General features: G+C 36.5%; 2 protein-coding genes and 1 long non-coding RNA gene across 4 annotated transcripts; all 3 read right to left on the minus strand.

The window, feature by feature from the left end:
- Nucleotides 1–7,132: 7,132 nt before the first annotated feature.
- On the minus strand, nucleotides 7,133–38,408 carry LOC116710574 (serine hydroxymethyltransferase 2 (mitochondrial)). Of its 2 annotated transcripts, XM_032549713.1 has the most exons (13): nucleotides 38,264–38,408; nucleotides 28,780–28,971; nucleotides 23,321–23,400; nucleotides 21,234–21,434; nucleotides 20,907–20,988; nucleotides 17,082–17,204; nucleotides 15,837–15,976; nucleotides 14,996–15,158; nucleotides 14,604–14,703; nucleotides 10,275–10,430; nucleotides 8,894–9,001; nucleotides 8,577–8,716; nucleotides 7,133–8,306 (listed from the first exon to the last, which is right to left on the minus strand). In XM_032549713.1, exons 1-12 carry the CDS (start codon nucleotides 38,294–38,296, stop codon nucleotides 8,589–8,591), a joined length of 1,506 nt encoding a protein of 501 aa, XP_032405604.1. In that variant the 5' UTR covers nucleotides 38,297–38,408; the 3' UTR covers nucleotides 7,133–8,306; nucleotides 8,577–8,588. The 2 variants fall into 2 exon arrangements, with proteins under 2 accessions (XP_032405604.1, XP_032405603.1); XM_032549712.1 differs by having other exon boundaries at nucleotides 7,133–8,716.
- On the minus strand, nucleotides 31,728–34,787 carry LOC116710576 (uncharacterized). The gene is made up of 3 exons (XR_004337100.1): nucleotides 34,777–34,787; nucleotides 34,574–34,653; nucleotides 31,728–31,738 (listed from the first exon to the last, which is right to left on the minus strand). It is a non-coding gene; the product is annotated as an uncharacterized LOC116710576 (long non-coding RNA).
- Nucleotides 38,409–40,804: 2,396 nt separating the features above from the next.
- Nucleotides 40,805–95,655, minus strand: nxph4 (neurexophilin 4). The gene is made up of 2 exons (XM_032548411.1): nucleotides 95,080–95,655; nucleotides 40,805–42,189 (listed from the first exon to the last, which is right to left on the minus strand). The coding sequence occupies exons 1-2, from the start codon at nucleotides 95,131–95,133 to the stop codon at nucleotides 41,383–41,385; spliced, it is 861 nt and encodes a 286-aa protein (XP_032404302.1). The 5' UTR covers nucleotides 95,134–95,655; the 3' UTR covers nucleotides 40,805–41,382.
- Nucleotides 95,656–144,179: the final 48,524 nt, after the last annotated feature.

Raw genomic sequence — 144,179 nt, forward strand, 5'->3', positions numbered from 1 at the left:
AAACCAAATTTATTTAATTGTTATTTCTCAATATTTTCCCAGATATCCCCTTTCCCTTGGTATTTATGAAAAATAAATACCAGATCAATGCTGTTTTCACCAATTCACTGCTAATTTTATCTCAAACAACAAAAAACCAGACAAATTTCTATCCAGTTATATGGATCTTAATTTTGTTTCAATTTGAAATGAATCAGATTTATTCAACTTGATGAAGCAAAGTCAGAAACAGATCCAGTTACTCACAGATCAACATTAAAAAGATGAACTATGAAACAGAACCACTAAGCTTTGGGGGGACAGAAAGGAAACAGTATGTTCTTTGAAAAAAAATCAATAAAAATCAATGGCTGTCTAAAGGAAATACAGCTAAATACAGGAACACTGAGTCAGTAGTACTCGCTATGGGAAGGAAGATCAGAATAGCTCTGAAAATAGCTTCACACAAAATAACACACTGCTTTATAAGTCTATGTTACTTTCACAACTTTTCTTAATCTCTATTTTTACACTTGTACATAGTATTGTATTTTGTTTTAGGAAAAAATTTATCTAATACAGAGCTTCTTATTATAACTTTTGATTGTTTTTCCCAACTCAGAGCAACTGTACTGAAGAAATATAGGGGATGAATTACTATAGACCTAATCACAATGTTAACCTTTTTTTCCCAAAACTTTATTTCAAACAGCTTGCAATCAGACTTCTGCGAGAAATAAAGTGGGAAATGTCTGATAAAGGTTGTTCCACAAATGCTGCATTTTCTTAAAATTTTCTCCTCAGAAGACAACATCAAATCTCTACATGAGAGAGGAAGGAGGGAAACTGATAAAGGCCACCTCCACCCTGGTTCCATCCTCTCTGATGAGAGAGAGTAGATATTTTTAGATGAGGATTAATTTTAATGGGCAAGATAAGAAGTAAGTTGTGAGTGGAAGAGGGTTTGAATAAATAAGTAAATAGGACATGCCTGAAAACAGGAGGCGACGGTGGCAGCGTACGTGTGTGGATGTTGCGAGGCCTTGGGCAGATCTATTGATCTGGCCAAGATAGCAAAGCTTTTCATCACTTAACGTTTTCACCCAGAGCGGGAACATCAATCCTGGGTTTGTCCACAACTCTATGCTACAATTCAGGACAGGCCTTATTTAAACTTTTTCCCCCCTATTAGTTTTACATTCCTCATTAACAAAAATGGAGTGACTTTTAAAGCTTGAGCCCCATTTTGGAGTGTAGCAGCTCCCCAGCAGTTGAATTTATCCAGCCAGTCTCGACGGGTGAATTTAGCGTTTTTATTTATTTTTTCTTCGGGTGATTCGTCACCACAGTCACCGTGAAAACTAAAACATATACAAATATTAAAATACAAACATAAACTTACAATACAATCAACAAAACAAAACGTACCTCGCTGCTTTCACTGGGGAACACTTGATTTCTGCATGCTACTCAGCTTGACAGTTCAAGTCATTGATTGGCATGAGATACTACCAGCTTTTAAAAGGCCCGCCCTCATTAATTACGGCAGCCCAAGAGGTACAACAACAACAAAAAAAAAAACCCCAAAACATTACAAATTGTAAATACCATTAAATCAAACAAAAAAAACCCAAACAAAAATACTAATCAAAACAGACAAACATCCATAAACAATCTCTCATACTTAATTTAGAAAACTCTTAATTTATTTTAAATAGTGTATCCGTTACATGGAGAATTGTAATCTCTTTTGATAAAGTTGTTGGAGCAAAGTTAAATAAAACTACTTGGACAAAGGAGAGTGTGTTTTTTACTGTGGCAATCAGAAGATGCTTTGAAAGAATACATTGTATTGATGTGGTGTCCAAATTGTTAGGTTAGTAAATGCAATGTTTTTTTGGTCCTGGCTTAACAACAACAAATGTGTACTTGCAGTATTCAAATGTTTTGCAACAATGCAAGTTGACCATTTATGAACAGACCTGCAAAGAAAAGAAAACTGCATGACCCACCACAAAATGCAAAAAAACCCCTACAGGAATCATCATCCCTAAGTGACTTAAACCAGTGTTTCCCAACCCTGGTCCTCAAGCCACACTGCCCTGCATGTTTTAGGTATTTCCTTGCTTCAGTCCAGCTGATTTCAATTGATGATTGATTAACAGGTGTTTGTTGAACTGCAAACAGTTGAATCAGGTACATTAAAGCAGGGAAACCTAAAAACATGTAGGACAGTGTGCCTTGAGGACCAGGGTTGGGAAACACTGACTTAAACAACAGGCGGATCCACAAAAATAATGGCATGAAAATAGCTTGCAGCATATGGAAAGCAGGACAAAAATTTCTGCTGAACTGTCAGCAGGAGCAAGAAAAGTTTGCAGTGTGGCAGCGGTAGAACAAAAAGAGTAGTCTCTGGCTGCAGGTGTGAAAAAACAAACAAAAAACAGTGATGCTAAACCGAGTGAACCAAAGCATGGCATCACACTACCGCCATTCTTGATTGACATGCTGTTTTCTGAAATGTTGTGTTAGACGTAAAGGAATGGATTTTTAGCAGAATGTTCCACTTTTGTCCCATTAACAAACCTGCACACATTCTGAAACTGATCCACACATCCACGGGAATCAATGAACGGCCATATTGTGAAAGTAAAACACTTTTGCTACATGCATTTAAATTATTTACTGACAGTTTGCCAAACGATCTCCATAACATATTGCATACAATACCAGTTTTGATATTTGTCTTCCCACTGACATATTCACAACATCGAAAGCAGGTAATGCTTCTATGTTTATTTTAAGAAAAGTAAACTGTAACTTTGGTGATATATTCTAGCAGTGGAGACTCTAAAACCATTTGGTAAAATGAATAGGTTCATAAACATGAAAGTGCAATGAAAAAGTACTCCTCAGTTGTAATGGTAATAATAGTAGACAGTATCGCCCATCTGGTACATTTCCCTGTAATGTTGGTCATCTATCAAAGGCCTAAAACTCCCTCTGATCTGCCCTCTGCCGCTGTACAAAAACACATTCATGCAGGCAGAGTCTCAAATGGAGAGATGATCAAATTAAATCCCCCCGTTGGCTGATCTGACAATAAATCACATCTATTTAATGAGGAGAGGGATAAATGACACTGTCAGCAATTAATTAGAAATGTGTCTTCAGCCCGTCAAGTCTGTGTAAGGATAAGTTGAGTGCACAGACAGTTTGCATAGATGTATCTCTGTCACTTCATTACCTGTCGTAATTAAATATGCCAGAAGTTGATATGACCGGTTAAAGAAAACAGACCAGGAGAGATGTCTGTCCAACATAATGGTTTTTCAAGTCATATTTATACATTAAAGCCACACTAATGCTATGTAATTATCTCCTAATGAAAGACAAGTGGTCCTGAGAGTGTGAGGGCATCGCTTCAGTTTGAGTTATGTGAAGGTAGTAATCCTAATCCCTGTATAATCCACCTGCTGCTGATTCAGTTGATGACTACACTAAAATAATAATATTTGTACATGTTTTCTCCACCTTGGGGATTTGAATGCAGTAATTTATCTACCTATTATAAGGACAGGGCAGCTAAACAATCTGTGTTTTTAATATAACTATAATATCAGACTTGCAATTTGAAAGCCTCACGTAACTCGTATGAACCAAAAACGATGACATCACATGTCTAAGTCATTTTAAAGGTATAGACTGAGTGTTTTTGGGCTTCACTGTTCTGCTGCTTGCTTTAAATCCAGAAGCTGAGAGAGGAGCGGGTTTGCCTGAGAAGCAGAGACGAAGGCCTCCCGCTGAGAAGCAACTTGTCAATCAGAGCCTTGACTCAAGCAAGAGGTAGTTATTTTTAAAAAGATGTAGAAATTAACGTTCTTTATCCAGCCGCAGCAGGCATCCTCCTCTATTAAATAAAATCAATTTTGCTTTTTAGTTCAGCATTTCTTATTTTTCCAAAATCATGATATTCTTCAAATGTGCAACCAGAATAATTTAAGAAATGAACTGTATTTTAGGTTAGATTGTTTTGTAATATTGTTTATAGATATTAATCAGCTCCAGATTATTTTACAATTTAAGCCTTTGTTTTTAATATAAATCAGCTTAAGTGAAGAAAAACTTGTTGGTAAACAAGTGTCACTTACACACTAAAGTGTGTTATTACACCCTCATATAGTGCTGGGATAAAGTGTTTCCTCCTCAGATTTAGCCTGCTTTTGATTTACTTGGTCACACCTAAATGCTTCTGATTTTAATAATTTTAAAGTCAGACAAAAATAATTTGAGCAAAGGCAAACGTTCCCCTTGGGAAATCATAAATCTACTTTGATTAGCCAAACTTTAGGGGGTTAAAGTTGACTTTAATTTTAATGGCTTGTTAACTGCTAGAATCAAGAAATAACTTGAGTCAACCCTGTGTGACAACATGAAATAAGATTAAAAAAAAAAAAAAAAAAACATTATAAAATCCTACAAACTATAAGCATGAATGAAAAAAATGTGACATCTAACACTTTAGCAGTATGTCTGAGGCTTTGGGACTCCACGGAAACACAATTGGTATCGTCACAAAATGGAGAAACATGGAGCAGGAGTGAATTTTCCCAGGAGTGGCCTGGCTACAAAATTATTCTAAGAGCATATCAATGGCTCATCCAGTCAGAAAATGGCTTAAAAGAACATCTAAAGAAAAGCAGACCACATTTATCTCAGTCAAGGCCAGTGTTCATGGTTTAATAACAATAGAGAGTCTGGGCAAAATGGCATCCATGGGAGGGTTCCAAGGATAACAGGAACACAAACCTTTTCCCATATTTCTCAAAAAAAAAAAATGTTGGGTGAACTTTCCACTTTTATCTAAAATGTATTAGAAGACAACACTGTGTGTATACCGTATATACAAGTATAAATGACTGCCATCATTTTGAGCTAAAGACACTTGATAGTTATCTTTAAACCAATAATATTAATTTAGTTAGCTTCATTTTATGCTCTCAGAATTAAAATAATTGAGTGACTAAGAATATAGACAGAAACTGTCTCATTTGGCAGTCAAGCCACTGTGTTAGAGAGGATCAGCCGTTCCTGCCCGGTAATCCCCAAAGCAAAGTATTCTCCGCAGGCAGAACTGTCGTTCTGAAAACTTTATTCACTTCTGTTTCCACATGATGCCAGCCTTGGATTACCTGCCTCACAAATGCATTTCAGTTTCAAAGAACATTTGCTTTATTTTCTTCTGTTTTTGGCATATTGGCCATAAGATTGCCAGGGGTCTGTGTCTTTTTCAACTTATTTTCAATTTCATCTGAAAACAGAGAAAACTGAGTGTTCATAGGGTTGTTGGGGCAGTGATCTGGGGCACTCAGGTTTTGAGGGACAGAAAATATGAAACTGTTTTAAAATGAAAGGGTTTTATAAACACTGCATTTGGTATGCTCTCAGAAACTGCAATCCCATATGGCTGAAACTGGGTTCACTTTTATGCAGGTAATTAGTATGAAACTCTAACCCACATCTAACCTAACCTTTGACCAAGACCTGAAATTCTCTAAACATTTTGAGATTTTTATTGCTTATTAACCACAAAAAATACAAAACAAAATAAATGCAATTCAGGTTCTTAAAAGTGTTTTGCCTGTCACATGGTTAATACACTGTTTTACATAAACTACTCAACTGGGTGTAATAGCAAAAAATCCTCAACAAAGAAAACAAAACATTAAAATAAGTCCTGTATGAGTAGTTTAAGCTTCATTGCACATGCCAAAAAACCGACTACCACAGAAGCCCATTAAGGACTGAGTCCTGTGCCAGCTTTCATTAACAAACCCTGGAGAACAACCTAGAATGGAAATGCTTCCCCACATCTCACTACTAAAATGAGTAAAAGTAACCTGAACAAACATCAACCTGCCTGATATCGCAACAGTGGCCAAAACATTGCAGCAGATAATCAGGAATTCAAGCATCCTAAAACCACATTATATATCCTTTGTAGCAGACAAGCCTCAGGTAAAAATGTGACAGGCAAAGGGTGACAGAAAAACAAAATTCACAGAAATACAGTCGAATAATGCTAAACCTTTTTATTGCCCAGGCGAATCCTGAAACCAGCGACACAAAGATAATGTGAATAGAAGGTATTGAAAAAAATAAAAAAGCAGCCATGAAATCCCAAAGGAAAGTTTTCCTCTCACATTTTGACAGTGAGCTGCAACATAACTCTCCAAACCAAGTTGAAATCTAGTTTGTAGCTTCAGATTTCATTCTGTCGTGAGGAGCCATTTCTCTTAAAGAATCTGGACCTTTGATTAGCTCTATGGTCCATATTTGGTTTTCAGGCAGAACAGGGGCAGCTGAGGTGCAGAGGAGTAGAGTAGCGGTCTGACAATCTGGAGATTGTGAGTTTACTTTCAGTTAACCCCCGCTGAATGTCAGAGTGGCCTTGGGCAAGCGACTGAACTCCAGATTCCTAAAAACAATGCATATCAATGTAATGATGTGTAAGTGTGCGTCACTCATTGTGTACAAATTCTGGAGAAAAAGAAAATCAGCCCAGGTTCAACCAGAAAGTGTAACCTTCAACCACATACAGCTGGATTCAACAGCAAAAAACAAAAACAAACGCACGCACGCACACACACACAAAATAAAACCACAAAGACATTTAGAAATACAGCTAAGTAATGCATTACTCCCTATTCTATGGACTCAAACAATAAACCTACACATTACTGGTTTCATGGGACACAAATAGTCAGAACTGCACATAAACATCTTATATCCCTGCATCTTTCACAATTGTTTTATATGTGCAACAGCTATATAGAACATTTAACTTTCCAAGTCAGAATTAAAATTTACAAGACCGTTTTATTTTTATAACTTGAAACTTGTAAAAGATGACTTGGGCCTGATTAGTACATTTTAATGAAAGATTATAAAAAACTTATGATCTTTAAAACAATACATCTCAATGCTAAAAAGTGTCTTATGTTCCCTGTTTGACACTAATCCAAACATAAGAAACTCATGAGCCTCTGCTTTTGGAGTGGGTTTGTTTGTCCACGCTTAAATCTACATAAAGATTAATCAGGCCCTAATTAAACAATTTTTTTGTATAAAATAAATCACACCACATACAAGCTTACCTTTGTATGATTTATTTTATTAGCATTATACAAACAAAATTACAAAAAAATATTCTGTAAAACCAAAGCTGCGAAAGGTTTCAGTGTACAATGACAGCGTCTCAGATGATTCATAGGACCAACAGTTGATGAATAAACATGTTAGCAAAAATACTTCCTGGTATATTTTGGAAAATGCTTAGCTCAAAAGCTGTAATATATGGAAAAATGTTTTGTAATCAATTTACTTTGAATTTTGTGCTTTGTGCAAAGTAAGAAACAATCTCAGAGTTAAGAAGTATTTCCTCATTATGCTTTTTTAACATCATTTCACAAACAGAAATCCCACTTATCACTGATGCAGTGACCATGACAACAGCACTACACTGTGAACCAGTTAAGACTACAAAACACTCAAACATGTTTTATTAAGCCTATATTTCCTTACTGTTTTAAGTTTAGAAGAATATGATGAAAAATTAGATAAATAAGACATGACAGAAAGAACAGTTAAGAAATCTTTTCAAAACTCTTTACATGGTCAAATGATGGAGATTCTGTATTTACTTTTTAAAAACCATGAATAGAAAAGTATATATTCTTTGTAAACAAATTACATGAGAGGTTGGCATGATTAGTCGACATCCGTACAACTGAATTGATTAATTATAATACTGATTTCATAGCAAAGCACAGAACAATTAAATCTGAAATCTACAACATGCTCCTGTTGTGTAAACAAAGAAACAAGAAAACATAGGTTAAGTGAGTCAAAAATATGCTGGTCATAATTTGTAGTGTTGTAATAAACTACATCATGTTGAAATATATAGTTTCATATAACTTCAGGCTCAAAATATTTTTAAATTGCATTTCAAAAAATAATATTCTGACATCTTAAGTAGAATTGCATCTTTTCAGAGAGAAATTAAGACTTTTCAAAACAGCAAATGATGCCACAAAACTAAAAAAAAATCTTATTGTGAAAATAATATAGGTGATGCACATTATAGGAACCTTTAAAAAATTAAGACTTGGACTGTGTCCTGAAGATACAAATTTGTGGAAAGTCAGACTGAAAAGTGTTTGTGTAGCTTTGATTTGACAAGTCTTTTCCTTTCACACTTGCACTAAAACTGTGTGAAGACAGCTGAGAATAATCTTCTCACGCGCCACAAAGAGCATCTTCTTCTGTGATACAAAAAAAATGTCAGTTTTTTTTCCCAGATTATTTTCTTCAATTGAAAGCCTGTTTTTTTTTTTAAATATATCAATGAATGACAGCAAAGTAGTATGAACAGAAAATGTGTCTCTGCAAGTCTGATTGCAAAAAGACAAAAAAATGAACTAAAGTCATCCTAATTCTTAGGCACCATCCACATTTCACTACTATGACATTTTTTCATTTTCTCCCTGCACACTTCTGCCCAGCCAGCTGTCTGCCACCTGGCTGTTACAGACCTGTGACTCCGCCTAATGGTCGCAGAAGCCAGGCATGGGGAACGGCCTGGCAAAAGCCTCCACCCGGTGTCGCAGATCTGCAATGCGGGCCACCGTCTCCGGGTCCTGGAGGAGGAAGTTCTTGAAGTCCTGGAGCTTTGCTGCAGTAGAAAACAGTAAAATACTATGATTTAGTTGCTTCTTTTTGTCTTCCCACCAGCTGGAAAATTGTCTCCTCTCATCCGACTTTCTGATTTAACTCACTAACACACACATAAATATGTTCACAGCAACCACTGAGTTACAGACTTAATTTACCTCTTTTCAAACAGGCTTACCTGTCTTTTTCTTGACATCCAAAGCGATCTTAAATCCCTCATCCATAAACTCGACAACCTGCACAAAGTCGTCTTCTTTGAACTGTCTGGAAGTCAGAGCTGGAGCACCTAAGATAAAAAATAAAATCTAATTACTTACATTTTCTTTCATGCTTTTGTAATTTCTCCTAGACTTTCTTTTTGTCTCTCAGCTATGCAGACTATAGTGAAAATATGCTTTTTGAATTGTCAATTAATCTGAACACTATGTCAGTGTGTCAAAATAACAAATTAAGACAGTTGATGCAATTTTACTGTGAAAATTGTTCAAAACATAAAGTAATATCTGCAAAACATTGCACTGCAGCTCAAAGATTGTGCCTTTAACTGTACTTTCTAGGAAAAACTTTTTTTTGCTTGGGAGCACATATTTTCGTGTTTCAGAAAGAAATGCTTCTTAGCAGTTTAGACCTACTTGGTGGAAAATCTCATTAAAACAGTAGATCTGGAAGTATGCCACTTTCAATACTTTCAGTCAAAACAATAAAAAATAAGTGCTTCCTGTTTTTATCTGTGTATTTAAAGAAATAACCTTGAATAGATATGGAAGTGAAAAGTCCAATGAAAAGTTTGAGGTATTTTATATACTTTTTCACCTTGTGTACTGTAGATGAAGTTCAGAAAGGTATAATAATCCATCAGTAGTGCTTTTTAACCAGGACCTTTCGAGAACACAGAAATTCTGATTTTTATTTCAATGAATGGAGTAAATGAGAAGAAACTTTATATACTTTGTGGTTAAAATGTTATATGATCAAAAAATCTTTAACCTATAAATACTCAGGTGTTGTAGAAGCACTGACCACAGATCTGAATGGATCAATTTTTCTTTTATCAGTAGATCAAAAACTGATGAAAAAATTGTATAAATCATTTTTAGTCTATAAACACATCAACCACCAGTCTGCTCTATAATACAAGCAAAAACCAACAAAGCAACAAAGAATACAGCTAAAGGAAGATATACATGCATGAATAAAAGAGGATTATCTTACAACTCTCACTTTCAGGTGGATTATAAACTACAACCTCCATTAAAGAATATGCAGAACCCTTTTTTTCCCCGCTGATACATTTCTTAGAATAAATTGGAGAAAGAAAATGTCTGATTGTTAAAGATCTAATTATTATCCATCATGCTGTACAGAAACACAAACAGTGAAGGCATTTTAGGCAAGATCTTCAATGGATAATGAACTTGCAAAATTAAAACATATTTCTGCAAAAGAGTAAACTAATAAGACAGAATATGTTGGTTTCTCTTTTTCTAATCTAGGCTTCTGATCATAAACTGAGATATGACAAGCCTATTATTTTACTATATAGTGAAAGCCATCCTTACCCAGCCTGAGGCCTCCAGGGGTCAATGCGCTCTTGTCTCCAGGACACGTATTCTTATTGGCCGTGATCGACACGAGCTCCAGCACTCTTTCAGCTCGAGCGCCGTCAATACCTTTTGGCCGCAGGTCCACCAGAACCAGGTGGTTGTCAGTTCCACCTAAAACATTTTAATCCAACATATCATCGACAGCTGTATGACTAAATCTAATCACATTCCTTCTCAGAAATGCTTTTAAACTAATTGCTTTCCTCATTATTTTTACCTTTAAATGAAAAATGTCCATATGCAGCCTTCCAAAACTGACCTCAAGATGTTTTAATTAACGCTCGCCTTGTACAAAACATCTGACAGATGCTACAGAACTAAATGTTCCCACTTGACATGCAGTGTGCAGAGAAACTTATCTAATCAAAGTGATAAATGAATAGTTCATATATTTGAATAGCTTCCACACCCTCAGTAGCCACTAATCTTCCCAGACTCCACACCCAGCAGATATATCATAAACAGATACATCTACTTGCAGATGTGCTCTGAACCTCCAGGAAGAAAGAGCAGGACTGAAAACTATTAAAAATCTAACTAATCACAGTTATCAAAAAGGTGCCATTAAATAAACATAGGTATTTTTCACCAAATCAGATTCAAGTTGAGGCAGGATAGAGGGAGTTCAATCCATACGGACTAGATGCAGACATGCTTCAAACACCTGGATTTAGGGTTGCATCCTGTATATCTTAAGTCTAATTTGACACAATTATTGTTTAGATTCATTTTAAAAACATGCAATAAACCATACTTCGTTAGTATTTTCATATTATTTGTTTTACATTTTCTTAACATATATTCTTTAAAGTAGCCAAGGTTGAAAACTGTTCAAAAGTGTTTTTTGAGTATTCATTCTTAGGTTTATAGATGTTTCTCTTTCACCATGATCTATTTTAAACAGTTTAAACACTGTAAACTCAGTATTTTTTTATTTCATTTTAAAGCTATATTGTTATAAAAACCTTTTTCATTTAGTAATCTGGTTAATTTTCGTCTTCTGAAACTTGGTCATATACAGTTTGCATTTACAAAACTTTACAATTAATTGACTTTTTATTATACAAGACAATTAATTACTACAATGGGGTTATTAAACACATTACAAATTAATTATAGTGCAGGTGGTATATTTCAACACAGGCTTGTTGCACCTCAGTTGAAGCTAGTGTACAGAGACTTAGAAAAGGCTGGCAGTGCATCTCTAACTTAGCTTGGTACGTGTAAATACAGCATTAGAAACCTGAAGAAATCAGACTGCACATCTATTTCCCTATACATAATTGGGATCCCTAAATATAGTCATTGTGACATTAGATTGAGCTAATTTGATGAGCTAATGCTGAATCCTTCAACATGTTATGAGTACATATCTGAAGCCACTGTGATTAAAGGTTTATTTAGATGCCTGTAAATACATGTGCAGTTATCTGTCGAAGTTGAATGACTTTATTCTGCTAGTTCAGAACTCAACAAGCTTTTGAAATGATCCCCAATTTAATCACCATCAGTTCAATGTCAAAATGAATCCACATTCTCTTTTTTTTAATGCCCATTAGTAAAAGCCGCCTCCAGTTTACCAGTTCCACAACTAGACCTGTCATTGATAAATTTTGCTGGATGATAAATTGACTCAGACGTTATTGCAATAACCAATAATGTTGTTTTGAGAACATTTTCAAGTAATATAATGGTAATACATAGTAATGCAAGAACACATTCTCAAAGATCAATAAACATTAAATTCAAATGAACATTTAACACTGGGAGACATTTTAAATATAAAAAATAAATAAACAAAACTACACATACAACAAATAATTTTTTTTAAAGTCTTATAAATTTATGATTAACAAAAAAAGATTAGCAGTGCACCAGAATGAAGACCATTTTTTTGTAGAAAGAGAGCGAAAACAGAAAAACAGTAAATCATGCAAATGTAAATTATTGAACTTGGTGATTAATTGATTTATTGCTTTGTGACAGGGCTATTCACAACAATAGCTTTGTTGTGGAACTGCCTCCACATTTCTAATGATGAGTTTCAGCAAGCTTAGTTCTGTTTAGGTCTTGCGACTACCAATCATTTCAGTAATTGTTTATTCTGTTTATTAATTGGACAAAAAATTGGCATATTCTGTAAATTTTTCATTGAACCACTTTTTTACACAGTATTAGAAATACATTAAGATACATAAATAAGCAAACGATTCCTTTTTTAAATAAGAAAAATGAATTTCTTATTTTAAAAAGGAGCACCTTAAAGAGAAATTTTATTTGTTTTAACTTGTTTGTGCAGCATTTGAACCGGGTGAAGCTAAAACTCCCATTCAGGAGTTCTGTAAAGAACGTATTTACATCAAAGGTTTTAAATGCAAAATGCATTTTTTGTACAATTTCGGCTTACTTCTCTGTGTTCTTTTTGAGTCAGTGCACTCCAGTTAATGATTAATCAATTACTAAATTAGTTTACAATTATTTCAATAATTCATTAATCACAATTAATTTGATTGTTTTAGCCCTCTACTAGAGAATCCACATTATTCAGAAAGATTACATAAAAACACACAAAAAACATGGTTTTTAAAAAAGGAACTACATGACGCCATTGATTATAAATATTGGTAATCATGGAAAAGGAATATTTAAAAAGATCTTAAGGAAAAGCTTGTTGTCTGTTGACAATGGACAAAGAGAGATGCTCATTCCACAGTTGAGGTAAGAGTGATCCCTTCAAGTGAGGATCTCATGGAGACATTCAGAGGTCAGTCCCTGGAGAGAGCAGGCCAGCAGGCCTGAGGGTGACCGTTCCGCTCTGACAACAATGTTTTTCTAAAGACGTTCAGTTTTGTCCTGCACTGGGGAGAGGAGTGTGGGAACCACACCAGCTGAGGTCCAGATTCAGTGTCCAGACAGAGGTGAGGTCAAACTGAAGTTAGGTACTTATCAGTTTTATTGTAATTGGAGGTAATGGACCAAGGGAAGCTCACCTGGATCTCATTCCTCTTTACCCTTTAAATCTTTACTTTAAAGTCATGTTGGGTATCTGGAGATCCCTGGTAACTGCAAAAATTGTAGTCCGAGTTTTAGAGAAAGAGACATTAATAATGCCTTTTAATAAAGTCAGACCTTCACTGTTTCATTAAAAGTCTGAATGTAAATGTAACTTTCTTTGGAAATTATCTGTAAGCAGTTAGAGTTCATATTTTTTGCTATGTTTATTTTTCCTTGCTTTATTAATTGTTGAGATAAACCAGTGTGATCAGTGAGAGATTGGTTCCAATATATAATCACTCAATTTTATCTGAAGTGTTGATATTAAAATTTTGAGAATAATTAGTTTTAAAATGTTTGTAAACATTTCCATACCATCTGAATAAGAAAAATTATTTGCTCCTTTAGATGTTGGTATAGATTCGTCAGTCATCCAGGTCTGGGTAATCTGGAGAGTTGCTTTAGTTTATAACTCAATATCTCTCCTTCAGGTGAATTTTGATATACTGTATTTGAGACAGACGAGAAAATTTTTTCTAAAACTAATAAGAATCTAAGTGCATAAATACAATTAAGAAGCTTTCTCAGTTGCTACATTTTGAGGTTTTATTATTCCCTAAAGATTCATGAGTCAGATTTTATGGACTAAAGAAAGCTGTCTAGTTACTGCAGACCATCATCCTCAAAACAAGAAAACCATTGAATATCTTTGTTTTATTTAATTCCATCATTTAATTTATCAGATTTTTTCCCATTTTGTTAATCATTCCAATACATTGAGGCAGTGATGGATTAGACCCCAGTTGATTTAAAATATATTCATGTTGTACCAAGACCTTCAGGTGGTAGCTTTTGGCAAACTGAATTAAATTTCCATTTTAGCAACAGAAAATCTTTTTCTTTTTATTTTACTTACACGACAAAAGGAATTACATGCTGCAGTGTAAGCACAAAACAGGTCCATTTTTTAAAAAAGTATCAACTTAGGGCCATAGATCAAAAACGAGCTGAGGCCAGCATATTAAATGCTAAACAAGAGTCAAGCATTTGTTCACAATCACAGAGCAAACACGTTCATCAGATTTGATTTTTCTGACTGACAAGGCAGCCTTATTGGCATTAGTCCATTTACACATCATGAATTTAAATGCACCTTTGTTTTTTTCTCCTGCTGTGTAATTTGCATTTTTGTGACAAGGGGTTCTCATGAGTTTGTTTCAGCACTGTTAGATGAATCAGTGTCTTATCTGCAGGTTAAATAAAAGTCAAGTGTAAAACATGTATGATTACCTGATACCAGAGTGTAGCCTTTGCTGAGAAGAGCTGCAGCCATAGCCTTTGCATTCTTTAGTATCTGGGCTACATACTCCCTGAACATAGGAGACTGAGCCTGGACACACAAACAAAGAAACAGTGGGATTAGCCTTAGAGAACTGTGATGCCAAGACCAAGTATTTTATTGTCTTTGCTAGAACTGAAGACAGTATCAAAATTTATACAGTTAACAATAAAAAAAATAGGGGAAGATAAACAGAAAAGATTAAATCACTTTGCAAGAACATAGATCAACAAGATTCAGATTTACTCTTTTCTGGTAGATAACAGCAATAACAGGTCTGCTTTCCATACAAATCAAAACTTTGTATTCACATTTCCACTAAGCATTTTTTTGTTAAACTGACCTGTTTAAGAGCCACTGCTACTCCAGCAATGGCGTGGTTATGAGGTCCACCCTGCAGGGAGGGAAACACTGCAAAGTTGACTTTGTCTTCCAGGTCGTACATGATTTCTTTTCCTTTCTTGTCCACTGAGTGGATGCCCTTACGGTAAAAGATGAGGCCAGCCCTAAACAGAACAAAGTCATTCCCCAATAAAACACTGCTGCAATTACAAATTTACAGCTGAAAACTCACAACTCTGAACATTATTCTTGACTTAATGATTTGTTATTTTCTACAAGCCGTGCAAACATATTCACACACACTTTTTTTCAGGTTGTTACAACAGCAAATGTCAATGTCTTTCACAGATATGTAGTTTCATAGACCAAAAATAGTGTAGAATGGAGCAGTGGAAAGAAAATAATGAATGGTTTTGTGTCTTATTTTGAAAATAAGACACAAATAAATAAAATAAAAAATGCAGAAAAACAAGCATCATAGAGAAACAAGATGGTGGAAACATCATCATGCTGTCGGAACATTTTTATTCTCTATTGGATAGAGGTAAATGAAAGGTAATCCTGAAAGAAAACCAAAATATACAGCCATAGCATAGTTTGCTGTGTCTGAATCTAAGCCTTTCAATCAAATGGTTAGATCAAAGCACATTTAGAAACTGGTCAAAGAAAATCTAGCATCACTTTCTTCTACTTCATAATTGTATGTTACCTTACATTGGAATATCCAATTAAAACACATCAAAGTTTGTGCTTGTAACATGATAATATGTAAAAAAAAAAAAAAAAAAAAGGTTCTCGGGGTAGGAATCTTTATGCTTATATGGAACAATAAGTGTCGTTACCTGGATCCTCTGAGGGACTTGTGTGTGGTGGAAGTGACCAGGTCAGAATGTTCAAACGGTGAAGGCACTGCCTTTGCAGCTACCAGGCCACTAATATGAGCCATGTCCGCGAGCAAGTAGGCATTAATACCTGTGCATAGCTGTGAGGAGAAGGATTGAATAAACAAATGTTTAAATGTTCAATTTTTTGGTATACTAAATTATTATTAAAACAAAGAAATTGCTTTAACATCTAACTTAATTATTTGTAAATCAAGGGTAAAGCGTACTTTGTTCAGCTGCCTTTGTTGAAAGTTACGTTAAGGAAGCAGAGTCTCAGCTGTTGTGCATTAGCATTTTCTCTGCATGATTAAGATTTGATAACTAACTCTACATCTGCAGACGTTACCCATCTTCTCAGAGGCAAGATATTTCAAGATGTGTAATTACACTCTCATTGGCAGTCGTAAGAGGCCTGAAATATGAAGGCAATATTCAATAAATCTATGCTTTCACTTGCCAACATTTATTGAAAAAGACACAAATAATAAATAGCTTGGTAAAATGTAAATGAATCTCTGGCATGGGATCAGAACAGTAAACTGCATTACAATTAATATGCATCATAGTAACATTCCCTTCCTTTAATACATAAACAGGATGTATGTTTGATGGAAAAAAATCAGGGGCAAAGAGTGCCAGAATGCAAACAGTGGAAGAAAATGAAGGTAGTATGACTGTCAAAGTCTAGTGGTTGATAAAAACACAGCTCCATAATGGTAGGACACTCCATCTGATGGTGCTATCTAAAGTGGAGCTCTGCCACAAAGGCAACCAGTCATGGAGTGAATAAAGTAAATTAGCTGGTTGGTATAACAAAAACAGATAAAGGGCCCCCTTGTGCACCATCAAAGAGGACAGTGAAGTGTGTGTTTAAAAGTTGCTGCTGTGAGGCAACAAATGATGAAAGCATCTGTATGTGCATGAAAAGTGTTTTCAAATGTTTTTACACAAAATATCTGAAAAATGAGGGCTACTGGATTTAGAGCTATGCAATTTCTAAAGCTGAATAGAAGTTAGTAAAGTCTGGCAAGGTCTGACCTATTCTTACGGCAGACGGGTGGGTTTGACATCTAAATGAAAAAGGTTGACTGAGTTTTACATTAAAGGACAAACCTGCTCTGAACTCCTTAACACAGCAAGTGGTGGAGCAAACAGGTAGGGTGAAAGAAGGGTGAGGTTTGAATATTAGTGAGCTCAGTTCACCTTCTTGATGCGGGCATAGTCAATGAGGCGAGCGTAGGCGCTGGTGCCAGCGATGATGAGCCTGGGCCGGAACAGCTTGGCTGTCATTTCCATCTGCTCATAGTCTATGAGTCCCGTTCCAGGCTGCGTAAAAACAGACAGGTTGAGAGGAGAGAAAAGAAATATTGAAAGAAGAAGAAGTAGGGGAGGAATATCAGAATATAAAAGGGAGCGTAAGGGTCAGAAGGGGAAAAAAAAAAAGAGAAAATGAGAGGATGAAAAAAAAAAACCTGTTAGATATTTGAAAGATCAAGAGCGGGCATATCAACACGAAAGAAGAGATTTTTCCATTTGAAGCTCATTTGAAGCAGCTGCAATTGAAGTACTTTGGGCACTTTTAAAAGAGGGAGGAATGTATCTAAGGAAGACATTTACACCAATCATATCATGCAGGAAGATGGAGCAATTGCAGTAATGCACCACTACTTATCCTAATTCAGCCTTTCAGGGGCCTCCTAAACTGGTGAGATGAGGCTGAACGGATCATGCTGGTTTTAAGATTCTCCCCGCTCCTTTTCAATAAACTGGGCAATTTAGGAAACATGGTAGTTAATCTGTTTCGCTCAGGACAGAGTTAAAGGAGACATGAACTGACCAGTCTTTCTGCGTCCTTAACCTACAGCTTTACCCATCTAATCTTCCTCCCAGCTTTGGAGGAGAGACAAAGCTGGGAGGACAGCTGGATGAAACAGAAAAACAAAGTGGGAGACAGACACATTGGAGAAGAAGGGACTAGGAGACAAGAAAAAGAGAACAGAAAAGAGGAGAGAAAGCTTTATTTAGACAACCTGATAATCTCCCATCTCAAGAGCACATCTATGGATGCCCTCCTCACTCCATCAACCTGCTCATTGTGAGGACGGAACCAGTGGTGCTGGCCAGCCTGTCGATTTCCCATTATCTCTCTCGCAGAGGGGTCCTGCCTGCCCATACATCAGCAGGTCTGGACAAGCAGAGCCTCATCGCCATCCATCAGCTGCTACCAACACTACCATACAATCACGATCCCTCAGTAGAAAATACATTAAACATTCTGAGGAGTGATCATATCTGTTGGATATAAATACTGTTACGTTTGGGGGACACAGATTTTTGCAGATCACAATTTAAGTCAACAAGTAAATAAATGTTTTAAATCAAGGACTCCTCCACATTTTTTGTTCTTACAATTCTAGGCTTTACTTTCCAGAGTTCACAATTATTTATGCTTGTTGTAAAATATAAAACATGCAGATTGGCAGTTCACCAATTTGTAGCAACTATTTCTACACTTGTTGGGCTTTAAATATAAAATCCAGAGAGAGAAGGAACAACAAGGAAGGAAGACAGGACAAAAAGGAGGATGCATAAAAAAGAAGGAAGGTAGGAAGGGAGGATGCACAAGAAAAGAGGATGGGAGGACAAAAAGGAAGGAAAAATACAAGGATAAATTGTAGGAAGGAAAGAAGGAAAGGAAGAAAGAAAGTATAAAGGGAAGGATTCCTTGGACACTTGGTAAATGGTGGGAATAAAGTCTGAAAATATATTTTTTTCACAATTTTTCCATCCTTCATTAAAGTAAATCTCCAATAAAATGACATTCACAGACTTTACCTGCATGTCTTTTTTTTACCTGAATTTCCCCACTATTCTTCTATTTTATTTACTTGTCTAGAAGGCAAAGGTAATTTTATTTATATAGCACATTTTCAGCAACAAGGCAGTTCAAAGTGCTGAAACAAATTAGGAAGGGTAAAAACAGGTATTAGAAAACTACAACTACTTCCAGACTTTGCAATAAACCACGGTCTTAATCATTAACAGCTGCTACACAATCTGGCCAAAAATGAGTGGTGACTGCAGGTCAGAGCAACAAGTGAAGCTCTCCCAGGACCGCGATAAGATCAGCCAAAGGTTTCAGTGTGACACACACTCTTCCTTCTGCCAAAACTCACTGTCAGGGCACAATAAGTGGATCTCTGTGTGCAGACAGCGCTTTGTGATGAACAGCTGTTTTGTTAGTTGCCCATTACACATTAAGTTTGTATAATATTGTAGTGGGTGCCAAGAGATTATAAAATATCAAAGTGCCATAATGTTCATCATTAAAGTGAAGTCATTTAGTCATTTATTATAAAACAAAACAGACTAGGGTGTGTGGTTTAAATTTGACTCTGTTTTGAAGAAAAAGAAAAAAATACATATTGCCAAAAGGTCCTGTTTCATAGGCTCTATAAAGAATGGCAACATTTTATAAACCTGCAAACTATAGTGAGATGTTTGTATTTTAAACAGATTAGTGTTTAAATTTCAGCAACCTTTGACCTATTGGGGGCAAAAAATTCACCTGAGCTGCTGCTATAATGACACCTTTATCAGTATAGGAACTTAACAATAATGTGGCATTACAACACTGGTTTAAAATTGTTGTCAGTAAATTTCCCAAAGAGGAAAAAGAAACGAGGAATGGAAAATATCTGAAAATGGTGGGTTACATGACTTGCTAAATCTGGGAAGAGCATCCAGTCAACCGAGATGAGAAATTACTTTTACAAGGGAGAGTTCCCATAGTAGTAGTCACTTAAATCAGAGCCAACATATAAAGGAATATACATTACACAAACAAAAAACACTCAATAAATCAAAGAGAGCTCTAAAGAGATTTGATCAGCGGTCAGTGAGCTGGTCCAACATGAATAATAATCATCTAAAATCTTAAAACTTTTAAGATTTCAGAAATTAATATACAATAAGGTAAAATTATACACGCTTTCTGCATTTTTAAATTATTCATCTCCATAATTAATCAGTTATGAAACAAGAAAGTAAGTTCAGTTACATTTTAGTTTATTATTAGAATGCCTACTAGCAACAATTGCTATCTCAAAGCACAAAGCAAAACAAGCAAATCCAGTTTATTTAAAGAAATATAGTGTATTCAATTGCAACATATGGGCATAAAATCTGGATACAAACTGGCAAAAAGTCAGTCAGCAGGAAGCTCCTGACCTTTCAGTAAGTAAATACACATGAATGGCATTATGTTACAATTCGGAAAGAAGAATAAATTGCCTCAACATTTTTCAACAAACAAATTTGATTGCTTATTGAAAAGCAAATGTCACAGTGTATTTGAATCTATGAATGGCTCATAATGTTTTTGAGGGGCTATTAGAATGAGTGTAATTTCCAAACTTTTTCACATACATTCAAATCAGTCCAACAAATCATTTCAGGCATTCTTGTGTTTACTGTGCTCACACATTTGTTTGACGTTTGTTGTAATTTTATTAAATGGTTGCACAGCTTTAGTTTATTGTAAATCACAATTATGCACATATGTTTAAGTGGCTTAATGCTTTTATAGAAACATGTCTAATTGTTCCCATTATAAGAGCAGTTATGGAAATCCAATTAAGTGTTGCTACAATGCAAGCATTGCAAATTGACAGGGATCAAAATAGCGCTAATACATAAATGCAAGAAATACATAAATGCTTTATTCTTATATAAAACAAAAACTTGGAACATGTTATAATTTTTAAAGCCTGGAAGTGCTACTGACAGTTTTTCATTACTTCAGAGTTGAAGTAGGTGAAAAGGCATCAGAACAGCCACTGGAAAAAGACAGCAGTGCTGCCAAGGTTCCCCTTAAGCAGAAAAAGATTCTAAATTAACAAATTTGAAGAAATTTGAAAATTCTGTTTTTGAAATGTGTAAAATTTTATCGCATTACATTTTTTTAACCACATCAGGCTTATGTTTCTTTGGTGTGTTTTGAAATGTATGCTGGAGGCATCTGCTTACGTTTAGCTTATAAGGCATGGACTCAAAGTAGATTGATGTTGCAGAGATCCTCTTCACATCTGACATGTAGCCATGGGTCAGACTGCGGAAAAAGAAAAAAATTGAATGTGCAACTCTGACAACTTTATGCAATAACAATAAATAGCTTTAATAATAGAAAGTATATAAAAAAGAAGGAATGAACGATGGTGTTGGTTATTCAAGCCTCAAAGTGACACACTAGCCTTGGTCAACAAAGAAACTGGGGCAGCTTTGAAAAGAAAGAGAATAAGAACAAGAAAAGCCCCAAAGGGGAGAACAAAATAAAAAGAAGAAGTGGATACTGACTGTCCACCATCGGGCAGGTCCAGGCCCATGATGCGGTCATGCGGCTTGAGTACAGCTGTGTAGGCAGCAAAGTTAGCAGGAGAACCCGAGTATGGCTGGACGTTGACGCCCCACTTCTCTGGGTCCAGGTCAAAGGCCTCCAAAGCTCGCTTCTGACACAGAAGCTCGATTTGGTCAACCACTTCTGCTCCACCGTAGTATCTAAGGCCAAAGAAAAAAAAGCAGGAAAAAATATAATTGTCAACAAGAAAAAGAACGAACAAGATGTACTCAACCTGCAAATCTTTATTTGGCCTTAATATTTCAACAGTCAAAACATGAAAGACACTTTTTTGGTCCTTAGGAGGCAAGAAACAGTATTTTTCAGAGAGTAACTGCTATGAAAAGTCAGAAGTTTATGTCTGTTGCTGTAAAACACCAGGTTGGTATCCTGAGTGCAGTTTCTCTTTCCTGTGCAACAAATGCAGCAAGCGCAAAAATGTTGTTGTTAATGTGCGACTCATCAGAATTTGTTACTTTTGCAGTAGTTGAAATAACTTTACTTAAGTTATAAGGATTATGCAACTGAAATAAAGCTTATGGCTTTAAAATCAAATGTATTCTCCTGTTTCAGTTTCTTAAGGGAAGCTTCTTTTTCTCCCTCAGGACATCAGAATTTGTAAAACTACAAATACAAACACTCACTTGATGATGCTGGTAGGTGATAATGTTACAAGAAAGTTTCAGATTTTAATTCTTAAACTACCATCAATCAGCTTGATGAAAGTTGATGCTAGAAGCAATTAATGAACAACTGTGAAATTTAAGATTTTAAATGAAGCTGAAGCCGTAGTGACAATATCTCTCCGATTGCAGATCAAAAGGACATTTCCCCAGCTTATTAAAATTGGTTAAATAAGAGGGTTTAGATATTGTGCTGCAAACAAGCATTCCTGCTCTACAACTAGAAGTTAACCTGGATCGCCTGGATATAGGCAATATATAATTTTCAGAAAGCATCTCTCAATTTTATGATTTTTCGTTTTTATCAGTTTTAGGAGCCAGAGGATATAATTTGCATTAACAGCATGGTTCATTGGAAACCCTTGCAACAAACAATCCCAAAGAGATTAGGGGTTTTAAATAATAAGTTCTGAGGGGTTAAAGGTTCAGGAAAAAATACCACAATATGCTAAACATTTGTTACTTTATTCATTCATCGTAATTCAGACTTGCAAGTTTGTGTCCTTCATCATTACCCTCCTGTTAAAATAGTCCATTACATTTAGAATCTATCAGGATCAGCAAAAATGGTTGCTTCTTTACTTCATACAACTGCCTGATGTATGAAGTAAGTAATCAAGTAAACTGCACTGAAAACCCAGCAAAAGTGTATATTCATTTGCATGAATTGTTTTGTTATACAAAGCATAACATCAAAATCCATGTCATCAAAATGTTTTATCACTTCAAAAAGCATTAATCAAAAATGGAATTATTAGTTGAAAAAAAGTTTCTCCCATCTTTGACCCAAATGTGTTACGACAAACTGAGGGCATTTCAGGCTGAAAATACTGAAAACGTTTCAGCGGAATTGCAGATGAAAAAGAGACTGACTGCCGCAGCACAAATCTTTAAAAAGAATCGGATTATGCTTTGTTTCATTACACTAAAGTGTAAAACAGCAGACAGGGCAAATGTGGGCAGAGGGTTCAAAACTAACACCAAATATAATAGAAAGGAGGCTTATAAGGCTTTTATTTAAGACATCAAAAGATGAGTGTTTCACAGTATTAAAGCTCTAATTTTATTGCTGATATGTGAATTATTCAAACAGAATAATCAATTTTAAAAATTATCACACTAAAATAAATGAAAACTCAATTAGAAACGACTGTAAATATATCCAATGTTCCCCATTGGGAATCTTCGTCAGCAACCTGGGGCGGTGGATTAGTAACATGATTAGGGTATGCAACACGCAGAACCCAGCATAAATCAGTATGCATGCATGTATTCCTTTATTTTTGTAGATCTGCAGCAAATGTCCCAAAGCCCAAAGTATCAGCACTGTTAATAAGTTGAGGTGTGGCTGAATAAACACTCACCTTCTCCCTGGATAGCCTTCAGAATATTTGTTGTTCAGACAGGAGCCCTGAGCTTCCAGAGCTGCTCGGCTGCAGAAATTCTGTGATGACAACACACACACACACACACACACACACACTCAGATCAATGACATGAGAGGATAGAAGGGACAAGGATGGCAAATTAAAGTCTGTTAAGTGATAGTGAGAAATCCCCCTTTGGCTAGAAGCAATCATTACAGTATTGAACCTGTGGTCGGCCATAGACTAACACTCAACACTTCTGAGTGTTTATCTCTACACTGCTGGAGGACACATGATAATGTGATAAATGTTTGTGCACATGTTGAGGTATATTCATGTGGCCCATTTTATGTCCTATGTTGAAATGTGCTTTCATAGATAAAGTATTGCTAGTATGTTCAGCTGAAAAATAGGTACAAACCTCTGACATTATGTTAAAGACTCCATCCTCAAGTTAAATAACATCTCAGATTTGGACTAAAACCTGAGCTGTTACTCTTTTAATCATGCCTCACATGTCATTCACATTTCATGAAATGCAAATCATTGTTGTGTAATCACAGTAAAAGACAAACAGTAGTGAAATTATAAGACTTTGGTCCTTATCAGGTACCTTATATTTGTACAGTCAATAGATGGAATAAACAACTAAACTTATCTCTGAGTAAACGTCAGATACCCTGACATCTAACTTAGGTTTTTCAGTTTAACCTCTGCAGCAAAGCTAGTGTATTTTATAACACTGGTCTGTAATACAGCGCTTTGTAAAAATTTGTCTTTTCAGCAGATACAGGGAAGTTGATGTGAAAAATGGATGGAGCAAGATACAAGCAAAAGACCTTATTTAAGGGTTGAGAGGTTTACTTCCCACAGGACAACAATCCCAAACATACAATAGTTTAGATTTGAAAGATATCCCCTTTTTAGAATGGCCCAGTCAAAGTCCAGACCTAAATCCATTTGAGGACATATAGAGTTAAAGGTTGCTCGACATTCAATCCGACTGAGTTTTAACTTTTTTTCTAACAAAGTCCTCTAGATGCTGGTAGATCCATAATCAAATTACTTGCACCTGCAAATGCAGAAAAAAATATTGAGTCTGGGGGATCAATACAAATACACAGGAAACCTTTTTTGGTGAAAAAAAGGAACAAAAAAATTTAATTCAAATATTATGCATCAATCGTACGATAAATTAAAACTATCGACGTCATTTTAATTATCGGCATTATCGTCTCTTCCGACCTTTTTCTCTTTCAGCTAATGGCACTGAATGAAAAAAGGCTCAACTCCGGTGCTCTCCACTGACTCCTCCCTTCCTCATTTCCTTAGCGTAAAGCCCAGCGCACAAGACACGATCTTAGAGCTGTCGGCCGATTGCCAGCCCATTTTCAAAACCTGACAGACCACACATTAGCCGACAAAAATCCTAGGTACAACGATTCTATCGGGTTCGTTCCTGCCGCGTGGTGTCCAACAATGGGCACAAAATAATGGCTACAAGTCCAGTTAACTAATTTTAAAACCAGGTATTAATAAATGCTTTACTTCAATCTACCTGCAATGCATGTGGCTAGTGTCAGCGTAAAGTCCTGACTGAATGAAAATCATTATAACCTATTTACGTCACGTAACGAAGAACAGCTGAAAAGTTACCGGGTTTATCAACTGCGGTAGCAATTTTGCTCCAACTCCTCCCCTTGTCATTTCTATATTCTTTGCATGTTGAATAAACTTTAATGTTGTTTCCACGTATCATCTCCAATGTCCGCTGGACTTCGGGTTTCGCCGTGTCAGCTGTTTGGGATTCTCCTCTGTAATTTCCCCTCAGAAAGCAGGAGGAGAATCCGCGCTTTCTGATTGGCTACCTGTCACATTCAACAGGTTGCGTTAAAGCTCCCAGTCGGGGAAAACCCCTGATTTAGATCGGAGCGGCAACGACGATCTACCGTAACACACCACACAATCTTAGAAAGACCAATGTTCTAAGATTGTCGTAAGGGGAAAAATAGCAGCAAAAAACCTTGTAGTGTGAACTATTGTATCAGGTAGTCGGTGTGCCCATTTTCTCTATTTAAATCTAATGATTACTGAAGGGCAACATAGTATACAGACTTCATAATCTGCCCTCTTTTGGTTGAATGCAGTATTTATTTCCACTTTGGCTTTATGTTTAGTTTTTAATCACAACAAAATCCAAGTGAAATACAATGCTAGTGTTCTTTTGTGTTAAAATGCCAAAAAGTTAATTTTCTATAAATTAAGGTTGCTTGACATTTGAAAATCTTGCAACGTTGATATTGTTAAATATTGTGATGATCATAACAATTGTAATGAATATGTTTTCCTTTCTTTCATGCCCACCAATGTGGTGCAACCCTTTGTAACCTTTAGTATTTCTGGTACGACTGTGTATGTCAAGTTTGGGCATCTACGGCAATGAGACTCCATCCAATAATAGTAATAATAATAATTTAAAAACGGATATTGCGACAAGAATATATTTTGCAGACCCAGTGTGAATACTCTTTAAACTGTACAGTCTGTCTAGGCAGACATAGAAAAATGCGTTCCCCACCCTCTGTTTTGATTGGGTGTTGCTGGTGTATCATGTGTGAGTGGTTATGGTAATGCTTATCAGAAGAGGAAAGAGGAGATCAAGGAAGATAACAGCTCCAGTAACAGCTTTCTGTTGCACCCGTCTGTCATGAAAATAAATGTGCATGTATTAGCAAAGGAAAAGAAGTCGCTTTGAGGTGTGTGTGTTGGGTGGGTGGGTTGGTAACGTGTGTCAAAATGTATGTCTTTTCTTTCAAGGTGTGTCTCCCTGACTGTTGCTCTGATGAGCCATGCAGAGTGAGTTAGAGAGGAAGCAGGATGAAGATCTCAGCTTTATCTCACACTAGAGCGGTCAGGCTTTGTGCTGAGAAGAGGCTGATATACTTCACTGAACAACTACTGTGGCAAAAAGAAACAAGGGAAGAGAGAAAGAACAACAGAAGATAAAACACTGTCTGCTCTTCTGAATAGTAACAGTCTCCATTTCACATTATAAGGCTCTGGAATAAAAACAAAAAGAATGACCAATTTTGACTCTAGGGAGTATTCAGATATTCCATCTTATAATGAGTAAAGCTTTCTCTAAGCAATTTTATATAAAAAGATTATATTTAATAGCTATACAGCCTGCCAATGAGTTCCTAACATTCCTTGGTTCTTGTTAGGCTTTGTGTGAAGTGTTACATCATCGTACGCTTTAGAAACAAGGTCTCTCGCAATTACAATAAAATTGGACATGGGGGGCAGGGGAATTGGGCAAAGTGTTGTGATTTGGCACAATGAACTGAGAAAACATTGAGCGAGTAAAAAAAAATTATTTGGACTGGTTCAAGGAAGAAAAATTCAGTAAAAGTACAAACAAAATGGGATAGCTATGAATTGGAACCACAGTTAGACAAAAACTCTGAATGTCATTCAAAATTTAAAGACTAAAAGGGCCACTGTTTCCCAACCAGGTTCGTCACTCTCTGGCAGGAGTTTGTACAGAATCTAAATGACCAAGTGGAATAACCTTCAGCTATCTGACTGTACTGGTCTGAATTAAAATAATAAAGTGAATTTGACAAAACTAAATATTACACTGAAGTGAATTTGATATGTGTAATCCAGAGGTAAAAAGAGCCTCTTTTAAATAGAATAAACAAATCTTGTGTGCAATACATATGTAGTAAATATGGGTTTATAAAAAGCTTAAATAATTGATATGAAAAACTGCATACACGTACAAATAAATACTTTACCTTGAAAGGACTGGTTGTAAACATATACTATCAGGGCATGTTATTAGTGAGGAATTAGCCTGCTAGTCTGTGTGTTTTTTTTTTTTTTTCCTTTATTTAATCAGGTAAACCCCGTTGAGATCTAGATCTCATTTTCAAGAGGGACCTGGGCAAAAAATTTGCAATACATAGCAACCTGGTTACAAGATAAAAACAATTAATACCAAATGCAATCTACTACACAGAGTGTTCAGACACGCCTTTCTGCCGTTTGCACTAGTGATGGAGACCGGAAGTGATGTCAATGTAGCACAGCAGTACAGTGACTATAAATTTGAAGCATAAATATTTAATTCTGTGAGTGACTTACGACTGTACCTGATAGTTTGAAACACTCAGGAAAGTCTAATGTGGAGGGCATGTACAAGCTAAAATGAAAAATTTGTACTGGTGAGTTTGTTGTTCTGCAAGCTTTTATGTCAGCGTGCAAAATTATTGAACTGAAGCTTCTGTTTGGTGCAGGTCAAGAGAAAAGAAAAGAAAAAAAGAATATCTTGGTTTGCACTTCAGAACAGAAAAATAGTAATCATTACCTCTCCAGGAGGTGCATACGAGTAGGATGATAATGTGTTTAGAGCAAACTACATTTCCATAGGAAAGACATAAACTTAATGTAAACAGATCAGGTCACAATCAGAGCAAAATTTATGGTGGAAATAAAAATATATTAGAACACTGGAGATTTATGTCACTGACACATTAAGAGTTTTATATCTTAAAAATGTTCAACTCATCATTTATCATATCTAGGAAATTTTAATCTGCAGATTACAATAGCTAAATCATGAGTCAGATAAAAGAACGTAGCTTCTTGCTTCCTCCAGTACTCATTGTTTTTCCTAAAGTTGTACTACTAGAAGCTGCTCTGCTGAACTGAAATATGTTTTCACACTACAGGTTAGGAATTTTTACATAAGTTTTTTGAATATTCAAGGTATTTAAAGAGTTGGATTTTGTTATCCATATGTCCTGGTTACCTTCCAAAAGCTGCAGTGTGGAAAATAACTATTTTACTGGGGGTTTTTTTGTTACTGTACTAAATAGGACACATTTCTAGATAGGACAAACAAGAGTTTAAAATTTGAAACAGATTATCTATAGTAAACATAGTAGTTAAATTAGTTTTTCATTTCTAATGCCTATTTACTTTGTAGTAAAAATACAATTGAACAAAATTTTAGTTTGCTTGGCACCTAAACTAGACCCAGCTTACAAACCAGATGTCCAGTTGAAAACTCTAATTTCAGACAAACAGACCAAATAACTGAAGTTGTAATTTTTCCACTTCTGAATGAGTTTCTGTGGTAATCAGTGGTTTTCTCTTACTAACTCAAAAACAAAATTAGTGAGTTGAACAAAATATTTGATGTGGCAAGTCATTTAAACATAAATCAGTGTGAAAAGGTCTTTATTTAATACAAATTCAGATTTTATCTTCCAGATAATGGAATAAAGTGCAGAAGCACAAACATTTTTCCTGATTCAGTTGACCTTTTTCCCTCCATACTCAGAAAGTAATAAAAAAATGCCAAATACATTTTAAAACTGCATAAAGATGATCATAACCATAAACAAAAAGATGAAAATGATTAATTCTCACTGTTGATTTTTAAATACCTCAGATGCAATGAGCTCCAAACCACGGCACTGTCTGTCCTTCTCCTTCCGCAGCAGAGCCCACATTTCTGGGTCGTCCTCAGCCAGACTCTCCTGTCCGGTCCAGGATCCATCTTCATCCACCGTTCGGGTGGCTGCATGGGACTGCTGGAACCGTACACTGAGACGAATGGAGGGCTGCTGGCACAAGGGCTGGGGGCAGGAACAGAGCGAGGATAACACAGATGGAAAATGTTCAAATTAAAGTTTGTCAGTTTTAGAAACACATTTTCTGAAACTAGATTATTGGGCTGAAAGTAGGTTGTGGTTCATAAAGGCCAACACAAATTATAGAAGTATTGGGGGCTGGAAGGAGAGAGGAAGTACTTCTGTTATCAGTTTCAGTGAACATTTTTAACCAGTCTAAGGGATGCAGGCAAGTTACAAAGAACATAATGTCTCAGACTTGAATACTTCACATTTCAAAGCAAGAGCCAGATTTTTTTTAATAATAATTTTTTTTTTTCAAGACTTTTTCTCAGCTCATTTTCTCTTTCACTTCAATGCATAGTCTGGTACAATTAGAAGATTGTGTTTGCAAGATATCAATAATCAGCACAGTTATTCAATTATGCTTCCATCAGCAGTTCTACAAACTGAGCGACTGACTTACTGCCTCAATGTACCAGAAGGGATGTATAGAGAGAACAGATTCAGCACTTCCTGCTTATCTAATCTGGACTAGGGCTGGCAAGTTCTGCTGCTGCCGCTGGAATGCCGGATCGCACAAGAGTGCAGAGACTAAAAATTTAACAAGTCCTTTTTAAAATATGAATCCTCCCACTGGGTTGAATTCTGCCTCCACTCCTCAGTTTTTTATCCACATACTGCTTGGACAGCCAAAAAACTTTCAAGCAGAAAAAAAGACAACGGTTTACATAAATAGATATGAGACACAATTACAGTTTTTAAAAAAACGGTGCTTTGTGAGAGAATGCTTTGGGGGTTAAATTAAACCCATGATTGGTTGATTACATGCAGAATAAACTGGCTTCTTCCTGACATTTAATCAACAACATGATTATAACTGTGCTTCGATCAATCGCTCCACATCTAACCTGTAGTTATCATCTGTACAGGTGGGCTAGGGTGTGAGGGACAGCCTCCCTTTAATAGCACCATTAAAAAGCAATTAACACAATGCTCAGGACCAACTAAGGACATTCATTTAACAAGAGCTATTATCCTCTTCTCAAATGCGGCAAAAAGTTGAGGGCATTTTACCTTTCAAAGAGGCCATTTTCTACATTTAAGGTGCAAAAAGAACAAAAAAAAGATTTAAAAGTTTTACTTGATATTTTCAAGAAAGGAAAGGTTGAATAGTGCAAGACAGGGGAGGGACTACATTGGAGATGCACTGAGAAGTCGTCCTTTGATTAGAATTTGCAACTTTTCAACTTGATTGGCCTGACCAGTGGTTCCTTAGTGGTAATCTAAAGAAATCCAGTCCAATCCACAAATTCTACATAAGTGCGGAAAGAATGATATGTAGGCCTGTCGCGATAAACGATAAATCGATTAATCGTACGATAAATTAAAACTATCGACGTCATTTCAATTATAGGCATTATCGTCTCTTCCGGCCTTTTTCTCTTTCTGTTGATGACACCGAATGAAAAAAGGCTCAACTCCGGTGCTCTCCACTGACCCTCCCTTCCTCATTTCCTTAGTGTGAAGCCCAGCGCACACTACACGATCTTAGAGCTGTCGGCCGATTGTCAGCCCATTTTTAAAACCTGACAGATCACACATTAGCCGACAGAAATCCTAGGTATAACGGTTCGATCGGGTTCGTTCCTGCCGTGTGGTGTCCAACAATGGGCACAAAATAATGGCTACAAGTCCAGTGAACTAATTTTAAAACCAGGCATTAATCAATGCTTTACTACAATCTACCTGCAATGCATGTGGCTAGTGTCAGCGTAAAGTCCTGACTGAATGAAAATCATTATAACCTATTTACGTCACGTTAACGAAGAACAGCTGAAAAGTTACCGGGTTTATCAACTGCGGTAGTAATTTCGCTCCAACTCCTCCCCTTGTCATTTCTATATTCTTTGCATGTTGAATAAACATTAATGTTGTTTCCACATATCATCTCCAATGTCCGCTGGACTTCGGGTTGCGTCGTGTCAGCTGTTTGGGATTCCCCGACGTAATTTCCCCTCAGAAAGCGCGGAGGAGAATCCGCGCTTTCTGATTGGCTACCTGTCACATTCAACAGGCTGCGTTAAAGCTCCCAGTCGGGGAAAACCACTGATTTAGATCGGAGCGGCAGCGACGATCTACCGTAACACACCACACAATCTTAGAAAGACCAAAGGTCTAAGATTGTCATAAGGGGAAAAATAGGAGCAAAAAATCATGTAGTGTGAACTATTGCATCAGGTAGTCGATGTGCCCATCTTCTCTATTTAAATCTACTTATTACTGAAGGGCAACATATTATACAGACTTCATAATCTGCACTCTTTTGGTTGAATGCAGTATTTATTTCCACTTTGGCTTTATGTTGTTTAGTTTTTATCAAGTACATTTTTTGTTAATGGAGACTGAGAATCCATTTTGTTTTTGGTTGTTTTGTTTATTTTGTTTATCAGCTCCAGTGTTAAATATTCTTTTGAAAATAAAGTGTATCTATCTTTGGCAGGAAATCACATGCATTATTACGTCATTTCCATTAAATCAGTGTAAAAAGGTCTTCAGACAATATTATCGTTTATCGCAATAATTTTTTGAGACAATTAATCGCTCAGCAAAATTTGCTATTGTGACAGGCCTAATGATATGCAAAGAATTGAGGTCAGCAGCCTAGAGTGTGTAAGCCTTTTTTTTAAAGTAAAACAGACTCAAAAGTTAATTACCAGGATGAATTCAAGGTTTAGAAATGTAATCTGAGGAAGCACAAAGACGTGAAAAGCTTATTAACAAGACACTGAATTTTCTACGATATATTTAGATACATTTGTGACTTATTCAGGCTGTGAAAGAGCGAGAGAGAGCAAAACTTAACAGTTTTGTGCTTTAAGATTCATTACTCGGAAAGGACGGCGCAGGTGTTCAAACCAGAAAATCACAGATTACAAAACAAACTCCTGCCTCCTGTGCCGCCGTGAGAAGTGGTTTTACTAATGTTAGACAAAGTAATTGCTAAAATACGATAAAAGACAATTACAAATCTGAAAGATAAAAAAAGAAAAATCCTATTAGGGCTACACACTAGTTATCACTACATCAGTGTGCACAAGATTAATATCACAAATGTTAGCCAATAGCTATTGGCAAATATTTCAGTACTGTTACCAGTAAGACATTCAACAACTTGGACAGAGTCTTACTGCAGTATATATCCACGGACTAATAGCCTGACTGTCTATGAACTTTAGCATATCTGAGATGCTAGAGGTCATAAGGTGTGCAGGAAACATGCATGACAACAACAAAAAGAGGAAATGTGGATTTATTTCAGCAGATGTTTGTGCAGTATCTGCCAATAAAATTGCCATCCCATAACGTTCTAATACTGTTTAGTGCAGAAATAGCTCATCAGAATCAGGTTTTAATATGGATTTTATAGAGAAATTAGAATAGCCCAGAAATCTATACAAGAAGATCAAATAACATTATTGTCAAGTTAATTACCAATTTTAAACAAAATCTAACCTGGCATTCCTTCGCTGGTGGCAGAGGCATTCTTAGAAAAGAAAGATCTTTGGAAAAGAAAAGTAGGGTTGCCTCTGAGGATCTACATCACACAATGAAATCAGAGGGGTCATTAAATCCTGACAGAAACTCTCATTTGCGCTCTTGCATTTCCACTGGGGCAAAGCAAAAGCAATGAAAGTCAATGCCTGAAATGACCCCAAAATAAGCCAACGATGCATCCATTATCTGGTAGACAAGGGTCCCTCTGCTTGTTGTAAGCTTCTTTCTTCCCCCTTTCTCATCCTCCTGTCCCCATCCTGTCAGCTGGAGCTGCTAAACAAACTCAAGCATGTAATACACAAATGGTGCCCTTATTAGGCACCAAAATAAAATAGCTCTGGGCTTCTACAGACAACTCACAGGTTGTCCCTGTGATCTGCCTCTCTTCTGCTTCCTTTCTCTGCACTGATGATTACAGAAGATTAATTAATAAACACAAGATAAAGTGATCCAAGGAAAGTGAGAGCCAGCATGCGAGCACCAAATATGTCACAGTGGGACTATTTTTAGACAACAGATTACACTGTTGTTTGAAGGTGAACTCTGCAGAGAGAAAAGGGTTGAATAGACCACATTAACCTGGATGCTAATAACGGGATAACAAACCTCATCTTTGTGATGACCAGAATGTATTTAGTTGCTTTTTTTGTCAAATGTGTGTGAAAGGAATAGTACCAATAATTATGAAAGCAGGAGAAAGGAAATCATTTAATTAATCCCAGCTTTGTATTATTGTTTGTCCATTTTCTACCAAGCTCCTAAGGCAAGTCAATTTTACAGATGACTGCTGTCCTTCAGTGGCTATACCAAAACAACAATCAACCCCGCAACACAAGAAAAACAAACGGGTCTATAGTGGTGGAACGGTAAAAAAAAAAGAAAAAAAGAAGATATGTAAGAAAGAAGAGAAGAAGTGTCAACAGGGCAGAAATCCATCAGTCTGACACATCGATGCCCCTTTTTCCTGTCACTGACTAATAGTCCAACTGTCTGTTACAAATTGCCCTGGGTGACACCAGCCTGAGAAATCTGGATGGGGTGGAGAGGCACAAAGGAACAGAGGCTCAGCCCAGGACGTCTGCTTTCGGATCAAAGGCTGGTCATGCTTTCAGAAACTTCTTAGGTCAATTAAAAAAAAGCCCAAAATTAGGCCTTGTAGATTTTGCATTTAAATGTTTCAATTTTATAAACATTTTCTTCTGACTTAAAGTAATCAAGTTTCAGAGTATCCTCAGTCCTAGAATCTGTGGATGAAGCTAAAGACTAGGGTGATTGCAAGGAGCTAGGGCTGTTGTAAAAGAATATTTCAGCAATCAAGTACTCTATAGAATATTTTAACGATTATCCGAGGAATCAGATCTCTCTCTCTCTCGACGTGATTCCGATGCCACAAAAGCTATTGTAGTAAAACCATCGTACCGCAAAATTCAATAATCCTTATTTCTCACCCCAAACCCAGTGCTAGCAGCACTTCACAACAACTCATAGGCGCAAGTAAGAGCGCTGCCCACCACAAATAATCATCCGGCTGGAAAAGGTGTGCTACATAATAAAACACAATTTAGCGAAGCTTCGAATCAGATACATTTTTCTTGAGGAATTTTAATAATCAAGGTACTCGAATCTTTCGAGGAATCGTTTCAGCCTGACAAGGAGCTCATCACCAAAGATAAGTCATCAAAATACAGAAAATGTATGTAAAAAGCTGGTGAGCAACTCTTAGGGTTTGATTGCTTCAAGCTAAAAAAATATTTTCAATGCTATGCGTTAAGTGAGAAGGGTAAAAATCTTTGGACAAAACACTTTTCTTTTACACTTATACTCCTTTAAGATTCAACCTCATCTCATATTGGCTGAATAAAAACAATTATAAATCAAAATCTGCTAAAGATATGAATAATTTTGGTCTTAACTGTAGAGATAAAGAAAAATGTTAAAAGGAAAATACAAATAAAGCATCTGGGTTGCTTGCCCTTAGTCTACCAAAGAGTGGCAGACCAAGGAATATTGAGATATTGAATGCAGCAAAAATGTGAGGTAATTAAAGAACTTGTTGATAGGTTTATTTTAATTCCTAACTAGCAAAGATTCAACCAGAGGCATAATTGTCTTTTCTGCAGAAAAGAGAGACTTGAAAACAGACGCGAAGAATCGCTGTAAAACACTGTCTGGGATCACTTTGCCAGATCTTTCTCTGCATTTGGCTTTATTAGAAAATACAAGGAAGGAGGTTGGGCCTTCTCACAGTCACACAAAGAATTTGACCAATGACCTTTTTCTACAGGATGCTCTGGAACCTTCTGTGGACATGCCCTTAAAAGGGCATGTGGCTGACCACAACTAATCAGTTACACATGGAGCTGATAATACAGGAATGTGCAAAGTCTCTAGCCTCCAGGCAAACATCCTAAAAATGGTTAATAGTATTTCAGCAGAAGGAAAAGAGTCAAGTAAACAACACACAAAATAATAATATGAAAACATAACCTTTCAAATAAACTCACAAGTAAATGAACTTAGATAATTTTTCTAACACTTGTTTTCTTGACCGCCTCCATTCAATCCTAAACATGTATGTTGCACATGTTGCTATTCCACTACAATGGGATATTTGGATTGTAGTTTTTGTTGGTCATCATGTTCTAAGAGTGATAAATTCATGAATGCATGCCAATAATATATTTAAACTGTTTGAAACACACTGAAACAGCTAATAGTGCCCAAGATGCTGAAGGTTACAGAGAACATTGAAAGAATAATAATGACAGATGACAAAGGGAGCGATGTGGAAAATATCATAGTGTCATTGCAATATTCAACAGGATATTTAAATTATATGATTTCCTAATATCACATAACACTACTCATAGAACATTGTACTTTAGTACTCTGTCACCACGACCCCATCACATGTGGAAATGTGTGGCAATCGGACTGCATTTAAATGGTGTAATAATACCAGCATTTTGGAGATTCAAGGCACTAGTAAAAAACTTAAATTACAGTGTAAATACTGTAGGAATGCAGCACATGTTGGTAATGTTATATAAAAATAAATATATGCAGGACTGATGCCTCTAAAACTGCGGGAGGCAACTTTTATAAAAAATGTATTTTACATATTTGCTAAAACTGTCACCTATGTCCTAATAGCATAATGCAAAACAGATAATCTGTGGTAAAAAACAAAACATGTTTGAAGGACCCATATCATTGAAGCTATATTTCCAAGACCACAAATGACCTATGATGAATTCTGCTGCTGTCCTTCTAAAAATCAGATGTCTAACATAGCTATGGACTGAAAAACTCTCACTAATATGTGTCCCATGAGGACACGACTAAGAGAGCACAAATGTACAAATATCTTGTGTCTGTCAGAACGTACTTAACCAATTTCCACCAACAGAAAAAGCATGCATGCATGTGAACTGACTGAAGTCTTTAATAAGAAATGCACTGAAAAGTACTGACTTGTAAAACTAGGGCTGAGTACATGCCACAAAAATTTGGCTCAAACTTGTCACAGACTGTTTCTGAGTAAAAATGTGAAATTTGCCATATTCCATAAATAGGTTGTGTGATCCAAAATTATACAGTTAATCAGCTAACTTTTATGACATTTTTAACTAAATTCCAAGCTTCTCTCTAAACTAAAAATGAGAGTATTTCCACACACTAAAAAGGAAAAGAGTTTGTCATTTTAAGAAATAACAACATAAATTAAAAGCAAATAACCTTATAATATGCAATTTACTATGCTGGTGGAGTTAGAACAGCTCAGTTGTGTATTTTGAGCAGCTAATGTAAGGAAGTGTGAAGTTAAAAAATTAGACAGAGCCATAGATTAATGCAAAAAGAACTGTATTTGTCCAATCCATTTGCATATTTTAGAAAAGTTGTACATTCAACAAATGATTGCACTGCACTGCAGCTACTCATACCAACACTGCTAATTTTAGTTAATACAAGTTAAGAAGTTGCTGACAACTACTTCCAATGCTGAACACCAAACCTTCATCTACTGCTTAACAATATCAAAGCAGGATGTCAGGAAGTTAATAATTTCTCTGCTTCGAGAGAACATATTAAGCTCTATTGCACTTTCAACAGTACTGGAATAGAACCAGTCATATCTAGTTTTGACATTACGGTCAGTCCAACTTTACATTAAAGTTATCAGAAACAGACATTTGTAACTTAATAAATCCCATTCTTGTTTAAACTAAAATGTGTTTTACATGTTAAAAATGTAGAAGAAACAACAGTAAACAAATAACTAACCCACCAACTCTATTTCCACAGATAAGTCAACAAAAAGTAAAAATATGAGGGAATAAATATATTCTCAAAAATACTGAGAAATAAAAATGAAATTTGTTATAGATATTTATTTATGCAGATAAAGTATTTGTTGGGGTTTGGGAACTTTTAACTCATTAGATATTGCATAAAGACTCATTAAGTTGTCATTTCACAAACTTAAACTTAGAGATGCTTTTACCCATAGCTGTACATCAGAGTTATAAACAAAGTAGGCAACTTCCATTGATTTCTTCACAGAATTTACTTATACTTTTGTTAAGACATGAAAGTTTCACTAAAATATGTCACAACTATAGACCTGATTCAACATAGTGAGTTCAGTCAAAGATGTGAATTGAACAAGAATAACTGGGAAAGTTTTGTTGTATTGCAAAGTCTTAAATAGGGTGATTAATGAAAATTAATCATATCCTTGTGTGCATCTCAGCACATTTAATAACAAATGTATTCACATACTTTTTAAAAAGGAAAACATACATAATTAATAAAGCATTTTATACTGAACATTTTAAAACGGTTCTCAATTAAGAATAAATAACCATAAATTTAATCCAGGGTGGATCTTCTGGGCTTTAAATGTCTTTCCAAAAGACGTTTGGAGCAGATCAGCTAAAACTTTTGTTGTTCTGTCTGTTCATAGTAGATGCAAGAGGCAACAGCTTATCTCTTCTTAGTCTGTTAAAACGCATGGCCATACCCCAGCCATGAGCACAATAAATGTACCCTCCCTTTAACTTCATTCAAAAGCTTGGGAGAACTTACAAAATGATAAATAAAATGTATTTTTTAAATACTTGCATCCACCTTGGAAGTGTACCCCTTGTTTAAATACAATTTCCTTTGTCAGTCCAGTAGATTTAACTGAAAATGCAATCTAAAAATAAACTCTCTGATGTGTAGAAATCTATGAAATGCATAAAAATAAGATATAATAGCTATTCTACCTAGAAAAAGCTATCTGATTTGTTCGCCATTAGATTATTAACGAATAACAAGGACTGTTTCTGAATTATGTGTTTAGGTTCTTGCACTTTCCCCTCATGATGACACAAGGCAGTGGAGGTTGCATCATTAGATTCAGGAGTAACTAGTAAGTACTGCAACTAGAAAAGCTAACCTGCTAGCCCATCTGATAGAAAGCAAATGCCAATGTATAAAAAGTAGTAACTGAGCAGGCCAGAGGAGACAGCTAGCTGTATACTGTTACACGCGATAACTTTTAAAGCAGTAACTGTAAACCCTGTTTGCCAGAAGGTGTTCTACTTATACCCCTTGACTCCAAGTTAGTAACGATCCACGCTGACTGCAGCTAGCTAACAGGTCTTCTGTGCAAAAACGCTAGCTTAGTTACACAACAGAAAACACCGAGGTGGAAAACATGACAAACAGAAATATTTTAGAGAATAATAGTTACCCGTGTGAGCTGCTTGAAGGCGAATGACAGCATGTTTACAGCTGTGAGGCTGGTGGGTAAAGCGGTGCAACAAGCAAACCTGACACAGACCCAACAGGGAGCTTCAAGCTGTCTGCAACGGCTGGTTACCCTCGTTCCACCGAAAGGGTCGATGGGTATTGTAGGCAGTCAAAATAAATTACATAATTATACATTCTAGGCGTGTAATGTAGTTAGTTACCTCTCCAAAATATTTAATATTTTGATATGTTGATATTTTATTAATTTTACCACATTTAAATAGCATGAAATAAAGTTTTATGATTTAACACAGACATAAATCTGTGTTAATTGTACAACAAAAGGTTGCACAATGTTAGAAATTAAGCCATTTAAAGCAGGGTTTTCAAACTTAATTCCTCAAGGGTCAGTGTCCTACAGCTTTAAGATGTCTCTCTGCTTCAGCACACCTGGCTCCAATATTAACTCGTTAGCCAAGCTCTGTATAACTTAGTGAGGCAGTTTCACCATTTAATTCAAGTGTGTAGGCCAGGGAACACTTCTAAAAGTTGCAGGACTCTGGCCCTTGATATTTTAGTCTGAACTATAAAAAGTGAGTTGATAGTGAAGGAATAATGGAAAAATGGTAATATGTGCTCTTTCCTCCCTCAAGGACATTGCAAACAGGTACATTCCCTCCAAAGCCCCTTAATCTGATTAAAGATCTTTCTCAACTGATTAGTGAGCTGTGTGATTGATTACCTCCTAACATGTACAACCATTCCATCAAATCTAAAACAAAATAAAGCTTTTACTCCAAATATAACAATACACCCATAAGATGGGTGTATTTAGGCATGTTAGGCATGTATTAGGCATGCACAGCTCACTTACCTCAGGCAAAGTCACTGATCATGACTTAACAGTATGAAAGAACATCACACTGACAGTCAAACAAGATAGTGTGATGGTCGGGACTGCTTTAATACTTCAGGGACCAGACAATAAGTATTTAATGAAACCATGCATTCTGCTCCCTATCTGAAAAGCCCAACTTTTAGTTTCTGACCTTAAGCTCAAGTACACTTGCGTTATGCAGCAACCATGATCAGAAGCAAACAAACAAATCTACCTTTGAATGATTCGAAAAAAACATAATGAAGATTTTGGAGTCACTTAGTCTATGTGTCTACAACTTAATGGTTTTGGCCAAAACTGGCTTTGTCTTCTAAGACTTCCAGTAGATGGACACTCACACTTAGCCAAGTTCTGTAGGAGATTTCATCCTGTAAAAAGGGAATTTTCTTCTCCGCCATTGCCATATGAATGCTCCATATTGCTGGAAAGTGAACACATGGATGTCAGTTGTTGTTCAGAGGGAATGGTTGGAAAATCAGGCACTCAGTATTATCACCTGTGTTTCCTTAGATTACCAACTGGTTTGATAAAGGGAACTGCATGGCTTCGACTTTGAATCTGGCTATATATTTAGCATATATTTCTGAATTTAGCATATATTTCTGTATTTGTACTGGATCTATTGGATGTAAAGTGCCTTAAGAAGATCGTTTTTGGACATTGGCACTATTTAAAAAAGCGCACTGAATAAAGGGTTCTAAAAGAAGGAGCCATATTAAATAAAATCTAGGAAAAAACCTTATCTCACTTAATTTACCAAAGATGGGTTATGGTGGTTCGCTCAGTGACAATGAAATGAGACTCACTGCTAAAGCACTAAATAAGTCCCTTAAGAAGAATCATGTTCAGTCCCGTTGTGATGTCTGCCAGTCTCAAAAACCTTCAGTCCTAAAGGAAATCTGTGAATGTAGCCCTTGTCTTCTAGAAACCTTTAATTTTTAAGCTAAATATCATATTTTACTGACAGAACAATAGATAATGCTACTCAATTAATCAATTTACAGTTTTAATGAGATGCATTGTTTCAGCATTTTTGGCTCATTCCTATAAAGTTGATATAGAAATTAAATAATTCATTTGAGTTTCAATTCAGTTTATTCACATAGTGCCATTTTACCACAAATGTCATCTCAAGGCACTTTACAAGAAAATTTCGTTTCAGTTCAATCACACATGCCAAGTGATACTGGTCATGTCTTTGTAAATTAACAAACCTTTAGAATCAGCAAAGTATTGTTTCCATTTCTGCGATATTTTCTTCCTTTGTGGGGTTTGATAAATTAGACTATGTCATCTTCTTTTGTAAGCTTCATAGTTAACATTGGCAAATAAAAGACATAACATATCCTTCTATAGGAGTTTATTTCCATAAATAGCAATTTCAAAAGAAGAGGAACATTGTCTCAAAGCAGTGTCATGGTAGGTTTTTAAGTGGAAATCCAGCCCATAACAAGCTTCAGCCAATATATTTTAGAAAATTGAAATAGTGTATCTCCACAGAAAGCTTGAATATGAGTTTCTAATCAGAGTGAAATGTCTTAATTCATTACAGTGGCCTTGCACAGTTAGATAACGTTCTGCACAGCTTGTGCTAACCAATCATGCTTTAAGCAACAAATGAAAACATTCAGTCAGTGAGAGACAGACAGTTAAAGAGATTTTAATGTGCTTGTTCAAACAGTATATTGTATGCATATCCAGCATAGCATTTCTCATACATATAACTCTCTTATATCCATGGATTGAAATGTAGAGCTGAGAGAATGATTAACAGTCAGTCTACCATAACATTATGTCTGCCACACAGTGATGGCACAGCACAGCTGCCTGAGAGGCTCAGTCTGTACTCAGAGGGAATAATACCCATTCGGGCTGCTTTTAACTGAATTCTCCAACTGCAGAAAGTAATAACACTGAGAAACATAGATCTAAAAACAATAAAGTCTGCTGGGGATGAGTACATTATTTACAGAAAAGAAAACATAAAAACGAAGGTTAACAAATACAAAGTTGGAAAATATATCAGAGAAATCCACCATTTCCTGTACATTCCATAGCTTTGATTATACATTTATTTAAATCCACAATTCACGTCAGTTCAGAGGGGTAAACAACCCTTGTTGCTTCATCATAATGAGTATCATTTCCATATTCATCCTTTTGCTCATCACTGAGATCATGAACATTGTCTTTTTCCTCCTCCTCGCTTGAGTCTAATGTATTTATCCAAAATAAGGGCGCTCACTTTGGAAGTTGTAGTCCGGACACACTTTTTGAACTAACTTGTAATCGATGCTTAAAAAAGAGATGAAGATGCAGATCACCTTGAAGGGTTTGGCACACAGCCAGGCAGCATGAGACTGAGTGTGCTCTGTGAAGCAGGTCTGAGACGGATCATACAGGCAGGGTTTGGATTTCTTCGACCTGTCGGTTTTCTCGTACTCCACCCGGCAGTTGAGGGTCTTCCCCTCTTTGGGGTCAATGGTGGCCTGTTGTGTCTCCTGGATCTGGACGTCCTGCTGGGTGTGGGGGTGCAGATGCTGCTGCGGTAGAACTTCAAACTCTACCACTTTTGATGGCGGCACAATGCTCACTGACACATTCCCAAGGCTGGACGAGTTGTGGCGGAAGTAAACGGTGAATGTACCATTGATGTGATCAACAATCTTCCCCGTCACCAACAGACTGAACTTCATGGTCTTAACGCTGAAATAGAAGTTTCCCCAGCCGAAGATCTTCTTGGTCTTCATGTTTGTCTTTAATGATGGCTTGCGCTTGGAGCGGTAGTCAGCCTGATCCAGTAACAAGGACTGGTTCTGGCCTGAGTAGTAGCGGTTGTAGACAGTGTAGGTGGGCGGCTTGGACTTCAGGGGCGTCTGGTCAATGGATGTGGAAAATATGCCTGTTGGGTATGGAGGCTTGACAACTCCTCCAGCGGTGCCTCCTCCCATGCCATAAGGAAGAGTCTTCATTACTGAGCCAACAGAGCCCGACTCTGAGAAGTCCACTTGCTTCTCCAACCCTTGGACCTGAAAAGACAAAAGAAAACGGGAAAATATTATTAATATGCAGATGCCTCTTGAAATTTATATTTTTTTTACATACTCTCCTACACAACAACAAAAATAGAAAGAATTTACATTTTAAATGTGTTAATTTTCAATTAACTGAGTTTATAGGAATTAGGACTGCTGTAGCGACATCAGGAGCACTGGAAGAAAGAGCGAAAAGTTGTAAAGAATGTGAAAGAATGTGGCCAGTGTTGACTTTTGAATGGGCCTCATTATGTGCAGCTGTTGGATTAATTCCCCTATTATTCTTCAAATCCAAAGAGGGAGGCAGCATCCGTCCAAAACAAATGTTTCTAATAGGAAACTGGTAATCTTGAACCTTGATTAGATTTTTGTTCCTGATTTTGCAAACTGGGATTGCTATGACTGGTGTTCAACATATTGATCTCTGACATATCCAACTTTAAAAGAAAGGGGAAATGCTTTGAAAAAGTCTGTTGTTTTCATAGACAACAGTCTAAAGCCGACATAATCCAGATGAGATCAAATTTCAGCCCAGCAACAAATATAAACATCCCTTTCTCGCATTTTGAAAAAAACCCCAAAACAAAACAAAAACTTATTGAATTAGTGTGGCAGTATTGTTACATTTCTGGGCTTGTAATTAAGGTGGACCAAGCAAAGTCCTGCCCATAATGTGCATGTTGAATGTGCCATGTCTGAGCTTTTTATTAGTATGTTACTTTCCATTTTCAACTACCCCAGGTACAGTGGTAATTCACAGAAAGTTTAAACTCAGTTCAAACGAAGTTCATATTGCTGAAAAGTTATGAAATTTTATCATTTGTTGATTACATTTAAGTATTTTTTGGAATCAGCACTTAAATGACATTATTAAAAGCATGTGCCCATTACTTTTTTCAGAAACCAGGTTGGTTTCCGATGACATTATTGCATCCCTTCATTTTAACTGAATTGGTCATCACAAAACAAATGACCAGAATACAAATTTACCCCAGAAACAATAATTATTTTGCCATATCCATTTAGATATGGCAAAATCTAAAGGTCATCAATATTAAACCATTAACTCCAGACTATCTGAGGTGAAATAGGGAGTAAGGCATTCATTCAAAGTAGTTGTTAATACTTTTACTAAGTTATTTTCTGAGGCATTAAGAACAGCCATAGATGGATAATTAACAGATTTTGCCATTGTTATTCAAAAGTATGCACTTTATGTTCCTTTAAGGCATTTCTCTCAGGCGTTTTTAGTAAATATCTGTGAATGTCTCAAACTTCCTCTGAAATATTGTGGCATTACCACAAGTTCGTAGCTCAAAGAGTGGGTTTTAAATCCCACCGGAGCTTTTTCTTCTATTTTATGACACTGAAAGTGTAAAAATACTGATGTCTACATTAGTAAAATCCCTTTGAGATCTGTTACAGTTAAAATCTTATGAGGAGTCTGACTCTTAGTAATTTATAACGTGTAGTGGCTGTGACAGAATCATTACTGTAGCTTATATAATGAAAATGACAGCTTTTAATTTACAATGTGAACCTCTCTCACACACAGAGTCCCTCAGCAAGCTCCAGATAACCTTGCTGCATTGAGAGGAGCTATCTCCTTAGCATCTGCTGACACTGATGTTCCAGTTTTGACCTCCACAGTGGAAATGCTCACAAAAATGGTTAGGGTAAAAGAAAGTTCCAGGAAGAAAGGTTTGAGGAGATAAACTTTTCAGGTGTCATAGTCAAAACAGATGTTTATAAAGAGACAATAATTACTCTTCAAATGTTATTTCTAACATTATGTCATACTTTTATTTGTTAATTACTCCATCAGTTGAGAGGCAATAATTCCAACCCTCTTTGTCCCTGTAACAACAGGGAACTCTGGATAACTATACAAAGAAGCTGCAACTAGTGATTGTTTAATCTTGTTTTATATACATACAACCGAAAATAAACCATGTATGATATTTTTGGTGTTTCCATTTTCATTAAACTCACAATTTCTTTCATTGGAAAATGCTTCTGGGGTCACTCTTTTCTATTCTTTTTTTACCTCACACAAGTTTTATCTCCTCGGGCATTGTCGTTAGATCTCTCTACATTTCATCTGCTCAATTCAAGTAAACAAAACCTTCTATTTTTGCTAACACACTTTAATTTTGTTGTCAGAGTTGTTCGGCAGAGCAAAACAACTCTGCGTGTAAGGTAATAGTTGTGGGTCTTTGTTCAGACAGCTTTCTGCCTTTAATCCACAGCCTGGGTGGTTATTCGCAGAGCTGATTGACTGGAAATCTCGGTCTGCTCTCTTTTATGTCTCATCAATCACAACCATGCCACTTCCACCCATACACACAAACACAGAACTAATACACACACAGTGCAGCATTTGCACATATGCAGACTTCTAGCTCGAAGCTGTCATGAAGTGACAGCAAGAATTATTACAACTATTGAGAGGGGTTACGTGCTCCTCCCCTGAGGATGCTTTTGGATTGAGTTAAAAACTATTTTTTAGCTGATAAACAACCACTTTCTGAGACAAAAACAGCGTTTCAAGTCGAAAGGACTGCATCTTTGTGTGCACTCATGCGAGGACAGTTTCTGTCTTCCATCATTCCTATCCAGAGCACAGTAACCATCGGGCTTGTGCTAGTGTCATTTTCATCAATCACTGACCCTAATAGCAGTCACATATTGCTACTCATTGAAGTAAAAGTACAGCGCTCAATACAGCTCCTAATGTATTCAGTCATTCAATTAAACTCTTTATTTCTGCTTCCCATTCATTAACATGGCTGCAGAGCAGATTTCTAAGTAGATTGATTGGAGGGAAAATAACAGAAAGTTTATTGACCGCTGGAGGAATGAATTACCAACTAAGAAAGGTTTTGATAAATGACAAGTGACTGGAATAATGTCTTACTGCAGATTTTCAACACACCCTTATTCCCTTTTGTGCCATGACGGAAAGCACATGCAGAGGTCTTGCAATTTTTAAGCCGGCGAATGTGCGACGTGAGCCGACTTTGGCATTGACAGGTAGGAATAAGCCTCGGTTGACGACAGGAAAAACATCAGAATATATACAGCAACAAACAGTGTGCACAGTGCATGCAATATGGGTACTTCCTGTGAACGCTCTGTCAGCAGTGCTGTCAGCTAGCTCCATGTGTTGCCATCTGTCAGGCTAAAACTCTGCTGGTGCAGTCCTCCTAATCATTTCTCTGGTGTATGGCGCAGAGCTCGGAGTAGCATAATCATCATAATCCTTAACATCTTCAGGAGCAACATCGCAACGTGAAGTGCAACCTAACCTTCAGGGTCAACTGAATGGAGCTGGAAAAGAAAATGATTTCATGATCGGGTCTGAGGTTGACGTAAGTCTGACTGAAGATGGAGAATGAGAGTGTTCACGGTCAGCAACTTTAACAAACATTGACACAAAGGCAGCGGAAGGGGAAGAGGATGGAGATGGAGGGTAGATGAGTGTGGAGGAAGGGCCTCTTCATTTGTGTCACGGAAGTAATAAAATGCCAGCAGAGACTAAACAGATGGACTTTCCATTAGCATAAATATGAAATTTTTTGTGGCTGACAGTAAATCCATTTAAAGGGTGAGGGTTTGTTAGAAGAAATATCTGATATTTTCTCTTGACATAAAAATCTATAAATTATGGACTTTTTGAGACAGGGAATGTTTGCTGTAAGGTCATATCAGGCTGTTGCATCCAGGAAAGAGTTTGGAAATGAAGCACTGTGCTTTTCTTTACTTTCAGGTGCCAATCAATTAAATTACAATAACTTGGAGAGTGGTACCCAAAGGGGTACTGTTGGCATGATAAAGGGACAAAAAAAAAGTTCAATAAGATCAAACTCAGGCTTATAGGTTGCAGCCAAAAATAAAAAGTGATATTCAAAGGCCTGGTGAAACATCAGCAAATTATATATTTCGTTGAAGTTAAAGTTAGAAATATGGAGAGGAAGCGAGACATAAAACCTACATTAGGTCCAAAGGTTTCAGAATTTTTCAATATGACAACTTTTGAAGAAGTCTTTCTCAGGAGTTATAATCAATGCTGGATTTTATATCCTTAATTTAACTCTGCTGTTGCATGGGAAGAATACGATAAGTTGAAGACAAATCATTTTAGAAATTTCTGGCAGCAAAACAACTCAAAATAATAAGATTAATGGAAAAAGATTTCTGACCAGGTCATAAGGTCATATTACATTGTGTTGAACAAAAATAATATGCAAAATATAACTGCACATTCTAATTAACTTAAGTTATCCAGTTCTTACTATGATTTCTCTAAAGATGTTAAGTTCATGCCACAAGTTATGAGCTTAAAAAATTATTACATGTTGCTACCAGCTTTAGCAGCAGTATTTTGAGCAAAGAATCACAAAAGGTAAGCATGGTGGTGGGTTATAACATGCAAAAAGTTAATATTTTGTCTGAGAGCTTTAGAGAAGGGATCAATGGTTGGATAACTGGGTCAAATTATCAACAAAACTGCAGCTCTTTGAGATGTTCTACAGTGGTGAGTTTCTCTCAGTATTGATTCAAGGAAGGAACATTGCTGCCTCTCAAAAGAAGCAAGGTTATCTGATAGACAGGGAGTGAAGTCTGGAACCACAAATCCCAGTAGAGTTGAAAAGGAGGCAGCATGGACACAGAGCAGAAGCAGAGGGGAGAGAGAGAAGGAGGAGGTTCAAAACATCTCTTCCATCAGTCATAATAGGACAGTGTCAGGTTGTTAGCTAACAAGTTGGATGAACTCCAAGCCCTGACAAGAACTCTGATAATCTGTTCTACTGAGACATGGCTGCAAGATCACATCTATTGAAGAGAAGCAGGAAAAGAAAAGGAAATATTGTCAATAACAAATGGTGTCATCATGTTACTGATGACATGATGACATGTCATCAGTCATCAGTAACATGCTACTGTGAAGTGTCATCTCTGCAACCTAGATATTGAACTCTTAGCAGTAAGTTTCCATTCATATTTTTCTCAAGAAGTACAGCATGCTTCTGCAGGTCGTACGTTTTAGGTAAGGTTTTGAATTTAGGTCCTTAGAGGTTTGCTATAAGATGCTGCCAGTCTTTAATAAGTCTGTTGTCAAGAGTGTAATCTGTTCTGCCATCATCTGTTGAGCGACTCTTCATAAAATCAGGAACCTGGTGGACAACCCTGAGCATCTTCTTCATCATAATCTCAGACAACATCACTGTCTTGTGTCGGGATTCTTCAAAGTTGATGTGATACTGACTGCTACAGGAAGTCATTTCTGCCCACAGTCATCAGCATCTACAACTCTTTGAAGAAAATTATGAGTTACAAGAGCATTTAATTTCCCTGTGGGATCCTTAAAATAATGAATTTAAATTTATTTTGAACTGCAAAGATAACCAAATATAGGCACATGAACGTTCAAAACTGGAAGAAAGTGCCTTGGTGTGATGAATCACTTTCCTTTACATTACATGAATGACTGGGTATATGAAGACATGCTAGCCAACAGAAGAAGTGTGATGCTTTGTGCAATGTTTTGTACATAAACCCTTGGGTTAAGCCTTTAATATAGGTAGTGATTTGACACATACAACTACAATACATATGTATTGTTGCAGACTACCTACAATGTGTATAAATATTTTTTAAAAATTGTATTTTCAGATGACTGTGACCTTCTTCAGCTGGGTAATACACCCAAGTATAAAGATTGAGGAAGCACAATAATGAGTTGGAGGTTTTGGCTTGGCTTTCAAATTGATCTAGATCTCAATTTCTTATCTGTGGGTTGAACTAAACTTATAACTCCAATCCATAGAGGCCCCAACTCACAATTTACAGCATCTAAGGATTCACTACCATCATCTTAGTGCTTGATACTACAACATACTGTACGTTGAGGGATCTTGTGTAGTCAATGGAGTGTTTCAAATATGCAAAATCAAATTCTGATCATAAGTGAAGTTTATGTAAAGTTGTGCTTACATGGCTGATGTAGCGTGGACCATTCTGATGTTTGTAACTTTGGTCTTTGATCAACAAGTATGTAAACATAGCTGAGTCAGATTTTTTCTGAAATTATATATTGAACTCACAGTGTTTTTACAGCCACAACTGTATGAGATTTAGGTCCTGAGTGTCAAAAATTAACATTCTTGCAAACAGAAAAATGCAAATGAGGACAAAACAAAGATGCAAATAAACATAGTTTCTAAAAGATTAAGATCTACCAAAATTTAGAGTCTGTAAATTGACTTATAATATTTTCAATCTTGAATTTAGAGCATTCTACATTTCAGTATTTTTCTGAGAAATCTGAGTATTAATCTTGTTCTTATTAAGTGTGGCATTGCACAAGGCTGCACAAAGGGCATCAGCAGAAAAAGACAAATTGATTATCATGAGCCCCCTGTGATGGAAATCTGCAGAACTCCACACAGAGAGATTCCTTTACACATGTTTAACATAGCATTAGCGTGAATATTCCTGTTTGGTTGGATCCTAGAGGAAACAGCAGCAGAAGGTGATATAAGTATGGTGGCAGACTTATACATATGTATGATGCAGGCAACTCAATAACAGCAGTATCATAAAAGGAACAATCAGATTACTGAGCTTGGGAGATAGAAGGATATAGTGAAGAAAATGTTATTAGTGAAGAAGAGAGCGGAGAAGAGGGGAGGGTAAGGAGATCTTGTACATTTTCTTGGAAAGGAGAACATGAATCATCTTATAACTTCATTTGTAGCTTCATATGAGCAAAAAGCATACTTAGTTGCTGCCTAGATGGAAGGCCTTTAACTTACTTGGAAGTACATGTAAGAATAAAATGTCTGTTCAATAAGGAGACTGCAGGAACAGCAAAGATAGTTAGACCAAAGTAACAAGACTCACCTTACTGAAAATATAGAGACTGGCTTAGAGAGAGAAAAAGATCCTTGCTGATTAAATAAGGTCAAATGAGCTCCACAATTGACTGCTGAAAGCTGATCTCACACATATCACCACAATTAAGGTCTCTTTTTAACATTAAGAATGCTTTGGATCAATTGTTAACACCGCTGCCTCTCCTCTCACTACTTTCATGCTCTATTTATCGGCTATCTGATCCCCTGTCTGCAGTTTGCTCAATCTTCCATTCATCTGTAACTTCCACGCATGATGGCAAAAATATTCAGAGGAAATGAACAAGCTGGCTCTCCAGCCCACATCCGAGTCCCAACCCCACCAAGGACTGATGTGAAGATGAGAACTGATGTCTCCAAGCTTTCTCTGAGGCCTGCTCCATAGTTTAATTGGAATTTTATTGGTGACAATCAATTCATTTCTACCCTTGCTCCAGGGTGCATTGATCCGCTGTCACACAGACGAGTCAAATGTACAACTCCACGCCCACCACACTACAAACCACAGGTTCTAATTTTACAGATTGCTTTCCCGTTTCAAGAGCGTTACCAAACTTTAAGAGTCAGAAGCTGATGAGTGAGAAAATGTGTGCTAACAGAAGATGAATGTGTTTGGAAGAAAATTTCCTGTTATGCATTACTTTTTGCATTAAGAAGGTTAATGATGTTTATCAAATGGCCTTGTTGCAACTTAATGCCAAAACATTATTGACACTTTGAAGTGTTGGAATTTGGAATAATTTAGCAAAGGAGAAAATTACCTTTTTTGAATTACTCAAATACAGATAAATAGAGAAACTACAGTCTTACACCAGCTACAATTTGACTGACATAGCAGCAAAACAATTACGCGTGACAAAAGGATGTAAATTTATAGCGTGTTTTTCTAGTTAAAATCACCACTTAAAGCATATTAACTCTTTAGAACGCTTTTACACCTTCACACATTCATAAACTGATGCAGTTTATGTGATGGGGAGGCAACTGGAGTTTAGTGACATGGCAGGAGAGAAAGCTGGAATCAAATCTACAACTTTCTGATTGCAGTACAGCAATCAGAAAGTCTCAATCAACTAAATAATCTGCAATTATTTCCTTGATCTTAACTTCTCAGTTCAAAGACAGTGAATGTTCCTGAAGCTTCTGTTTATAACAACAGCTGACTAACTTTTCCTATTCTTTTAAAACCAATGTCCTATACTCATTTTTGGATCCTACCATGTTCAAGACTAACTGTATTTGCAGTCGTTTCACAGATATCTCTGTATCTGCACAGTCCTTCTACAGACAAGCTATACAGTTTGGTACACTGAAACTGCCTAAAGCAACCGTCACTGATCCGTTTTATTAGAAGAATCTGGGTCTTTGGCCACTGCAAATTGCTTCTGGATTTTTGACTTCTTCATTCTGTTCAGTGGAGCAAGACCTGAAATGTCCTCCAGGGAATTTGGGTATTTTTTCTTCTTGTAGAGTAACATTTATTAGGTTTATTCAAATATACATCAGGTGGTTTTAGAAAAAGTCTCTCTTGTCATATTTTGCTGTTTTGCTTTCAGAAAGCAAATTGAGACTCTAAAAATGTTATAAAGTAGACCGTTAGGACTTTCTTTTTAATTGTTGCCACTGTCAAAGCAACATGACATTTACTATTGATTGTCAGATCAATAGTAAATATTCACTTATGTAAATTACTAACAATATTTGTAATTTACATATATTGTAAATGTTGTACTGTAATTTCTTCTATTCTGTAATTTCTTCTATTCTGCCCTCTTCAAAAATATGTTGGAAAAGCCAGAAATGACAGAGTCACAATTCTTTCCAGCAACTGGCAGATCTTTGCTGTGATTCTGAATAGACATCTTAAATCACTCCATGAATGAAGCAGGTCCCAGTGAGTTACCACCGCAGATATAACTCAGTCTTTACCCATTGATTGTTATGCGATTATCACTACAGTCCTTTCAGTTAACTGTAAAGTGATGAGGGAGGCATACATACTATTAATGACCAGACATAACACAAAAATTCATACACACAGCAGACCAAAAGGCTGTATTTTTTTCTTACTGTAGCTAAATCAAAGGAACATTTCTTTAAAGAAGTTTTGACTTCATTTGATGGCCCCTAGGACTTTGAGATTTCTCAAAAAACACCACCTGTGCTCCAGTTTTTGTTTGTAAACTCTTTGTGGTAATATAAAAATTGAGATTCTATATGCTATAGTTCAAAACATATAATTTATGACAACCAATTTTTAGAAAATACCACCTCAGAAAACTCATCAGTTAAAGTCATTAGTGCATGCTGTATTGGAGTAAATAGTTTTGAAGTGCACCATATGTTTTTATAGAGGATATCTTTAGCAGTGAAAATTTAATGACATAGACTTTTATGCCTTAATTATCAGTTATATAAAAAATGTATGAAACTGAGATGGTATTTATTTTGGTTTATTTTGTTAAAAGCATTAAAATTGTCAAATGATTAAAACACAATCTTCTGATTATCATTTCATCCATCCATTTTTTTGAAAAACATTGCTAAAATATCATTTCAAATTATTGTTATAAATTTTGTGTCCCCTACCGTATTGTTTTATGAGCAAGTGTGTCATAGTAGACCTTATGTCTACATTTTGATCTGGCATATGTTTTGCAGAAAAAAAGCGTGTTAACTTGTACTGTTTAAAGCATTTATTTAAAGTTCTTTCACAATAAGCCTGATCTACCACTGAACAGAGCAGTAACTTCACTGTGTTTAAGAAATAAAAAAATATCAGAAAACTTTGCAAACTTTTAACACTCCTCTTAAAAAGAAAAAAAAACTGGAGTGCTAAAGCTAAATTTAATTACAAAAAGCACAATAAAGCCACGAGGAAAATAGATAAACCAGACCTGTAGGGGAAAAACAGAGTAAGGGAAAGAAGCAGGAATAAGGCATGAAGGAAAGAGAGGCAAGAAGGCAAGGAGAAAAAAAGGCAGTAAAAGCGATTTCGCAGTCCAGTGGTGTCTCTGGATTATCATGAAAATGAAAGCTACTGAGTCAGGGAGTATCAGAGAGCAAGGAAATGGAGCCCAGGCAGATAACACAGCAAGAGAGAAAAAGAAAACGAATAAAAGAATAAAAGTCCAAGGGGGGAAAAAAAGAAAAGAGAGGTGTGTAAGACAATATGAGGCGAAAGTGCAAAGAAAGAGAAAAAAAGGTAAAAAGACAATATATATACGACACACAGTGAGATTATGAGTGCAATAATACAAAAATGAGAATCACTTCAGCCCAAAGAGAATAATCAGAGGTTTCTTGAGAAGTAATATCTCTAATATTGTTTCAAGAAGACCTGCTCAGTTCTGAAATAATTTTAGTTAGGCTGAAGTTCTTTTTTGAATTTAGGAGAAAACTTAATAAGTTTTCTCAAGAGAAAAACTTTCTCTTTTTAAGTTTTTATAAGAAAGAAACAAAAGAAGAAATGATTGTGTAAAGGTAAAATCTGGCCTGAGATTGAAAGGAAAGAGGTAAAATATATACATTCTAGTTCAAGTGCAATGTGCAGATGTCATAAGATAATTTCAGAAAGAGAGAAGTTGAGAAATCCCATTGTATCCATTAAAACTAAAGCTTTTTTACTCTTTTGCTTACTTGTTTAGTCACAAAAAGTCACCAAATGCTATGAAGATGTTTAAAGCACACCATCATGATGCATCATGTCCCTCTGCTTGCTTTTCCATCTGCTGTTTGAATTTCATCAATCAGTCAGGAACAAATCACCTCATCTCAGCTTTGCACACACCTCACTGTTAAATGTTAAAAAAACTTGAAAAAGTACATTAGAATGTAAAATGTGATTCTACCACAATGGGACTGCAACTTTTAGTGTATAAAAGTCAACATATATGGTTACACCATCATATTTATAAGCTTTACCACATATTTCGAACTGGATTTAAATTTAAACTTTAACTGACCCTTTCCAACACTCAAATAAGCCATAATACCGTATAAAACCACAGCTGCATTTCTGGCTGAATGCTAAAAGTTGCTGTCAGTCTGAAAGGTTAACTTCAAGTCTTTTGCAGCCTCCAATAGGTTTTCCTTTAGGATTGTCCTGATTTTAGCTTCACTCCTCTGTCCAGTAACTCTTACCAGCTTCTCTGTCCCTGAAGAAGAAAAGCATGATTGATCTGGATGGCTTTATTTCCCCTCTGATAATGAAGTAAAGAATCTGAGTGTTATTTTTGAGCAGGATATGTCAGTTTAATCTTTCATACATTCAATGGGCTCAAACTGCTGAAGTGTCCTCTAGTTTAATATTTAGTCCACTTCAGGATGAGTCAGCCGTCTGTAAAAGGACTTCAAAACATCAAGTGTAATTTTTAATCCACTTGTCCACTTAAAAGTAACCATGCCATTAGGGTTGCATAAGAAAACAAACATCCAGATATGTTTTGTATTGTAAGGTAGAAAGTGTATTTTATTTAATTTTTCTTTGTTTTATTTATGGACTTTTGCAGATTTAGGTCTAAGCAAATCTTTTTACTTGGCCAATAGCTTTTTTTCTGGCTATTTACATTTTGGTATGACACTTCCACAGTCCCACATTGAATCCGATGGAAATTCTGTAAGCAAATCTATCAAGGGAGCAAAGGAATAAGGTGATAGCAAGGAGGCCATCATACCTCAAGTAATAATTTTGCACATAACTATAGAAGTGTATTATCATGGAAATGTAACAACTTTAACAACATAAATAGGCCAATGTAAAGAAACTTAAAAAAACAAAAGATTATTTAGTTAAAATTGTATTTTATATTATATAAATATGCAGCTTTTACATTTAGCCTGGTAAATTTAGCTAAATCCCGTTAATTAAAATGTAAAATGCAGCCAACTTTTTGCCAATTTGTTATTTATGTGGGGAAGTGATTAGATTAGGTCCTAAAGATGCCATTTGTATACGTCCTTAATTTGTGCTCATACGCTCAACCACTCATTTAATCATGGCTTGAAAGAAGTCTAGAATATTTGTAAATTTATTTTACATGTCTGCATCCTACTATTTTATTTGTTTGTTCTTTTAACCAGCTCATTTTTAAAACAACACAACAGCAACAACTGAATTATTTTAGCGATAAAAGCAGCATCTAACCTCTTTAGCGCCTCACATTAGGCCAAAAAATGAGTCATAAAATAAAGTCTGCATTAGAAATCAAGCAGTGGAAAAGAGTTTCTGAAAAGTCAGACAGTACTAAACTTTATCATCAAAATGGTGTGGAAAACGTTTACATAAAAGAAAAAGTTTAACCTAATGAAACTCACAGTGTTCACAATCCTCACAATATATTTAATCAATCAAAATTCAATTAAAACCAATATTAAAACAGTGTGTCATACGTGTCTGCCTCTAGCATGCTGATAAGAATACAATTTTCATTTGCTCAGATTTTCTCTACTATTTGTAGTCAAACATGTCGTTATAATATAACTATAACACAGTTACACATTCACATTTAAGTTTTTTTAAAAGAGATCTTTTCATGCCAATTTGAATTAGCATCTGCTAAAGATGACTCAACAATGAAATCATTCACCCTTTGACCATCTCTCATAAGGATTCATGTTGTTGAATTTTACTCCAAATTAGGCTTTTCTTTTTGCTTCATATTCTGAACTAGTCCCATCTGCCCTCCCAAGCCTGTAAAGTTACACACTGAACCCTGTACCCATCAACCAGTGACTTCATTAGTTTTAAAAACATTTTTAGGCACGTCTGAAAACTGACAAAATGCATGAATGTAACAAAGTTAACATATTGTCATTCTTTTTCACACTGATAATCCACCAAGGTTGGTACTTCTAGAGAGATTCGAGAAATTACATAATCAGTGTTATGCTCTTGTTAACACTGTCTGTTGTAAATGACTGAGAGATAGAGCTACACAAGACAAAAAAAAATCCCTTGTGCCAAATAAACCCACAGCTTTATCATCAAAATTGGCATTAGCCTTTTAAATGGTGGATTTGCTTCCACAGTGAAAGAGCTAAAAAAATGTATATCTTTTACATGGCAGCAGAGAAATAATCTTTAACAAAACAGAAATCAATTTAGTAGTTTTTAAATTCTAGATTTTATACATAAAATATACATATATTTGTACATAAAACATATACAGTACAGACCAAAAGTTTGGACACACAGTTGTGTCCAAACTTTTGGTCTGTACTGTATATATATATATAGACCTATTAGCATAACAGAAATGGTGATCAATAAGTGGAGGTAATTAAAAACGTTTGGGATGCTATGCAGAATGCAAACAATAAAAACTGCTGGCTGTCTTACATATTAAATGTTAAAGCTATTTTTTGTCTGTGTGTGTACTCACTATAGGCAACATATGCCTCTATGACTCTCTCTCATTTAAATTTTAACATAAAGCAAGGGCCCAAACCAGCAAAATTCATAGATTATGTAAGGTTGTGTCTGCATCCTGTTTTTGTTGTTGGTATGCTTCTGGGTACCACAGGCTGTGAGTCCAGACACAACCATGTGGAGCTGAAGAAAGTACCCACAGCTTAAAATGGCCTCCATCTATTTCAAATATTGTTGAAATTTAAAAATACATGTCGCAAATTTAATTGAGAGACATATCTGTATATTGACATGTTTAAAGAGAATTTGGATTTTTTTTTTGTCAGAGCTACGTTAAATTCAGAGTATTGAACATGACTACATTCACAATTGTAGTCTAATGAATCACTTTCCAACCAGAATTTTAGTAAGATTGCTTTCTGACAAATAAAACACAGAAATATGTAAATGGTAGCCCAAATTAAAATAAGGTTTATGTGAGCAATGAAATCAGGAGAATTAAACAGATGTAAGTAAGATGGGAAAGGCCATGTTGCAAATGCTATGCAATGACATATTTAATATGTTTACTGGTGGCTGATGGCATATTCTATACAATTTAACAGTTATTCAATAAAAAATGTAAATGAACAACAACAGGTTTATGCTCTGAATGTGAATTTAAAACAAATGGTGAACTATGAAGAGAACTTAGTTTTGTCCTCTATGAACTGAAGTTAGACCAGCTTCTTGTTTAGGGTGAACTTCAGGTTTAACACTTGAAGTGTTTTAAATTTTGTTCTGAGTTCTTTTGACACCCTTTAGATTTACTGATATGCTTTTATTGAGATACCACAATATTACCAGTCCAGCCTATCTTTTATCTTAGAAAGTAAAAGTCATGATACAGCCAACAAATGTTCAAATTAATGTTGTGAAGTATAGTGCTTAACTAAAATAGACTAAGTAAAATAAAATTAGGTTAAATATGTTGTTATGGCTATTCACTTAATTTATCAATCAATTGTTTATGTAAAATAATCCAACTGCATAATGTCAATACCAATAACTGTATTATTATTATTATTTTTTTTACCAAAGTCTGGTTTAAAATCTCTCTACACAATTAGTTAAAGCCTTCGCTACATTGCCCTTTTCAGTAGCCAAACTTTAGCACACATGGATTAACAATGGGCTGTACTCCTCTTTTATTCCTAGTACTGATCAGATCAGCATGTTGGGGTGTTTTTTCCCCCCAGTTGTCTGGGTGGGCAGACTTCCCATGTGTCTCCAATGATGCCACAGTAGTACCTGATCAATCATTAAGGAATGTCGTTAGGGACACATATGAAATGAAGAGAGGGATTGTAGGCAGAGCATGTCTTGTTTGCATGCAGGATGGTAGGCAATGCATCAAAAGATGACAGCTTGCCCATTCTTCCCTTAAATAAGAATGGGGAGACTCTTGCTGGCTGTGGCTTAACTTTAATCATTCATCTAAATAACTGTTGCAGAAGTCTGCTGCAGGAGCGGCTGCAGAGCCAGGCCAGCTGCCAGGGGCTTCCAGAATATGAAATCTGACACTCTGCTCCTGGATTTCTCATTTGTAAATGTGTAAACATATATTCAACTCAGATTGCAAAAGCACAAAAAGTACTTGTCCTCATCCAGCTCTCCCGCCTCTTCTCTCACTCATTCCCCTTCTTGTAGATTTATGTATTGAAGGAGTTGAAAATTCATCGAGGTTAGACGAAGCAGTAAAAGTGTGGAAGAACAGCTCTGTCTGCAGTTGACATGTTAAGCAGCTAAGTGACAGTGATTGATGCCCTGTGTTTCGCAACTTACCAAGCGCAAATTCACACACGCTCTGCCGACAGATAAACAGCAGCAACATTGGAGATAAATAAAGAGTCGAATAAACAAGAGGGACTGGAACAGAAAAAAATAGCATATCTGCATAATGAATAGATAGAGATGGAAAGAAGGATGGAGCAGGGAGGAAAAGATTCCCAGCGGGTGAAACTGAGCCTGGGAGACGTCAGCTGGGGAGGGATACAGGGACACGCAGGCTCGTGACAACTCCGACAAGTCGCCCAGGCGGCAAACTAAAGCCCGGCTTCCTCAGATTTGTTTCCAGTGCTCATCAGTAGGAGAGCCGAATGACGGATGGACTGGCACTGGGCACAACGCGAGTGTGTCAAAGTTACTCGCTGTAATAAAGACCTGTTCTTTTTCATTCCGTTGGCTTTTCCTTTTTTCCAACCACCTGCAGTTCTGCTACCGCAAACTTGTTTCATTTCATTTTAAACTATATTCAGTTGTGTCTCGCCCTGCTTTCTCTCCGTAGCGTGCAACATTTTCATATTTAGTTTTTAATGTTTGTCTCTCCCTTTATTTGTTCTAAATGTTGTTTATTCAATTTTCTCCATTGTGAGCATGAATAAGATCTATAAAGCTGTCAGTTGTTCAGTTTTGTCAACTAAATAACATGTTATTTAGTTTGTTGAACTGCTTACAGGTTTAATCAAAAGAATGCATACTGAGTGAGAACATGCAAAGCTTTGCGCATTGTAAAGTCACGCCCTGGAAAATCTGACAACATATTGCTGCCATGTAGACCATGATGGAAACATCTGTGAATGCTGACAGTGTGTGTTTACTGATCACTTTGCTTTGCTTAAATACAATACAAGGCCTAGTGGAACCCAAATATGAAATATAACATTCTGTAATGGGATCCGCTTTGTTCACAATACACAGACAATGCATGCCAGCTCATAAATTCACTTGCTTCATTTGCACATCAAGCATAGATGTATATAAATATATCAGTAATTTGTTTCAAGTACAGGTCCAACTCATCCCTAACTGGTACATAGTTGCATTAAAGTCAAATTCATGCAATTATACAAAAAACATGGAAGTCACATGCAATCACCAAACTCATTACGAAGAAGTGGAATGTGCATTTGCAATGAACTTTAGTAATTTCTATCAAGTGTCCAAAAGCTCAAATTGCACATAAAATTAAAGATAAACTCAGAACTGTGTTGGTGGATGCGTTGTTGGGCCCATGTTTTTTGTGATTCTGCTCTTTCCTTTCTAACACCGAGATCATGATGTTAGAGACCATACAGAGCCAGTTTTGTTATTACTATAAATAAATTATTCCTTTCACTATATGATGACTTCCTTGAACTATACGCGGGATTGCTGCAAAGCTAATAATTCAGTACTATCATCCATCCATTGTCGTCACAAACTTGTTCAGGGGGAGGGATTGCTGCACCGTCAATTACCAAAATTAGTCAGATTGGTTACCTTAGACAAAAACCTTTTTACCAGATTGTATGTATATGACTGGATTGATCTGGTATTTATTTCTGTAAAGAAGTTTATTATTACAATAATACTTTCAAATTTAAAAAATGTACAAACATAGTAAGGTGCATCTTTTGAGTAAAATGTTATTACCTCCAGACATAGTCAAACAATAACCACAACTAGCAGGTACAGCAATCAGGAATAAGCGTACTCTGCAAACCGGAACCCAAAGTAAGAGAAAATGTCACATATCCAGCAACAAGACTTATCAAAAGGCCCAGAGGCTCCATGTGTTTATCTTTATTAACAGTCTTGAAAGATGCTTCAAGAGGAGATAAAGTCACATTTTTACAGATGCTTACACAAAGGTCACTTATCACTTCCACACTCAAAACCCCAGCTGACCTGAACTCACTTATTTTCAGATTCACAGGGAATGGAGAGAAACAAGTTTGATGTAATCAAAGAACATCTGTTAGAAACCAAATGGTACAACATATCTTGTCCCTTTGATAAAACATCTTGTTACTATCTGGCTAGCAAAGTTTTAGACCTTTAGACCTTTTAGATTTTAGCAACCTTTTAGAGCTGCTTCTTTAGATAATATTTTAATAAATCTGTTGATATGTGTTTTTGATTAATTGACACATGTAGATGTTTTTTTGTGTTTTTTTTCAAAATTCCAAACCTTTGAATATGACAAATATGGAATTCATTATATTTCTAAACATGTGTTTTAAACAAAGATCTTTACTTTTAATGGAAAACACAGGTACAAAGGGGCAACCTCAGAATGACGAAAATAAATCAAAAAAATTATTTGTATTCATTTTTTACTCCATATTAATCATTACGAAAATTTTAGATGTGATAAAAATACATCTAATACATCTCTCTCCGCAAACAGAGGGAGCCTCAGGCCTTCCTCTGATGCAGATTATATCAATGGGTTGGTCCAAATGGTTTTCCACTTGGACCCTCTTCCTTTCGAGGATGTCTCCAGCTGGCACTCACTGAGAGCGTCTGTAATCAGAACTGTGACTATAATAATACTACTACTACTACTACAATAATAATAATAATAATAATAATAATAATAATAATAATAATAATGGAGGAAGTGGGTTGTGGTCTAAGAGAGAAATTCAAATGATTGACTTTTTTACAAAGGTAACAAAGGGGCAATTTCAGAATAACAAAAGTAAATCAAAAAAAATATTTGTATTTATTTTTTACTCCATATTAATCATTATGAGAATTTTAGATGTGATAAAAATAAAGAGGAAATAAACCAAAGCAGAAATACTGTAATTTCAGTCATGAATACAACTCCAAGAGAAAGATACTGTGTCTAATCCTTTCCTGCCTGAATATAGAAACAAATATATATATAAAAAAAATAATTACACTAAGTAAAATGTTCATTTTAAGGTTTTAGTAGAGAGATTAGCCAAATTCCAGCTATATGGGTAGAACTGGCCACTAGATGGCAGCAAAGTGCTTCCGAAATGAACCCTGAGTATGTGTAGAATGTAAATAACAGACATCAGTGGTATAAACCCCATCTTTGGTCTGCATCAGTTTGATGTTGAAGCATATATATCATTGTAGAGATTAAATCAAATTAAATCCATATTTAATCTGAATTGTTCATTGCAGAGATTGTAAATAAATGTAATCAGATTTTTTTAGCCTTGACCAGGACTTGCTGTGTCTTTGTTTTCTTTATTGTCAGTGTCATTATTATATCATTATGGAATGGCCTAAAAGTTGCTTCTCATCCAATCCTTATATCTTATTCCTTTATTTACTAATGTCTTGTCTTCTCCAGTCTTTGTTTTTTAATTTTTAATTAATTTATTTTTTGCTCTTTACCTATAGCTGTAATGCGATTTTGTAAATTTTGCTTTTGTTTTTAATTTCTTCAGTTTCCTTTTCCCTCCTTGCCATTTTCTTGATTCCAGTATTTTCTCCTAAGATCCATTTTTATATTTGAGTATATTGGATAGCACATGATCTTTAGAGACAATCATCGCACAGAAACTGCTTTAATTAAAGTCAATGAAGACCTCAAGATCAACAGTAATAACAGTGAGCTTTGATTTTAGCTCTGCTTAGTCTCAATGCCGTCTTCGGCCATGTTGATCATAATAATACATTTCAAAAGCTTCATTATTTAGTTGGTGAAATTGGCAGGATCCCCAAGTGATTTCCATCCTGCTTAAGGGTCAAGTGGGTGAGAAAAAAATCTGCTGAATTTGAAGGGAAATACAAGAAAATAATACCGGGGCGTGGTTATGATGTGTGTATATGTGTTTTTATAACTATTCATGTTTACATTTACTAAATAAAATTTAATTTGAAATTCTTACAACTGCAACAAAAAAGAGAGGGAAAAGTATTGTGCCATGAAAAAGATTTAGCTTTTCCTTTTTTCTTCACACATAAATACATTTTTATATAAACCTATGACTGACTGGGTTTTTAACTTCCATTAAAAGTTTCAAATTTCTTTCCTTGTTACTCTCTTTTTTTTCAAAAATGAGAAAAAACATAGGAGGTTCCTTTTATATACATCTGTCAGTCTGCAACAACATTTTGGGGAGACCTGGAGAGGAACTGCATACTATTCTGATATCTTATAAAAAAAACTTTTGAAGTGCAAAAATATTATGACCCCAAATTGTTGTTTCAAAACTGTGACCTCTTAAAACTTTTGGAAAACCTTGAAATCAGAAACCTACTCATGGCTGAAGCACAACACTATTTATCTCAATGATAAGAATATTATTGGAACATCTGTAATAATTCATGTCAGTAACTGAATTTACGTATTGGTCGTTAAACTGAATATAGAAATTAGAATTTGACATGAGACAATTACATTTTTGTAATGCCACGGACTGAACCATCATATGTAGGACTACTGATTCATCAATTGTGCGGAAAAAAGTCACTGGTCGCCTTCACAAGGAAATCATACAACTAAAGGCCATTGTTACAGAAGAAAGAAAATTTATAGTGTTTTGTCCAAGCATATTAATGAAAAGTTGAGTGGAAGGAATAGTGGCATTAAAAAAGTTGGGAAGAACAGCAGCAGTCTGTGGTTCAAGATCCACCATGCAGAGATGCATCCAAAAACTGAGACATTTGTTGCCTAGGAGAAACTTAATCAAGACTTTTTGTTCGGTTTAAGGCAAAAACTACGAAATTAACCAAAACAAATGCTTGAAATATGTAACCATACTTGAACGGAATCTACAATGTTTAATACATTAGAAATACTTTGATTTGAATTCTTGGGGGAAAAAAAGTTATCTAATTTTATAACTTATTGAATTAATTAAATTCCAAATTAATTTGTATAATTTCAAATTGATCCTAGTTAGTGAAATTATGTTTATTATTGAAATTGGTTACAAAGCTTAGTGAGGAAACCCAGAGTTCTCCAATCCAAATGTATCAATGCTTTGTGATGTGCTGTCTGTCTTCCTTAATGTTTTCCATTCTTCCACAAATCCATCTTTCTAGTCTTACTTTCCTACCCCTTCATTCTTCATCATCAATTCTTTCCTTTTTCTGTTGCTTCTTTCTATACTTTCCTTTCATCTTTCTGCCAGAACCAAAAGCCTTCCAGCCTCGGTTCCCTGGTCTGGGATTCAGTTGACTTTTAGGATGTAATGGGATAAAAGATGAAAAGACTATGTGCTTCCATGTTTGGTCCTCCCCTGCTGTGGAAGATGCTCTCCATGTGTGGGGGGTTCAGGGATAGGACTCAAACTTAAGCCTGAGAGGAGAGCCATGGCACTCTGGTGGTGTGCAGAACCATTTTAACCACAACCAAGGCTGGGGTTAATTGAAGAGGAAACAGTGGGAGGTGCTGGAGGATAAAACCCTGAGGAGAGGGCAGGCAGCAGGGAACTGCAACATTCCCCTCTTCACCTCAACACTATGCAAACACACCACACAACTGCTGCTGAGGCTGAACTGACAAGCATTTGTTTATTATTGCAAAGTGCACAAGATTAGCTTCACCACAACTCTAATCTGCAAGGATAATTTAATTTAACAGAATTTAAAATGACACACAACTGAAAGAAAAAATATCTGATGTGATGCAGCACGTACTATTTGAGAGCACAATGTATAGTCAGTTCCCCCCTCTGCTGCCTTTCGGATGCCTTTGCCAGTATATAAATCACCTGGCTTCAAGGACGCAGCATTGGGACCCCATACTGGGATCTTTCACATTCACCATCTGGATGCAGAAAACCAGAGTGCTGACCAGCAGCCCTGCTTTCATTCTGTTCTGTTCTTAGGATGAACTGCAACATGGGGGGTGTTGAGCATATACTGCATATAGAAACCCAATCAATCCCACGATGGGCTAGCGTGACCGGACTTCATATAAAATCTTAACGGGGGATGGAAAGGTAGCAGGGGTGAGGATATTTTGAAGTGTAAAAAAAATAACAAGATAAGACGGTAAGAAAAGGAAATGTTAGAAGCTGGTTTAAGTGATTTGAAACATTTCTTATGACCCCCAATCTGTTCTGCTCTCTTTAATTAAGAAATTTATTTACATAACTTGGGTTTACATTATAAGAACCAAGACTAAAGTTTACATGAGGAGAGAAAAGAAGCACATTGTTACTCAGAGTCAAACAAATCTGGTTCATCTCAGATCATCTGACTCGCAGTTGGTGCACAGATGCTCATTATTTGGTCACTGTTGACATTTAATCTTGCACATGAAAATTATTGGTGACTACAGAAATGTCTCCAAAAGTCAATGAAAAGTGCTTTTTAAATAACTTTATCATGAAGAAGTTTAAAGTTAGTGCTCCAAATCTTGTTCTCGTTCTAACAAAATGTTGAATGTTCTGAAGTGCTCAAGTTTCTTAGAAGAAATAAAATACCTGCTGATTTAACAGAACATGAGCAAGAATACCTTCTATAAGTTATTTCAGTGTCTTCCTTGAAACACTTTTCCTTGCATGTTTTGGGCGTTTTCAGGGTACAAAACACTGCGATCTACTAATTAATGATTAACAGGCTTCTATAGACCTATTGAGGTAAATAGTTTTGCTCAATAGGGTGTTATGTAGAGGTTGGGAGGTGGAGCGGGGAGTGGGGTGCAGCCTAGACTGGAAAAGCAGTGTCATATGTTCAAATAGAATACATTTAGCAAACATTCTTAATTCTGATACTATTTAAGTAACATTTTTAGATATAAACTGACAAAAATACTGAATTTTCAACACTTAGCATCATTCTATATTAATATTTTCAGAAGAAATTACATGAATATTCTATCTTTCTAAAGGCTCAGTTCAAACTGAAGTATTTTCAAGCTGGTTTTCAAGTATACCGGTAACTTAAATCTGGGGAAACTAAAGTTCTTGTCTCAGATTTCATGTTCTGATGTGTTTTAATTGACTGGATAAAGTATTAGATATACTGGAAGTTAATATCAGTTATCTGATCCAAGATGCAGGTGCCATGAACTACAACAGATTATAGTGTATTTTCTTTTTTCATTTCCATCAATTTGTTCATTTTTAACCATTACTTTATTATAGTGTTATACAACACAGCCAATAACTATACAAGTACTCAAAAGAAATCACAAGCGATGGGCAGTAATTATTATCATTATAATAAGGAAATTAATCTTAACTTATAAATCAAAACACTTGACCAAATGAAAATTCAATGTTTTGAATTTTCTGCGCTTAAGTTATCTTTTAAATGTTAAATTTTTTCTGGCACAAAAAGAGTAAAGTTCAGCAATTGTCTAAAGAAAAATGTTTCGCCGCATTCTTTGAGAGCTACATTTGTATTACCGAGCGGCTCTCATTCGCACAGATTGTGTTGATTCAACAACGATAAAAGGTTCTGGACAGAGCGAGACATGTGACTAATAGTCTGGCAGGATCTCTGGTTCAATTACAGGGAGGACCAGCTCGGCTCTGTCCCTGGGCTAGACGCTCCTGTGAAATAGCTGAAACGCACACACACACAGACACACCCACGGGCGCACACACGGGCGCCCGCCCGCGTGCGTACGCACAAAACAAACAACCCCCCCTTAAGCACACAAACACTCAGCCTTAATAAATGTGATGTCACTGACCAGAGGATAGCAACACTGATACATTTTTCTGCCCTCTTCCTTAAAGATATGTCCAAAAGAAACGTAATGGAAAATTGGATATTGGCACTATCTAAATTAATGTTTCAGGCCCCAGGGAGGCAAATGCTTTCTGCACGGTTTGGGTCTTTAAAAAAAGTCAGGGGACAGCTGATGAAAAGCTTGGTTAAAGCAGTTTATCCACAATGAGAAACACAGGAAATGAACAGTGACCTACGCAGTCAATTCCAGCTCTCTCAGAGAACCGAGCGGGATGTTTGGGCAGGGCCCTTGAAAGTTTAAACTCAAGGACTCCCAATTCTTCTGATCTTGAACAAACAAACCTGATTTATTGGTAGATCTCATTGGCATAATATTTTGTGGAGAAGAAACAGATTTTTTTTTTGAGATGCAAAAGCAAAACATCACATAAAGTTAGCCTGGCCTTGAAAATCCCAGCAGCTACGATGATGGATGCTACCAAAGCATGACTACGTTTTTTTTTTTTTTTGTACTCCCTGCTGGTGAAACCAGTTCAGTAATAACAAAACTGAACTGACGGAAATACACACACTCTCACAAATACCCACATGGTGTAAACAGAAGACAGGTCTAAAGATCTGGCATATTTCCAGAGCAGATGGGTGGGTGGGGTAGAGGAGTGAATCGGGCCTGGTGCGTGGGGGGTGGGTTGCATGGAGGGGTGCAGGAGAGCGTCAATCTGTCATTCCTAACAAGCCAGGAGACTTAGAGCTCAGGCAGGTCAAAGACACATTCACACACGCCCGGACGTCCTTATGCAGGCGTCACATTTCAACTGTGGCATTCCTGCTAATTAGAACACAAATTAATGATCCAAGCATGAGAGACAGCCTGACTCTTCCTCTTTCTAGTCAATGTTTCACCCTCCCTTCAGCTCCATCTTCCACCGCATTAGCTTTCCTTAAAGTGTTTACGCAGCTTCGTGTTTTGTCTTTTTCATTTGTTTTTGCTCTTTCAAGTCAGGTGAAATTCTTCAATCAGCTTCTGATCTAATACTTAAAAAAATAAAGAACCCTAACACAAAATGCGGTGCGAGATACAACACAGTATCTGTGTTTTAAAAACAAAATGTAGAAGTCAGGATTTCAACATGGTGATGAGTAAGTAAACATTGTTTACAATACCTCTTATGAACATCTTTTTAAGCTTTATTTTCCATCCATTTTTAATTTGTTTAGGTTAGAGTTACAGTAATATTAATATTAGATGCACTCTTATAAATGTGTTGTGTAAAATAACCAACTTCGGACGACGTTGCAGTTGATTTTTATAACTGGAAAGTCAGAATTTCTGAGTTCCAACTACAAATGAAACACTTCATAAGGCACCCTTGACTAACTGCTGCTGGAGATTCAAGGATTTCTCAAACAAGTATGAATGACTTAAAGCAACACTTCATGTATGTTTTTGATGAGTGAACAGCATAACATGATATAAAGCATCAAAAGGTCAGTTCTGCTACACTTATTGGCATCTCTACTGTTAACATTGTGTACAATCTCTTTTTTCTATGGCATATTGCAAAGTTGGAGAATGTTTCTGATTACTATCCTGTTGAAACACTCAAGCATGACTCTGTCAGTTTTCTGGCTAAAGAAGTCAGATTTCATTTAAAATCTTCTGGTATTTCAAGGGGTTAACAATGACATCCACTTTAACAAGGATCCTATGATCCTTAAAAGATAAACAGACCCACAGAATCACAGATTTTCCGCCATGATTAACAATGCGAATAAAGGGATTTTGCACCCTTGTACCTCCATTTTCACATTCTTTGACAGCAAGACCACAAGGATCTAAAACTCCTGTCTCCCCTCAAATCACTCATTAAAGGCTTGATTTTTCTAACTTACCCAATAAAAGATTATGTTATTGTAAAACATTAAGTAATCTCAAGTTCTTTTACTAATATTCACATTGGTCAACAAAAAGTGATCTGTGTTGTTTTGGAGTCTATCAAATTTGGAATATGTCATGTTTATCAATATCATCAGAAAATGTAATGATGTCCTCAGCTGGGAGAAAAGCTAAGTATCATGAAAAATAATCATATAATGTGGTCATATCACAATCAATGACAATCATTTTTAAGCCTTCATTGTTATTCAATGGTTTATTTTTCTAAAGAAAAATGTTTACAAAAGAAACGACGTTTATTTTTCCACCAGGAGCAGGTGTAAAATAATCATTGTATAAGTTGTGAAAACAGTGACAGATCCGGTGTATAACTCACAGGACAAGTGCTGCACTGCTGGATGAATTGCTTGTTCTCTGATTGTATCTTTTTTGCTTTCCTTCACATAGAACGGAGATCAATTCTGCGGCAATGTCACACACAAAAAACCAACTGAGACAACTGCAGACAGCAGCGCTCCTCCAGGTCCAGGACATCTTGCCCACAATGCATCAGTGAAGAACTGACCTTGACTGCTTCATATTAAGGTTAGGAAGATCATTAGTCCTGCTTCCCAACTGCATGGCTGAGAATAGGAACATGGTTCGCCACTCATCATCTTTGTGTGGCTCAGCTTTTGTGTGTTTTTTTTTAGTTTCATTTAATCTTTCTGCTTAGGGTGCACTTCAAAGGCCAAGATAATTAAATAAATTGTCGTAAATTGGGCTTTAATAAATTTAATTGAAAAACAAGAGAGCAGCCACCTATCAGTTAAGCATAAAGTTATGGATTTGTTAGCACTCACAATTTCATTAGAAATGAGAAATCTGTCCCTATTCAAACAACACAATTTATTAACAGTGCCATTTATTTATCAATTATTAATAATTTATTAATAACACCTTGTTATTAATGCATGAATGCTTTTGTTTACAAGATGTATTACAAGGTGTATTAATACTTTTACATATTCATCACCATACCATATTTATTATAATATTTTGTTGACTTACAACTACAAACATCAATGTATTTTATTCGGATTTTATAATAGACCAACCGTAATTAATGCATAATAGTGAACTGGAAGCAAGAGGATACATGGTTTTCAGAAGTTTGTACAAATACAAATCTGAAAAGACCAAAGTTCATGTGTGTCCAGCCCTGTTTATTCTAAAACCTCTAGATTTGCACTAGATTTAGTAACCCAAATCTAGTGCAAATCTAGAGCAACCAAAGACATTCAAAAGTCAAGCAGTCAGCAAGTATACTACCTTTATACTGTATGTAAAGTTATTCAATGAAGGACTCAAAGGTATTTTTTTTAGAAAATAATATAGAGAATCATGAAGGAATGCACAAAAAGGTCAAGGAGAAAGTTCATCATTGTTGAAAGTCTTAAGAAGTCCATTCCAAAGTTTGATAGACAGCAAATCTGTTGAAGAAGATTCTCTGATTAGTTAGACTGGACCAAATAATTTGTTTGACCTGCAACACTTTCTAGCTGTAAAACACAGTGGTGGCCATTGATCAAGTCACATTCATGTGATACAATGGCCTAGTCACACCCAGAACTATATGCAATTGAGAATCTGTGAAAGATCTTGAAAATGAATGTTCACATATGTTGATTCAATCTGACTGAACTTGAGCAGTTTAGCAAGAATGGGAAAACATTTAAGCCTATTTTTTTGCAAAATGGGACAAAACATACTATAAAAGCCTTGCAACTGTGATTGTACTGAAAAGAGGTTGCAAAACATTAAGTCAGTGTATGCTACATGACACAATTTTCAGATTTATATTTGTAAAAATGTCTCAAAATTATTTTCTTTCCACCTCACAATTGTACATTACTGTGTTTGGGTCTGTTGCATAAAATCCCAAAAAATTCATTAAACTTTGTAGGTTTTAATGTGACAAAGTGCAAAAAAGTTCCAGATACATAAATAATTTTGCAAGTCGCTTTTTCCTTTTTCACTTGCTTTCTCACACTGCATCGCCAGTACAAATGTGTTTTTTATTGGTCATATTTTCATGCTCCAAACACCTACTCTTGCTGTTAGATTGTGTCTGCACGTCAGGACTTGTTAGTCAGAATCTTCCAGATGCTGATTCTTAAGTGAGTGAAGAATGACTGAAATGATTTATTCGAATACAGAAATGCACTCTCCTCTTTTGGATAAAATGCTGGAAAACAAAATCTTACATGAAGCAGGGAAAGAAAAAAACAACAATGTGTTTTTTATACAAAAACAAATCACCTGCCATTAACAGCTCTCTCCTCCCATCTCTTCCTTCCTTTAGTCCCAGTTGGAGCTCTCGCTCACAATCAATACCTTTCACAGTTAAGCCGATCTGCAATAATAAAAGCATTACAGACAGGGAAAAATAACATTAAATCTTATTAAAAATGGGAGCTGGTCTCTACTCTTCCATGTCTTCCTGTCTCTTGTTGCCTGTGTGATAAAAAAACAGCTCCATTGAAGAGATCAGAGCCATTGGGATGATCTCTGAATGTTGCGGGGTGATCAACAGGCTCAGGATCAGGGCGTGCATTGTGGGTAACAGGTAGAAAACGGAGCTTAGCATTCGGCTCAGCTCTCATGCCAGCCATGTATATTTCACAGGATTGTCTTTTATATTCAGTCTGTGGCTCAGTGGAGCACTCATCTTTATTTCATTCTGTGGCATTTTTTTAATTTCAGCTGACTTTTTTCCCCCCCCTTTTGCTCACTCCTCTTCTCCTCCTTCCCTGCAACCTTCCTGACAATCCCCTCTGCCGACTGAATCGGTAATGACATTATGCGTCTTGTACTCTGAAGCTTTCAGCAAAGCAAACAATAATTCCTGGCAATTGGATATCACCTTTTCGCCACACTAAGAAAAACATGTAATTTAGATAGAAATGTGCATGTGTTTTGCTTGTCAAGGCCCTTTTGAGAGATATGTCATATTGAAGAACAGTTGTTCATCAAGATTTAACTCCAATTAAAAAAATAAAAAGGTTTTATTTGTATGTTACCAAACTGTACAGTCTGTATATTTAAGATGAATAAATTTTTATTCAGTCAACATTAGAAATTATGTCTAAAAATGTATTTCTCTTCCTGCTAAAAGCTGCTCCTTTTGTTGTACTTTTAAGCTTGGAAAATGATAAAGGAAACATCTCATCTGAGGTTATGAATTAACCTCAATCCAGCACCATGCAAGCAAAATCAGATCATCTGTTATTACTTATTTTTTATGCAAGCACTGTGTATGTTAAACTAAACAGAGATGTTCAATAGAATTCAAGTCAGCTGACAATGATCACCACTGTAGTCTCTTCCAGAACTTTTAGTTCAAACCTTTCATATTTGGACCAAATCATTGTCTCATTAGAAGGTCCAATGCACACAGCATGACATTTTCTCCCAGGATTGAATGCATTTGGCTCCCCACGTGTTTCCAGTTCCAGAGCAAACAAAGCAGCCACAGCAAATAACTGAGCCACACCAATGCCTCACTGAAGGAATGATGATTTTTTATGCTTCATTTTTCCTCCTACAGGTATACTGCTGCTCCATAGACACAAAATGATCCACTTTTGAATCTTCTGCCAGCTGCCACCAAACAGAAACTTCTTTGGCCTGTTTATTCAGTTTCAAACAATTTGAACACCACCTTTCTAGTGATTTGGGGTAATTAGTTGCGGTGGATGTCTAGAAATTCAGGTGCGGCACTTCATAGTTTAGTATATGTTATACTGTAGAAACTTCAACCTTAGTGGCTACTGCCACCGAATTCTTGCTGTAAGTATTTTGCAGTCAGTCGAAAATTTTTGACCACCCACCTCCTCAAGATTCTGGTGGCAACTTCTGATAGCTTCCTCTTTTTGCTTCATCTAGGTGGAATACCCACTGGTCTTTTTACTCTAAACTTGTGGGCTATTCTTCTGAATGCATCTCCGGGAGCAAATTTGATTTACAAATGTGAATTATTCAATAATTTTGAGACAGCATATGTGCTAAATTTACATAAAATCCTCATAACTTTGGTCTTAACGGGTCTTGTGTATTTTTTATTGAACCACATGGACAACTTTGCTAATAAATCTAACGTGCGGTAGGGGTTAATTAGTGTTAAGAACAACAATATCTTATATTTGCAAGAATACTTCCTTATAAAGTGAAGTGAAAAGAAGGCATTGATTTTCTCTTCAAAATCTTATGAGTTTCTTATTCTTTTTCAGATCGTAACCATCCTCCATTCCAGCAGCCTTGAAGCAGCTGAGAGTTTCAGATACTCTCATTATGGTTACTTTGTTGTCAAGGGGGCAATTAACCCATAAACAAACCAATCCAGCACACTGTGTTAGGTTTGCCAATACACTCCAAAGTCAATACAGCCAGCAGCCTGGTCTTTATTTACACATTTGTTTCTGTTCTTGTTAAAGCTGCTCACTTTGTTTCAAGAAAATTCGATTACAAGGAAATAAAAAAACAGATATCAACCCCTCCTTTTGGTGCCAAAATTATTGGGAATTCACGTGAAGTCATTAAGAAAAATGAAGCTGAGCGAAAATCACTGCAAAAAAATGGAAAACATTATCCAGCAGCTTTAATTTAAAATGGAAATTTAAAAATGATTTTTATTGCCACTAAAATAGAATTAATGGGTGTGGTCGTGTAGGTGATGAGCAACTCATAAAATGCAGGTTTTGTTATGGGATATTTATTTTTGGAACGGTGCTGGCAAATGCTGCTGCAGGGTAAATGAGATGACATGTTCTGCATGTCCTGACCCACAACATGCTGCAAGCACGATTACAAAGCACAGAAATCAGGTGCAATTTCAGTGCAATCAGCAATAGCATTAGCATTTTTACCATAATTCCCACCAGTGGTGGCTCATGGAGTCCAAACAGATGTATATTTCCGATAGTTTGTTCAGAGCAAGGTCAATTTGTAATCAGACTAGAAGTAAACTGCAGTAAATTCATTCAGAAGCAGACGGAAGCCACCTAAAAAGCGGGTCTCAGTCTGGTTGTTTGGTTCCCACCAGGAATCACTTGAACGTATTTACACCGGCACAAGAAATCTGGACCAACAAGTAAAACAAACTCTGGTCTGTTTAAAGAAGACTAAATATGTCAGGTATGAATACAACCCAGCTGTTCTGCATCATAATTCATTTTGATGTATATAAGAAAGACATACGTAAATATTTACTTTGCACTGTGATCAGTTTAAATAATGATGTGGCTAAAATATAGCACATTCTAGCACATTTGATTCTAACATTTTACTTTGCAGTGTTGAGTGCATTTAATGCTGATGTATTTTAGCTATTGTCTATGCTAATGCTCCAAAGCTGGCATCAGATTTAAAACCATGATATCATAAGCCTATAGTATTTATAATCAAGGTTAACTCATGCAACCTACCACTTTAATCGCAGAGTAGTAGCACTAGCAGAAGTACATTAAGGTATTGCTTTAAAAGCTGTCGGATTTTTATTGATGCATTCACAGCTTTTTTTCCCCATGGTACCACATTTTTAGTTGGCAGTTATTTACATTAAAAAAGTCTAACTGAAGTACTATATAGGCATAATCTTATATGTCCCAGGAAGAATTTATTATAATAAAACAAATTTAAAGTTTCTATAAATTGCATCAAAGGCATTTGCAGCTACTCACATTTTTCTATATGTGACACATCACTGTGTTATTTGTGTCACTGAGGAAAGAAAATAATACTCTGCATGCAAGAAAAAAAACATAAACATGACTGATAAACTGATGAAAAAGTTGCCGAAACATCTCCAAAGAAATAAAACAGCCTGAACTGTGACAGCATGTTATCCAACATGACATTGAACCTGATGTATAAAATGAGCATACAATTACCCTCCTACGTAGCAGAGCCTGTGCAGCATTGGATATGTGAATAAAAAGGTGACAGAGAGGTCTGATATCTCAATGCAGGACAAGAATGAAATCATTAACCAAGCCATTTGGCAACTGAATCTAATCTTTGCAACCAGAGATGTAGCGAATGAAAATGTGAAGGTGGGTTCATATCTCAACAAAAAAACATTTGTTATGACAGAAGAAAATCAAAACAGAAATCAGTATGTGACATAAAGAAACATAGCGGGTTTAGTTGAGCTGCAAAGTTATTAGAGACAGTTTACAAAAATAGAAGTAATAGATTTTGAATATTTTTGTAAAGTGCGTCTTTTTGTTGTTGATTTAAATTGATGTTAACATAAAAATATGTCAGCTTAGATGGGTGATGGGGTTTATACAAAAGACTGGCCTTGTGGATTAAAAACTACAAAACATTTATCAGGCACATTCATTTGTAACCTCATTTTAATCTCGATCCAGTGGATGTGGCAATCTCTGCATAAAGCACCTCTGGTTAGCAGAAATTGCTCTGGCTGATGAGATTCTGTTAGATGTAATAAACCTTGAGGCAGACAATTATACTGGGGCAAAATTTGTGGATTTGTCATTTCTGATATTACTTTAAGGTTAAGCCGTCAAGTCGATCCCAGAAATTATGTTCGCAAAAGACATAAATTTTGAGCACATGTCCCTCCTGATGTCAGGGTTTACTCGTTCAAGGTCTCACAGAGGCACTCCTGCACAGATATGTATATTTACAGTAGTATTTGTGTTGGGCCTTCTTTTTCGCAAGGTAACATAGTGCTCAATCACTCACAGATATCTTTTTAATCTCTTTCTTTCTGTCCTTGTGTGTGCATTTGTTTGATTTATGAGTCTCAGCAGGCCGCAGGGACACAAAGCTGGCCTCTCAATACTCCACTGCTTGATGCAGCAAGACGTAGTTTCACCCTGGCCTCCTTATCTAGACTGCACAAAAACACCTCACCACACCACACACAGTGACAGAGAAAAAATGAGGAGGATATGACTACCTGGAATACAAGACAAGTTGGAGCAATGCAAAAGTCTATGAGATATAAACAAAGACAGTCAGTGAGAGGAATTAATAACAAAACACTAGTATTTCTTTTATTTATTGTTTTCTAAATGTGTTTGAGGAAAAAAAAAAATTAACATAATAAACATATTCACCAAACCAGTTTTCCTGACAATTTAAAGGTGGCGACTCTTATGTAATTCCTTTTCCTCCACACAATGCATGGACATTTTTTAAGAGCACTGGCAGGAGATCTGATGAAATCAAAATATTCTGCAAGGTTGTTCAACCAAACACGGGTCAGATCAAGTCTTGTGAACGAACATGCCCTCTGTATCCTTCTGGGTTCTGGTGTTATTGTTCCATATTCTGTAGTTGCAAAGTGAAGCAAACATTGATTACTTTAAATGACTGTAGTGTCATAATTTAAGGCTCACATCCACTCAGGCATACTGTGTGTTGTGTGAGCAGCAAAGACCTGTCCCTGGACAGCTGAAATTTCATAGTCAAACATAACATTTGCATTCATTTCTCATGACAAAGTCCTTCATTTCCTATAATCTGAAAGGACGGATTAATTTGATGTTAGTTAGGCATTTCGCTCCATTTCGTCTCCATCCAGGACAGCCACCACACCCCATAGTGCTACATAAAGTTCAAGTCTGGCTTATGTGGTGTCCTTAGTACTGACTGCACTGACTCTCAACCTTATCATCTTTGTTTTCCACCAAGCAGTTTATTGTGCGACACCAAATACATGAACAAAGTTGTAAAAATGTACAGTTGAGTATGCACAGACATCCGTGGAATAAAGTATGCCCAAGTATGTATGTGTAGGCCTTTACACTTAATGAACTTCAGATTTCCCCATTTAGGTCGTCTACTTTCCTTTTAAACAGCTTCCCTTTCTGCTGCCTTTGTCTTATTGTTTAAATGCCACACTAAAAATGTCTAAATTTCAATCTTCAGTAGCTACGTCCACATTGAAGAATGTTGTGTCAGGACGACTGGGTAGCACTGTGGTAGTTGTAGTACTTTTAACGATCGCAAAGAGATGCATTTTTTAAATTTCTGATCAACTGGCCACTAGTCTTATAGTCAAATTGTCATATTACGGTCACAAACTTCTCCACCAGGTTCTGCAAATGCCTGCCATAATGGTTAAATAGCTGTCACAGTGACCAGATGTTTGATTCGGTGGGTAATGAGGACACCTATGTCATGTCAGACTGTACTGTATCGCCCAGATCCTGGCCAATTGCTGTCATTTATGCCCTCAGGTATTGTTCTGCAAGTACCAGCTCCTTATAAATGAAATGTTTTGCATACAAATTACTGATCTGCACTAGTGCAAACTTACAACCAAGTCACACCATTTCTTTTCCATGCAAAACTTTTTAAAAGCATATTTCACTACATGCAGTGCAAATTGTATAACTCTGTAATCTTTGTTTGAATGATTTTCCTTTGTTTCTAACTTCTCTAAAGCATTTTATATTACATTCAGCTGTACAAAAGTACTAAATATGAGTGTTTGTTTACTAATCAAGGTCAGATTGACTGTTTCTTGCAGAAACTTTCTTTATCTGGCAAGCCAAGGTCAAGTCGGTAGCCTTTGTAAGTGATTTCATTTTGAAGTCAATAACTGACAAACTCCTTGTTTTGTAATTTGTTCCTCTGAGGCAAACAAGTTTTTGTTCAAATACTTTAAAAAAAAAATCACCAGGCAATTCTTAAAAAATAAATGCCAAATGGGCTGGAAAGAAACTAAGAATTCACTGAGTTGATCAGCAATAAGGATGCAGTGTAAACGATATCTACATGTTTGAATCTAGCATTTTTCTGTTCCTTTGCCAATGGTATTGACTATGAACACAGTGGTGTTTAGCATGTAAACAGAATAATGATGATAACATAAAAAGAGAAGCTCTTTTTTAATTGGCTAATTAGAGTTGTGGCTAGTACAACCACTTCCTGTAGGGTTTGTTTGGCAGCTAACCTCAGGTGTAGCCGGGTCGCGAGCGGATGTCATCACGGCTGCAAAAGTACGGCGAAACAGAATGACGTCACAGATCACAGAGTTTAATCTCATACAAAGCAATCGACAACAAAGCTGCAGAGATACAGAGATATGCATTTTCTCATGAAAATAAAAACACACAAGGGAAGACAGACGAACACAAAACATATAAGACAGACAAAGGCGCCCTCGTGGAGAAGAGATGAAAAAAAACTCTCTCAGCCCCTCTCCGGTGCTGCCCTGAAATTTTAACCAAAGAGGCGTTTCCCTATTTAATATATGCAAAGAAGGCGTTCTGCTCTTCGACCAATTAGAACTCCCTCAGGCCCCCAAAGAAAGTTGTGACTTCCTGATTTATAGCAAAGGTGTCTGTTTTTTTTATCTAAGCAAAGGCGGACCACTTCGTGCCCATCGCTGCCTGATACGGAAGATCCCTGGCGCCAAACGTCCTAAGATGAGATTTCACAGACACCTCCGTAGTCCCCACTTCCATTGGAATGCAAATTTATTGCTCTAGTGTGGGGGAGGCAAAGGGCCCTGCTCTGTCTGCTTACCGCATCTCAGACGAGACCTGTTCCAAATAAGAGTATTGTATATAACTGTTACACATGTCGTAGATTAACTGTATTAAGCGCCAACAAATAATCATTTTCCTTTACATGTGACATGAGGATTGTTGGCTCATTGTCAGTAGAGGTGTTTTGTTGGTAGGTAATCCTCTTTATTCTGCAGTTTATTAAATGGAGCTTTGCTTGCTGATTCAAAGTACAGGTTTTTTTTTCAATGAATGTGTGCTTTTTATATTTTGCTTTTCCTGGAAGTTTTCAATGAAAAAAAGTCTTCAACCTTACACGTGGAGGAATTTTATTGATTATTTTATTCTGTACAAATGCACTCCTTTAACTTTCCCATCAGTTTCATCGGAAAGACTGCCACGATGTAACACTAACCTTTCCTCCTTCTCACTCATGCAACATATTTTCAGCAGTGTACCAACATCTACTCAGTTCAGAGTTATAAGGACAGTCTCAGAGCTGGCCACTAAGGGATCAAGCTGTTCTGCTGTTGCCCTTCTTGAAAAGGCTGATTTACATTGTTCACACTCTCCTTGGCTGAACATACTGTAGCACAGTCCTGTGCAGAGAGGTGTCCAGCCTCTCGCTGCTGGAGCATATGTGGTAGTTTTCCATTTCTTTCCCCATCTATCACCTCTCATCCTTCATTCTCTGTCTGACTGGTCCTCTAGGTGCCACATTATGTCACTGTCACTGACTGGTCATGTTGCTGCTTGCAGGTTAGGGTCTGTTCTGAGACTTTGCTGAGGGGAGGGTGACATCTGCTGAGCAGAGTGAACTGAGGCTTCGGGACACTCAGTCTCTCTAAAGGTTTTCTGTTCTCTGTTTTTCCAAATCTTGTTGGGGAAATGTAACTTCACCTGGGTTAAATCAAGAATGTTGACCCATAGTTTTCAAGAGTGACTGCTTTGTGAAAATGAGGCATAATGAAGAGATCAGATAATTCAAGTTTCATCGACATTTCTTAATGCAGTAATTAGTAAGGACATCATGGTTTTATACTTAGTCTCCAGATTCTACAAGTCTTTTTTGAAAAGCACACTGAAAACGTTGACTGAGTGTCAACAATGGATTAATCAGTGATGCAGGAGAAGTGGTTTAAAAATGAACAGAATGGAGTTACTAAATAGATGGCTAATTAACTTTTAACAATGTGAATAATTCTTGCTAAGAGAGGAAAATAATTGCTGAGGCTGATTTTAAACCAGCCTATTGACCATCCATATATCCTGTTTTGAAAAGGTTGTTATTCAGGTCTACATAGAGAGAAAAAGGGGGTTGAAGAAATGTCTGTTGTGTCCATTAATGTGACTAAGAGAACCCTTCCCAATATGTATCATTGTAAAGCAAGAAAAATAATTAGAAAGTTAACTTTCTGATTTAAATCTTACAATCTCAAAATGCACATGATTTGATTGGATTAAAGGGAATTAATTTTATTTTGCTTAAATGAGAATGATCTAGATACTGGTAATAATATTCTGTATCTCTGAAAAATCCCAAATTAAGTTGGTTGAACAGAATAAACTTTCATTTTCACTAATATGTGGTTTAACAACATGTGCAATGTATGAGATCTCAGTAACAAGCTAGGCATAGGTTGGCATTAGATTTTCACTGCGTGAAAACCTATAAAAATTTTAAAACTTTTTTTAAACCTGCTGCTATTAATATTGGTAATTACAAACATTATGTTGTTAATAGAATTTGTTGTTATTTTAATTATTGATACTGGGGCAAAACAGAATAAATAACATCTACATATGGCAGTACATTTCCATTATTTTTTGTTCAGACTACCCCTTATTTTTGTTCTTCTTTTAATAAAGTAAAACTGGGATTTTAACCAGGAAAACAGAGTTACCGTAGTAGGGCGGCTGGTGCTTATTTAGTTTCAGTTACATGTTTTTAACAACCAAAACTATTTTGGTTGCTTAAAACAGCCAAATGTGTCCTTCCTCTAAGCAAGGAAAATTATGGTTTAGTCAGCCAACTGACTGGCAGCAAAAGTAAAAGATAAGGGGAGGGGAAGCACACAGTTTGCCATAACTCTGCCTAATCCATAACTTTTTCCAGCATCTTGTTAAAAAGCCTAAAATATAGAAAAATTTGATAGTTTTGTGTTTTTATTAACTGAAATAAAACCTTGTCTGCTGCTCATACCGGGCAACGTCTTGTGCTAGTGCTCCAAGTGAGCAGCTGTTGTATCTGCACCATGTTATCCAAGCAGTTTTGTTTGCTTTCTAACGCACAGGCTCAAAGAGAACCAAAATTCAATGAAGGTCTTTTGGCCTTCATTGAATTTTGGCATTCCCACTCCCCAATCAAAAAGAGTTATCTGAACTCTCCTGGTGTGGAAGCACCCTGAGAGTGACCAGACCACTTCCTCCACTTGTTGGCATAGACACTGAACATGAGAAGCTACCAGCTTTTTTTTTCTTTATCAATGATTTGGGATCAGCATAGTTACAAATCAACTTATTTAGTTTAGATTCTGATATTTTTTTTCTCCTATCTTTTAATAAAAGAGGCAAAGCCTGAGAAATGGCGTAAGCAGTTATCCTAAGGTACCCTATATCGATACAGATATCTGGATCAGCTCATCCCTAATATCAAACACACCCTACCAATGTTTGCATTGGTAGGGTGTATTTAAGCTACAAAGTGTCCTGCTGCACTCTGCATTTCATTTCATGAGCTGCTGGTGCTACTGCCAGGTTTTCCTTGGTTCTCTTCAGAGTCTCCACCACCCCAGCACATCCCTTGCCTGACGTGTGAAAGACACGTTCAGGGGGTAGAGGTCAGCTCATCACTCCATGAAATGTTGAACAGCTTGACCACTAGTGAAGACTTTGAAGCCTAGATGCCAAAATCAGACTTACTGCTATGGTGGCAAATACATTTTTAAACACTTACACCTGAATTGTCTGAGTGAAATTTTGTACTTTTCTGGTGAAGAAATTTGACATAATTTCTGCATGCATGTTTTGTTATATGTTGTTTGGAAAGCATTTAAAACCGTCATAGTGTCATATCTGGTCATATCATGGTGCACAACAGGACAAAATGAGGTTTTGAAGCAGTGGTATACCTTAAACCCTATAAATGCCACACGACCATGACAGTTAAGCTATCTATGAGGATCACAATGCCAAAATGTGAGAATTAAAGACATCAGATGGGTTTTTTTTCTGATCTTGCCTGCTGCCCACACAGCCTCAAGTTCATTTTGCTGTGGACTCTTCTTCATCCATAGCTCTGACCCAGTCTCCCTTCCCAGCAGCCTCCTTTCGGCCAAGTTGGACCAAGTTAAAGGAGGGAGAGTCTATCCTAGCCACATCAACACACACACACAAACACACGCGGCTTTTGCCATGAGCCTAACCATCTCTCCCCCCAGCCATTTGCTCCCTGCTTTGGCTAATTAACTAAAAACCAAGCAAAGATTTTTATATAATTCAGCAGTAGGAAGAGCCATGTCTTAATTCAGAAACACCCAGGGAGAAACACAGCGACTGGAGCCAGAAACCACCAGGAGAGCGAAAGGGAAATATAAAATCTTGTCTCTACTATAGAAAACTTTCAGAGCAAAATAAGCTGGAAACTAACACAACAATATCATCCTTATATATTTTTTCTGCTAATTTTCCATTTTAATCAAAAACACTGGCCACAGTAGTTGAAGGGCTGGACAAAAGCAGCTTGGAGGTAGAACAGCTTGCAGGATGAGAAATAGAGCAATGGAGAGAAGGATAGAAGCTCAATTGTGAAGGTTTTGACAGGCAGGTGGCAGGTGAGAGAGGTGTAAGATGAAAGCCAAAAAGAAAGACAGAAAAAGACTGAGAGATGTGCAGGGGATCTGTGACCAAATGGTTCTGCTGAGTGCCCCGATCTGGACTGAAATCTCCTCTCTCCAATACGCCTGAATTCAGGAAACAATATATAAAGAAAGTTTTGACTTGGCGAAACAGTCTACAGTGAACAAACTGTGAACAAAAGAAAAACACAATCATATTGTCTTGCTTTCATCTTAATAATGCATCCAACGCAAATCCTGCAGTGCTGCCTGGACTAAAAGGGAATGCAAACAAGGGTCTGTTATTACATGTCTTCTTAAAAAACAACACAACAGCAGTCAAATCCCCCAGATTTTATCACCAGTGGATTGGTATGAACAGAATCTTTTATTTATTAGGATAGTGTGTTTGTCTGAACGTCAGTGGAGCTTACTAAAGAGGTCACCAATCTAGGGGTGTGCGTGTGTGTGTGTGTTTCCTCTTCTCATTCTGCTTCAGTTTTCAAATAAATCCAATGGTTGTATGAATTAATGCATTACAAGCTCTGTAAGAGATATTAAAAAAATGTTAAAAAAAAACTAATCCATCCTCCACACCCTGTGTGGGCCAGGGTCCTCACACTAATCTGACCCTGAGCATTCACCACCATCTGCACCATGAGTTATATATTACATGTCGCTTGGATTACACTTTAATATCTCATTACTCAAATAAAGTCCTGTCCTATGTCTCCCTCAGGAAAGTTACTATTATTCATTAGACGTAAAAACGCAAGCCCTGTTAATTAATTACAAAAGGTGAGAATTTAATAAATGAGAAAGAGTTAAGAAGTAACTCTCTCCATGAGAGGTGCACGGAGCCTAGTGCCAGAAGAAAAACGGCGAGTGACTGAGGGCCACTGCGCGTAACACAAACCCTGTAAATTTTAGACACTAACAGGTACCATAGAATTGCACAAAAATCCGTGAGGGACGGCGGAGTCCCTGCTCGAAATTCCATAAAGGAGGTGTACGGAGCCCCGTGCCAGAAGCCCATTAAAATGCTGTCTGCATCGTTTTAAACTGTATGATTGTGAGCGTGAGTCAGGAATAAAAATAGCAATAGGTATTTGGTTCCATATAAAACAGTAGGAGTGTAACAGGTAAATCTTTTATGGATGCAAACTCGACTAAAAACCCACCTGTTTAGGATTGTATTTGAAACGTAATCAATTACAAATTTATTGATGGAACCTGACTTAATGTCGTGTTTTGATTGTTGATTCTATGTTGCATTGTGTTTCTGTGTTTGATATGATGTAAGGCACGTTGAAATGCCTTGCTGCTGAAATGTGCTATACAAATAAAATTTGATTGATTGATTGAAGTATAATTCTCACCTTTGTGACTATGTCAACAGAATTTACAAAGGAAAAGTAGAAAACTCTGAGCTTTTTGTGCTTAACCCACAAAAAACTATCTATTTTCTAATGATTTCTATTCTACATAGTATTATTTTGTTCATTTGTCTTTCCAAAACCTTTCAAGCTCAGTCAGATTGGTATACATTAGATTATTTAGTAGTCTTGCCAAAGGTCCTCAATTAGATTTACATGTTAACAGGTACCATAGGTACCATAGGCAACAGGTACCTGTTGCATCCATAAAAGGTTTACCTGGGCATGTTCATTCTAACACATGAACATGCCCCGATCTATCATATTGCAGCTCTGGCTGTAATGTTTAGTGTCATTGAACTTTGCCTCAGTCCCAAATGTTTTGCACCCTCAATCTGGTTTTTTGTGTAGTTTATCCTGCACATAATTCCATCCATCCTCCCTTCGACTAGAGGAAATCAACCATATGGCATGATCCTGCCACCACCATGTTTCACTGTGGTAATGATGTTTTCATGGTGATGTTAATATTTCATCACACATTGTAATTTGCTTTGTAGATCAAAAAGTTAAGTTTTTATTATCATGTTCCTCATGTTTGGGGTATGTTGTGACAAACTTTAAATCTCAAATATTTTGTTGGTAGCTGCAAGGTAATTCTGTGTTGACCATTGTTATCAAGACCAAAAAGCTCAGGGCGTTCAAATCTAACCTAATTTGCTTTTTCTTTTTCCTGTGGACACGTTAGTTTTATTCAACTCTAAACACATGAATTGAAGCATTGACACGTGAAATTAAATGCATATGAAACAGAATAAAGAAGCACCAATCTCACTTTAACCCCTTAACCTGCAGTGGAACGCCCAGCGTGCTGTTTTTCTATTGCATTTTTCGGGGGTGAAACTCCCGAAAAATACAATAGAAAAACAGCACGCAGGCGTTCCGTTGCATAGGCTTAACTGGTATTATCTTCTATTTTAAATTTTCTAACTACAATAAACACATACAGACTGATTTCTGAGAATTTTGTTTTAGATGAAGCATTACGATGAATTAACATTTATAAGGAGAAATGGAGCAACAGGTTCCTTGATAAGGGTAGATGTTTTAAATTTGATAAGAAATGAATAAATTGCAGGATTATCCTCATTTAGCCATGAAAGCGTATGCTCCCATCCTTTAACAAAATAGACTCCATCGATCAACATGTTGTTTATTGATGCAATAAACTAAAAGGAATTTAAAAAAAAGGTATTTCTGAATTTTACCTGCAGATCACTGGGACTGATTAATGGTTGATTCACTGACATAATGAATGATTGCCCCATCATTAGAAAAAAATAACAGAACACTTTTTTTTTTTACACACAAATACAGAAGAGGATATTATTTGAAAATGAAGACAGGAAAGGTCATTTAAAAATATCTACAAACTTGCATACACAATGCTATATATTCAGTTGTTTTCTTTCAGTACAACATGTGAGCTAGTGTCGAGCTATAATGCATGCTTCTCACATCAGCAAACACAGGGCCACACCGGTGGATCAGATAGCTAGAGTATGAAGCACAGTGTGCATTTCCTCCCTGGGGAAGCTGAGACTCGGCAACATATTGACCATCAGCAGTGGTGTAACGCCACAACTGGTGGCCCCCTCTGAGAGCTGAGCTACTCATCAAGCATGTATGAAACAAACATGGTGCCCATCATCGAGAGCCAACTGTCCCTTCTGATGTGATCTATTTCCAAAGCTCGACTGTGCTCCTCACAGCCAGGAAAAAGAGAGGGGGGAAAGGGAGATTTACACCCTCCCCATATCACAAAGATGACTGGGGACCTCTCAAAGTGGAGCAACACGAGTAAATAGGGCTGACCATTTTACCCATAACCTCCCTTTGCTGCTTTATTTTATTAAATAATGCAAAAGAGGACAAAAACAAAAGTCTGGAAGAAAATTGGGCAAAACAAGAGTGGCATATTTTTACCAGAAAAAGAAATACCTCAGAAAAACAAATAACATTTTCACCCAAAGTGAAGAGAAATTTTCAGACAGATGATGATAATAATTCCAACATAATATCAAAAAGATGCACACTGAGATTACATACATTTTAGTGTTAAAATGTTTGAAAAATACTTACTTCACTTTTAAAGCTGCAAGAAAAGCAGCACTGCACTTGAACTGAAACACAAGTTTATGTTAAAATGTAAGAATGAAACTAATATGCAAATAATATAGAATGTTTTCTAATAAAAGCATGTCTGTCACCATGAAGGTGAGGAAGAAAATCTAATGTAAAATAATTTTTGAGACCATCTATAAATTACGATGTCCAACACTAACATACAGAATAGAGAAGAGCGTGTTCATCTGTAAGAAACTGGACTGGAATCACAACACTGATGCTCTTTGAAGGAGGGTCAGCTGCAGACTTTCTCCTGCTGAGGAGACTGAGATCTTTTTGAGGTTATAGGGGGCATTCCTGAAGGCCTTTTTGACTTAGTGGTGGCATCAGCCATCTTCTGCGGTGTAGTTTGTTGGATCAGCAGATTTTTACAGCTGCATGGAAGAGGTTAGATAAGGTCATCAGGAAGGCCAGCTCTGTCCTAAGATGCCCCCTTGATCCAGTGGAGGTTGTGGGAAACAGAAGCACTCTGGCGTAAACAACATCATTCTTGGACAATGTCTCCCACCCCATGCATAAGGCTGTTGCAGGACTGCAGAGCTCCTACTAACAGACTGCTGCATCCTAGGCGCACTTATGAGCATAACTGTAAATCCTTCTAGACAGCAGCTGTTAAACTTTATTACCATCACTGCTTCCAACAAACTCAGACCACTATTATGTGCAAAGTTTTCCATATTTTGTAACTGGTTTGTTATTTTTTATGCACAAATACACTTGGACATTTATTACTTCACTCTCCTACTCCTACACATTTCCTTAATCTGAGTATGCTACTTTTAATACATGTAAAGAATATTTTATTAAGTTGTTAACTTGTTCTTGTACGATCTTGTAAGATCTCTTATTCTTAGTTATTCTTAGTTTTTGTTGTAATGCTTTACCTTTGAGCAAATCTGCTCATTTCCATTTCACTTTCACAGAATTTCCGCATGGAAGGAAAATAAACCATTTTTCTCTTCTATTTTCAGTAACATTCAGCTGCGAAGTCACCAAAATTGATCAAATGTTTGTATCAAAGATTTATGTTTCTGGGTAATGTCATTCCAACAATACAATTATGAACATATATTTATGTTTGGTCCATTATTTCTTTGTTGCAACATTGTCTATTGACAGTGAAATATATACCTTTGCGAGGTGTATAAATTTCTCTTCAAATGGCAACAAGATTTTTTTTGTGTGAATTTAACAGAAAACTTAAGTCATACTTTTTCTGTAAATTTGTGTATTTTTATTCTGTAGTTTAATAAAAATGTGTTTTGTTTCTTATCCTGGAAGTATGAATTTGTTCTAAATTCCAATTTCTCAAACCAAAAATAATGATAATTTGCTTATTTTGTTTTGTTTGTTTGTAACCTTTATTTAACCAAGTATTCCTCGTTGAGATAAAAATCTCTTTTTCAAGAGAGACGTGGCCGGGAACAGCAACAGCATGCCGACAATTACAAAACATAAAACTAAAGATATCAAAACCCAACTAAAATACATTTCGAACATTAACTGAATCTGTGCACATAAAGTTCCCAAATTAAGGGATTCCCCTCCATTTAATTTTTTTTCAACACCTGGCTCATGCTTGCATGTCTACTACTACAACTATTGCTGCTACTGATAGTACTAGTCAAATCCTATCATCAAAACACATTTAAATGTTTTTTTTGTTGTTGTTGGTTTGCTTTGCCAATTATCTTTAATATAATGTTACAAAAGAAAAATCTTTATGTCCTTACTTATAAAGGATAAAAAGAGAAAGAATTATTTTATAGTTCAGTAGCATTTTAAAAGTATATTTGTCATATTTTCCTTGTTACATCAGGAATTCAGTGTTTTAAAACACAGTAAAATTAAAAACATAAAAAAATTAGGAAACCATTTATCAAGTTAATCAGTCTAACTTGATAAATGGTTGTAAAATGTCCAACGCACAAACTCCTGAGCAGTGAGGCTCCTGGTGGTCTCCTGGGATGCTTGTTATAGCTGCAGACCTTTTGGTCCTTACTTCTATCACATTTATTCAGATTCTATGACACTGATGTCTAACGAGCTTCGATACCAGGTGACCTCAGGCTCTTTTAGGTGACTTTGATCCCTTAATCCACCATTTTTGGTTAAAATCTCCATTTTATTTTTCTCGTAGGCAGGGATGGGATTGTTTAAAAAAAACGACTTGTTCATACCAAGCCTATAGCTCTTTGTTTTCTCACTGACAAACATAAAAATGGTAAATAATAATTACAATAAATTAAATCATTAAGTCAATTGATAATGTCAATTTCTACACATTAGGAAACTTGCACACAAAATAAAACACTCCTAATGATTTTCAACAATGTACTAATTTATTGATCTTCCTTAATATTAACATCAGTTCTAATCAAGGGAGGTGATAAACAGTTCCCTCTGGTATTCTGCTCAGCATATGGCCTTGTTCAGTGATTGATGTTTGATCTTGTCAGACTGTACAGGGCAACAACACGCCCACCTCTATCATTATGCTTCCCTCCCTGGCTTCATAAGTATTTGGTAATGCTCTGACAAGACAATCTCCTTGTGGTGCCCATGTTGCTCACGACAACAGGAGACAATTAGGAAAGTACTTCAAGCATTTGCTAATTTTTTTTCCCCCTCAGCTCAGAACATGTTTATGAACACGTTCAGGGATGATTTATGTCATTCCCGATACGTTGTATACATTCACGTCTGTGTTGCGTTTTATCACAAACACAATAGAAGCAAGTCATTTCTTCGCCGGTCTCCTCAGTCTCCTCCGAGCTTCTCCTTTCAGCCTCCACTAGCTCCTCTGAGGGAGTCATTTTCCCCAGATAATGTTCAATAGTAATTCATTAAAGTGCTTTGAAAATGTATTTGGCCCATTGCAGACTTGCTTTGATTTAGCTACTTTTGTCACAGGACATAGTGTTTTTGATCATTAAATCAAACAATAACATTAGTAAATACAACAAGCAGGTTTAAAATGATTAATTTACCCATTAAAGGAACAAACCAACTTGGCCCTATGATGAATAATAATTGTCCCACAAGTCTAATTACTGGTTTTGCCACAGCAGCAACTGTCTAATATCATACCAAAGCATTGAACTTGAAGTCTGGACTTTCAGTAGGATACTCAAAAAACTTCTTGTTTATGAAGCAGTTTATAGGCAGATGTTCATATGTGCTTTGTCTTATTGCCCTTCTCTAATATGATCTGTTATCTATCTGTACTGCGGAGTGAAAGACTGTGTACATTAACACAGATTATTGCAAACTTGTATATTTAAGAAACCCTTAACTTTGGGTTTTGGGAACAAAATCTGAAGTTACGAAAGTCAATTATGAAATTGTTGAACAAAAATTGACAATTACAACGTCACTTCTAGGATTGTGAAACTATTTACTAATTTAAGAGTCAAATAAAAATGCCACTTAGTTCTGAATTTTTATTTACCAGTCTTTACAAACCCCCTTTATAGGTTAAATATAAGAAGAATATGAAAACAGAAGCAGATTGTTGTACAATGCTGAAAATCCTCCTATTTTCAGCCTCAATAATCAAAGAAAATCAAATCCGATACACTGATATGTGATTTGATTAGAATTTAGTCAAAATTCTTATTGCCCAAAACAAACAAAAATGATAATTATTTAAGGAAAAGATTCCTCTTTTAATATAACACATTAAGACCGTTCTCACAACTATGGTGTGATTCAGCTTTGGTCTCTAAATACAGAGGTGAAAGTGTTTGTGGATTGTCTTTTTGGAATGGCATAGACCCTCTCTCAAAGTATTTGTATTAATGGCAACCTTTGCCACCTATAGTCATGTCTCTCATACAGCACTTATGTCTGCTTCTTGCCATTTGTTTGCTTGTTAAAATTATCTATATAATGCACTAATGCACTCAGGTACCATTACAGAAGCAGTATATGTATTTTGGGGCTGGACGTCAGGGTAAAGAAAAACATTTCTTAGGATAAAATGTTGAGGAAGATTCTGCTTCAACAGGGTTATCATCATCTGGCAAGCTTTTGTTTGTCTGTTATTTGAAGTAAATCCAAGCAGTATTCCCTAGAAATAAGGTATAATCAAGTGTTTTCACATGCATAAGTTGAAAATCACTAGTCAGTGCAACTGCCAGACTCTTCACTCTACAATTCAAAACTTCATTTTTCATAATATCAATAAAACATCAGCAAAGTTACCAAAGGTCATTCTGCTTCTCTCTCTGTGGATGTTTGTGTTTCTACAATCATTAGACATCTTTATCAGCTTGTTCAAATAGACTTTAGTAGTTTATAGTGATAGTGCAGGAGCATAGATAAACAAAAGGTTTAACTTGGTGCATCCGGTAATTAGCATTTGTTTGTCATAACTTAAAGCCTAATATATAACAATATAAAACCAAACAGAAACATAATAATTGGAAAATCTCATTTTGGGAACTTGAAAAATTACTGGCTGAGTGAAATAATATCTTTTATGCTACATTGTTGGCCATAAAACAAACATTTACATTAAAGTGTTTAAAAACCAGTAGAAATGGTAACAAATATATGAGTATTTCAGTACTAACTTAGAAGAGAAAATGAAACCTCAGCAGTCTTTAAAAAACTATTCTGTGAGGTGGTAAAATACAAAATGATGAACGATGAAAAAAAGCCAGTCCTTGTTTGAGGCATCAAATGTAGCTGAGCTCTGTGTCACTCTAAAGGAATAAAGCATAAAACTTGTTGACTTGATGGACAAAACCTGCTATATGCAGCTCAATCATTTAAGACTTTTAAACCAAGTTTTCATCTGCTTATTGTAGCACATCTGATTTTAAATGTCCTAATGTGTTTTGTAGTCTGGTTTGGTAGCAACTTCTGGTATCAATAAAACATGGCATTTACAAAGAATAAGAATGAGTTAGATTTTTTTTTTCAGCATTTAAATTGAGCTTTACTGTTTTGAATCATTTGTAGTAAGGTTATGGTTGGGTTTATTTTTGACTATTTTGTTTATTTAAAAAGAAAGAATCTGTTCCAAAGTACAGCAGCATCTCCTTGGATCTTACATCCTGAAAGCAGCACAGCCAGGCTTGTTTTGACGGGTCAGTAAGCCTAAATTGGAACATAGTTCCAATCTAGATCTTGATTTAAAAATGTTTAGTGACCTGACCCTGAAACAAGCTTCAAACACAACTTCGACTCTTCTGTTATGGTTGAAAGGTTCTGATATGTATCTGTATTTAAGCCTCATACAACTGACTCAGCATAGCTGGATGGAAGTTAAGAAAATGAATCTAACTTATTTTTCCTCTTCTGTTCCTCACCAGAAGCATGCATACTAGTCATTAGAAATATTTTTCTTTCAAAGGGGCTAATTCTAAGGGCCTTAATCAAGAACATGAACTCAAACAAACACTCTCAGTGCACATATCCAACAATATTCTTCACAACACATACTTTTCAACAATATCAGAATATTGTGTTATTTGTTATTCAGAGACATGTCTGTACCTTACAAATCCCTTTAACAAAAAAGAATATATATATATACACACACACACACACAATTGTTGCACTTTCTCTGAACACTATTATTTCTTTTTTCTCTGCAAGGAAACTGTTCTCTCACAACTTAGATTTTACAAATAAGAGAATAAAAGTTAAAGGGCAAATCTTCAACACTATTCTTTAAGACATCAGAATTTCCTTTTCTCCAAAATGAATTCTAATGTTCTTGGATATCTGATCCTTATTATTAAAAACATTAAAACAATTGTACTATTCTCTGCAAGTTTGTTATTGCAGAGTACTGACACAACTTTCTAATGACCCTATAATCTTTTTTGTTCTGCATAACAACATAAAGCATTCATATACACCTGAGCAGAATGATTGTCAAGAGACATGAGAAATTCTTTTGACAATGACATTAAATCACATTTTAAAATGGTCATAATTTTCAGTGGAAATCTCGTTTTTCCTTAGTTCTCTGATCAATTCAGCTAAGTTGTGATGAGCTGAATCATCTAAGCATCTCAGACTTCTTCTAATAAAAAGCAGTTCTCCACCATACTCATTCTATTAGGTTTCATAACATTTACTATATGAGTAATCCTACCTCCACTCTGGACCATGGCTGGTGTTAAATACTGTATCTTTCACCTGACTGAGGGGCCATAAGACAGCTATGGTGCGCACATCATAAAAAGATTTAAATTATGCAATGCTATGTTATACATGCCACAACATTACACAATTCATTAACATGACTGAACAGTGGTTTATTTTAACCATTTCATCAACCTCACTATACGTTTCTAACTGTGAGCTCGTTCTTGCAAAAAAGTTGCCACTTTTTGCACATTCGGTCATGTCCGTTTTCAGAGTTTTCCTCTTCACTGTCTGAGCCGCTATTGTTCTACTTTCCATCTTTTAAACACCACTGACAGAGAGCATCAAGGTTTGATGTCAGGATGTCTCTGAAAAAAACAAAACAAACAAAAAGAAAAGCTGTTGGTGGTGGTGTGTTGCTTCTTTAGGATCTATGTTGCTCTAATATGGCCATGGGTTACTGTTAACGTTTATGTAGCTTATAAAACGAGTTTGAGATGATGCAGTTTGGGTTCAGCAGAATTTATCAGTTTCAAACTCAAAGCAGGAACCTCTGAATTCTCAGTTCCTTTTGCTGGTTCAAATTACTGCAGTTCCAACTGTTCTTGTAGAAAATATTCAACTGTAAATCAATCCAAAATCTGGTAGAAAATAACTTTATTTATGATGAAATGTTTCTGTTAGTGATCCACCTGTTTTCATGGCCGATACCTTGGAGGTCTGACCTGCCAATCCTGATTTTGTAAGATTCTTATTTTATTTCTTAGAAGCATGATGTATCAAAGAAAAAAAAAGATATACACTCCAGGTTCTTTGATGGAAATGGTATCTTCGAACCCAACAGAAAATGTTCCAATAACATTTTTTTGTTCATGTACCACACAGCACATTCCCCTAACCTTTATCTGATGTTTGCTAAACTAAACTGAAGTGCGCAAAAGTAAATGTCGTTGGTGTGTTTACAAATTGAATATTGTGAGGATTCTTAAAAAAATTATATGGTTCACTATTTTACTTGCAAGTAACCGATAAAAACCTAATAAAAAGGAAAATTGCCATATTTCAAACATGATGGATTGGTATGTCCCTAATTCCTACAACGATAGAAGCGTTGCAACGTAACATACAAATAATTTTCATGAATGATTTGTTGAGTAAAACAAAAATGACGTGCAAAGACCTTTATATTCACCACATGTGAACCAAAAGAGATTCTGGGTGGTTATTTTGAACAGCTCTCTTCCGCCCCACTTAAACCCCCATTGTTTCTTCTTTCTCACAGAAAGTGTTATTGTAAGAGCTGCAGTGAAGCTCTTCTAGCAGCACGCACGCCTGACTCTGGTTTTGCTTTCATTTGTCAGTTGTAAGAAGCCATGATGCTTTAAATTATGTTACGCTAAAATGTATATTTCTTTTCCATATATAGTCTTTACATGGAATAGTCTCTCCTATAAGGATGACAAAAAAAAATTTAACATTAACCACATAAAGAAACGTGATGATTCATTTCAACAACAATCGTGGCTCAAAAATGAGACAGTGCTGTTAAAAAGGAAGCAAAGAAGTTAAATTAAATGAATTGTTGGTTAATCCCAAGCAATTCATGTCAGAATTCATTAAAATACTGTATGAATCCATGTTGGGTTTTTTTTTAGGTTAAAGGAGTATCTGAATCTCTGGGAGCAATTTCAGAGACAACAGATATGGCAGTAATGTGATTGCTTCTGTCATCATGATTCAACAGATTACACATCTAATCAGAGAATAGAGAATATAATTCACACGGATTACAGAGCAGTGGTGGCTCATGCTGACAGAAGCTGGAATGTTTTTACAGTCAAAATGATCCACAGATGAAGAGATGGGCGAAAGGACAAGAGTGGGAGGGAAAGCACCAACCACCTGGATTAATCCATGATGGAAAAACATCTGATCCCGCTGTTTGCTGATTGATCATTTTTTTCTTTCCACCACTATCATGTTGAGAATGGAATCATAACATGTGGGCACGTAATAACAGCACGGGTGCATCTCTCATGCACGTTTTACAAAGACACATAGATACCGCTGAAATGCAAAGCTATGCAGAATATATGAGACACGATTGCGAAGGAAGAGGGGCGATATACAATGAAATTAAAGTGACTCAGTTGCCGTAATATCCCTGGGGTATACGGATAGTTGTTTTATGGGGGGAGATAAGAGGATTTCGTCAGTTTGAGATGCTGGCTAATGCTATTGTTTCTCCTGGGAGCATAAAGGAGCAAAGAAGCTTTTCACACATCTTTTCTTCGTCTGTAGTGCTGTTACTGGAGATATGATTTCAAAGAACAAGGTGAAATATATTATAATGTTGCAATGCATGCATAAGGAAACTACAGTTTCATTACTTTCTTTACCAAAAAATTTGATCAATTGTGTAAATATACTAAAACGGTTCAAATTTAATTGAAAATGAGCAGTTTTGTAAATTTAGATCAATGAGACCCACTTATCACTTTTCTTGCAAAATGTCTTTAAGTGATCTTGAGTAATGACTTTGGGTTAATCATCAAATTTAGGTTGTCTCCACGCTGTTTACCTCCTTTTCTCATTTTTTATTTTATCTGTGTTCAGATTTTTTTTATTGCATATTTTACCGCCTCACATTTATGTCCCTCAAGCTAATTGTGCTCTCAAAGATGTAACTTGTCATGCAATGTCAGCCAAATTACTCAAGCGCTACAGAGGTGATTATTATTATTTTTTTACCAACAGACACAAAGACTGCAACTGCTTGGCTGATAAAATCTAATACAGAATCAATCCTAACACTTGAACCCCAAACTGTCTGTGGCAGTTCCCCCCTGCGAGAGACACTATTTGCATTCAGTCTTGACAACAGGCTTGCATCTCACCTTTCACAAAACAAGATAACCCCCCCATCTCCTGATTTGTGAACAATCCAACAAAAACAAAGAACAAGTATGTATTTTTTTTTTAGGAAAAAAAAAATCACTGGTGGTTTCTTGTCACCAGGCAAATCTGTGGGCAGCAAAGATTCCCAACCCATCCACACCTCTGTGAGTTCATAACACTTCACTTTGTCACTTGAATCAAGTGACATTAGACTGTTAATAAGATTTGCTCTACACATAAGGGCTGCTCATTGAACCCTGACCTGCATCTCAGTGAACTAGAATACTATCATAGTTCATTTATTTTCTTAAGTGTTACTGAAGAGCCAGTTGCGTACAGACAGATTTATTTCATAAGTTTATTTCCATTAATTTTAAGGATTTTGGCAGGAGGAAAACAAAAATCAAAAATTCTGTTTCTTATAAACTTTGAACATTGCATTACATAAGAATGATTTAAAAAGTATATTTGATACAGAAATGTAGTAATTTGGCATACATAACCATGGAAGAACTACTGACCTGACAGTAGTCATGGCAACAGTCATTCACATCCTTAATAAGGAAGATAAGTCATCTAAGGTCCTTGTTAATAAAGTTGCTATTCAGTTTACTGTGCTCAAGCATATTAAAGAAAAGTTGAGTGTAAGGAAAATGCATGGTAATAAATGTTGCACAACCACAGTTATTAAAGAATTGTGACGTAAAGCTCATTCATGAGTTTAGGGGAAACTATGGTTGAGGCTGAAGCTTCAGCCACAGGAAGATGTTTCCAAGAACTGTGCTCTAGTTGCAACAGCATCTGTGTTAAGCCACTCTTGGAGGAGAAAAGGTCTGAAACAGGACAGAACCTTTATTCAAAGTGATATTTGAATTTAAGTTGGAAACAAAGTCCCACAGTCTGGAGGAAGATTGAGAAGCACAAAATTGGAGGTTCAATATGAAGTTTCCACATTTTTTGATATTGCGCCTGACTAGACCACAAATCCACCTGACCTAAACTACAAAGAGAGTTTATGAATGATTTTCAAGATGAAGTTCAGATACCAGACCGAACAACACAGACCAGCTGAAAGCACTATAAAAGCAATCTGGGCTTCATTAACATCTCAGGAGAGCTACAGGTTGATCACTTTATGCCACACTGCACTGATGCAGCAAATAATGTAAAAGGTGCCCCAACCAGGTCCTCACAATATATGGTGTACAGTTTCATAAGAAGACATTTCATCTGGATGACATTCATGCATAAAAAGTTGTTTTTTTTTTTCTGATGTAAGACAAAAAAAATCTGATCAACTAAATATTGGATTTCTAGAATCATTTAAATCAGAATTAAATATCTGAAATATATCAGTTTGTGAACAATAAATCTAGAGAATATATTACTTGATTTTTAAAATTAAATTATTATAATAAATGAACATCTTGTTAACATTGAAATTTATTAAGGTGCACCTTCTATAAAACAATTTCTGAGAAGAGAAAACAAAAAAATTAAGGGCTTTCCTTTATTCACTAATGTAAGAAAGTATGTGCTATAACATTTAAGCTGTGGCAATATGGAGAGATGGAGATGAACAAGACAGAAAGGAAGCAAAGTTTGTGTGATATTTAGAGGCTGAGTTGGTGAAAGATAAGAAAAATTGTTAAAATTATAATCTTTAGTCTGGAAACGGACAGAGGTGCGTTGTGTGTCAGCCTTTCACTTCAGGTGTATCTTAATCTTCTATTCCTGGGAGTAAAGACAGAACAAGAGCAACATTACGGTCAAAGTGAGGTTTTGATGAAAACTTTGATTCCAAAATAGCCACTTGCGCTTATGTGTGTGTATAAGCGTGCACATTTAGCTCACACTGCAGCAGCTTCAGCAAACACAACTGAGCGCACCAACTCTTTGCCACATAGCGATGGGAAGATAATAAACCAAGCCACGGGCGTATTCAACTTCTGAAGAAAATTTTAGAGGAAGTTGCTGGAAGGGCAAATAGATAAATGGATAAGGAGGGCTGCTTAAGTGGGAATGAAAAGGAAGCGCTCAGGCAGCACAAATCTGCGCGCTTGGAAGCGGAGGCGCACATGCGGTTTTTTTTCTTTCCAGTCAAAACGTAAAAAAGAAAATGCAGAAAGCAATAGAAACAAAGACACATCAGGACTGTTTCATGTCTTATAGGCTGTCCGCAGTTATTTTTCATCTAACTACGGATGTTTCTTGTGTTGTAAACATGTGCAATCAGCATTGAAAGCATGCACCTGTGCAGTTTTCAGCAGGTGATTTCTAGGAAATAAGGAAAATATCAGTTTGTTCTTAACCTATTCATAAGTACAACTCACCTTCTGTAGGATCCACTGACAGAGGAGAACTGTGGTCCAACCGAGAACCTGCATGTCACCTTCCTTAGAACGGACCACCCTGAAAAACTACACGTCTCCTCGGCTGAACATAAAAGAGACACGCCGCTGAATCCCAGCAATCCCAAGTGACGGGCCAGGTGACGGGCGGAAAGTGTCACAGGAGCAGAAAACACGCTGAAAGTTGCGTGTGCGTTTCGTTAAGAGTCACAGTGGTCTCCGTGGGCAAAGTTTGAGCACTGCTTTCAGTTTCTCGAGTCCGCCTCATGTGGCACATCCGCGGCTTTGGTCCCCGCTGGACATGCTGGAGCTTCGGCGCGAAGTTTGCGCGGAGACCGAAGTCAGTCTGCGAGCTGGTTCGTTTGATGATCAGAAGCTCTTCTCGTGTTTTGGGACACTGACTGGTTGATTTTGAGAGATGAGATCTGTCGCGCACAGCAGCTCTCTCTGTTTCTTCTGTACCCTCTCTCTCCGTCCAAGTGCAACTGACTGTGCACAGCTGATTTTTCTCTAACTGGAAACCACTCCAACCACAGCTGCATGTGGAGCAGCTTGTCTAGTCGATGTTCAAATAATGAGCTGATAACTTACAGAAAACTGTGAGTTGTGGAAAACATATGAATCCTTTCCTGATATTCAAATCTATGTTGTTTTATTATAATGTTGGATTTTTTATTTATTTATTTTTAGTTATAATAATGAACGTCTCTGTTAATTTCTTATCATCTTAATTAGTTCATCACTTCCTATAATTTAGTTAATATTTTAGTCTGTTACACTTTCTACAATTAGAGTCAATTTTTAATAAGTCTGGACCAATTTCGGGCCTCCAGGTCAGCAGGGGGCCCCCAAGAACGTATAATTTCTAGTAAAATATAAAATTCTAAAATTTGACTACATTGATATTACACATAGGTGTTCATTTTCAGAAAAAAGAAAGTTTTGAATACCAAAATTAAAAACCATTTACATTAAATTACACTGAAATTTAAGGTTTTTTTTTTAAATAAAGAAAGAAAAATACTCATTACAACCCACACAAACACACTCTTACTTTACTGAGTCAGGATCAAAGAGCTGCACATCACACATGTCCAAATGACTAAGCCTGAAGTATGCCTGACTCCAAACTGAAAATGCTATTTATTTAATTAATAGTGCATATTACCACAAATTAGGGTCAAGGAAACATTTTCTGTTGTATGATTAATTTAACTGTTTGCTAATGAGTGATTCATGGCAGTAGGGGGGTTAAATACTCAACACACAATCAATCAATCTCAAACAATGAAAAATATAAGTGGCTGTCTCAGTGGCTGAAATTCTGCTTAAGGTCCAAAATAATTAACACTGTCTTCAAATCTTTACTTGACCTCAATTAAATAGGTTTTGCAGCATGACAAGGGGCATGTTTGAGGGGAATTAGGAGCTCTATGGATTTACTAACAATTACAGTTACTTCAAAGGCAGCACAGCATGACTATAGATCATCAAATCCCAGATTAAGAACAAAGGTGAACATAAAATTCAAATGTTTCAAGATGCTACGCTACTTGTAAATTTAAAATAATAAACTCTCTTCACTAAAAGAAGCTTAGCAGATGTCTGCAAACAGTTCTATCTTCTGGTCACAGTAAATCAAGTAAGATCACTTATGTAAACTCAAAGCATGGGTCGGTGTGTATACAATCAACTTTGACAACCTAACTTTTTATGACAAAGATTTTCTGAAATATTCTTCAGAGAGACTTTTTTTCACGTGCTGCCAACACTTTGGCAGACCAAAGTGTTATAAAAGGCCTTTATATAAAAGCCTTTTTACAAAAGGCTTTTATAAAAAGGCCTTTTATAAAAGGCTTTTATAAAAGGCTTTATTATAAAAGCCTTTTATAATAAACTTTTTGTCATGTGACAAACTTGAGTTCATGAAACATATTTATTTCAATCAAGGATATAACCAGCAGGTTTATACACTGATAAAAACAAACTGTTAATTAATTTGGTGCAATAATTTGCATATATTTTATTTGACTAGAATTTGGTTAGTGGTTCTTTGTAGAAATTGTAGAAATTATATATGTACAACAGTAAAAAAATAAATGCAATATATCCCAACACATTTTTGGAATTCACGAGTAAATTTGTTAAATTCTAACTAATTATCACAATTCTTCACTTTTCACCTTTCATTTGTTGGTGATACACCCGACAAATTCCCGCACTGTGAGACAATAAGTTCTATTCTGTTCTCTTTTGGATCTTGGAGAATAAGAATTGCCTATGATTAAGCTTAAAGAGAAGCCAAGCTCAGTTAATACCAAAATTTTAGTCCTCTTGCTAAGCTGTTTAATGTGGGATACAAATATGCATTCTTGATTCAGTGCACAAACCTTCTTAAGTTGAGGTTTTATGACAAGTTTTAAACTTTTACCAAGTTCACACAGTCACAGTACAACCTGTATCGACTTAAAAGCCTTACCTTTACATAATTTCTATGTCTAATTTCAATCAAATTCATAAAATTTCCTTTTTATAGTGTATGGATGGGAAATATACAGACGATACCTAAGGTTCAGCATCAGTAAATAGTGAAGTAAGCAAATAGCTTGAATTACAGTACTTTTTTGTATTTTTTTCACCCATGTTTGCAATTTTCTTCATCTTTTGTTCAGTACCCATTACAAATTTGAAGGAAAACCATAATTACCTACATTATGCTCATTTCTTGAAAGTTCCCAGAAATGCTGAATGTGACTCACCTTCTTTGAAATTGCTGTGACGGAGGCCACTGGTTCAAATTATAAAAACAAAATTTCTCTCTCTCTCTCTATCTCTCTCTCTCTCTCTCTCTCTCTCTATATATATATATATATATATATATATATATATATATATATACAGTACAGACCAAAAGTTTGGACACACCTTTCTAATTCAATGGGTTTTCTTTATTTTCATGACTATTTATAAGGCAAGAAATCCCACTTATTAACCTGACAGGGCACACCTATGAAGTGAAAACCATTTCAGGTGACTACCTCTTGAAGCTCATCAAGAAAATGCAGAGTGTGTGCAAAGTAGTAATCACAGCAAAAGGCTGCTACTTTGAAGAAACTAGAATATAAGGGGTATTTTCAGTTGTTTTACACTTTTTTGTTTAGTGCATATTTCCACATGTGTTATTCATAGTTTCGATGCCTTTCAGTGTGAATCTACAATGTCAATAGTCATGAAATAAAGGAAACTCATTGAATTAAAAGGTGTGTCCAAACTTTTGGTCTGTACTGTATATACCAAAGGCATTATATGGGACTGAGAGATGTGAGGCCACGCACATCTCTCAGTCCCAGCTGCTGAATGCTGATCACTTCACTTTCAAAAGTGACCAATGGGGGAAAATCAGTACTTTCCTGTTGTCCTGAATGCTCTTGGTTCTCTTGGGGTAATTAGTGTTTTTTTACATTCAGTGCAGTAAGTTCATCGTAATGCCTATCTAGGGAAAGTGTCGTTCTCAATTTCTTGTATGCAATATCCTTTGAATACCTTTCTGTCCTATTGTTGTTCCATCTGCTTCTGTGTCTGAGCTTTCTCAATATCTACCATGTTGAACAATTCATAAATGAGACACCACCTTTCCTCTTTTCTCTCTCTCTTCTGAATCCAGGATCAGTGTTTGGAACTCTGGCTCTTTGCAATGATTCACTCACTCTCTTCAGTGTGTGGATGACACAGCACTGCCTCCATGCGAGCCAAAGTCTCACTGCACACAGGGGCAAACACAAAGACTCAGTGGACAGAGCTGTCTGTTTTCACAATGGAGGGAATGGAGTGCGAGAAAGATTTAAATAACTCAAGATCTTTCAGCAAAATGTATCAGAACAACTGTCGGAAACCAGCAAGAGACTGTCATGCTAGTATATCTATGCCTATTGTAATGACATACAGTACCTATTGCAGCAAAATGTCTGTCAAACAGTTGTCCAGCTGTATAATAACTTTGCAAGCTACAATGAGAGAATATGCGTACCCTGCAGTGTCTGACTCCACAGAAAGTGACACCTGAATATTCAAATGTGCTGAAAATCCAATTTAGGTTCCACAAACAGTACAAGTACTCAAGTAGTCTAACCAACACTAAACCTGCTTTGGTGATAACTTAAACTCTGTGTATTATCAAAACATGGTGGGATTTTTTTTTTTATATAACATCCATCCATCCATTTTCTAACACCCTTGTCCAAAGTGGGGATAGGAGGGGTGCTAGTGCCTATCTCCAGCTAACGTTCCGTTCGAGAGGCGGGGTACACTCTGGACAGGTCAACAGTCTGTCGCAGGGTAACACAGAGACAGACAGGACAAACAACCATACACACACACATTCACACCTAGGGAGAATTTAGGGAAACCTGTTTGTTTTTGGACTGTGGGAGGTAGCCGGAGTACCCGGAGAGAACCCACGCATGCACAGGGAGCATGCAAACATGCAAACTCCGTGCAGAAAGGCCCCAGGCCAGGAATCGAACCCAAGACCTTCTTGCTGCAAGGCAACAGTGCTACCAACTGCGCCACTGTGCAGTCCATATATATAATAAACCTTTTACTCATGGAGTAGGAGTAAAGGTACCAGCTTCTTGCAGCCATTCAAGAAGCTGTATGTAGACCAGCTGTAGACCAGTGGTCTCATACCACTGTCCTAGAGGGCCAGAGTCCTGCAGCTTTTAAATGTGTCCCTTTTCCTATATATTTGAATTAAATGGCTAAACTGCCTCACTAGCATAGTCAAGCTCTCCTAATGAGGTGATATTGGGGCCAAGTGTGATGAAGCAGAGAGAAATCTAAAAGTTGATGACCAAATCCAGAGTAGATTTTTGTAAAACTATGGCAGTAAGATGAGGGCAAAACATATAACTGTGGATATATGGCACCTAAGAGCCAGAGTTTGCTGCAACACTTATTGTAGTCTCAAAAACTGTGATATTTTTAATAAAAACAGAAGGATGATAAGAAGATTATTAATTTCTCAAGAAATAATCTTATTTTGAGTAAACCATTCTAATGGCTAAGCTAAGGGTTCATTTGGGCTGAATCAATAAATTCAGCTGGCCAGCTGAAGTGGGCAGGAGAGCAAAGAGTCCTTGTAAGTGAAAAATCAACAGCACATTATAATTACACATGGTAGCATAAAAATTGTTCAAATCTGCTAAGATAGAAATGATGTTTTTTCAATTTTTGACTGAAAACCATGAAGTTGTAATCAGCTGTTTTTTGATAACTACGACTTTTGCATTGTTGTCTACATATGCAAAAATTAAAACTGTATCACAACCGTCAGGACAGGAAATGTACATTATTCCAAAAAATACACAATATTTCATACCAAAAAGTCTTAGCACATGTACAAATAGATCAGAAGCAAACATTTTACTGAAATATCTGGCTTTTTATGTTTGTGCTAACAGTTTCTTTTTAGTGTTTAAATTTTACTGTCATGGTTTTTGACTCGTTTTCAAAAGAGTTTGAATTTCTGTGGCTCGGGCAGAGAAATGAATAGTTTGGCAGTTCAGATATCAAGGGAATTACTTTGCTTTGGGGATACTCAGTCAGGTCAAAGTGCATTGTGATCTATTTCAACCTATTCAGTGCTCAACCTATAAAGACTTTTACTCTGTGGAATTTCAACATCATACAGTACTATGAAAGCACTACAAAAGGATAAATATGTTTGAAAAAGTACACATATTACATCAGTTAATATATAAATAACTAACCAGGATGATGGTAAGATGGCCTGGTTCAATTGGTGACTCAATTTTAACCCCTTCTGCTGACCCATTGCGTATAAAAAGATGTTGTGTCATCTATGTGTGTAGTCACCAAAGCCCTTAGTGGTACAGCCTCTGCTAAAAGTGGTTTTAGAGACATGAATCATCAAACAAGCTAATACACTGTCAAATATGGCCAGTTTTTATGTGAATTGATAAATATGCCTGACAATGGCATTTAAACCATTACTTTGCTTACACACAGTGTGCTTTGTTTTCTGAAGATCAACCATAACATACTACATCAGAGTGCATTACAAATACTTGTAATAGAGCATGTGTGACTGTGAAAATGTCTCATTTGCAGATGGAGCATGTTGCATGATCACTTCACTCCACTTTTCTTTAACTAAAAGAAAAGTACTCCCCATCCGTCAATAAAAATGGGCAAAACATGGGTTGAACTTGGATTCTACCTTAATTGTCACCATGAAGTGTTTTGGCTTCTGTCACTCTCCGGGCTGCTGTAAATCATTGTGTTATAGCCATTGCTTCATTTTTAGTGGACCATGAAACCCCTTCCATCAAACACAGCAGGTCTCTAAGAATGTGACCGTTTCCCGTTTCCATCACTGACCCTCGTTCAATCTAGTGTCTGTGATTTATTTGGCCACAGCACGCTCTGTCCTCCTGTTTCTCCAAAATTTGTTCTCTTAGAGCTGGAGAAGAGGGTTGCTGGTGTGAGCGCAATTTCTGATCCACATTGGAAGTGGCAGGTGAATTTCGCCCAGCTGCTCCCCGTCTCTGTTCCACTTAGCAGCAACACTCCTATTTCGAGTCACTCAGTCGCTGCATGGTTATGGTAAATGAATGAACACGCTCTGAAGCAGCAGCCGAGTGCATCTACTTTTACAAATATCATCCTTGCATCATTATTCCTCTTTTGCCTCCTAAAATGTCAAGAGAAAGTTTCATCATTTCCAAAACTGCAGAGCTAAAGGCGGCTTGTGTTTATCATCTGTGTTTGCAAACAAATGAGCAGGTACGTATCATTAAAGAGAATGAATTACACCAAAGACTAAGTGGGAAGAAGTTTACATAGTTTAGCATTAATGCTCTTTGAAGGGTTGGCTATGCTGGTGGAGGGGAATGTAAAGAAGGATAACGGAGGAGGACAATGATGAGAGTGTGATGGAGGAGGTAAAAGCAGGATTAAAGAAAAAGGAGGCAGAAATAGAAAGTGCATCACCAAGAAAAATGGCGGTGGTAAAAGATGGACGAAGGGGACAGAGGAGGAGCAGAGGGCGGGAGCGAAAAAACAGGAAGGGATGAATACAAACGAGACATCAAGAAATTTAAGTTTGCCTTTTGAAAACTTTTTTTGATTAAGTAACTACAGACTACAGTAACATTATATTTATGGAACACAAATAGAACTTTTACTTTTACATTAATGCAACAACTGAAGACGTTGGAAACTCATAGTTAGTCGACTACATTATCAGTCAGAGTTCAGAATGTCAAATGTGTTCCATGTTTTAGTTTGATAAAGTTTTCACACTGCCAAAAAATGTGCATGACTTTGACATTCCCAGCCTGGATTTAATATCCACTCAGTTCATGGTCAAAAATAAATAAAATGAATCCACTTTGAATATAAATACGCATCTAATTTTAGCAAACATAATAACATTATATATATACAGTACAGACCAAAAGTTTGGACACAACTGTGTGTCCAGACTTTTGGTCTGTACTCAATACAGACCAAACGTTTGGACACACTTTCTCATTGAATTCAATGAGAAGGTGTGTCCAAACTTTTGGTCTGAACTGTATATATATATATATATATATATATATATATATATATATATATATATATATATATATATATATATATATATATATATATATATATACTGTATTTATCCATCCATCCATTTTCTTCCGCTTTATCAGGGGTCGGGTCGCGGGGGTAGCAGCTTCAGAATATATATATTATATTTTAAGGGCCATCACAGTGTTTGTTTTACAGATAATAGGTTAATACAAGTATGAGTGAGTTCCAAGTGAAAACCAGACTAGACTGACACTTTAAATAGCTGGAAGTTTAAGCTCTAAAAATAGAAGGACATGTCATCAGCACAAACATGACAGCAAAAGGAATGTGAGGGAAAAATATTTGGATGAATGACAGGATAAATTCCTCTCCACTGCATGACAGGCTTCAGTACAGACACAATTACACTGCTCACACACGCACACACACCCACACACACCCACACACACACACCCCTTCTGCCACATACGCTGAAGCGCAGATCCTGGGGTGTCTAACTCAGAGGTTAAGGAACACAAAGACAGGAGGTCACCTGGCAGTAATGGAGCCTTTTGTGTGTGGAAATAGTCATTTCCCTGTGTAGTCTCGGGATATCACAGCGGTGATATGAAACCCTGTCATTTTGTTTTCCTTTTTATCGATTTCAGAAAGGAGGAGGTGTGGGGAGGAGAGAAACGGGGAGAAACGCTGGCAAGAAGAGCCTGAGCCTGAGGGGGGAGCATGTTGCGGGTGTTATGACTGTGCCATTGTCATTCAAATGTTTCGTTGCGGGATGGGAATTTGAGAGCAGAATGAGAGATGAACACTAATGGGAATCAAATGGAGGAGTGGAATAATTGGATTTGATTGCGTCTGTCAGAACAGGACAGGATATAATTTGCGGCTGAAGTGATTTTGACTCGACCACAGTGTGAAAGTCTGTAGCTGTACAGACATTTAAAAAACAGATTCTTAGTCTCAGTTTCTTCTGCAAGTTGTCTGCCAGTTTTTCTAAATGGAAAATTATCTTAACTTTTTGGTTGGATTATTACTGAAATGTTGGCGGACATTCATCATGGCCAGTGAATGAAGCATCATATCATTAACCTCATGACTTTTCCTCCAGCAGCAGTTCCAGGATGACATTTGTGGTCGTGAATCAAGACTAGATAAGCAGTTTTTATACTATACTACTTTTATTAATCAACTTTAGACAAAGTATCTTTGCAGTGAAACCTAAGCCTTATGCGACATAAATAATTCAGATCAACATAATCATACAATAATATATGTCTAAAGCAAATCGACAAGCGGTTTGAGAGGTCTTCCTAAACAGCTTCAATCCTAAACCTACTTAATTGTTCTGTTTCTTTTTGGTTTTATCTCCGTTTAATAAATAATGACATGGTTGAATATGTTATAGTTAGGTTTTACCTCTGGCATAAGGATTTCTTTTCTTATTTTCTGATTATATTAATTAATTCCTCTTTTTAAAACACTTGTACTTCTTCTAGAAAAAAATCAGATGTTACTTTTCTAAGAGTCGACACTTTTGTATTGTTTGAGTATTTTTTTGATTTTGAGAGATACCTGCATAATTACCAGCCAGAAACAAACTTCCTGATTGAATGAAAATAATTTTAAAGCCAAATTTGTTTGGGATATGAATAATTCTGGGCTCAGCCGCAGATGAACAAATTAGTGTCAATAAAACAACCTCAATAAAAAATAGAGGTTGCAAATAAACAAATAAGTTTTCATGCCATAAAGAGGATATATTATCTGTCTCCTGTGCTTCTTTTTTATTTTTACAATGCTGCAACATAATTTTAGGTCTTTTGTTTACTTGCTCACAACAAGAGTATTTCTATATAGAGTACTTCTATTTATTTATTTATTTATTTATTTTTATGCACAAAATACACAAAAAGCAGAAGCACATCATCTGCTGGAGTGAGTTTCATTGCTGTTGTTGGAGTGCTGCTGCCTCTGTAACCGTTGGAAATAAAAGCTCCTTTAAGCAACAATGGTTATAAATTACCAAAAATAATCTGGCAGCCAGGAAGCATAGAGGGCCTGTCAGCACTCTGCAACTCCCCATCTGTCTCACACACACAGAAACACACACATTCTGCAACAGCAGCAGCAGCATGCTTTTTGTTTCCACCTCCTCCACCCCCTTCATCGTCGCCTTCATTAGGATTCATATCCCAGAAAGGTGACTTCTAAGTCGGGCACAGTGTCAACTCTACCACCCCCACCTCCCCCAGTATCCTGCCCCACAAGCAGCCTGGAGGTATAGGCACTGTGACAGGTAGCGCTTCGCCCTCCTGGGAAGGGGTGTAGATCTAGAGATGTGTGTAGAGAGTAAGGGTTTCAGGGTGATGCGGGTGACAAAGAGCAGGATTATCAAGTCAAAGATGCCCCCTGTAGATAAGAGGTCTCAGGGGATGAGTGGCTGTCGGAGCCAGTTCCCAGAGAGCTCTGGGAACTGAACCCTCTCTTTTCCGTCTCACTTGTCCTCTTCCTACTTGTGTTGCCTTTAGTCTGCTTGTCTGTTCTCTTTCCAGGTTTATCTACCTCTGAACTCCTACAGCCTGCCATCTTTCTTTATCCTCCGACACTCATTCCCTCTCGTCCTCTCCTGCAGCACTCCTAACTTTGAGCACTCCCTCTGCACTCCAACAAATTAATCCAACCACTTGACTCCTTATTCACTGTGTTGTTAAAGCAAATAAGCTGCTGCCCACAGCAGCCACCAGGGAGGTTGGTAGGTTAGGAAAAGTGCCTGTTTTCTCTGCACTTGCTATTTTTCAAACAGGTTTGTCTGCAGCTGCTGTTGCATTTCCTCTCTTCTGTGAAACACCTAATCATAAAAAACAGATTTTCTTTTGCAACCTTTAAAAACTTTGAATTTAAAGACATCTAAAATCCACTGTGCAGGTAATATTACAGCCCATCAAAACAACTTTGATGAATTGTAATTGAAATTGAGTTTAAAATACACACGTACAGGAGGAAGAAACTGTAATGCACATGAAAATACTATATATTTTTACCTCTCTCACTAGAGCAATCATTCTTGAATTTCTAATACTTTTAAAATTTTATCACACACAAAAAAATACACCAAATAAAATGAACAAATACTAATTTTTTTTTATATCTGACAGACTATATCTTAAGTAAGTTGTGTTGCATTCTACAGAAAGGTTTTTCGAATACCTCTTAAGACTTTTTAATGCAGATAAAGCAGCTTTCAATAAATGATATCTAAGCAATGCTGGAAATGACTGGAAGCAGTCGCTGCTAATTTCAATAGATACAAGAGTAAAGATTCAAACACAGAACTCTCAAACATTAGCAACAATCATGTTTTGTCGATGGAAGTAGGACCCAAAACAGAGGGCAGGCAGAGGAGGAGAGTCAATTGCATTTTTTTTGTTTTTTCTTCAATTGAAATTTATTAGATGGGTTGCTTCATTGTCTACTTTTAGGATTTGTGTTGAATTTTAGCTCATAATTATATAGATGTACAGAAAGTTATTGATTTCCTCATAATGTTTATATGATTAAGCTGTGGTTCAAAGATTACTTACATGCTGCTTTTTTATGGTTGTCCATAAAATGTTGATGTTTTTATTACATAAGTTAGTTTTATTGGAGATAAGTTAGTTTTATTGGTGGTTTTAGACAGCAAATGTACAATAAGCTAATCTCCCTCTGTAAATTTTGTCATCAAATGTTTTATTTTGACAGATGGAAGGTTAATACATCACTGTATCAGATGTAAATCTGCAGGAGGAAAAACAACCCCAGATCATGTCTGTACTGTGAAAAATGTCCCTTTAAAGCACCACAGCCTGACTCTTAGTTTTCATTTTATTTGCAAAAGCAGCTCTGTAAACAGTGGACAGCTCTGCTGGTGCTTTCCTTCCTCTGGAAGCACTGACTGCTCGTATAAGAGAGAGGCAAAGTTGAGAGACTGAAGATAAAGTTCTAGATGGTGGTATAACCATCAAGTGAGGTGTTTAATGAGGCACTTCAAGCACACCAACAAGGATAATACCTTCACACCAGGCTGATTAGTGTGAACTTCCCTCCCTTCAATGTACTGCCAGCTAGTACAGATCTGGGTGCCACCCTGGTTCTCATTATTGCTCTTCAGGAGAAGAAAGGTGACTTTTTTTATTTTATATACCTAAAGTATAAATGCAAGACTTACTTAAAATTTAAAATGACTCTGGTTAGGTCTATGGTTGTAGAATGATTTTAAAACTGGAAAATTACTTTAAATAGAAAACACTGGAGATAATTCAGCTTTCTCTGACATCATGTCTTATTTTAAGCCTTAGATTTCTGTAGGAGAAAATCAGGTGAATGTCGTAAAGATGTTCTCTCTCATTATTTACATTACAGTCGACAAAATGTTATTTTCCTTACTCAAGTTGGTAAAGTCTTTAGTCACCCTCCTCCTGTAAATAACATAAGACTGTCTTTTTTCACAGGGATCAAAGCCTGTTTAGGATAAATATCAAATTTCAAAGTTGTGCTTTGATTGTAGAGCAACTATTGCAAGAAATTAACGTGGTGAAATTTAGTCTCAACGCGCTACTTTTATTTTCCAAATGTGAACAGAAGAGTATATTATGGACACTAATGCATCATAAAATATACCATCAACTACTGGCCATCAGCTGCAAATGCAAGAAATTATTTTTGTTAAATACAATATGGCCGACAGACAAAAAAGCATGAGAACCGACCCGGTCCCTCCTTCTACTGTAGACGACTCTTGCAAGTAAAAGAAATATTGTGACATCAGATAACCCCTAAGGAACAATACTACTGATGTATTTTTCAAATAACAACTTTGTATTTGGACAAAATTACAATTGATCACATAAAAAAAAAAAAAATTAAAAAAAATTTATTTTTACAAAAAAATGTTCCTACCTTTTTTATGCCTTAAGAAAAGAATTTTAAAAAATGGAAAAAAAATTCTGACACAAAGGATCATAATTCATGCATCAGAGGGTTAAATACATATACACTGTCTTTGTTTTATCTTTGGTGCAGCACAATGGATATGTCATAGTAAAACACCTTGCACAGAAACATTGTAATATGTTCATATGAAGGGCTTTTTCATGAATAATATATATATTTTGATCAAATACAATTAACACAATTTAATCACCACAAAGTGTCTTATTAGCACTAGTGTGCAACTATTACATGTAGTGTGAACAAAATCTTGAACTTTATCTTGAGAAGGAATCTGCTTCTCTCCCCATTTTAAATGACTTTGTAGATTATATTACGTGATAAAATGAATTCCTACTTGAGATCAAATTCAGCTTCTTTCTCCAAATGAGTCTGATTTTTGTGATGTTTAGAAACTAATGTTGCATCGCTTTGTTTATGCAAGACAGCTGCAGCCACATTGGACTCATAACAAAACACAAATTCATAAAAATGAATCTATTTGACTTTAATCAACATAACCCATAATTATTCACCATAAGGTTAAATACTGTTTATTATTAGAACAATCTCAACGTGTAGCTGCTGTTTTCCTGTCAAATGATCACGTGTTTAAAATATGCTTAGCATGCAGAGTAACTTTTAGTGGCCAAATGCAAGAACCAAGAAAACCAAAGTTTGATTGCTTATTTAGGAGTAAATAAGCAATCAAACTTATTTACTCCTGGAGAGAATACATGCTTGCAAGAGTCAGAACATGCAAATTCCATGCAGAAAGATCCCAGGCTAAAATTCAACCGCAGATCTTTCTTGCTGTGAGGCAACCATAAAACAAAATGCATCACCATGCAGCCTATGTGGTATAATTTTTTCTGTAATCTTTATTAAACTGTTGCTTTTCTGTTTATTCTTTCAAAATCTAAATATAAAAATTAAAAAGAAATGTCTTTAACTTTAAGATGGTAGTTAATAAAAAAGAGGTGTAATTCATGCTTGACCCAGAATAAATTTAATTGACATGATTTAAAGAGGCAGATAATGGTTGCATATGCATGTTGCATATAATTAGTCATTTGAAGTAAATCTGAAAGTTCATGTAACATTAGCAGCGTCCACGTGATAACTTATAACACAAACAATAATATGCTACCTTGTGTGCTGTAGCTGACAGGCAGAACAAACACCCAGTACAGATTTACAGCACAAAATACAGCTAATAATAGTCCAGTGGTTTCATCTTCAAAATTAACAACAAAGGCTTGGAGCCCTTAACATCATCCAACGCGCACAATTAAATGTGTTTGAAAGTCACAAGTGGAAAGAAGCCTTTGATTAGAATTTTTTTTCTTTTCACCATGAACTGTAGACACAAAAACACTAAAGCATGAAAAGAGAAAAAAAACTAGTTAGGAAATAAAAAATAATTATTTTTTTTATTCATCTCCAATAAATGATGAAATCTTGTTTTGTTGTGCTTTTGAATAGCAGCTCTCTGCTTCCACTAGCAGCGCCGTCTATGTTATTGTCAGAGCTTCCCACTGCAAGGACCATGAATTTATTATGATCCACCTGAGAAGAGGAATACACTTGAAATATCTAAACACTTGATGGTAGCCATGAAGAGTTCAGCCTTCTACTGTGAGTAATTATACACCAAGACGTCAGCATCAAACATCAGCTCAGAGCTTCATTATCATGCGCTGTCCAAAGGAGAAAGCAATACTCACGTCCTGTCCTTCATTTAGAGATGTGGATGGAGCAGGACTGGGGCAGGTTAGCAGGGACTGGCTGTAGCTCATAATGAGCTCCTTTGTGTCTTCTCATTATCAATGGGATGAGTTACCCTTACATCCAGCGAGCTTGTTAAGGGGCAATCCCCTTGGAACAACTGTCTACCACCAGCCATCCCATTCCTTTATTTGTCTCTATATTTGAATAGAATTAAATTATGTCATGCCTGTTTCTTCCCGACCTGACCACCTCTTTCTTTTCATGGCCCGCCATCTCTTTTAGCCTCACTCAGATCAGCTAGATTTCCCTGGAGTCATCTGAAGATAGCTCTGGATTCCCGGGAGAACAGATCCACGGCATGCCATATTTAGGAGTGATCAGAATGACAGCAAGTGGAGCATGAATGCAGCAAAAGTTGCAAACAATACATCTTAAAAAACATTGCAAACAAGGGCTGGTGAGAAATTGATTTGGGAGGTTACCACAGCACCACATTAGTAAATAATGTGCAGTTAGAGTATTGCATTTTACTGTGTCCTTGCTAATAAGTCAGTTAGTCTCATAACTCATCAAAACTTACATTTGAAATGGAAAAATGACCTTTCCAGCATTCTATTTGATTACACAAAAAAGAAGAATTTTGATATTTTTGTTAATTTCTTAGAGTTTTTAATTTCTTTGAACTAGGTGCAAGTGTGACTAACATTTTAGTTAAGTAGTTACAATGAAAATTTAAAGAATGTATTATTAATCAACTAAACTCTATTTACTACTGATCATCTTTACCTAAATTTAAAGAAAAAATTTAATCTTTCAGTAGAAAAGAACAAGATTTTATTGCCTAGTTCTACATTTTAATTCTTAAATAATTAATTATTTTAACCTAGGAGGAAAAGGAAAAAAGGATATTATGAAAACTTGGAAAAACCTTAATTTGTTAAATATTGTCTCCCAAAATGTTACAATAGAACAAGAAAATTAAAGAGATCTGGGAAAAGAACAGCTCTTATAGGTGAAACGTAAAATCTAAGCTGCTTGCATTACAATTAATTTGTTTTTAAGTAAATCATTTGACTAATTAACAAGTCAGGAACACTTTGCATTATTTATGAAAAAATATTACATTTATACATTTAAAAAATAGAGAGTAGGTGACTACTTTATTCTTGCACTCAGATTTTCAATACAGAGTTGGTAAAGCTTTGAAGAAAGTTCAAACAATAATGTCAAACTATGATTCTTTTACATTTTTGTGTAGATTGTCAAATCTATTAAATTTTTAATGTTTCATTAATTGATCTGGCGGATCCAATGCTAGTGGCTTTGTATTGGAGTTTAAGCAAAGTTTAAGTTTGCTTAAACTTGCAAACTTCTGTGACAAAAAAAGGATAAATCACAGGTGTCAAACTCCAGTCTTCAAGGGCCGCTGTCCTGCAGTTTTTAGATGTGCCACAGGTACAAAATGCTGGAATGAAATGGCTTAATTACCTCCTCTGTGTAGATCAGTTCTCCAGAGCCTTTTCTAATTACCTAATTATTATATGCAGGTGTGGTGCAGCAGAGGCACATCTAAATGTTGCAGGACACCCCTGGCAGAAATACTCCACCTTGAGAGAAATTTGTAAAAAAAAAAAAAACTAATATTTTTATAGCTAAGAAGATTTCACTTTGACAATAGAATGAAAGTTTGTTAAAAAGTTCAGAATTTCTGTTATATTTACCACATAACTTTCCATACTTATGCCTTTTGTTTCACAGGGGTATTCTTGCTAATAAAGCTGTGTCATCAGTTCAATGAGATGTGTGAGAATGCTTCACAGAAAAAAAATAAGAGCTATTAACATGTTTTTTTTAAAGTGTTAATGCAGCTCAGCTTCTCAGTTTGACTTTAAAGATCATCATAACACAATTAATGGGGGAAATAAAAAGATGATTTTTAAACAATAGTTTAAAACAAAAGATTTCTAAGACAAATAAATGTCTGTCCTTGTACTTGACGAAGGCCAAATTGAGCAGTGTGAACTGTCCTACTGAACAAAAGTGGAGGTTCGGTATGACAGACTCAGAACCAAATATCTACAGAAGATTAACAAAATCTGATCTAGTTTATAATTTGTCTGGTAAAAGTAAGCCCAAAACCTCTGTTGCTTCGTACAGAGGGACTGGACCACCGGCTATTGAGAAACGATTGCTTGCTGTGGCCAATCGCTAGCATTTGTCCATGATATATGTCATGCACCATTTGGATGCCATGAAACTCACTGAGAATACGCTGTGAATCATCATCCACTGTGATGAGAGAAGTGCCGAGGTGAAAGAGGCATCTGTTAACGTTAATTCAATATTTGGAAACATGGCCCACATGAACTGAATTACCTTGTTCACTTTATCTGCTGCCATTGCTAAAATTTACAATGGAGACTCCAATTCTAAAACAGTGCAAAAAATCTACGTCATCATTCACAACTTCTTCTGTTGGCTGATTGGCCCGGTAGAAAATCTACCAGACGGCATCCAAGTCAATGGGAGAAAGTCCAGATGGAGAACTGAAGAGAGATTGGAATCAAGCAGATTGCATAGGAAAGAAAGGCCAGCTTATAATTAATAGCAGTAATAAAAAGTAGATTTTGCCCTTGTGGCGTTGTAGCAAAAAACGTAGTTAGAAGCAAATAGGCATGATCAATGTCACATGATCCTGAATAATCCAAGAATTAGGGACATGTAACGTTTTGAGGCTGGAATATATGGCTTAGTAGTTATTAGAAAAACCTATTGCCTCACATGTCTTGATTCTGCGGTCTTGAAACCCTACTATCGAAATCTCCAGCAGCCATTGGTAGAGAGGCAGAGTACTTCCTGGACAGGTCAGGACTTCATCAGAGGGCAACACATACACACAAAAAACCTCCATGTAGTCATTCCTCCATGTGTGATTAAATGTGACCTATATAAGACAGTGGTATTTAAAATTTAAAATCTGAAGTCCTCAGGGTTAAAACAGGAAGGCTGAGTGCACAACACTTAGTTTTTTTGATCAGCATCGTCTCACCTTAAACTCACATTCAGCGCAAGAAGACATTGTTTAGCATGATCACAGCAGTCACTGCCTGAGTAGCCACCCCCTAGGTATAAGACAGATCAAACAAATGGGCTTTGCTGCAATGTGTGGGTTCCTGCTCTTTTTGTTGCAAAGCTCCTGTAATGAGCTGCGTTCTGAAGCCTGGCTGTGGGTTTCAGTGGAGTGGCCTGACAGATTGTGAGGGAGCCGACAGTGGAGGGTTGTAGCTAGAGAGAAGACACAATCCACTCACACCCCCGGGCTTTTCCATTATCCCACTCTTTCTGGATCATAACACACTGAGCCACACGTATGTGTGCCCTCGATGTTTAGTTGTAATTGCTGATGTGTGCATAGGGTACCGGCTTGTGCCACTTTTGTTTCTTTAAAATCCTTTTCATTACAGTTAAAATTTGTTTCATTGTTATCAACTGAGGCCCATGACAGACTCGTCTCATTTTGATTTAACCAGCGCCTCTGGTCCTGGGAAACAAAATCAATTTTTTTCATTGTTTATGTATGCCAAGATGAAATACTGAGCCATCTCATTTTACTACGCACATTGAAAATCACAATTTAGGTCACTGGAAAAGCAAATTTACTGAAAGTTGTTCACAAATATGCATAACAAGTACAGAGTTTCTCTTTTCTGTGTTATGATGTTAGTCCAGGAAGTGGGGACTGATTGGGCAAGCCGCGTCACAGGTTTGACTAAGGCCTCCATACATGGGTTGTGCTTTACCTTTACGCCACCAGAACTCCCAGCAAATGTGTTTTAAAGCAATTTTAAGTTTACCTTAGCAGGAGATACAGACTGAAGAAGGAAAAGACTTCTGACAGTGGCTTCTGATTGAAAAATTTGCACCTCTATAAGTTTCTAAATGTCTCGGAGGAACATCGTCTTCAATGGTGCAACGTAGCTTTTTTTGTTCTTCATGGTTTATATCAGAATGTGGCTCTGAATTTTGCCATTACTTTATCATATGTTTTAATTCTACATTAAAATAAAACATGCAAGTAAAAAGCAAGTCCCTTTTGAGAAGATATGTGTTTCAGTTGTTTACAGCATTACTAAAGTAATAATGTAGTGTTCAATTATTTTAGACCAGGCATTTGCTTCCATTGCATGTAGATAAGTTAGTATGAGGCAAACAACACTTGCATTCCAAATTATCAAAAGCCTCACACAATCTCATCTTTTTCTCACATTAAGCCTACACGGACTCCACTGAGGCCCCTGAACATTTGGTTGACTGTGTGTGCCACTGTTTTACCTCTGAACCTCCCTCGGTGCAGTCAAAGCCTGTATACTCGGTGTGTGTTTTGATAGACACTTCATGTCAGCGGCTGTGCCCTGGGTCAGCGCACGCCTTCTCTTTCTCACCCACCGCACAGCGTTGCAGCTGTCTGTGGCTTCACAAAGCGATGGAGTAATGAGTCCCATGACAGTCCAGTGGAATAGGCTCTGAATAGGTAATGATGGAGTCTGAAGGTGCTGGAAACACTGCCAGCGTCTGATCGGGGATTTTAATGCAGTCTTGAAATGTACCTTGCTCTGGTTGTCGGTGAGAAAATCCGGCATGCACAGTACATGGTAACGGAAATTTATTGTTTAGTTCTACATCCCTGTATTGGATTTGTGCTCCCTATTCAAATCAAATCATATTCCAGGCCCTGTACCTGATTAATGGTCCATGCATACTGTAGTCCCCGTGTGTGTATTCTGTTTGTGATGCTCAGCCCATAATAACAGAGTCAGACAATATTACAATGACTGCTTTGCTTTATATTCAGAGTTGGTTTTAGTGCAGACAACACCTGACTGTCTAGCTGGATTGAGGAACCACAGCTGACATATTCTTTGTTACATTCCAATGACGTAGATTAATGTGCTGTTCACTGCAGCTCAGATGATGCGTCTGTGGATCTCTGAGGTCCACAGCTTTGTCTGCCTTTTTGTCCACCTGCCTGTATGTTATTTTTTGTCACGTATTTATGTATTTATGCTCAGAGAGCTGCTTGCTGATAGCGCCTGAGGCATAATTAAAGCCCGAGAGTCAAAGTGTTAGAAAAGTTCTGGGAGGTGAAAGAGAAACGGAAGAGACTGATGAACAGAAATAGACAATCATTTTCTGCTTCTTTCAGCTCCTGGGGGTCTGGACCCAGAGTGCTATGTCCCTCCATATCATCTGCAGTATAAGGCAAAAAGATAGGCCTCATATTATAATTTATGGCCTTTATTGTCATCATATACCAGCTCATTTTCATGCCATAAAGTCACCTTTGTCATCCAACTGCTAATGAAAGTTATGACAACTGCATTTCTTACTTTACAAAAACGCGATGGGTGTTAACTTCTTTCTGCAACTGCAGTGAACTCTTGGTTTGCTCCTTCACTCTAGGTGAAAGCAGTCGAATGGAAGGCAAAATTATTTTTGAACAAGCATCACTTAACCCTAGGTTTTTTTAATGTCAACTTATTTTTGCTTAAGAGTAAAAAAACTATTGTATTACAAAGCGTTATTACAAAAAAAGTTGACAAAGCTTTTCTTTTGAAATGCCATGCTACTAGAATCCAAAGATACTTGCTGCACTAATAAGCAGATTATAATATACCTGATGATTATGTCCAAAATGTGTCACTTTAGATACATTTTTGAAGGTAGCCAGAAAACAGAAGCAACAGTAAAAGATCTAATTTGGTCAAATATATTTAATTTATTGAATCTTATTTTGTACAGGTTAGGTAATGTAATCAAACCTAGGTCTTTTCCTACCTCTGGGTGTCTGGGTTTCCTTTTTTGATCTGTTTCCCTTAAAAAATGTATCTGAAATAAATGGAATACAAATTATGTTAATCAGAATATTTCAGAAAAGCTAATATTAACATTTACATTAATATTAACATTTAGCAGAACTTGTTCAAATTAACTTAAAGTAGTACAATCTAGCCAAGGTAAGATACATGCTAGAAGCCTTCACTTCCGAAGATACATTTATTTTGATGAAGTGTTGCGAATGTAGCAAATTTTAAATAAATACCTGAACTATAATTATATATGTATGAATGATCTGACATCTCAGTATCTTTGTTATTTACTTAATCAGAAGATTGGACTTTTTAATTAATTATGTTTGTCGTGCAGTAACATGAGCTTCAAAAAAATGTGTATGAACACCTGCTGTATCTGGCAATCCTGAGAAGGGAGGGTGGGCGGATGAATCAAACAGTTAATCACCGACAGGAAATATCTTCGTCACTTTGCTATTTTTTAAACTTCTGTGCCTCTTATCTTTCTACTGACACTAAAGACATCATTACCTTGAGACATCTGATGCTGCTCTGTATGGAGAGGTCACAACCTTCTCTTGAGGGGTTTTTAATCATAGCTGCAAGAGACCCAAACATCTCGGCGAGACTTTTCAGCTTACGTCAGCATGATCAGCAAAAGGTGCAGCAAGCAAAGGGAAGAAGAGGAGGAAGAAAAATGGTGAGGGAATGCATAAAAAGACCTACTCAGAAGCTGTCAGCCATAAATCTTCAAACTTCTTCACAAATTGAACGACTGCATAATAGCTTTGGGGGTGAGGGTGGTTATCACTTCCTCTCGGTCTGTTAAAAGCCTGTCTGGTGTGGTCTTATAGGTGTGGATTGTAATGTGTCTCTGAGATGCTCAGACACGCATACAGGTGGAGTTTTTATCTGTCTGAGGAGGGTGCTGGAAGGGCCAGCTGGTAGGGTAATGAACACAGTGTACAGGGACCCATTGAGTTACTTTACACCACTGATTAAGGATAACAGAGGCAGGGAGCTAACTAAACTAACAAATTCACTTTGCAACTCTATACGGAGCCGCTTACAGACTCATGCAAATACAAAGATGATCTTTATCCACTGCTGGCAGTCCCTCTAAAGCTGTTTGTTATGTGTCTTTCATACACCCCCAAACATGCGCACATGCACCCCCCCACACGAGCACACACCGACATCTCAGTCTGTAGTTGCAGATATGGACATTTTTCATTGTCAGGAACTTGCTTGAGGAAAAACAGCACTGGTATGCTCTGCTGATTTCAGCAGGATTGGGATTTAAACATCATACCTGCATGGCATTGTTAGTGGGAGAGCCTCTTTACTCTGCTTGATAAAGCCATCCATAAAAATGTAATTATTCTCTTTAGTGGGTTTTGGCAGCTGGCGTTAGGCAGCAGTGGTGGGCAGGGAAGCTAAAATCCCTTTGGGGTATTAACAGACTGGGGACACAGCACATTGACCCCCGTTACATTTGTAGATAAGACTCGGGTCAAACCCAGACAACAACCACCATGACTGAATGCATAAGTTATTGTGAGCCAGCATTAATATTGAACCTTTTCCATAGCTATTTTATAGAAGGGCCATGAAAAGAAACTAGCTATTTGACAGTTATTTTGATAATAAACTAATAAATAAGGCACAAGTATCATTTTCTGTGCTTGAGTACAAAAAATAAAGTAAATATGGCTGCTGCAGCCACAATGGATGAAGATTTATTTTGTGGTGGAGAGCCACATAATTTTGATTTGCCTGAACAATGTTTTTCTATCAGAGATACCACTATGTTAGCCCTATTTGTTCTTCATAATCCACAGGATCAGATTTATAGATATATTTATCAAACAGGTTCTAAATGATGTTGAAAAATTATTGGTAATCTTGATATAAGTTCATTATCATTACTTTGCTGTTTTTCTAGACTCCTGCTTCCACTGCCTGTGCTCCAATTCAAGCACTGTCCTGTAAACAAACAGGGGTTGAATACCAGATTTTGTCTTCTTTTTTCCCTTCGATTTTAAATATTTGTCATTGACAATTTCCACCACACTTTATTGTTGATTAGCAATTTTAATGCTGATTGTAGCCAGTAGTCACCCCAGAGAGGCTGCACCTAATGCTTCTATTATTTTTTAAAATACATGCATGTTTATAGTAAATTTTTCAAAAACGTGCAGAATTGTTTAGTGTTGTCTTCTCGGCACTGTGGAAAGATCTATTGTTTTTTTGAAAAGTATTTTTTTAATTTTCCACTGTTTTTCGTCACCAGGTTAAAATTTTATATTTTGTCTCTTGATGCATGTCTAGTTTTTCTTTAGTCTTCTAATATTTAGCACCTCCTGAATGCCAAAAATCATTGATATTGAAATTGAATGATGACATTCAATTTCACCTTTTTGTTTTGTCAATTTTTAGTAATTTTGAATTAATCTGCAAAAGCATCTAAATCTTAAAACTATTAGAAGAGTTAATCTGTCCATGTCTCACTAATACATAAAGGGTTCAAAATAATTTCTAAAACTATTTTTCTGTTCTGAATTTCAAGTTGAATTAATTCTGAGTGTGTTGCAATAGGTAGTACATTAAATAGTCAGGCAAAGTGAATGCAAAATAGAAATCTGCAAAAAAAACATGAAATCCAGGACAAAAAAAACTAAATACACAGTGGGCAATGATGTCAACAGAGAATGGAACTACGGGTTGTGTGTTTATACTGTATATACCAGAAGGACAGAGAACAGGTGAGTAGATTATCTAAGCTAATTATATGTGCACTGGGATGTTTAATGCTGCATTTACATCAAGAAGTCTGAAGTCAAATTCATGTCTTTTTAGGTCAAGCACTGCTCAGCCACAAGTCTAATTAAACTAACAAAAGTGACTCATGCATATTTTTTCTTCAACGGTTTACATGAGATCTCTTTTTACAGTTAAAAGCTTCACATCTGGTGGGGACGAGGTGAAAGAGAAGCCAGAGAAATCATCATAGTGCCCCCTCCTGATTTCCACAGCCACTGCAACTCTTAATCAGCTCCTCTCAAGTTAGAAGTGCTTGCAAAGTGACTGCAACTCTGTGAGTAATGCTACTCTGCAAAGTTAAAATTTTAACTTTTTGTAGAAAGGAGAAGGGAAAAAAAGAAAAAAACTCCACAGAATAACTTACATATGCCCTTTCCTGAGCCATTGTCTGAAGAGAGTTTTGTTCTGTAACCTTTACCTGGTGATATATGAGCTTAGAGGAGTGGCTGTAGGCCGGTGCATCCATAATGTCAGAGAGAAGTCGAGGACAGCACAGAAGGGGGGCAAGGAAGCCATAAACAGAACCGTTATCTTTCTAATTGCTTTTAAATAATTAAAAGACCCAACTTCTGTTCACAGAAGTTGCTTTTCTTTTTGCTTTCACACGTTACTTCATGTTTACCTTTGAAATTTACATAGAAATATTTCAGGTAAGGAAACAATAACTTTGATGTAGAAAATATTGGCATGACTTTGTGAGATTTTGTTTTTTCAAATTGTGTTTAAATTCAATTTTAATCCTCTGTAGAGGCAACTGATTGTAGCTGTGCTGCTATCTTGGCATTTTTCCAACCTAAAATCAGTGGAGTTAGATGGAGCTAAATAAGAGACATCTCTCTGTGAAATAGACAGGCTCTACGGCTGAACATGAAAGGCAACATTTCTGGGAGAAGGTTTTGTTTGATGCACCTTGTAACTGTTTTTTAAGTCGCTTTGATGGCTTCATTTATAAGACTTTAGCACAAAGTACAACAGCCGTCATGTTTGTTTTATCATGAAGATACACTCACTGATAAGTGATACGAAAACGACTCACCTACCAGGCGAACACGCAGCCACAGCTATAATAGAAGCTTATCATTCGGAGGCAATTTCACACCAGCCTGCCCCTAATTGAACAGTCTGTTTGTAACACTTCTATTTTCCCCTCTCCGCCCTCTCGGCATGCCTGCGGGACAGGCCTGAGAAATGACACTCTTTGCGTCTCATTGAGCATCCTCGAGCTCAAACAAAGCTCACGGAGCAGCACGGGAGGGCCATGCATGGCCGCCTTGACTCATTGCCTCTCCTCCCTCTGCTTATGAAGGAACGCAGCTGAAAAAAGCAGCAGCAGAAAGAAAACAGTGGGCGCGGATGGACCTGCAAGATTCTCTTCTGATGGCCTGTCAAATCGATTCTGCTGAATGGAGTATGAATCTATTGGGATGTTGCTACGATGTCTCTATGAAGAGTGATATTTTTCGTTTTTAACAAATAGGTTCCAAAAGCTATCACAGTACAGACCATTCTTAATTAATGTTTCTCTAATTGGGAAGTTGTTGAAGGTTCATAAGCAAGAGAAGAGGAAAGGCGGGAAGTCATGAAAATGCTTAATTGGTCAACTGATTGGCTAGCGCTAATTGAAGACAAAGAAAACCAGAGTGACAAAGTGGGAAAAAGAGGAGCAAGTACAGGCACAAAGACAATCCGAGGGTCTGCTGCTGCTGACGGGAAAGGAACGACACTTCTGTTTGGTGTGAGATGTTGTTCCAATTAAAACCACTGAGGATGTCTTTCTGTTTACGCTCTCTATCTCTGTGTCTCCCTGCTTAATTACTGCCAGAGTTTTGAACAATCAGCTTCTGGAAACAAAGTGGACATTGTGTTCTTTAATGTAAAGAACACAAAAACTAAGATAAAAGGGAATTACATTTTTTTGTTTGTCGAAACTCTCCCTCCCTCTGATTGCAGCTGAAACGTGATGGTGATTAAACTGATAAAAAGAATAGCAACTTTGATCACGTCCTGCAACAAGTTTTCTCTCAACCTTAATAAATTTCTTCTGTTCTTAAAGCACAAATGAAAAAAAATAATAATAACGTGGTGAGTACTGTTTTTCTGAAGAATATCAAACCCTCTGCAAAACATTGCAACAAAACTCAAATTATGTCTTAATTATAAAAGCATTTGTTCAAAATACAACAAAATAATAATTTTAAGAAGGTTCATTTCTGAGGACTTTCTTCCAAACTCTCTTTTAGCTGGTTAGACTTTTGACTCGTGTGATTTAAAGCACAACACCCTTTTCTAGACAAACACCAAAACAACAACCACAGTTAGGAAAGAAACTTATTGTATTGTTACTGACCACTTTTTACTCACAGTACCTGTGAAAATCCACATTAAACTGGCCCACATTATTGAAGAAGTTATTTTAAGAGTTATTGTGCTTATGTTGGCTTCCCGTTCTGATGGTGTATTTAATAGAAATAAAGTTTAGCATAACCAAGTTTATGCATTTGGTGCCAAATGTGAAAACGATATTTCTATGCTATTCTAATTATGTTAGAATTCCTTATGTTTCTAAAAAATAGTATTCATTGATCAATGGGATATGTTACTTTGAATGTTATATACCTTGAACTTGCATAATCAATGAAAAATGAGGGCTATTCAAAGTCTTTTGGAAGTTAACTACACTATCTCTAGTTAATAGCTCGAGAGCCATTAACTAGAAGAAGAAGAAGAACAAAAAAGTATTGGACTATTCTGTGTTAGGATGTAGAAAAACCAATATGATCTGAAATTAGTTGGAGAGGGGCTGCAAAGCTGCAGAACTGGAATGCAGTCCTCATTGACTCATGTGCTTTTCCTACACTCTGCAATAACAAGAGCTGTTGTGCAACAAGGCTACTCTTTGAAATGTAACACCTTTAAATGGCACAATCTCAGATTTAGGACAGCTCCAACTAAAATCTTTCTCTTTTTGTTTTCTTCAGTTAGTACAGACTGTACTTATGCCATTACAAGCTCAGAAAAAGCTACACTTTTCATTTTATTCGGTTACGTTCAAAAGCAGAACTGAAAATTTAACAACATTTTTATGGAGAGAGAAGTAAAGAAAAGCAAAGAAAGTGAAAGAGACAGGATCAGACCAAGAAATCAAACAAAACCTGTTATAAAGAGGAAGTTTGTTTATCAATAACTTTTTTCATGAGGGTAGATGTATTTGTAGAATCAAGTGGTGGGTTATTGGCAACTAGCTAAAAAGGTAGACAAGGCAAATAAACACTGGAGAGAGTGGAGATGGTAAAAATTTGGTCAGCAATTTGGAAAATATAGAGGAAAACATTCACAATTAATTAAATGAGCACATTTAATGCAAACTCATAATTGAAAACATTATGAGTTTGCAGAAACTCCAGCATCAATCTGGTTTTCAGACAATCTGAAGACCAATAAAAGCATTTCATTTTATTTAACTGTTGTCTTTATCTTTCCCAGGGTGTTTTCTGGCAATAAATTCTTGATCAGATTTATCCACACATGGAGGAGACAATTGTATTGAGTCAGAAGCTTTGAAACGCCACTGCACTTAATAAAGTTAAAATGTAAATTAGAGCCTGCAAGTAAACTGTCAATGTGTTTAATATTATGAGAGACTCAGTAAAAATCTTATTAATACAGTTTCAGTTGGGTTCTGTGAGTTTATTTTTAAGTCTGTTAACAGCACACCACCATTAATCATTACCATCTGCTGACAGCCCGAAGATGGTGCCAATTATACAGAAGCCACTGCTGTCTCAATAAGGTGACGGAAGATGAAAATTAGACTTTAAAATTTGCTCAGCTAGATGAAAATGCACAAGAAGAAGAAATTTCTTTTCAATTCCAGCATTTGTTGTCTTTTACTACTACTTCTTTTCAGTGTGTTCACTGATTACATTAAGCCACAAAAGCTCAGTCTGTCCCTTCCCAGCTGCTCTGAATATATTAAGAGATTATATCTCACAATTATTCACTTTACTCGTCTTCTTTTCTCTATCATGCTCAACCACCATGATTTTGACCTCAACCATCTCCCTCTCTTCATCTCCTTTCTTCTGGCATCCTCATCCCCTTGTTCCTGTGGCTGTCTGGGATATGATGAAGTGCGCATATTGAGAGACACTGGTTCCCATCTTCGTTTTCTTTTATCTACCCTCTTATGGAGTGTCAGTGTTATTAATGCAGACCCTCTATCTACAAAGTGGAGAGAAACTACAGAGAGGGACAAACCGGAGAGAGCGAGAGACGCAGCATGGACTTCCAGTAGGCTAACAGTAAATACACAGACAGGAGCTGGAGAGAAGGACGAGTGCGTCTCTTCGCGATTTATCATTCAGCGACAAATAAAAGGTCAGAGAACTTTTCAATGGGTCCTGGCAAATGATTGAAAATGCAAAGAGTCAAACGTATTCTTAGTTACAATTAACCTTTTCCTCCAAAGGTTTGTTCCCCCACCTCCATCTCTTATCTGGCCCTTCACTCTGCGGTTCTGGTGGTGTAGATTTCTTTGACTTGAGTTGTAAAACGTTTGTTGTACAAATTGTAACTTAGCAGTTTGTGATTTCTATTTGTCTTATTTGTCTGATTTATTTCAGCTTCACCAGGTTTGTGTAGAGATGTTTCCTTTTCCAATAAAAAGAAAAATGTCAGAACTTTGTGGGGTTTTCACACACAGCACGAGTTTCACAATTTATGTTTAATACATGCATGCTCCATTATTTGATCTAGCGCCCCAGTTAAAAAGTTGCATATTGTAAAAATGTACTGAAGCTCCAGCTCAGTAGCTGCTTCAATTTGTAAAACCTTTTTCAAAGCCTTGTTATTTTTATAAATATCTGAGCATTTTATTTTAATATTTGTGATATCAACTTTTTGAGCTTATTTTCTTCTACTTGCATGCTAACACATCTTAAACGTAATTAAAATGACTTATTGCAAACAATAACCTACAGTCTAACTTTAGAAATATCTTAAAAATGTTAGTCTTCTCAGAGACAACAACCTACATTATTTATTGCTTCAATATGAAAAAGCTAAACGACATATCTGGGCACTCAAATATGTTTAATGTTAAAACAAGAAACAAACAAGTGTTTCTGGACAGCAGTAAGAGTGGTTGTAATGGGAGCAGAAACTTTCTCTATGAATTCAAAGCTCTTTAATTGCTAAAATGTTGTTTAGAAAAGTATGTAAATACTGTTATCTTTTTCTAATCATAATCTCCTTCAATATTTTCTTACATTTAAATCACCATCTGTTCATTGTGCAGTCAGTCAGTTCTGCATAAGTCAACTGGAATGATTCCCAAAGTCGTGATGGAAAAGTTGCAAACAAGTGTAAACATGGCTGCCTTGCCCATAAACAGTGATGCTTGCTGTACTAGTAATGCACTGAAACTAGTTGTTTACACTTTTTGACAGTTTAAAATAGCTTAAAATAGCTATCATGTTTCATATTTAGAGCAATCTATTGCATGTATTGTGTTTTCTGTTTGCTTCATCTGTAATATAATTGAGATGATCAGACATATTGACCCTGTCCTATAATGGGAACAAACATGAAATCACAGTTAGGAAAAATGAAGGTACAAAGGAAATAAGATTTTGGAGAACACTGTCATAAGGTGCCTACTATCTTACCACAGTAGGATAATAAACATGTAACTGGAAATGCCATAAAATAATGATAAGCAGGACCAAAATACAAGAAAGTGAACAGAAAATAGGGAGGTGAAGATAAATAGTTTTTAGCTTAAAAATAGAAATGTATCAGTTTAAAAGAACAAAGGCTCAGGTCTGAATCTAAAATAAAACAATAGGATGCCCTGACAAAGAGCTGACTGAGGCGTTTAAACTGGAGAGTCGATTGCTGAACTGAGGAGCAGATGGTTGATTAGAAACTGGGTGCAGCTGTGTGGGAATGTCTGCTTTACATGGCAAAGTAATCATGTCGATTTTTGATCCAATTTTCCCCTTCTGACAATCTTAAGAACACACATTTTGAACAAATGTTTCTGGACTTAGTCAGGACAACGTGAAGACTAACTAAAGTTGTCTTTAAAATCTATCCATAAACATCAAGATTGGTTTGCCCACTAGCAAAATTGTGTGCAAATCTCCTGTTGTGACATGCTTAAAAAATGAAGCACAGTAATAACACATAAGACTGTAAATTAGTCTGGTTTACTTTTTTCTGCACTGTATAAAAATTTGAAATAAATTTGGTTGTGAATTATATGCTCTTATGCCATTTTTCAATCATTGATATTCTGTCTAAGCACAGAGATTTGTAAAAACAGTGTAGCTGTTAAGTGCTTAAAAATACCTACAATACCCTTGGAACCACTTACTTTCATCGTTGATAATTAATGGCACTGAGGGAAACTGCACTTCAGACATATTGATCACTGTGTGAAGGATATTATAAATTGTTGATGCAAAACCTCAGATGGCTCAGTGGAATGAAAACAGAATGAAACAGAGAGCTTTTCTGAAAATGTAAATAAAAATATTTAAAATTAAACTTAAGAAATACTCTTTAAAATGAAGTTATATGAGAATTAAAATTGTCATGTTGAAACACGTACTTTTAGATATAATTTAGGTAAAACGAGTTCTACCAAAACATTTCAATTCTATAAATAGACAATATCTGAAAGTATTCCAGGTAACTATTTAGAAATAATATTTTAACAGCTACAGTCACGTTTGTTTACTGTATGAAAGAAAACAGAACAATTAAGACAAGCAAGAAAAGAGATCTTAAAATTCATCACAGCGTACAGAATTCCAACTATTTTAATATCAGCTATCCTTTAAACAGTCTGCTGAGGTCTGTGCTGCAGAAATCCTGCAGGTTTATTGGGTTATTAATGGTTTCACATGTCCTGCTGTGAGGTTCTTCTCTGCAAGCAGATGCTGTGGTACCTGCTAACTGCATGCTTAGATGAACATTTGTGCAAGGCAGACTCTCAAGCAATGTGCTGAAATCATATCACCACCTGTTCTCTTCAGATCCTAAAGACACAAAGCGACACACTCTCCTTCACACATGCTTTACCTCACTGACTCACTAACACTCCATCTCCAGCCTTTGCGGCCCTCCACTTCACTCTCAGTTTTTTTCCTCTTGTGATTTCAGCATTCTTTTTTATATGAATGTGTGAGAATGGGCTTCCTGTAGAACGATAAGCAAATAAGTGTTTATGCTGACAAGGAAGAATTTAGCTGATGTTGTGATATTTAAGTTTATAGTCTCTTCTACAGAGTGAAAATTATGGTTTTCTCATATACTGTATTTATGACAGATAGGAGAAAAATTAAAGATAAAATTCACATTGACAAACAAATTGCTTAGAGAAATGTTTCTTAAGACTGTTTTTTGACACGATAAGTGTTGCTAATAAACTTTAATATTATATCACGAGGTAGTGCTTTCCTAGAGTTAATCTGTCGTAGTCATCTTCATCCTGTGAGGATGACTCAGAGTGGAGACAGTGGACTCAGAACTTTGTACTGTCTAAGCGGTCAGATAGCGTGATCCGATCACCGACCCAACTGGAAACGGTTTGCAACAACCAAAGGAAAATATAGGCAGTGATTTGACATGGGCTTCAAGACATAAAAACAAATGAAATTACTTGTAAAACTATAGATGTAAATGCAAAACAGCATTGAACATTGTACAAGTATCAACTAACTAAACATAATTGAGTAGTGATGAAACAAAGTAAAGTGGTAGGATAGTTCAGACTAAAATATACGAACTTATTCAAGTATTGTAATAATTTTTTAATTAATGAATTTTTTATTTTTTTTTATTTCATCTTTTGTTGTATGTGGGAGTGGCACAGAAATAGAACCCATCCAACTTCTAAGAATATCTCCTATTACTATCACCTTAATCGTGGGAATTTCCATGTTGGCCTTTGTTGTTTTAACGGTTGGTTATGTGTGAACAGCTTCAGTAATCCACTTTACAAATCTGGACTTTATGGAAGAGTGGCAAGAGGTAGAAAACCATTGCTAAAAGAAAAAGAAATCAAATACATCAGAAGTTTTCCCTCCGTTCTGCCGTTGCACACTACCCAATAAAACACATCAACACAAGTTTGTGGTTGTAATCTGACAACTCTTTCAGTTATCCTTCTATTTTCAATCTTCTCACATTCCATATACAGTTTGCACATTTTAAACTTAACAGGGAGAAACTGCACATATATGTGCTTCATTTACACTTCTTAATCAAAAGCTGAAACTTTTGATAGTCAGGTGTGTTTTCTAATCGAGGTAACTGTGCTAAATATTGGCAGACAGTTCATCACGGATGAGAAAATTTTTTTATCACAGGTGTTGAAATTAACATTTCTTTCCAATAGTGAACTATGTTATTAATGGGGTGATTTGTCATTATAGGAGACCTAACGCCATAGGAGAAACCTATAATGATAATAATCAGTTCATAAGTGTGACAGTCTCAGTCATTAAAAAGTTGAGTGTGATCCTCCATCTGGTCAACTATATGGTCTTCACCTTTTGGATTTTATTAGCTAGTGACACAAAATCAGTTTAATTAGAAGTATTCATCAAAGCTTATGTTAAGGGAAAACATGTACAGGTAATAGCTGCACTGTAACAGAAAGCCCAACAGTGTGAGTACATGAACACACATCTCCAGTGCAATAGTTCAGTGATGTAGTTTAGCAACTAAATTACACCACCACTGCCTTTGACCTATTATGACTCACGCGCCTAGTGGACAGCGTCATTCCTTGTCTTTTGGACATCTGTAAGGCCACCGCCACAATTGTGTGGCCTACTGATTCAGACTGAGAGACCAATTAGTTAATAAGCTGATTAGGATATGATAAGAGATTTCAATATGTCATTTCTTATCAATATTCTATTTTTCTGAGACATTCAAATTTGGGTTTTCCTTATCTGTAAGTCATAATCATGAAATGTACAAAAAATCACATGGTTATAGTGATCATGAGTGAAGCCAATATCATGTAAAAAACTTAATGAGAGTTTCAGGTTCAAAAATATTGTTGGGTTCAACACTTTCAGGAACATTTGCATTTGAGAGATTATTTTTGGCTCAGCTTAGTGTCATGATGAAGGCCCTCTGCAAAAGTGTCATCAGTGTCAAATGTGTCCACATGTATGGAAAGGGTCATGGCCACTACAGATGCCTCACAATATTCTTTGGCAATCCCTACCAGTTAACCTGAATAATTCCCTTTGTAAATCCCCATGCAACATGTTATGTAACACTGAATAGCTATTCTACCTGTTCAGTTTTTTTCCCCTCTGTGATAATTATTAAATGCATGTTGTCTGGTCCAGTATATACAGTATATATATATTAATTACTGAGGAGAGGACTTTAAAACAAATCTGTAATGATGTGGATTCCTTTTAAGCTTCAAAAGGTATTGCTTTTTTTAAGTTTAGTTTAAAACTGGCAGGTTAAAAATCATCTCTTTCTCATGCTTATTTGTGGCTGCAGGCATGACTTTACCGTGGCAGGGCAACAGATGGGAGTGCGTCCATCTGCCTTTCTGTAAATGCATGAATAGTGTGTGTGTGTGGCTTGTGTGCGGGGGTGCGTGTGTGTGTGTTTAAAGCAGTGCAGTGAATTGCTAGGTGACCTTTCAGGTGGTGTAGAGGTGGCATCACTGTGACAGTGTGACAGAGCGGGCCTCAGCCTTCCTGTAATGGATGAGCACTCTCAAGGTGAACACCTTCTCCTTTCTCTCTCCTGTTTTTTTCTCTTCCCCCTTCATCCCACATGTCCTCTTTTCCACAGAGACCTGCAGCGTGTGGCACAGCTCCTTTGGTTGTTTTTGACCTATATGTGGGATGTTTTCTTGTTATTCACAAGGATGCCATGGATCTTCACATTTTGTAGATCTGCTGCACAGTATGTGCCGTATAACTGACAAGAACAGGTGTTACTAAAATATTTACGTAAAGTCAAGTCTTGTGCAAAGTTTTAAACTGCATTAGATATTTAAACTGGGACAAATTTTCAAGCAGTTTTGATTAAAAGGTTCCCGGCATTTTAGAGCTTATTTAAAACATTTTTTTTTCTCTTAATTTCTGCATGTTCCTTGTATCTGAATGTGATGTGCACAAAAGGTAAACAAAAACTGTTGGACATCAAGAAATACCTAGAGTCAATGCATTAAATCAGTTGTTCTAAAAAAACAAAAACAAAGGGACAAAATCAAGCAAATACTGATTCAGCCTGATCAATGCTTCACTTCTCATTTTTTGTTCTGTTTGCCACAGAACAAAAAATGCCACATTAAAAATAGGTGAAACAATAAGTCTTGCCTCCTTGAAGTAAAAAACATGAAATGAAGACAAATTCAGTATCTGAGCAGTTCTGTGTCATAAAACATGCCCCTTTAATTTCTTACATGATGTCAAGTTACAAGCTCAAACTTTACTGATTCTTTTATTAGGAATTTATGTGACAGACCAACAGAAAATGATTGGGAGCATGATTGGGAAATGAATGAAAAATGTTAAGTGGTATTCTAAAAAAATCGCTGAACAAGAAGATGTTGAAACATATTTTGCAACTGAGTTACAGCTTCAAGTGTTTTGTTTATCTTTATGAGTGTCACACGCCCAGAGACTCTTTTAGACTGGATTGATAAAATCTTTGACCATAAATGTTTAGATTTTGCTATATGGTTTAACAAGGCTATTCTAACATATGAATATGTTGTGATATAAGCCATTAAATAAAGTCTGGTGATACATTTTGGGTCATCATCACTGCCATACTCTCAAAGCTCTTGTTTTTATTTGAGAACGTAACATGTTCTGTTGTGTCTTCGAGTTAATCATGGCAGCAGAATCTGAAGAAATGATTGGCGTTCCAGTACAGGGATGTATGGTAATGATGTTGAAAAGATTGACTTTAATCCCTCAGAAGGGGGAAGTAAAGATGTGTGGTTTACCGTGGGTGAGCAAACTGTCAGTGTTATGGATCAGACAGGACATGCATGGCAGGCCACTGCAACATGATATTGACGGGTGGCCGAGCAGCCGGCCCACATCTCTGAAAAATGTTCTCGTACTCCAGACTAAGAACACTGTCGCTGACAAAACTCTTCTGCTTAGAAAAAAGGAGAACAATAGTTCTCATAAAAGATAGTTGAAAACAGATGACATACACGCAAAAACACATGTGTTGTACATAAATGATCTAAATGTTTTAGATCATTTATGTGACTAAAATGTTTTCTGTTTGCTGAATGACAAAGAGTAAGACATATTCTCATAGTTTCTATTCATAATTAAAATATTTCACTTGAATTTGGTATAATTATCTTTTTTTTAACTGGAATGAAACATTTTGGATACCATTCATAAGTTTGCTTTAATTTTGAAAAATTTTTTGGTATGGTCCAAAGATGTTCTATTGGACTGATATCGGGGCTTTTATCTGAAACGTTCATTTTGTTTCCCTTAAGGCGCTGTAGCTTTTTTTCAGCATACCAATACGACTAATGTTCATTTGAAAGGCCAATATGCACCAACGTTTTAACTTTCTAGTTGATTTCTTGGGATGTTGGATATTTCTCCAAAATTTTTGTTTCAGAGTTTGTGAAAAACTTTTTAAAAAACTGTATTTAACAATTACTGTATTTAAACTTTATTTAACATTTACAGTGCTCACATTAAAATAATTATTTGATGTTTGTGAAAATTGTTTTATCCGCTGGATTTTGAAAACATAAATTTACTTCATCACAACCATCATCAAAGCTTTATGTCAGTTCAGCTTCACAACTACAAAACATCACTTAAAAACATAATTGAATGCTGTGGCTTTGCCTTAATTGTCCAATATGTTAATGTAAATGTCAACCAAGATTAACATTTACACAACTGATATGAGGAATTAGTTACACATATGTGCTCTGAAGTCGTTGAGCTAATTGTCAGATCATTAAATGTTAATGACCCGATTAGGGCGCCGTTCGGTCTACCTCGGCACAGCACAAAAGCTCTTGTCCTGAACTTGGAAACAACAGAGCGATTCAAAGAAGATTGCATTTGTGACAAACACTATTCTCAACTCATCCATCATGCTTGCCAAACTTACACATTCATTATAAAGTTTGCCGATGGATGCAGCTTGTTCTGCTCGACCATTCATTTTTTAGACCCTCTCCAGCTTTCTCTCTCTGCCTGACTCCATCGTTTTTGCCTCTCTTTTGCACACTGTTTGTGCTTTGTGAGTTTCTCCTGTTTCTTCTCTGCGACTGCAGACTGAAAGATGCTGAGCAGCAGTGGAACAAAGGAGGCAGTGCATTAATTAAATACAGCAATTTGCTTTCCTCTCCTTTTTGTTGTGGGGACAGCACTGCTAAGATTGATGAGGCTCTGTCTGAAACACACGAAGCTCACTACATCTACTGTACATCTCAGCCTGAGTGTGATGGAACACCTATTAAACAGCAAGTATGTATTAGAATGTCAACTTTTATATTAAAATCTCTGTTGGTCTGTTTATTAATATTTACTTTAATTTATTAATGTTTTGTCTTCTCCAGAGTGTGAGTATATTTTTTTGCAAGCCGCAAACTGGTCCTGAAATTGCTAACGTTAGCAAAAAACAAGAAATAAGAAAGGCAGTTAAAAATCCAATGAGGTTTAGCTTAATATAGCACAGAAATAATTGCCAATGCACCTGTAGCCGAAAAACACATTAACCATTCCTTTTTTTAGCTATTGTAAGAAGGTCAAAGCTGAACCAAAATAATCTGTTGGATAAAGAAAAGTAAAGAGTTGAGAACATTTAAAACTGTACTCATCTTCTGTTCTCTCTTTGTCACCATTGTTAGGCCCTGTGTACACGACAACAATTTCTGGTGAAAATGGAAAAGTTTTGTTGCGTTTGTACTGTACATTTACATGAAACCACCAAATGTTTCTTCTGACAACGGCACAGTTTGAGAACAGGTTCCAGAGTGCAATGGTTCTAAAACATACCGGTGTCCGTTGTCTTGTAAACAGAATAAATAGATCTTTTCTGTCAGGGAGTACCTAGCTCATGCATAGTATGACACAAAACATAGTTGCTTCCTACAATCCACAGAAGAAACTGCTGTGTAGGTGAGTTTGCTCTAGGGTTGAAGGATTGTAAGGCACTGTTCGTGTTTGTCACTGCTCTCAACCTGGAGTGTCGGCCAGAACACCACTTAGGCCAGGATTCAGCTCAGGGCCAGATGTAAGGATGAGGTGCAGCAGATGGAATAATGAAGACACGAGGCAGGATGCTTTAACTGTTCTGTATTCCAAACTGTGTTACAGATCTTGATCCAATTGAACATGGATGGGCATAAATGTGTGTTTTGGTGTGTCTGGGTGAGGGCGTGTGTGTGGTTTCCTAGAATAAACAAAAATACAGAAAATAAGTTCAAAGTGTCCTATCATTACACATTACACCAAGTTATTATACCTTAGATAACCTAAGAAGGAAATATATAAAACCTAAATAATCTCAACCTCTAAATCACTATTAATAAGCTAACTAAGACAAGTTAACTAATGACCATGCATCTGCTCCCGCTAAGTAGATATGTATGATATGTATGTTCAGCACAACGCTCTACAATACACACATATAGCAGATAGCTCGGACTTAGCAACAGGTGAAATAATAGCAAACGAATAAACTTCAAATCACTCAATTAGCTGCAGTAAACACTCAAATATCGCAACTTACTTATCATTGACGCACACTTCTAAGGAAAACACACATCTCTTGCAAATCTCTCCCACGTGTTAGCACAGCGGCTCAGCTACCGAACTTGCAAACCAGATATCAGCAACGTTGGTTACAGCAGTGTGCTGACGTCATCACTGCCCTAACTACGGTATGCCTTAAGGGACAAAAGTACCGCTGACCAGAAATCAAGTAATACAAACAGTAGTACTCAACATCAAACTTAAACCATTTACGGGTCTTTTGAACATGCTGACAATGCTGGAGTTATCACAATTTGTGTCCCCCCATCAGATACGGTTTCTCCAGTGTCTCTAAACCGCTCCGCACCGCCCAGGCGGCAAAATACATGCGTGCTTGTATTTTGCACGCATGTATGCAAAATACATGCGTGCTTGTTCAGCGCTGAACAAGCGCTGAACAAGCACGCGCTTGTTCAGCGCTCTTATCTAGAGAACTACGGACACCGTGAAAGCTCATACAATGTTTGTCAGCGATGTTATCCCACTTTTTTCCAACTGCACCCTAATCAGACACACATAGTGCGTGTTTTCCCCCAATATTTGGTGGAACGGTATCTGCCTTCAAGTAGAACTTTAAAAAAAAAAAAAAACATTCGCACTTACCTTCAAAGAACCTAGCACCAACCAGTGGCTTGGCGAGGGCATTACACCTTTTCAATGTGTACCGTTACTGTGTAGATTGTAATTAGAATGTCTTCATGTAAATGTGTTAACAGAAATGGAACAAAAATTCAATTTTTGTTGTATCATTGTCATGTATACAGGGCCTTAGAAGAGCAAAAATGCCCAATTCAAACTCTCATGGATCTTGTGATATTGTGGTAAAGTTGTGAAAAAAAAACACCAGAGTATTCTTTCAAATCCAGTGAAAAGAAGGAAGCATCTGTGGACCACATTCCAAGGAGTTTGACGTAATCGAACTGTAAAGGTGGCCTTCGAAGGAAGAAGTCCCTTTGGACACACCCAAAGTTTCAAAAGAATTGTGAGTTGTGGTTGCTATGGTGAATCCCACATTTCCAGGGAAACCGGTGGAGAGGAAGCACACAACATCCTGCAAAACAGAACTCAAGCCTCAAAAGACGCTTTTAAAAGCATTTTTAAAAAGTTCTTCAACTGGTTATGATACGACCTTCTGGTGGTAAAACATGAAGCAATTTTTACATGATAAAAAACCCTTCTTAATATTTAACACAATAAGCTAAGCTGCTTAAACTTTGCATGGTGTTTCACCTGCATGCATGGGTTGTGGGGCTTAAAAGAGTCCCTGGGATTTTTTCTATTTAATGGCCGAAATGTGATTCTAGTCCATATAGACGTTTTTTTGCAGTGTTTTGCAAACATTTCAGTGTTCATGTTAAACGGTAGAGTTGCACCCAAAATTCAGTTCAACCTTACTGCAAATTAGGGTATAAACCAAAAAGCTGTTGAAATAAACTAATAGTAAATTGCTCAACACGACCAATATTACAAGTGGCTTTTCCAATTTAAACACAAAATTCCACTTGTAAAAGTCACCATGGGGCGTGCCGTGGAGGGGATAGCGTGACCCATATTTGGAGGCCTTGAGTCCTCAACGCGGCCAGCGCGGGTTCGACTCCCGGACCCGGCGACATTTGCCAGCATGTCTTCCCCCCTCTCTTTACCCCTTCCTGTCAGCCTTCTTTTGTATAAGGGACACTAGAGCCCACAAAAAGACCCCCCGGAGGGTAGAAAAAAAAAGTCACGATAACTGTCTTCATTACTTGGAAGCATACTCATTTTGCACCTATCTTTTATCAAATCCCATCAGAGGTTCCAATAAGAGTTTGAGTCAGGGATCTAAGATGGTTATTCTATTCCAGGCCTTCTTCTGAAGAAATAAAGCTTTGATGGTCTTTAAGATATGTACTTTTTTCACTTTCCTGTTTGAAGATCCAGTGACATCTGAGCCTTCACTTCCTTACAAGTGTGATTTTCTCTCCCAGGATTTCGTGATAATTGATCAGTGTATTCCACACACGTGACACACGTGAAGAGTTAAAGCAGCCCAGAGCATCACTTTCTTCATTTGTTTGCCATTAAAATTCATTCAAAATATGGGGCTAAAATTTCTCATAAGGTCTCTGAAGATACTCTTTGACTGAACAGCCACCCTATTCACAGCATCTCTAAGCCTCCTCTGTCCACAAGTCTGTTTCTTTTGTGTCCCTCTTTGACCTCTGGCCTTCCTTTGGTGCCACAGGCTCTTTCCTCCTCACTCTAATTGATAGAAGCAGAGTTAGTTAAGATGTCACCTGTTCACGTCTACAGCCACTGACGGCCCACGCCATGCCGTGCACGGAGTAACTGATGGCTAAATTGGTGTTGCAGGGAGGTCAGGAGTGGCTGCAGGCCCCAGGGAACATTTGACCCCCCCTGTCAAAGACACACAAGCTCACACACCCACAGGCGTTACACTTCAGCTCGTAAGGCCTAAACTCCCCAATCCATTTACTCCCACAGCAGCTCAATTAACACATAAAGCAAGAAATGCTGCCGCTATAAGCTTTCAAGCATGCACATAATGCACTGTGATTGGTAATTGCATCCATAGTTCTGACCCAACTGTCATGATCAATGGGTGGGACGAGGTGATTAGACGAGACGAGCACCGAAAGTCATTGATTAGATATGTCCGTTCCATAGGATATAGATTTATGAGCCCCTCTGCTGCACAATGAGTCAACCCGATGGGATTTCTTGTGTAAAGGTTACAAAAGGGTAGAGAATCTCTTCCTAAAGGATTTTCATTTCTAACAGGATAGAAATGACCTTTTCAAGAAACTTAGAATAGTGAGGGATGCAGCATACAAGAAATACATCTTTAAAATGTGAGCTAATGGATTCAAGTGTTTTGGCTAAAGGGTGGACACAAATATTTTGCAGCTTCCCTCCTCACTTGTGATGACAAATGCTAAACTTTCAGGAAAAGAGAATGTAGGATAAAGAGAAAATGTTATGCAAAAGTTTATTAAAAAAAGGCTCATTATGTACCTAGTGGTAAAGCCTACTTTAGTCGAAAATAACGACTTTTAAGCATAGCGAGACCCCCAGTAAAGTGTTCCAAATATTGTAAACTGAATTAACTGGAATCAATAGTCGGCAGCTGTTATTGCTGCAAGGAGCAAATCAATAGACTGTAATACAGTAGAATTGCTTTTGTGGTGTGTTTTTTTTTGTAGATAATGTAGCTGGAGGTTCATTTAAGTTTGTATACGTTGGTCTGTGTGTGACTATATGGCATCTATATTTGATGTGTGTGCAAATTACAGAATGAATTGTATTTTACAACCTGCTGGAGGACAAATTCATAAAATGCAATTATATATGCATTCTATATACACATGATATTAAACTTATATTTTTTTTTTATTGAAGTTATGTGTTTTTGTACCTATCAACATGTATTCTACATACATTAGAAAGTAAAAAAGAAAAAAATATATAATTACTATTTCCCAGATGGTAAAATTAAAACTTATTACAGAGAAGCCAGATTGACCAAGAACTAGTTCAGTTCACAGGTTAAAACTGAATTCATTCATGTTCATATTTCGCCTTGTAACATTTTAAACTAATTACACAATTGCAACACAACTTTCTTTCTTCATGAAATACATGATATTATGCTCAGATTAGGATAATGGTAATTTTATTGTTTAACATTTAGAACCTGGCCTTTGTCAATTATAATGGTTTAATTTCCTATTGTCCTCTTTGCTAACAAAAAAGATATTTTTAACTGGCCATCCTCTCAAAAAAAAAAGCTGCTTTCATTTCACATTTCTTTGCTTTATTGTCAGAAAGCAAAATTTGTCTAAAATGTTACAGAAATGGGTCCAAGCCTACAAAGCACTACAAAGTTGGGCTTCCTCTTTGGTAAAATCTGCAGTTAGTTTTGACATGTCAACTAACAACACTTACATAAATCAAGACAAAATCAACTGTTTTTTCATCCATATATTTGCGATGGTCAGCATGCAAATCTAGAAGTGACAGATTGTTACAATATGCTGCCGTCTAATTCCCGTCCACCTGCAAACCCACAGCAGGTCTTACTTTGACTTTGAAAAAGGGGGTCATTTGTTCTACAAGGTGTCAAGTAATAAGGAAATAATAGGGAGATTAAGAAAAAATGAAAGTGTTTGATATCTCTTCTGATGGAAAGCGGGAGAAGGAGGTCTCATTAATCCTGGGGAACACATCCCAACAATATATCTGTGGATGAAAACTGGCCATAGAACAGCCCTGCTGTGCATGTGTAAACAAAAAAGCAAGACTGAGCATCTTTCCCCCCTGCAGTTCCTGGTGATCAGCAAAAGTGTATCTCTCGAAACACGCTGTCAGGCAGAATGGATTGTACTTAATTTCCAATAAGGTGCTTAAGAGCGATTCCTAATCATGCCTTTAATTAGAATCTTGTGGTCATTAAGGGGAGATAATTCAGTGAAAAATACCACTGCTCTCTGTGGGAGCAGCAGAGCAGCAGACGGACGAACGATCTGCTCCGAGCACGAACTGATTGCTCTCATCTGTGTAACAGAGGAGTAACTGCTCAGATTAAAAACTGGGTTCAGTGGTTTTATCTTTCAAGGCACAATAAGTAAAAGATAGTTTAATTGTGTAGTTATACTTATCTTTTAAGGAAAGATCTAATTTTATAGGTTTTATTTTTAATTTGGCAATAATTTACGGTAAATCAAACCTGTCTGTGAGAGCAATAACATTATAGGATACAGAAAAAGTAACAAATTTCTCTTACCGGGCAGCTTATGTTTGAAATACTAAGACCAAGGACAACACATTTTTCTAAATCTATAAAAAAAAGAAATCCAATTTGTCTTCATATGTAGTCTTTGAGACATATTTGGCATCATTGTCCCCCTTTGAGCTGGAGGTGAGGAGTGGCTCAGACCAATGTCAGACACTGGTAGAAGGTTGCAAGAAGCTTCTCAGTTATTTTATTAATATTTTTTAACTGAAGGAGGTTATGGACAAATTATTGTGATTAAGGGCTCCTGCCTTTTTCCTCAGTATATATATTTTGTTGGATGAGCAAAACAAGGTTGATTTTTTTGTGTTAACACAAAAGAAACCACTTTCTCTCCCAGATCTAAATTATAAAAACAAGTTAAACATCAACAGAAGACTATTTCTTTAAAGACTGAATATTTAAGGGAGTGCCAAAAGAGATGTGAAAAACAACAAAGAGAGTGTAAAGGCCAGTGGATGTTTTTTATTCTGAATTTACCACTAAACTGGCATTAAAGATTCAAGCACCAACCAGTTTAATTGTGATTGTTCCTGCTTAACAATTCTTTTTTTTCTAATTACTTGAAAAAGGACCTACATCTGGAGGGTTTGGTGCTACAATTCTCAGACAAATCAACTTGTATGCATGTAAGCATAATCTCTCTTGCAAACAAGAGCTTCACAAAGCCAACAAGTTCAACGCTGTTACATGTTCACAACAAGCAGCTGGTTGTATTATCTTCAGTCTGTCAGTCTGGAGAAAACCCCTGAAGCAGAGCAGCTACACTGCGTTATGTTAATTCTGCATAGACATATTTATGTAATCATTTCTGTGTCAGCGGTTCTATTCTGTTGACTTTTGTTGATCTTGTTTGTTAGGCTGGAGATTCACTCTTTGTGCACATTTGTCTGCCTGTGTGTGTACATATACTATATATATATATATATATATAGCTGCGTTTGGTTAATAATCCCCTGACCGTTTCATTACAGTAATCAGGGCTGGGATCAGCGGCAGTGGCAGGATGACTTAGAGCTGGGGTCCTCGCCTCATTAACTCTTGGTGACCAACGAGCGACACCCTCACGACAAATTGGAATTGCCTCAGTACCCCAATTCTTCTCTTTTTCAGGCCGCTCTGCAGAAAATCCAGTGAACACCAAGATCATATCCCTTCCCCTCTTATCTCCCTCCACTGACAATCAGAAGTGACACATCATTCCTTCCCTGCATTTTTGTATGGTGGTGATTTAAGGTTATTACTGAATTCTGCAGGGCAAATGTTTCAATGTTTATACTGATCATGTTTGTGTATCAGTGTCTTGTTTAATTTGCATCCATGTAGGAATAAGCTGTAACGCCCCTCAATCGTTCATAATTCCTCCAAAAAGCTTTGCTTTCTTGTAATAGTGAAAGTGGTTTGTCAATTTTATCAGGTTATGTGACATAGACTACTTTTTTACTCTTATTCATTTCAGAAATGCTTTTGTTTAAGATATACAACTCTTAGTTAGTAAGCATATTTAGTCATGTTTCTAAGTTTATATCTACACTCAAAAGAAAACTTTGCAGAAAACTACTTTAAACTATAAAGTGTGCATTTCCTATGAAAATGCAAGTGTGACTACTGAATACTTTTGGTGAAAATGGCAAAAGAGTCTGAAGCCAACTGCTGAAGACTTGCAGAAAGGTAAGAAATAGTCCATGCAGTGTGAAAAACCCACATAAAAACCAAAGTTAGCTAAAATGCGAAAACTAGCTAAAATACTAATGATAGCAAATAGGCTACCACTAGCATGCTGGGTTACAGTAATATATTCCATGATATGTATAAAATAATTAAAAAAAATCTCATTTAAACCCTAACATTTTAAAAGGACAGAAACGTTCCCCTATTCCTTCTGATAAAAAAAGGCGAGTGAATGAAATCCAAACCTTTTATGGTTCCTGAGATATCAACAGGAGGGGAATCGTTTAGCACGGTGACTACAAAAAAAACATGCTACATGCAGTACGAAAAAAAGCAATGTCAAAGGTGTTAAACAGCATAAAAGCTGTTAAACTGCCCAACTTCAAAATGGCCACTGCCTTGTTTCCCCCATGACAGCCCGAAAACTGGATGATTGATTGCCATTAAAAGGCAGGATCTGAAACATCCACTGTAAAACGCGACATTTTATATTGTAATTCTCAATTCTGCCACAAGGTGGAGCGTTTTCCCTCATGGGGAGCGGTTCTCCCCCAAGTTACAATATTCAACTTTTATTCAATAAAAAGTTGAATATTGTAAAAAGTACGAAGGTTATGATTACCAACAGATATAGCCAGCATTAGGAGAATAGAATAAAAGTTGAATGGTGAAAATAGCACAAAGTATGCAGGAGAAGAAGCGCGGCGAAATTTACGGCGCAACCAGAAAAGTGGAACTCCTACAGCATTCCCACTAATGAATGCCTACAGCATTCAGCACTAATGAGAGCTTCTGTGATTTTGCCATAACTTGTTCCTCTTCTTTAGTTCATTCTATGAAAAATCTAAAAAAAAATGAATAAATAAAATTATTTAGCTTGACAGAAAGAAGTAGTGTTTTAGCAGCAGGAATGTGATTCCCAAAGCGTTATCAGCTGAAAACTTCACACACAGTAGATTCTTCAGCTGAAGGTTGATGCTTCTCTAAGAATCTATATAAAGTCATTTTTTCCTATTTTGCAAAGACCTGACTTTCAGACACTGTTCATCTGCTGGAGATGTTTCTTTTAGCTCTGACATTTGTTCTTGAGTGCTTCACTTGTCTTTTTTTCACTTCTTAGAGCACCCACTGTCCCTGCCATAAGTACAGCCACTGATTAAAAACAGCAGCAAAGAACAGAACAAACAAAGAAAACATGTAAAAGATCTTTCAGAAAGCCTAAAGAACTATTCATCAAAACCTTGTTAAATTATTACAAGGACATCTGGCCCTTTTGAAGCAAAAGAATCTGAACCGAATATTGAGACATTCTGGTTCCAGTTCACACCTCATTTGCAGGACATAGTCAGCAAATGCTTAACCATCAGCCTTGTGGCAAAGATATGAGCACAGTGCAGCACACGGTTGCAACGCTAGCCATTAATATTAAAGTTCAAATCAAACTGTTGAGTTTTTGAAGTGGAAAAATATGCAATTTGTTTAAACAAAAATATATTGTGATAAGTCATTTCAAATCATATGGAAACATTAGCCTAGCAGCTCAGAAAATATCTCCAAGCAAAGATCCTCAGCAGAACCAGATCCATGCTTGTTGAAGATATTTTTAGCTGTATGTTTGAACTGAGACATTCCTTTAGAAATGCATAAAAGCTATGTGTGGTGTAAGTGATGTTTTGATGTGTGGTGTAGGTGATTGTAGTGTAAGTCCCCAAAGTTTAGAATAAAAAAATAAAGATGAATTATCCTGTAAATCGGAGTGACATGCTAATAAATGAAGTGTGAATACTAAGGTCCACACTGCAGAATTGTTTTTTGCTCTCATATGACAAAAACTGCAACTTCTTTTTTCAGATTTCAACAGCTTACAAAACAATTTAATAAATCTAAATAGAATCATTAACGCTTCACACATTAACCAGAATTAGATACTTGTTTAGGTTATTTTTTTATGAAACAAAACTTTGAAAATTAATACAGGAATAAAATCGAATCCTAGGATTGGGCAGCTCAACAGACTCAATTTTTGTATTGCATTATTACATTAATATTTAGTAGTTGTCATTTTTTTCATCTTAGTTTTTTATGTTAGAGTCTTGTTGCACTTTAATATTGGCTCATTTGTCAATTTTTTTTTGTTTTGGGTTATTTTTTGAAACACAAAAACTGGATAACGTTGAAGTTACAATTTCAAGAGTGCACATTATGACTTATCATTAAAAAAACAGAGCAACTCATGTTTACATGTAAGCAATTGGACAAATTAATTCTCCATTTTGTTTTATTCTAAGGTTTAAGCATTATTTGACTTTTAAACCTAATCAATTAGGTCTTTAAAACTTTTACAAGTTTCCTTTCTGTTTGAAATTGCTTAAAATGTGATAAACATCCTAAATGTACAGTGTTGTCAGTTTACCTGTCATGAATTTTGTTCTCCATTAAATCAGTGCACTAATTTTATTATTGAACTTTCATTCATTTCTGGAGCAAGATGCTTTTATTCTACATTTGACCCAGGTTTTATAAAAATGTACCAATATGTGAAGGATATGTCGAAGGTCTCAGTATATTACTATTTAGTTAGTAAACTTCATATTCAGTCTGTGAAAAATGTTTTGTCTGCTGTTGTGTACTTTGTGAGCGACCCCTCATGGTTTCAAATTTGTTAATTTCTAAATATCTAAACAGACTACCCAAGGCTTAAATAACAACCTGCTGTCATCGCCATGCCCTCAGAGTACCTTTCCTAATCAGCCCCCTCCATGTGCAGTCATACAATTTAATTAGCTGCTCACCAATGTTATCATTAAAATTAATCACAGACATCCTACCAGACACTGATCACACCCCAGTGCTCATTTTATTTCTCTTTGGTGAAAACGGTAGCTTTACAGTCGATGAATCCTTATTTAGGAATAGAGATTTATATACTCAGTATTTAAATTTTACATACTATGAAGATGCATGAATCAGTGACTCTAGGTCAAGCTGCCCCTTCTGCAAACTTAATGAGTTCACAGAGAAGGTGAAAATCTTGTGAATTATCATCAAAGGTTTTTCTTCCAGGAAGTATCCAGCATCTGCAGAGCAGGGAGCCTCTCAACCATGACAGTTCAATGTTAAGAATCGGCTCTGAGTCCCTCTGTTGGAGCTAAATAACCTCCATATTTCCCCGCGTGGCTGACACTAATGGGAACCACGCTGCGTCTCACAACTCACCGCACTGCCTGCGTGCTCTCACTGGTGCTCAACCTTCTGATTAGGTTGGCGACTGAGGTCATCTTTTCTGTGCTGACCGCAAGTTGTAGAGCAAAAACTTCAATTACCTGCTGGTTGAATGCAATTAGTATCCAACAAGCGTAACACTTACAGAAGCATCAAGTGCTGCCTACAGGGAACGATTGCTGTTTGAGTCTGATTGAAACAATGTGGTCTTCTTGCAGAAGGGTGATAAGAAAGGGAAGAGGAGGGAGGTAATGTTATGATGCAGTCTGTGAGTTATCAAGGAAGACAGGTGAAGTATTAGCCTTCAGGATCTTATCTCACACGGTTCTGGCTCGTACTATCAGACCTCTCCGATAGTGAGAGCAAAAGATCCAAACTCGTGAAACGTTCATATCTGAAACAGATATGACAAAAGCAAAAGTGTTTTTCCTGCCACACAAGCCTAACAGGCTGATAAAGAGAAAGAAAAAGCATAGCTTTCATGTCTCAGGAAGGGTCATTCAGCTGTGGAGTAATTGTGTATTTCTTGTAGAAGATTTGGAGTGTTTGGGATATTTTAAGTTATGAAAAACCAGAGAACTGAAAATATTTAATTGTTATGTATTTTAAATAAATGCTAAACAGGTTGCTTTGTTATCTGGACATATAAATGCGTGGATACAGTGCAATCATTCACAGCGCTTCACTTTTTCCACATTCTGCTATGTTGCAGCCTGATTCCAAATTATATTAAATTAACCTCCTCAAAATTCCTTCAACAATTGCCAGGAAGATCAAAACTGAACTGTTTCCATTGATCGTCCTTGAAATATTTCTACAGTTTATTTGAAAAAAAAAAAGTTTACAGTTTACAGCAGCAGTAGCGTGCTATGGGGATGTTTTGCAGCAACAAGATCTAGCAAACTACTCAGGATAGCGGGAAAGATGAATACTTTAAGGTACAGAGACCTCCTGGATGAAAACCTGCTCCAGAGCACTCTTGACCTTATGAGATGGGTCATTTTTCAACAGTACTATGACCCAAGGGACTGGGCCAAGATCTCAAAGGCTACAGAACCACTGTGTGAATGTCCTGCAGTGACTTGAACAGATTCAAATCTGTTCAATCAGACTTGAATCTGATTGAACATACGTATATATTTAAAGAGATGTTAAAATGGCAGCACCAAATGGGGCTTGAGAAGAATTGCAAAAGAAACTACATAAAGACAGGTGTGCTAAGCTGATGGCATTATATTCATGTTGACTTGAGGCTGTAAGTGCTGATGAATGTGGATCAAAAAAGTATTAAGCAAAGGCTTAGGTAAATGTGATTTCTTGACATTCTAGCAAAAAATCTTAAAAACCTTTGATATTGTCATATTGAGGAATTTGTAGAATTCTGAGAAAAGAGACTAAATTAATAAAATACGCCTGTAACATAAGATGTGGAAAACATAAAGCACTGTATGCATGCAATAAAACCACTACATATCAATATTGTGCTGCTTGTTAAACTATCTTTTAAAAAGAAAATCTAAAAATTTCCCTTTATTCAGGAAAAGCCACAGTCCAGTGAAAGTGTATGTTGTCTCTTCTTTCTCTGGTTTCACCTCCGATCTGATCACAATCACTTTCTGAAGTAATTAATGAGGTGATTAATTGCTAGATTGATCCTCTGATCAATAGGAAAGGTCCAAAAGGCTAAAAACTAGAATTCTCAGTAATTACTGTGGAAATAAGAATTAATTTAGGTCTTGGGAGAGTTTAGCAGAAAACTTGCCAGGAGAGAGCATCTTAATTTTTAAAAGTCAGCATTTTGAGCTTAAGATGACTCAATTTACAGTTATGGCATAAAGTAAGAACTAAGTAAATCAGGTTGCTCTGTAAAGCTCCATTACATCTGTTTTCTTTCCACATATAAGAGATTTTGGTTCTGACAAGAACATTTGAGAATCTTATTGGGACCTGCTATAGCAATGCATAGGAGAGCATTGAATGCCTCCATGCAATGCATGGAAGGCACTATTATTCTTCATCACAAAATAACTGCTGCTTCCTTTCACCATTAATGTGGCTCGCGCCTGCTCCTTCACGGTAGGCCCCTTCAATGCAGGCCCCGTTTAAATTTCTTCAGAAATTTTCTAGTATTACCGGTTAAAAATTTAGCGTTAAGAAATTACTTTTTTTTTCTGATAACGAATTGTGACAATGTATAAATCAGATTTTACTTTAGTGTTGAATGTCTGTTTTATAATATATTTACCATCAATGACAAAAAAAAACATTTTCACTTTTCTGCAAAATTCATCAACTGCACAATTCTTAAGTAGAATAAGATAAGTAGTACTTCAAAAGAGGAGAATAAATATTATGTTTTTTGAACAATAACAATGTTTATTGTTAATCTGTTGCTAAGAGATGAGTGCGTTTTCTGGTAACCAAGTGCCACGATGTGCCACTGATTTTTACTTTAGCAAAAGTAAAAATTAGAAGGCAGTGCATTAACATTAGCACAAACATTAGCAGGCAGTGTCTTTTCCCTGGCCTTTTCTCTTAAATAAGCTTTTTAGCTATTTTGTTATTTATTAACCATGTTTAGCACACTGAATGTAGGATGTCAATGTAAGACAACATGCTAGTGAT

The sequence above is a fragment of the Xiphophorus hellerii genome, chromosome 20 (genome assembly GCF_003331165.1).
Source record: "Xiphophorus hellerii strain 12219 chromosome 20, Xiphophorus_hellerii-4.1, whole genome shotgun sequence".
NCBI lineage: Eukaryota > Metazoa > Chordata > Actinopteri > Cyprinodontiformes > Poeciliidae > Xiphophorus > Xiphophorus hellerii.

What these genes read in the sequence shown, in the direction of transcription:
- LOC116710574 (XM_032549713.1), bottom strand. Translation starts at nt 38,296, where the DNA reads ATGCTGTCATTCGCCTTCAAGCAGCTCACACGG. An exon ending in TGGAGCTCATTGCATCTGAG is followed by an intron (nt 23,401 to 28,779) that starts GTATTTAAAAAT and finishes TTGTCATCACAG; the next exon opens with AATTTCTGCAGCCGAGCAGC. An exon ending in ACTATGCCCGCATCAAGAAG is followed by an intron (nt 15,977 to 17,081) that starts GTGAACTGAGCT and finishes TTCTCCTCACAG; the next exon opens with CTATGCACAGGTATTAATGC.
- nxph4 (XM_032548411.1), bottom strand. Translation starts at nt 95,133, where the DNA reads ATGCAGGTTCTCGGTTGGACCACAGTTCTCCTCTGTCAGTGGATCCTA. An exon ending in GTCAGTGGATCCTACAGAAG is followed by an intron (nt 42,190 to 95,079) that starts GTGAGTTGTACT and finishes TTGTCTTTTCAG; the next exon opens with GTCCAAGGGTTGGAGAAGCA.